The 144,179-nt window shown below is 36.8% G+C and overlaps 3 pseudogenes; 1 reads left to right on the top strand and 2 right to left on the bottom strand.

Moving 5' to 3' along the window:
* Positions 1-9,097: 9,097 nt before the first annotated feature.
* LOC106986069 (U1 small nuclear ribonucleoprotein C-like) lies at positions 9,098-50,248 on the bottom strand (annotated as a pseudogene).
* A 3,760-nt stretch (positions 50,249-54,008) lies between these two features.
* Positions 54,009-59,486, top strand: LOC128312418 (protein LLP homolog; annotated as a pseudogene).
* A 19,500-nt stretch (positions 59,487-78,986) lies between these two features.
* LOC128312466 (60S ribosomal protein L37a-like) lies at positions 78,987-79,550 on the bottom strand (annotated as a pseudogene).
* Positions 79,551-144,179: the final 64,629 nt, after the last annotated feature.

Consider the following 144,179-nt stretch of genomic DNA (forward strand, 5'->3'; position numbering starts at 1 on the left):
TTGTATTTGTGGTGTGGGGTCTGTGTATGCTGTGTCTGTCTCTATATATTCTACATTCTTTATAATATGCTCCATTAGGTAAGTTTAATCAATTTGAACATTGTTTTTAGTTGTACTTTAAGATGCTGAGCCAACTGACCAATCAATTCACCAACCAATAAATAATCAAACAAACTCCTAAGCCTTCTTATATTACTCAGGAGAAGTACTTGAATTGGGTCAGCTTCTCTGCCTAATATTTTTGGTTCTCCAGGTGGGCAGAACAAGTATTCAGCCCCCCGTAGGGATGACCCTGCTGAGACCTATTTCTATCTCATGCGCCATGTGGTTTTGCTTGGATCAGCAATGTGTGTATTTCTATAATAAGTACAATACAAGTGACTAGAATACAAAACTCCTTAAACTGCTGATAGGACCCTATTTTAGGCAACACACCTTCTGTTTAAAGTCTCCTCTGGACAACTAGCACTTGAACTCAGGGTAGGAAAAGAGTGGCAGGCTTATCTGAAGCAATCATCTCCTTGAAAGGAATAAAAAAAGATGAGCCTGGAGTGGTTACTCCACCTCAAAATGTAAATAAATGGTCTCTTACACTGAAGTAAGCTTATTTCCTCTGTGGTCTCCTGTGTTATCCTCCTGGACAGACATCTAATAAGGCATGAAAAAGAGGACTGTTTTTGATAGGTAGGGTGGGTATAAAAGAAGGTAGCTTCATGTTCTCTCTCCTTCCTGGTAATTTACCAGCCACAAAAACCCCAGCAATGGTTGTGGCCATGGTGCTTCCTATTCTAAGCAATGAGATTTTTTTTTTTTTTTGTCACAAACCACCCAGAAGTCTTTCTTCCCTTCCTCTCTCTCTCTTTCTTTCTTTCTTTCTTTCTTTCTTTCTTTCTTTCTTTCTTTCTTTTTCTTTCTTTCTTTCTTCACTTCCTATAAAGTATGGTTTATAGTGGTGAAGTTGCTTCCTGACAGAAGTGAACGCCCTGAGGCATGGAGCATATATAGTGAGAAGTTGGAGAGTTATCTTGATAATATGACAGTTATTGTTACATGTAAATATCACCATTTAAAATTAGATATTGATTAGTTTTGCTTACTTTTCATGTGTAGCTGCCCCAAAGTATCATTACTTTTTATTTTAAAATCAAAAGAAACTTAGAGTCAGTGACTTAGATAAAGCCTATAGGTTTGTTTTTTTATTTTCAAGTTTGTTTATTTTGAAAGAGATAGAGAGAGAGCACAAGTGGAGGAGGGGCAGAGAGAGGGAGAGAGAGAATCCCAAGCAGGCTCTGTGCTGTCAGCACAGAGCCTGATGCAGGGCTCAATCACATGAATTGTGAGATCATGACCTGAGCTGAACTCAAGAGTTGGTTGCTCAGAGCAGAAATAAACAATATAGAATCTAAAAAAACTGTAGAGCAGATCAACGAAACCAAGAGTTGGTTTTTTGAAAAAATTAACAAAATTGACAAACCTCTAGCCAGCCTTCTCAAAAAGAAAAGGGAGATGACCCAAATAGATAAAATCATGAATGAAAATGGAATTATGACAACCAATCCCTCAGAGATACAAAAATTATCAGGGAATACTATGAAAAATTATATGCCAACAAATTGGACAACCTGGAAGAAATGGACAAATTCTTAAACACCCACACTCTTCCAAAACTCAATCAGGAGGAAATAGAAAGCTTGAACAGACCCATAACCAGCAAAGAAATTGAATCAGTTATCAAAAATCTCGCAACAAATAAGAGTCCAGGACCAGATGGCTTCCCAGGGGAGTTCTACCAGATGGTTAAAGCAGAAATAATACCTATCCTTCTCAAGCTATTCCAAGAAATAGAAAGGGAAGGAAAACTTCCAGACTCATTCTATGAAGCCAGTATTACTGTGATTCCTAAACCAGACAGAGACCCAATAAAAAAAGAGAACTACAGGTCAATATCCCTGATGAATATGGATGCAAATATTCTCAATAAGATACTAGCAAATCGAATTCAACAGCATATAAAAAGAATTATTCACCATGACCAAGTGGGATTCATTCCTGGGATGCAGGGCTGGTTCAACATTCGCAAATCAATCAACGTGATACATCACATTAATAAAAGAAAAGATAAGAACCATATGATCCTGTCAATCGATGCAGAAAAGGCCTTTGACAAAATCCAGCACCCTTTCTTAATAAAAACCCTTGAGAAAGTCGGGATAGAAGGAAAATACTTAAATATCATAAAAGCCATTTATGAAAAGCCCACAGCTAACATCATCCTCAATGGGGAAAAACTGAGAGCTTTTTCCTTGAGATCAGGAACACGACAGGGATGCCCACTCTCACTGCTGTTGTTTAACATAGTGCTGGAAGTTCTAGCATCAGCAATCAGACAACAAAAGGAAATCAAAGGCATCAAAATTGGCAAAGATGAAGTCAAGCTTTCACCTTTTTGCAGATGACATGATATTATACATGGCAAATCCGATAGACTCCACCAAAAGTCTGCTAGAACTGATACATGAATTCAGCAAAGTTGCAGGATACAAAATCAATGTGCAGAAATCAGTTGCATTCTTATACACTAACAATGAAGCAACAGAAAGACAAATAAAGAAACTGATCCCATTCACAATTGCACCAAGAAGCATAAAATACCTAGGAATAAATCTAACCAAAGATGTAAAAGATCTGTATGCTGAAAACTATAGAAAGCTTATGAAGGTAATTGAAGAAGATATAAAGAAATGGAAAGACATTCCCTGCTCATGGATTGGAAGAATAAATATTGTCAAAATGTCAATACTACCCAAAGCCATCTACACATTCCATGCAATCCCAATCAAAATTGCACCAGCATTCTTCTCAAAACTAGAACAAGCAATTCTAAAATTCATATGGAACCACAAAAGGCCCCGAATAGCCAAAGTAATTTTGAAGAAGAAGACCAAAGCAGGAGGCATCACAATCCCAGACTTTAGCCTCTACCGCAAAGCTGTAGTCATCAAGACAGCATGGTATTGGCACAAAAACAGACACATAGACCAATGGAATAGAATAGAAACCCCAGAACTAGACCCACAAACGTATGGCCAACTCATCTTTGACAAAGCAGGAAAGAACATCCAATGGAAAAAAGACAGTCTCTTTAACAAATGGTGCTGGGAGAACTGGACAGCAACATGCAGAAGGTTGAAACTAGAGCACTTTCTCACACCATTCACAAAAATAAACTCAAAATGGATAAAGGACCTGAATGTGAGACAGGAAACCATCCAAACCCTAGAGGAGAAAGCAGGAAAAGACCTCTCTGACCTCAGCCGTAGCAATCTCTTACTTGACACATCCCCAAAGGCAAGGGAATTAAAAGCAAAAATGAATTACTGGGACCTTATGAAGATAAAAAGCTTCTGCACAGCAAAGGAAACAACCAACAAAACTAAAAGGCAACCAATGGAATGGGAAAAGATATTTGCAAATGACATATCGGACAAAGGGCTAGTCTCCAAAATCTATAAAGAGCTCACCAAACTCCACACCCGAAAAACAAATAACCCAGTGAAGAAATGGGCAGAAAACATGAATAGACACTTCTCCAAAGAAGACATCCGGATGGCCAACAGGCACATGAACAGATGCTCAACGTCGCTCCTCATCAGGGAAATACAAATCAAAACCACACTGAGATATCACCTCACGCCAGTCAGAGTGGCCAAAATGAACAAATCAGGAGACTATAGATGCTGGCGAGGATGTGGAGAAACAGGAACCCTCTTGCACTGTTAGTGGGAATGCAAATTGGTGCAGCCACTGTGGAAAACAGTGTGGAGGTTCCTCAGAAAATTAAAAATAGATCTACCCTATGACCCAGCAATAGCACTGCTAGGAATTTACTCAAGGGATACAGGAGTACTGATGCATAGGGGCACTTGTACCCCAATGTTTATGGCAGCACTCTCAACAATAGCCAAATTATGGAAAGAGCCTAAATGTCCATCAACTGATGAATGGATAAAGAAATTGTGGTTTATATACACAATGGAGTACTACGTGGCAATGAGAAAGAACGAAATATGGCCCTTTGTAGCAACGTGGATGGAACTGGAGAGTGTGATGCTAAGTGAAATAAGCCATACAGAGAAAGACAGATACTATATGGTTTCACTCTTAGGTGGATCCTGAGAAACTTAACAGAAACCCATGGAGGAGGGGAAGGAAAAAAAAAAAAAGAGGTTAGAGTGGAAGAGAGCCAAAGCATAAGAGACTGTTAAAAACTGAGAACAAACTGAGGGTTGATGGGGGGTGGGAGGGAGGGGAGGGTGGGTGATGGGTATTGAGGATGGCACCTTTTGGGATGAGCACTGGGTGTAGTATGGAAACCAATTTGACAATAAATTTCATATATTGAAAAAAAAAAGAGTTGGTTGCTTAACTGACAGCCACCTCGGTGCCTCAAGCCTATAGGTTTTGATTTCATACCAAATATGAAAGAGATTTGCTAATAGACCAAACAGCCATATTTTAGTTCACATATACTTTCATTGCCTAAGAGATATTAGGTTCCTACCATTTTGTGTTTCATGTGTCTGTAATTGAATTTTTCTTTAATATTTCCTTTGAATATTTTATGTATTAACAATATCAGAGAAATATATGTATGCATTCATATGTATAGGCCTGATGGTACCAGAAAAAAATTAAAGTGAAAAATTGTGTTTTTCAGTTTACCATTTATTATATATTCATGGGGAACTCTAGTGTCTTACCACCTGTGGAGAACCTCTTGAAAAAATAGCAAGCAGAAATGACATAATATTTACTTGATGACTAAAGACAAAGTGAGTAGTAAATGATTTAAACTGTTCCTTACATCAAAAGTAATTCAGTCTTTGGCCTTGTAGCACTGTGTGTTGGTTGACTATTTCTTTTTCCTGAACCTTCTGGCACGTAGACCTAGACGCTTTAGTATCTTCCATGTAAAGGCTGGAGTGGACATTTACTGTTTTGTGTGTCAATTCCACCCCTCCTTTTAGACCAGCATTTTAACAATCACGCAATGGAAGATGTCATCTTTTTGGCCACAGTGGTTGGTCTCAGGATACACATCTGACGTGTGCTGGGCCAACAATAGGATCACCTTTGGCCTCAGTAGGGTGGTGAGACTGTGGGATGTGGGCCTGGAGCTGCCAAACATCATATTCCCTACTCCTTGGTGCGGAGAAGGGTGAGGTTGGCATCCAGAGACAAGCTGAAATGAGAGGTGGAGAGAATGACTATATTTCAGTTCCACGTTACAGCCCCATTTCTACTCATCCTCTTTGTTTCCTCCTAATCTAGTTAAAAAATTTTTTTCCACATTCTACTTTAAGAGTCTGTAAAGGAAGAAAAATTCAGCCACATGCAGCATTTTATGAATTTTGGTAGACTTTGCTGGGTTTTTGGTGGGAGTTACATTCAACATTTCCCTTAAAATATCTCCCAACAGCCTTTTATTGCCCTAAAGTCACTCCATCCATCCCATGAGCCCAGTGTCTTTCCTTAGTCTCCCTTCGCCTGTCAGCATTGGGCAACCCTGATTTTTTCTTTCTCGCTCTCACTCAAGCAAAACACTTCTCTCTTTTTTTAATGCTGACTACTTCGTGTCTTCCTCAAGAAACCAAAGCCCAGCCAATTTGTTTCTCTTGCAAAGGCGCTTACCAGGACATCTCTCAAATAAAGGTGATGTTCTCTCTACAAAGGAATTTTTGTACCAAATGCGAAGAGAACACAATTTTCTTCATGTGTTCATGCATGAATATCTGCAATGTTTTTAGATTGTTCTTCTTATTAACTACGCTTCCTACTGTCACTTTCAAGATCCAGTGTCAGCACTTTTATTCAAAGTAGCTCATTTATATCTATTACTTTTCTTTTTCAACCCAATATTCCATGCAAACCTAGATACACCTCTCATCAGAATCTACCACGTACATTCCAAGCTGATTAATATAATCTTAAATATTCAGTTTTTTTTACTTTGAAGACCTTTTAAAATTCTACCATTTGTACACATTTTAGGATTTAACTGAATGAAATGTTTGAAATGACTTGTTATTTATCAGAATGAATGCATGTAGCATATTTAGCAATCCGTCTCTTACTCCCACCTTTCTCTATTTGCCCCAACTGTTCTTGGCAACTATTTGCTGTTAGGATTGGGGTTGTGTCTGAGAGGACAGGAGATTTGAAAGGAAGAAAGAATAATTCTATGAAATTTTTTCCAGTGTTACTAAGCAGGGGAATTCTGATTGAAGATGGTTTATAGCTCCAGCCTGGGGCATAATTCTGTATGTGAAAGTTTAATAAGAACACTTGGAAGATATTGGGATAATGCTTAAGGAGGCTTCTTTTTGCTTTCAGCAAATGAGGCATTGAGATTTCCTTAAATACCTTGATTGTGTTGGATGTATTTGCAGCCCCTACAATCAAGAGATAGGGTCTCTTTTCTCCTCTCTTTTAACCTGGGCTGGCTTTTAAACTTGCTTTGGGCAATAATAATGCTGTGGAAGTGATGTGTGACTTCTCAGCAAGGTCTTAAGATACCTTGCAGTTTCTGCTCATTTTCTCTTGGAATGTTCCCCCACCATACCAGAAATTAGAACTATCCTGCTAGAAAGGCATTGTAGAAGAGAACTGACACACCCCAGCCAAGAGCCCTAGCTAACCACCAGACAAAGGATTGAGGTCACGCTAGACTTCCAGTTCCAGATGAACTGCCAGGTGACTGCAGCACACAAGTGACCTCATAAGTCCACACATCAGAGGAACTGCCCACCTAAATTGCAGAATCATGAATAAATGCACATGTATCTCCAGTAGAAAGGGAAAGTGGATACATTAAGGCAGGGTGGAACAATTGCAGGAGAAATGTTCTGTAGTAGGAAAGAGGTGGTAGAATCTAGTCAAGAAAGGAAGGAACTAAATGCATGGAGGAGCTCATCCTCTATAGGAGAGGGGACACCTGAAGAAAAGAGGGCAGTTTTGGTGGGGATAACTTTTAAGTTCTCTTCTGATTGCTTCAGTTTTCATGGTGTGAAGATAATGAGGGTGGTGGGGAGTTGTAGAGTTTGAGGCTAAAAGGAGAAGGTGTGATTTGAAGAATGGGAGTGAGATTGACTGTGGAAATTCAGTTGGATCATGGAGAAGAATGAGAAGCCCCTTGAGGTTAGTGTTTTTACATTTAGCTGACATCTGTCAAGTGTGTACTTTTCTCCAGACATATTCAGATGCTTAGATATAGGTGTGGAGTAGGTAGAAAGTTGGATTTAATCATGATTGGGGTTTAGAGTATGACAGAGTGAATGATGGTTAAGAAAATTGAGCATATATGCAAGGCAGTGGTTGCAGTGATGCCCATGGAATACACACTAATATGTGGGGGAATGAGAGCATGAGATAGGTTAGGATTTTGGGAAAGGGGTAAGATAAATGGATTGAATGCAACCTGTCAGACCATGTACCAATTGTGTTCTTGTTTAGCACCTGATTCTAGTGTGCATTATAATTTTGGGAAAATTATTTAAATATACCAATTTGTGCAATCTTAACCTTAGAATAAACTCTAAGATTTCTTTGCACCTCTAACAATTTGTTATTCTGTGATTCCATGTGAAAGCACATAATATATATACTAATGAAGAATAGATTCAGTTTTTTTTTAACGTTTTTTTATTTATTTTTGAGACAGAGAGAGACAGAGCATGAACGGGGGAGGGGCAGAGAGAGAGGGGGAGACAGAATCGGAAGCAGGCTCCAGGCTCTGAGCCATCAGCCCAGAGCCCGACGCGGGGCTCGAACTCACGGACCGTGAGATCGTGACCTGAGCTGAAGTCGGCCACTTAACCGACTGAGCCACCCAGGCGCCCCGAGATTCAGTTTTTAAAAAAAGATTATGGCAAACCTTGGTAAAGTTTCTCATGACACCTCAAGGTTAATTAGGCACTTAATTAATTCCCTTGCTTATTTGTTGCATTCTTTTAGGATGGTTGCTACATAGATAAGGATTTTTAGAATAGGTATTGAGAGGTATAATATCTGGAACATATTAAGAAACATACCTGGAATCACTGGAAGTATGGGCTAGTGGATAGAACTACACATTGGGAGGTAGGAATGCAGGGTTTCTACCTTGGTTTTAACTCTGTTCTCTTCTGTATAAATTATGTTTATTGCTTTTACTATATTTTATTAAAAGTCTTAGAAACTCTGTGATTGGTTCTTCACTTAAGTATTGACCAAATCAGAGCTAGTCACAGAAGTCCTGGAATAGAAGAATTGTGATTGTATTCTTTTCACTTGTCCATTAGAGTCTGGACTAGAAAATAGCAGCCGTGATGGCATTTGGGGAGTGAAAGCAAATAACACTTTTTAACATCCCTGTCAAAGCCTTTTCATTTTAATTGAAAAGCCATGCCATAGCCCTTGCTGGCAGTTACAACTACTGTACCTTACTTCGACGATTGCAGTTTCCTCAGATGTGTCTCCTTTATTCCCTTGTCTCCTGCTACAGTTGATTCTTCATATAGAAGCCAGGAATGATGTTTACAAAAGGTAAATCAGATCATTTTACTTCCCTCTTTGAAATCTTCCATTGACTTCCCATTAGATTTCCAGACTTCATTTTCATCTCTAAGATCTTACAGGAATTGGCCGATACTTTTCTCTGACCTCATCCTAAACTACTTTCCTTTTCATAAACTGTGCTTTAAACACACTGGCCTTTTACTGTTCCAAAAACATGTAGAATTCTTCTGTATCTCAAGACTTGCAACCAAGGGGTCAGTCCATCTTACTTGAAAAGCTCTTTTAGACCTTCAGGGCTGAGTTTATCTTTTGTAAAAAAAATTGTTTAACTTTTTTTTTTTTAAACAGTGGACAGTTTTATTTTCACATTTCACAATACAAATGCTTTTTTTTTTTTTTAAGTCCCACTACTTCCTTGGAAAACTATTCTCTTCTTTGATAGGAAGGAGAAGAAGTCTTCCTTGTCATGCTGTTAGAAAACACCCAGAGTCACAGCACCATGATCTCTTGGTGAAATAGAACAAGTAAAATAAAATGGATATAAAGAGGTTCTTGTCTCTCCTTATTTATCTGGTCGATTCGTTCTTGGCCAAGTGGGCACCATCATGGGATGGGCTGGAGGTCTCATCACTGGGGGCCCAGGCATCTTTGACATGTGGCCTCCTGTACGCAGGTTCATTCTAGGAGTAGGTCCCATTGGCATCATCCCAGGAGGAGGAAGGCCCATCATTTGCATCATGGGAGGGCCCCCAAATGGGGTGCTGGCATCATACCAGGATGAGGAGGACCCAGGAGACTGGGGTGAGGTGGGATCATTGCCCTTGAGGAGGAAGAACAGAGAATGGTGTAGGGGGCATCTTCCCTTGCTGAAAGGCAACGGTTATTTTCTCAATCAGGCTCTGAGCATGCTCTTCCATCCATTTCTGAAAGTAGTCTTTCACATTCTTTTTGTATTTCTGACCACTGCAGTGTATCTTTCTCATTGATGGAGAGTCATGGGTGAGGTATGTTTTGCAGTAGTGACAATAAAACTTAGACACATTGCTCTGTAGGCCATTGGGTACTCCATCCTGCACCCCTGGGAAATGACTTGTTTGTTTACTTTACTTTTTGATTGTGTGTGTGTGTGTGTGTGTGTGTGTATTTTTGAGAGAGAGAGAGAGAGAGAGAGAGAGAGAAAGCAGGGGAGGGGCAGAGAGAGAGAGGAACAGAAGATCTGAAGCAGGCTCTGCACTGAGAGCAGTAAGCCTGATGTGTGGCCCAAACCCACAAACTGTGAGATCATGACTTGAACTGAAGTCGGATGCTCAACTGATTGAGCCACGCAGGTGCCCTACTTTTTTGATTTTCTTTTTTCCTTTTTTTTTAATTTATTTTTTTTAATTTATTTTTTTAACATTTATTTACTTTTTGAGACAGAGAGAGACAGAGCATGAACAGGGGAGGGTCAGAGAGAGAGAGGGAGACACAGAATCTGAAACAGGCTCCAGGCTCTGAGCTGTTGGCACAGAGCCCGACGCGGGGCTTGAACTCACGAGCTGTGAGATCATGACCTGAGCCGAAGTCGGACGCTTAACCGACTGAGTCACACAGGCGCCCCTACTTTTTGATTTTCTATCTCCCTTTGAACTAAACGGAAATAGATGATTGTCAGTCTCATTGGCTGGTATAGCTTCTATGCCTTGGAAAGCACTGGGTAGGTGCTCAACAAATACTTTTTTAATGGAGGCAAAAAAAGACCTCAAAAGTGGGTGGAGTAGAAGATAGCTTATCTGGAGTTAATGAGGCTAGGCTATTCTATGTCAAATTACTTGACTGTATTATCTGTCCCTTGACTTTTAAAGCTTTGAGTCTTGAAAGATTTGTAGCCTTCAGGACTATCCTCTTAAAATACAATTAGCCTTGTGAGTTCATCTTTCAAATCAATGTCTACTAATATTTTGGTTCTTAGTGACCACCCAGGGAGAAATAGGACATAGAATGTGCAAGTGACAGACTGTCAGGAGCGGGGGTGTAAAAAAAACAGAGGGCAAAGGACCAGCAGGCAGGAATAATAGGGACAAAGAGATGAAAAGCTGGTAGCAGGAGAATTCTATCAGAATTTTGTCTACAGTGGGAACATTTTTGTTTCTCATTCTATAAGAAAATGATTATCTGGTACTGTTATCTGGTACTGTATCAGAAAGTTTTTTTTTTAAAGCAGTTTCTTGATAGTTTTTCAGGGTTACAAATAAATTGGAGAAGAAGGGAAAGCTAAGCATTCTCAGTTAAAAAAACAAAAGGTGGAAGCAACTATTGCATAAGATACTGTATGCTGCTCAGCATGAGTATTTCAGGGAAAGATTTGGTGTCTTGTAATGTTGCAGTTACTATGGTAACAATGCATTTTTAATGGTACCATTAAATGGCAGTGTAACTACTTGTAACTAAGGAGTGCTGAATAGTCACAGCTGTGTTGTTTGGAGTTTATGTGTCTTTTCTACAGTATGGTTTTTAATGACTTAAAAATAAAAGTGTTGTATAACAGAATATCACTTTGGTACGTGATATATGTACTTTTAAGAAATAGAATGGAGAATGTTAATTATCCCGTTAACTATACCTTATACACACACACATACACACATGAGTAAACACACATATGTGCATACTTTACAGATGAAGATCTGGAAAGAAGATTAAGTAGCTTTTCTCAGCTCATTTAGCTATTGACAGAATTAGCGTGAGAGCTCAGGTTTTTGGACTGATATAACAGTTTCTTTCTGACCTTACATACTAGTTCTGCTCAACACAGCACTATGTATACAACACACTCTATATTCTTTTCACACATTGCAATTGGTAAGAAAGTGCAATGAATTTCTATCATCCTGTAGGGTTATAAGGTGGTTGGGACCTAGATCAAAGAGTAGTGAATAATATAATTGAAAGAGTCTGTAGATGGAATTCAAGAGATCCATAAACCCTTTAAAATTGTTTGCAAATAGGTATATGCATATGCTCATTTTTCTAATGAGGGACTTTATCAGATTCTCAAGGAATTGGTATCCACTCCCAAAATAGGTGATGAATTACGGCTCTTTCCCAATTTAGGATATCAAAATGGAAAAGTAAATGGCATATTGAGAAAAATATTTGTTACCATTTGATAAAAGATTAATATTCTTAATTTATAAAGACAATATACACATCAGGCTAAACATCAAGACCCAGTTGATCCCCTGAAGCAAGAGAAACAGGAGCAAAAATAAAATATTGGGACGACATCAAAATAAACAGCTTCTGCACAGCAAAGGAAACAATCAACAAAACTAAAAGAACGTTCAGAATGGAAGATATTTGCAAATGATATATCTGATAAAAGATTATTATCCAAAAAATATAAGGAACTTATAAAACTTAACACCCCAAAACCAAATAATCCAATTAGAAAATGGGCAGAAGACATGACTAGACATTTCTCCAAAGAAGACATCCAGATGGCTAATATGGAAATATGCTCATCATCACTTATCATCAGAGAAATGCAAATCAAAACTACAATGCGGTATCACCTCACACCTGTCAGAAAGGCTAAAATCAAAAACACAAGAAACAACAGGCTTTGGTGAGGATGTAGAGATAAAGGAACTTTCTTGCACTGTTGATGGGAATGCAAACTGGTGTGGCCACTGTAAAAAATAATATGGAAATGTTGAAATAGAACTACCCTACTATCCAGTAATGTGCTACTGGGTATTTACTCAAAGAATACAAAAACACTAATTCAAAGGGATACATGCACCCATATATTTATAGCAGCACAATTTACAACAGCCAAGATATAGAAGTAGCCCCAGTGTCAATCAGTTGATGCATAGATAAAGAGGAGGTGATATATACATACAATGAAATGTTATTCAAGCCATAAAAAGGAATGAAATACGCCATTGGCAACAACGGGGATGGAGCTAGAGAGTATAATGCTAAGTGAAAGAAGTCAGAGAACAATGAATACTATATGATTTCACTCAGTGGAATTTAAGAAAGAAAAGAAACAAGGAAAGGGGGAAAAAAAAGAGAGACATACCAAGACACAGACTGAGCTATAGAGAACAAGCTGATGGTTACCAGAGGAGAGGTGGGTGGGGGGATGGGTTAAATAGATGATGGGGATTAAGGAGTGGACTTGTGATGAGCACTGGGTGATGTTTGGAATTGTTAAATCACTATATTGCACACCTGAAATTAATATAACATTGTATGTTAACTAACTCAAATTAGAATAAAAATTTAAAAAAAGACCCAGTTGAAATTATAGTGAAGGAAATGAATGGAAGATATGCAGACGGGGAGTATAAATGGCTATAGAAATGAAAATTATTCATCCGCTTTAGCCATCAATGAAATGCAAATTAAAACAATAAAAATTTTACCATTTTAACACAACGAATTAGCTCAGATTAAACACAACCACAATAATGTTCTTTGTGATGAAGAGATAAAGGGATAAACAGATTGCTCTACTGTTGCTAGGAATATAAATTGGGGCAGAGGTTTTGGAAATCAAATTAATAATTCAAGTTAAGAGTTGTTATGCCCAGAATTCGTGATCCCCAAAGACCACCAGGGAACCGAGTCCGATGCAAAAGCAGAGCCTTTATTAGAGCTAGCTCAAGCTCAATCCCCTAGCTGCACCGACACAGCGGTGAGATGTGGGGAGAGAGAGCTAGTTTCAAAAACACAAAGGTTTTATTGGGGTCTAGGGGCAGTTGGTGAGGTAATGGCTGTGGCCTCAGCCGATTGGCTGGGGAAGGGTCGGAGTCCTGTTGCGCAGGTCGCCGGGCGAGTTTTGATTGGGAAGTTTGAACGGGTGAGCGGGAGGTTACTCAAAGGGAGGAGGTGTGGTCAAGGTGAAGGACACAGAACAAGATGGAGTGGCAGGCATAGGCCCGCCCTTTCAGAGTCTTAAAAATGTTCATAACCAGTAATTCAAATTCTAAGGATATAGTTCCATTCTAAGGCAATAATAAATGCTTACTAAAATTTGTTATAAAAGTATTTCTCCTTGTGGTATCTAAAATAGTAAGAAATATGAAAGAGTACACATATCCAACATAGGGAAAGGATTAAATAAATTACAGTATTCCTCCAAGTCCAATAAATTGTCTTGAAATTTTTGTTAATGGTGTGGAAAACTCTTATGATATAATATTACATTTAAAGACAACACCTAGACTTCTAAAATGCTTATAGAGTATAATTCCAAAATGATATAAATTATAATATAAATTCCATAGAAATAAATTTAACAATAATAGAAAGAAATAAACTAAAACATAAAATGGTTATCTTCTGGGTTATGTGGTTAATAATTATTTTTCTCTTTTTTTATGTTGTGTATTTTCTTAGATTTCTGAAGTGAATATATATTATCAGAAATGAAATAAAAATTATTTAAAAGTTTTGCTGAGTTTTTTCTTGTATTACCTCGATTGTTCTAATTTGGCAAAAATCTATCGTCCTAAATAAAGAATGGCAGAAACTAGAAGGGCATCTTTTGAAAAAATTAGACTTTTTTTCTTTCATTTAAAAATTATATATGTAATCTCTTTTTTGGGTCCGATGTTGGGAAAATACATATGAATAAGACGTTGTTCCTGCCATGTACATTTTATAGTCTACTAGGAAGGATAGACATGTAATAACTATACTAAAATAGCTCCTGAGTACCTTGTAATATGACAACAGGAAGGAAGGAATAATGAAGTTTTCCTGAGGAAGTAGAGGGAAGGGGTGACATTTGGTTCCAGTCTCAAGTGATGGGTCGTGACATGGGCCAAAGTGAAAGGATCTTCCTCGTAAAGTAGGGTATGAGAGCACAAAAAGGCAATGCTATTTAGAGCACAGGTGCCTTTGATTTGATTAGGAAGGTAGAGAAAGGCCATCTCTTGAAAGACCTTAAGATGTCTGTGTCTTATCTTGTAGGTACAAAGGGGTCATGAAAATCACAGAATCATCTAAATAAGTGATCAGATTTGATCAGATAAATATGTGATGGAATAATCTCTTATCACAGCAACAGAAATTATGATATAATAGTCAATTGCTTCAGTAATGATTTAAATATTTTCATGGAAATTATACTCAATAAGATAAAACTTAAAAAAAAATTAAAGTTCTATCAAGGTGCTATTTTCCACTGCATTATCTCATAGAGAGTGTTTAATATTGGGGATGCATTGGTTGGTCATATCATGATGTTAATGAGGCCAAAACCACAGTCACCCCTATTAATTTAGTTGACAGAAAAAAGATTTTGTTTTGTGGCTGCCTGCTCAGTGAGGAAGTTATTTAAAGAGCTGAACTGCATCCATACCAGTCTTAACTTTAAGTTGATTAAGTGTGGATTCTCTACATGTGTTTCATTTCCATATTCCAGTGAAGCCAAGTGGTGGTCCTTATGACAATAAAGTTATCAGATGGTTATCAGTTATCCCAGAATGCTCTGGCCATCTTTGGTTGGCCCAAGTATTATTCCTGAACTACGTAACCTTCTTCCTCCCTCCCTCTTTCTCTCTCTCTTTTCTTTTTTCTTTTCTTCATTTTTATTTATTTTTGAGAGAGAGAGAGAAACAGAGTGCAAGTTGGGGAGAGGCAGAGAGAGAGGGAGACACAGAATCTGAAGCAGGCTTCAGGCTCTGGGCTGCCAGCACAGAGCCTGACATGGGGCTCGAACCCACAAACTATGAGATTATGACTTGAGACCAAGTCAGAAGCTCAACTGAGCCACCCAGGCTCTCCTCCCCTCCCCTTCCTTCCCTTCTCTTCCCTTTTCTTTCCTTTCTTCCTTCCTTCCTTTCTTTCTTTTCTTTCTTTCTTCTTTCTTTCTTTCTTTCTTTCTTTCTTTCTTTCTTTCTTTCTTTCTTTCTCTTTATTTTCTTTCCCCTTCCTTCCTTCCTTCCTTCCTTCCTTCCTTCCTTCCTTCCTTTTGTTGTTGTTTTGCTATTTTTATTTATTTTTCAAACTGAGACATAATTGGCATATAACATTGTACTAGTTTTAGGTATACAATGAAATGATTACAGGGGTGCCTGGGTGGCTCAGTTGGTGGAGTGTCCGACTTTGGCTCAGATCATATCACAGTTCTTGAGTTTCAGCCCAGCATCAGGCTCACTGCTTTCAGTGCAGAGCTTGCTTCAGATCCTCTGCCCCCCTCTCTCTCTGCCCCTCCCCTGCTCACATGCTCACTCTCTTCAAAAGAAATAAAACATTAAAAAAAATGAAATGATTACAATAAATTTAGTTATCCATTACCACACATAGTTACAAAAATAGTTTTGCTTGTAATGAGAACTTCTAAGCTCTATTCTCTTACCACCTTTTAAATGTACAACATAGTTTTAATTATAGTTACTATGCTGTGTATTACGTCCCCAGGACTTATTTATCTTATTAAACTGGAAGTTTGTACCTTTTGACCACCTGCACCCATTTTGCCCACTCTTCACTACCTGCCTCTGGCAGCCACATAATCTGTTTTCTGTATCTATTAGTTTAGTTTTTGTTTTTGTTTTGTTTTTAGATTCCTTTTTTAGAACTTCCATTGTTTTTCTTTAAAAAAATTTTTTTAATGTTTATTTTTCAGAGACAGAGACAGAGAGAGAGAATGAGGGAGGGGTGGGCAGAGAGGGAGGGATACCCAGAATCTGAAGCAGGCTCTAGGCTCTGAGCTGTCAGCACAGAGCCCCATGCAGGGCTCGAACCCATGAACCGTGAGATCATGACCTGAGCCGAAGTCGGATGCTTAACCAACTGAGCCACCAGGTACGCCCCAATTTTTTAATGTTTATTTATTTTGAGAGTGAGAGAGCATGTATGTGTGTGTGTGCGTGTGTGCATTGGGGGAGGGACAGAGAGAGAGGGAGAGAGAGAATCCCAAGCAGGCTCTGTGCCACCAGCACAAAGCCTGATATGGGCCTTGATGCCAGGAACCATGAAATCATGACTCAGGCTGAAATCAGGAGTTGAAAACCCAACCACTGAGCCACCCAGGTGCCCCTTTTAGATTCTGTATGTAAGTGATATCATACAGTCTTTGAAGGTCATCCATGTTGTTGCAAATGGCAGAATTTCCATTTTTTTTAAAGTTTATTTATTTATTTGAGGAGAGAGAACACAAGCAGGGGGTGGGGGCAGAGAGAGGATCCCAAGCAGGCCTATGCTGTCACTGCAGAGCCTGATGTGGGGCTCGATCGTATGAACTGTGGAATCATGACCTGAGCCGAAATCAAGAGTTGGACGCTCAACCAACTGAGCCATCCAGGCATCCCAGAATTTCCTTCTTTTTTTATGGCTCAATAATATTCATATGATATATGTGTGATATATACATATCACATTTTCTTTATCCATTCATCCTTTGATGACACATAGGTTGTTTCTGTGTTTTGGGTATAGTAAATAGTGCTGCAATAAGCACTGGGATACAGTTTTCTTTTTCTAAAAAAAATTTGTTTTTAATGTTTATTCATTTTTGAGAGATGGAGAGAGAAAGAGTGTTAGTGGGGGAGGGGCAGAGAGAGAGAGACAGAATCTGAAGCAGGCTCCATGCTCTAAGCTGTCAGCACAGAGCCTATTGGGGGACTTAACTCATGAACCATGAGATCGTGACCTGAGCTGAAGTCGGACGCCCAATGCACTGAGCCACCCAGGCGCCCCAGTTATCTTTTCAAGATAGTGATTTTGTTTCCTTCAGATAAATACCCAGGGTGGAATTTCTGGATCATATGGTATTTCTATTTTTAATTTTTTAAGGAACCTCCATACTGTTTTCCATAGTGGTTGCACGAATTAAGATTCCTCCTGACAGTGCACAAGAGTTTCCTTTTGTCCACCAAGTCACCAACACCTGTTATTTCTTATCTTTTTGATAATAGACATTCTAACAGGTGTCAGGTGATATCTCATTGTGGTCTAAACTTTATATATTCATGAGTTACAACATGGGTGTACTTGCCTTGAAGTTTCAGATATCAGATATCAGTGTTTTTCTTTTTTTTTTTTAATTTTTTTTTTCAACGTTTATTTATTTATTTTTGGGACAGAGAGAGACAGAGCATGAACGGGGGAGGGGCAGAGAGAGAGGGAGACACAGAATCGGAAACAGGCTCCAGGCTCTGAGCCATCAGCCCAGAGCCTGACGCGGCGCTCGAACTCAACGGACCGCGAGATTGTGACCTGGCTGAAGTCGGACGCTTAACCGACTGCGCCACCCAGGCGCCCCAAGATATCAGTGTTTTTCAAGAGGATCACTTTTTTTTCCAGGACTCTTATTCATTATTTCTGAATTGTGGTGTTCTCTTGCCTCTTAGTTGTAATAGTAGGAGAGTAAGAGTAGTAATAGAGATAAACAACCTCCAAATTAACCTACACCTATACTCACATTCTTGGTTATATTTTAAAACCACCTGTCAGTTTAGTTTATATTTAAGATGTGTAGCTCCAGACAAGTGGGGTTAGTTTTGGTTCCTGGGTACTTGTGGTGATTATGTATAAATATTACTTAAACATTTCTTGATACCCAGTTTTCTTCTATCTGCTGAGTGGTACATGCTATTCCTTCCCTTATTTAAGATGATAATGTTGCCCAGTGGAAGAGGATTAGTTTGGGACACAGAAGACAGTTCAATTTCAACTTCAAAGGTTTCCTGTATGATTTTTAGCCAGGAATCATTTAAACTCACAGTAATTCATTTCCCCTATATATATATATTTATTTTTTAGTCATATGTTAGCCCCAGTTGGTTATCTGAGACTTCGGTGATGAACTATTTAGAGAAATATTGAAATAGAGGAAGAATTCAGGAACTTATTTTAAAAAATAGGAGTAATTTATGGAAGATAAGATAAAACGATAGTAAGGAAGATAATGAAGTGTGAAATTTAGGGAATCTCCATGAGAGGTAGATATTTCAAGAAAATCCAGGGACCAAGAGAACATGAGCTGGTTTTGTTAAAGGAAAGTAGGGGATGATCTGAAATAGTAATAATAATAATGATGATAATGATGATAATAATGTCAGGACTTTCAATGAAAGGACTTTCAAATATCTGATGTAGAAGGCTCTGGAGAATGAGACATAAAGAAGTAATTTAGTGAAGTAAATTATGGGGGATATTTTTCTCTTTTGTGGTAATAGGGCAGGATGAATCACAAACCATAGACTAAACTTGGTTTGTTTACTTGGAGTCTAAGAAAACAGCTTAGGGCTATTTACTAAAAACACCCTTGGAAATATTATATGTAGATACCTCTTTGATAGATTATACTCTACTTTTGCTCTGAGATTTTCAACATTAGAGAAGAAATGTGTTTGTTCAGAGCTTTACAATTTTTTTAATAGACTTTATGGAGCAGTTTTAGGTTTACAGAAAAATTGTGCAAAACTACAGAGAGTTCCATATACCTACCTCTTTTCCTCTACACAGTTTCCCCTATTTTTAACATCTTAGGTTGGTATGGTATATTTGTTACAATTAATGAACCAATATTGATGGATTATTATTATTATTATTATTTTTAATATGAAATTTATTGTCAAACTGGTTTCCATACAACACCCAGTGCTCACCCCAACAGGTGCCCTCCTCAATACCCATCACCCACCCTCCCCTCCCTCCCACCCCCCATCAACACTCAGATTGTTCATAGTTTTTAAGAGTCTTTTATGGTTTGGCTCCCTCCCTCTCTAACTTTTTTTTTCCTTTCCCTCCCCCATGGTCATCTGTTAAGTTTCTCAGGATCCACCTAAGAGTGAAAACATATGGTATCTGTCTTTCTCTGTATGACTTATTTCACTTAGCATAACACTCTCCACTTCCATCCATGTTGCTACAGAAGGCCATATTTCATTCTTTCTCATCGCCACGTAGTATTCCATTGTGTGTATAAACCACAATTTTTTAATCCATTCATCAGTTGATGAACATTTAGGCTCTTTCCATAATTTGGCTATTGTTGAAAGTGCTGCTATAAACATTGGGGTACAAGTGCCCCTATGCATCAGCACTCCTGTATCCCTTGGGTAAATTCCTAGCAGTGCTATTGTTGGGTCATAGGGTAGATCTATTTTCAATTTTTTGAGGAACCTCCACACTGTTTTCCAGAGCAGCTGCACCAGTTTGCGTTCCCACCAACCGTGCAAGAGGGTTCCCGTTTCTCCACAGATGGATTATTATTAACTAAAGTCCATAGTTTACATAAGAGTTCACCCTTATGTTGTACATTCTACTGGTTTTGACAAATGCAGAATGTCATATATCTACTATTACAGTATCGCACAGAATAGTTTCAATGCCTAAAAATTTTCTGTGCTCCCTCTAATCATCCTGCTCTCCTTCCTGTTATTTCTTCCTTTCTCTCCCTCCCTTGCCCTGAACCACTGGCAACCATGCATCATTTTATTGTGTCCCACCCCTAGTTTTGTCTTTTCCTCAATGTGATATAGTTGGAATGATCACTATATAGCCTTTTCAAATTGGCTTCTTTAACTTAGCAATATGCATTCAATTTTCCTCCATGTCTTTTTGTGGTTTGATAATTTCTTTATATTGATGAATAAAATTCCAAAATTGTATGGATGTACCATAGTTTGCTTATCCATTTACCTATTTAAGGACATCTTTGTTGCTTTCAAGTTTTGGTAATTATGAATAAAGCTGCTACAAACATTTGTGTGCAGTCTATTAAAAAAAACTCACTTAAGTAAAATAGTAAGTAGTGCAGTTGCTGGATCATATGGTAAAAGTATGTTTAGTTTTGTAAGAAACTGCCAAACTGTCTTACAAAGTTGGCTGTGCCATTTTGCATTCCCACCAGTGATGAATAAGAGTTTCTTTTGCTTCACATCCTCACCAGTATTTTGGTGGTGTCACTGTTTGGATTTTAGTTATTTTATAGATGTTAGTGGTATGTCAATATTGTTTGAATTTGCAGCTCTCTAATGACATGATATTGAGCATCTTTTCAAAGTTGTTTTCTTATTGTTGAATTTTATGAGTTCTTTGTATATTTTGGATACAAGTCCTTTATCAGATATGTGTTTTGCAAAGATTTTCTCCCAGTATGTGGCTTGTCTCTTCAGTTTCTAGACAGTGGCTTTTGCAGAGCAGAAGTTTTTAATTTCAGTGAAGTTATATTTATCAATTTTCTTCTTTCATTGACTGTACTTTTGTTGTATCAAAAAATTCATCACCAAAGTCAAAATCACCTTACTTTTCCCCTATTTTAGTTTCTAGAAATTTTAGAGTTTTGCATTTTAACTAAGTGTATGATCCATTTGAGTCAATTTTTGTGAAAGTGTAAGTTCTGTGTCTAGATTCTTTTTTATTTTTTCTTTTGCATGTGAATGTCCAGTTGTTCCAGCACCATTTGTTGAAAAGACAGTCTTTTTTTGATGGAATTGTGTTTGCTTCTTTGTCAAAGATCAGTTGACTGTATTTGTGTGGGCCCATGTCTGGACTTTGTGTTCTGTTGCATTGATTTTTTTTTTTTTTTTTTGCCAATATCACACTATTTCATCACTGTAACTTTTTTTTTTTTATGTTTATTTATTTTTGAGACAGAGAGAGACAGAGCATGAACGGGGGAGGGTCAGAGAGAGGGAGACACAGAATCTGAAATAGGCTGCAGGCTCTGAGCAGTCAGCACAGAGCCTGACGTGGGGCTCGAACTCACGGACCGCGAGATCATGACCTGAGCCGAAGTTGGACGCTCAACCGACAGAGCCACCCAGGCGCCCCTGATCACTGTAACTTTATAGTAAGCCTTGAAATTGGGCAGTACCAGTCCTCTAGCTTTTTTCTTTAGTATTGCATTGGCTATTCTGGGTCTTTTGCCTTTTCATATAAACTTTTAAGTCATTTTGTTGATAATCCAGTTTGTGTGATGCATTGTAAGCAGAGAGATGGAAACACAGAGATGTAAGCAGAGAGATGGAAACTAAGAAAGAATAAAAAAGAAATGTTAGAAAAATAAAGAATACCTTTGGGGCACTTGGGTAGCTCAGTGGTTAAGTGTCTGACTCTAGATTTTTGCTCAGGTCATGATCTCATGGTTTGTGAGATCAAGACCCATATCAGGCTCTGAGCTGACAGTGTGGAGCCTGCTTGGGATTCTCTCCCTCTCTCTGCCCCTTCCCTGCTTGTGCTGGCTTTCTCAAAATAATAATAAAAAAAAGATTAAAAAAATGAATAATACCTTTGATAGGCTCATCAGTAGAGGAAAGACTCAGAATGAAATTAAAAAGCAAAAAGAAAAGAATGAAAAAACATGACACAGGATATCTAAGAACTGTGGGGCAGTTGTGAAACATATGATGTGTGTAATGGGAATGACAGAGGAGAAAAGAGAAAGGAACAGAAGAAATGATTGAAATAATAATGATTGGGAATGTTCCAAAATTAATTACAGACACCAAACTACAAATCCTGGAAGCTCAGAGAACAGCAAGCAGGATATATACCAAAAATTCACACTTGAGCATATCATATTCAAACTCAGAAAATCAAGAACAGAGAAAAAAATCTTGAAAGGAGAGGTGGGGCTCCTTATCTATAGAGTACCTTATCTGTAGAGTAGCAAGGATAGGAAATACATCACACTTCCCTTTACCAACCATGCAAACAAGAAGATAGGGAAGTGAAATATATAAAGTGTTGAACGAAAACCCCCATCAAACCAGAATTCTGTATCTAGCAAACTTATCTTTCTAGAGTGAAAGAGATAGAAACTCTTTTAAAACAAACAAAAATTCAGAAAATGTGTTGCCAGTACACCTACTATACAATAAATGTTTAAAAAATTTCCCAGAAAAAGGAGCAATGATATAAGTCAGAAAGTAAGATCTACATGTAGAAAGAAAATGTTAGAGAAGGAATAAATAAAGGTAAAGTAACATTTTTATTTTTCTTATTAATTGATAGAACAAAAAATAGCAACATATATTGTGTGGTAATAGCTTATGGATAAATAAAATGAATAATAGTAATCTTATTAAGTTCAACTGGGAGGAACAGGAATTTTTTATCAGATACCTGAACTACCTATGAAGTGGTATAATGTTACTGGCTTTAGATTAGTTGAAAATGTTTATTGCAAGTCAGCTGAACACCGTACTTTGCACATTGTCATTACAGATGTTGATTAGGATATTCCTCTTTGAATATCTGTTTAGGATATAGTCAGCATTTTCTCCTCTTCTATATAAATGATCAAAGCCGTTCAGTTCCATCCCCAATCAGTAGCATTGACTATAATATTCTGCCTGCTCCCATTTCCCCTCCCTTCTCTCTGCTTTCTCAAGGTCGAAGGTGCTGACAGAAAGAGAGTTGATGAATGTTAGTGAAGAGGGGGCTGCAAAATGAAATTCATCTTTTTCTTACACATATTTATGTCTTTGAAGGAACATGCAATTAAAAAAATACATGAGGTGAATTGTTATTGAGATCTATTTTCTAGGTGGTAATAGCAAACGACAACAGCAATGCAATTTTTGTTGAGTGTATGGTGACATGTTAAGTACCGTGAGGAGCAGATATGAGAGGTCTTGTCCTTATTTTAATAATTTTTATTTCTGTCAAAGCCCTTATTTCCAGACTACAGGATCTAACAGATTTTAGTGGAAAAATGATTTGCTGGCTCACAAAATTGCCAGGAGGACTAGAGAAGCTGACTTGAGGTCTATGCCACAGAACTGGCCAGCAGAGATGCCTCTGCCTCTCTGTCCTCCCCCATTCCCCACCTCCTGCCCATATGCATTTGCACTTTCAGCATCCATGACTTGGGATGATGGATGCCACCCTATCGCCATTGCCCTTGTGGACCTGCTGCAAACCCCCTTTTTCACCAGAAAATTCTTTTCAATCTCTACTTTGCATCACTAGGACTCAGTTCAAAGCCAGATGTGGGTTCATCAGATAAGTGACAGCTATCAGTTTCCTTGAAACTGTAGTTCAGATACTAACAGCATCCTCATTAGTTGAGAGCTTGCTAGAGTTGCAAATTATGTGGCTCCAGTGTCTTACTGAGTCAGAATCTCAGGGAGTATTTTAACAAGTTCTCTTGGTTTGGGGAATCCTCAGGCATAGCACACCATGCCCACTAAAGTCTGAGGAGGGATTATGTAGGTAACGTATCCATACCTGCCATGGAAGCCAGGAAACAAAAAGTGGCAGGAATTTTCAGCTTTTATAGTAGCGGGTGGCCCAGCCTGTCCTGAAGATTGACAAGGTAGGGGGAGTCCTAGGACATAAGAAAAGGGTTCAGTTGTTAAGTAGCCAAAAAGAATGATACCTGTTCAGTATGGCTATTGTTCTTAAGAATGTTGTTGCTGAACTTCCTGCAGTCTATAATGATTAACCAGTGGAATTTAATCTGCTTTGTTAAGGGTACCTCAGAGTTAGCTATATCCCTATTAACCACACTCCACCACGTGATTGTGGTGTCTTCTTTAGTGACTCGTATCATGCTCACTGTCCTTTCCTCAACTTCCATTTTTCTTTTCCCTCCTCCCTTCTCCTCTCTGCCTCTCTAATGTTCCTTCTTGTTTCCTCTAGGATCATTTCAAAGTTGATTGGAGGTGTCTTCCCTTAAGGTTTCAGTGAGAAGGGAAGTCGTTTTTCTGTATTAAAGGCTGCAGTAATCACTTGTTTATGGAGTTAATAAAGCTTTTAGGGGCAATCTTTTTTTTTATTTTTTAGGCAGGCTAAGAAATTATACACCCAGGGCTTGCTCTAGGCAAAGCATTGAAGCTGAGAATTTGATTTTCGTGCCTCCGAGCTGTCTTTCCTTCTTTCCCCTCTCACAGCTTCCCTTCTTATTTCACTTTCACCTTCAGTTATAAGCTGCCCTCCATCTCTCACCCCAATCAAAACTTGCTCTTAGGTAAGAATGCTATCCTTAATGACTCTATCAGTCAATAATACACAGAATCACCTCTCTGAGAGTATTTAAAGTACCCCACTGCCTCCAGTAGAGGAATCAAAGGTTTTGTTTTCGCTGAAAACAAATTTCAAAAACAGTAGTCAATTGGAGAAGTTATGACTTGTACCCACTCATTTGATGAATTAAGGGATCCTACTCATAAACTTCCTCCACTATTTTCCCCACTGATTTTAATTTTCTCGTGCTCATTGTTATAGTTAGAGAAGGTATCAGAACTTTCTCCACTCTACCTATGACTCATGACAGGTGAAAAACCCTGGAAGAGATGTATTGCAGGAATGCTCTGGCCTTCAGGAGCCAACACAGGAATGTTCTATCCTCCTCCCCTCCTATTCACCCCCCACTTCCCCAATTCAGAGACTCCTTTTTCATGATTCAGAAATAGCCCTTGTCAGAGTTGCTAGCTGTTATATGCCCTCCTTGCCGGAGCCAATCTTTCCCGTGGTCTTGACTTCTTGACTCTGTATCATTCAAGGATCAAGGTCCCAAATAAACCATTTCTTTATAGCACATCTTAAAATTCTTTTCAGAAGAAAGAAATGTGACCCTTCTACTTTTCATAGCCAATAACTTAAGGGACTGGCATCTGGGTTGATTGGACTACCCCGTCCTTGTGGAAAAAGGCACTTTTTAGGAGATAAATGAGGACAGGGAGTTCTGTTTTATAGAGGTGATCTTGAATTTGACCCTAAGCACATGTAGTATAGGGTACACATCAGGTTAATGTAAACAATCACAGCAGAAACTGGATGAGGAGACTGGAAAATGGAACCAGATCTCACAGTACCCAAAGTGTTATAATGCCAATAATTGGGTTTCTCTGTGGTTGGAATTAACTTTAAAATTTGTTTTTTTATTTTTGAGAGATTGAGGGAAAGCAAGGGGAGGGACTGAGAGAGAGGGAGACACAGAATCTGAATCAGGCTCCAGGCTCTGAGCTGTCAGCACAGAGACCTACGTGGGGCTCGAACTCATGGACCGTGGGATCATGACCTGAGCCGAAGTCAGATGCTTAACCGACTGAACCACCTAGGCACCCCTGGAATTAACTTTTAATACCAACTTAATTGTTAACAGAAACAATGACATTTATGTGATGTAGTTACTAGGAGTTAATGATGATAAAAAAAATTTAAAAATTTTGTATGAAGAAAAGATAAACTGGAAAAAATATATCACAGACAAGTTGTTAATATATCTAATATATAAAAAGTACTATAAATAGAGAATATATCAAAATTCTACAGAAAAATTGGCACAGGATTTGAACATGCAGTTAGTATGAAAAGAAGTAAATATGTCCTACAACATATAAATAGACATACAACCTTGTTCACATTGAGAGAGACAAATCAAAATTAGGCTGATACTTTTTCTTACCTATCAATTGTAACTGCCTCTGTAAATATCATTGTTTGATACTCATCATATTCTGTTGGGGAGCCTGGATAGAAATAGGCATTTTAATTTATTGCTTATAGAAGGCAAAGTTGTAGAACTCCTATGGGATGGATATCATTCTATCTAGCAAAATTACATATACATGTGTGTTTTGACCCACAATCCTACTTTTAGGTATCTATTAAGATTCACTGGCAAAAACCACAAAATGACTGATATGCAAGGTAATTTATTGCAGTACCATCCCTAATGGAAAAGACTGGGAACAATACAATTGATCATCAATAAGGGAACTGGTAAATAAATACTGGTACAGCTACATAATGCACTACTATGTAGATGTAGTCAGAAATGGGAATGAGCTCTATACATTGCTATAGAAGGATCTCTAGGATATAGCAAGATACAGAAGAGCATGTACAGTATGCTATCTTTTATTTAAGAAATTAGGGAGGGATAGGAATATAATATATATAATATTCACATATTATATACAAAATATAGTATGAAACATTTAATATATAATGTACAATGCATAATAATAATTACTAAGGTGTTAGGGTTTTCCAGAAATTTAGAACTGATAGGATATGTGTGTGTATACAAAGATATATATATATCTTCATTTTATTTTAAGGAATTGGCTTATACACTTATGAAGATTGGCTATTCCAAAATATGAAAGGTGGGCTAGCAGGCTGGAGACCTATGAAGAATTAATGTTGTAGTGTGAGTCTCACTTTGCTGGCAGATTCCTTCTTGCTTGAGGGAGGTCAATCTTTTGCTCTATTCAGGCCTTCATCTGATTGGGTGATGCCCACTGACATTATGGAAGGCAATCTGTTTTGATCAAAGTCTACCAATTAAAATGTAAATTTCATCCAAAACACTGTCATAGAGACATCCAGAATAATGTTTGATTAAATATCTGGACACTGTGGCCCAATCAAGTTGACACATTAAATCACCTATCACAGCTATAAATAATATGGGATATATTTGCTTATATTTAAAAAAATGAGGGGCGCCTTAGTGGCTCAGTTAAGCATCTGACTTCAGCTCGTATCTCATGGTTCGTGAGTTCGAGCCCTGCATCGGGCACTGTGCTGAGAGCTCAGAGGGTGGAGCCTGCTTCGGATTCTGTCTCCCTCTCTCTCACTGCCCCTCTCCCACTCGCGTTCTGTCTCTCTCAAAAATAAATAAACATTTAAGAAAAAAAAAATGAAAGGGAAAAGCTCAAAACTGATTTTCTTTTTTTTTTATTTTTAAATTTTATTGTTTATTATTTTTTCCTTTCGTTTTGTTTTAATGTTTTTTTCCCCCTTATTTTGAGAGAAAGAGAGTGTGAACAGGGGAGGGGTAGAGAGAGAGGGAGACAGAGAATCCCAAGCAGGTTTTGTGCTGTCAGTGCCGAGCCTGATGTGGGGCTTGAACCCACAAAACGTGAGATCATGACCTGAGCCAAAATCAAGAGTTGGACTCAGCGAACTGAGCCACCTAGGTGCCCCTATTTTTTGTTTTTTGAAGGTTTATTTATTTAAGTCATTTCTACATCCAACATGGGGCTGAAACTCACAACCCTGAGATCAAGAGTTGTACGCTGTTCTAGTAAGCTAGCCATGTACTCCCTAAAAACTGATTTTTTAAACAGTGATTCCCATGCAGGGGCTCCTGAGTGGCTCAGCCCTTTAAGCGTCTGACTTTGGCTCAGGTCATGATCTCATGGTTCCTGAGTTTGAGCCCCACTCTGTGCTGATAGCCTGGAGCCTGCTTTGGATTCTGTGTCTCCCTCTCTCTCTGCCCCTCCATGCCCCCTCTCCCCCTGAGCCGGTGCTTTGCCTCTGTCTCTCTCAAAAATAAATAAACATTAAAAAAAAAAAATAAAAGTGGTTCCCATGGATAGAAAAGATGTGGACACTTGAATTTTCTGAATGTACCTTAGTTTTGATTTTAGGATTATGTAATTTTTTTTGTAATTATAAAACAAGATTAAATCAACATTAAAAAGCAATTCTATGCTATCTGTCTTTCTCTGTATGACTTATTTCACTTAGCATAACACTCTGTTTTCACTCTTATGTGGATCCTGAGAAACTAAACAGAAGACCATGGGGGAGGGGAAGGGAAAAAAAAAGTTAGAGAGGGATGGAGCCAAACCATAAGAGACTCTTAAAAACTGAGAATAAACTAAGGGTTGATGGGGGGTGGGATGGAGGGGAAAGTGGGTGATGGGTATTGAGGAGGGCACCTGTTGGGATGAGCACTGGGTGTAGTATGGAAACTAATTTGACAATAAATTTCATATTAAAAAAAAGAAAAATTAAAAAAAGCAATTCTAAAAAGTTGAGAGGAAAATAAAACAAATGAACTTGTGTACAAAGTTGGTGGCTTACCCACATTGCAACAAATATTCTGGGTGAATTTATGGCACATCAGTTTGACAGTGTATATCCTTGATGGGACATATCTTAAAGTCAAATAAGAAATTTTAAACTTTTTAAAACTTTTTAAAAGATTCATGTCTTTGGTTAGAATAGTGGTATTCTTATTTTGAAAATATATTATACAAACAGTTGGCTTAAATGATTAATTTTAATAATGTCATAAACAACCTTCTTTTTCAGCATAAAGGACAAGAGATACAAATACAGAAACAAAATTAAATAATTATATAAACTTCCTAAATTTCTAAATTTGAGTTGGAAATTTTATTTATTTTATTTATTTAAAAAAAATTTTTAATGTTGATTTATTTTTGAGAGAGAGAGTGGGAATGGGGAAGGGGCAGAGAGAGGGAGACAGAGAATCTGAAGCAGGCTCCAGGCTCTGAGCTGTCAGCTCAGAGCCCCATGTGGGGCTCAAACTCACAAACCATGAGATCATGACCTGAGCCAAAGTCAGATGCTCAACCGATTGAGTCACCCAGGCACCGCTTGAGTTGGAAATTTTAATGTGGGCTCATGATGTTTTATATCTGTCCATCAAAAAGGCTAGCAACAGTGATCAACCCAGTAGCTAAGAGTACTCTTGATGCCTAGATTATGGTCTATAATTGTCATGTCTCCTAAAAGGAATTGATATTCCTTGGGTGAATAGCTAATTTCAGGTCTTTTGGAGAATATGTGAAAAATGACTTTGAAATATCTTTGCTGTGTCAAAAAGCAAGGAGGCTAGCAAAGACAACTGGGGTCATGTCAAAAGGACTCACAAGCTCATGGGAGGGGCTCGCACTAACCAACAGTGATGGTGTGATTTGAATATCAAAAAGAATAATTACTACAATGGATTGAAACATATAAAATATGTTTAAAACCCATTAGTACATAAGGATAATGATTCATTGGTTTTCACATTATTATTAAGGATAATGATTTATTGGTCATCATATTATTATTCTGAAAACAGGTGAAGAAAGGGAAGAATCAAACTCTTGAACAAACTCCATAATCTGAACAGACACTATTTCAAGATAACCAAATAGTTCTTGTGGGAAAACACTTTCTTAAGGAATATCAGCTAACAAATGAAAAAGGAACAATGGAATTATTTGCATTTTATACCTCTAATTTAATTATACAAAGGACATAGGCAATGGTCATTATTGGCTGCTAAAATCATCAGCATAAGAGATAAGGAGCTCATGCAGCATCCTCTTGGACCACCTCTGATTTTGGCCTCATCTATGGCAGACAGATCTGTTGCATTCACATTCCTCCTCTCCCACTGCCAGTACCCCTCAATGCATGTGGAGTCTTTTTGTTCTATGCTCCTCTGCCTTCCTTCTTACCTCTTTGAGTTGTCCTGGCTCCAGCATTCATAGTCAGACCTGAGTGTGGAAGAGGTAATGTCCCCAGGAGCAACCCTCAACAAAGAGGAACTGAAGGATAAATGCTCCTGGCTCCTATTTTCTAGGTGGCCATTCTTGAAGGTCTTCTGCATGCTTCTCAGGAGGACTTAGTGGAGTTGCTAATACACACTTTCATTTCTTTTTCTTCCTTTCCTGTGTCTCTGGCCCTGTACCTTCACTGCTGCTTCCTCAGATCAGCTCCCAAATAAGCCTCTTGCATTCAAGTTCTTGCTCCAGACTCTTACTTGGAAAAAACAAAACTAGAACAGAAATTCTATAATGGATAGATCAGGCTGACAACACATGAGCTCACTGGTTCATGATGTCACAGAAAGAGAGATAGCTAGATACTGTGTTTCTAGCACCATATATATTCTCTCCAAATGTTGAGCTTGAATCTGACCAAGCCTCCAGATTTAATTACTAGTTCATAGTAGTTATCAGTACCAGTAATCCAGAATGTGGGAAATTCTGCAGAACAAATGGCACAGTTTCTGCCACAACTAAATTGTACAAGAAAAAAGAGGGAAGAGAAAACTAGATAAAAATACACTTAAGAGATATCAGTCAAATCTAATGGTTTATTTAATTTCGTTTTTTATTAAAAAATTTTAAATGTTTATTTTTGAGAGAGAGAGAGAGAGAGAGATACAGAGTGTGAGCAGGGGAGAGGCAGACAGGGAGACACAGAATGCGAAGCAGGCTCCAGGCTCTGAGCTGTTAGCACAGAGCCCAGCCTGAGATGGGGCTCAAACCCACAGACTGGGAGATCATGACCTGAGCCAAAGTTGCTTAACTGACTGAGCCACACAGGTGCCCCCAAATCTAATTATTTAGAACAAGCTATAAAAATGATAAACTGTAAAAATGATAAACTAATTCTGGAAGTTTAGAGAGATTAAGGAGCTGTTATTAATTTTGTGTGGTATTTAACTGTCCTATTTTGTAGAGATGTTCACTAAAGTATTTGGGAATCAAATGATAGGTTTGGGATTTGCTTATAATAATCTAGTGGGTAGGGAAGTGGGTGGGTTATGGACGAAATGAGATAATCTCATGTAAGCGGCATGGGGGTGGGTGATGGATATACAAGGGTGGGGGGGCTGCTGATGGAAGTGTTACTATACCCTTCTCTTCACTATTGAATAGGTATGAAAATAAGTGTAATGCATTTGTTTCCCCCAAGAAGACATGTTTCTTAGGATGCAGAAATGAGAAACTACTATACTAGAAGTTCCAAAACAGACATATGCTGTGACCTTATGCTGAGCCATTTGGCTCCTTTATCCCTCTGGGATTGTTATTTGTGAAACATGAGTGCATGCAGATTAACACCTTGCTTTCTTGCAGGAAGTGCTAGACTCCTATTAAGCAGGGAATGCTCTTTGAGTAATCTTTGGTGACTATAAGGAGCTGAGAGAGATGTTTTGGTGAAGTGTGCTCATGTGCTCAATGTCTGTGAGGAGTCAACAGATTCCTTCCTTTAGATGGTATCTATTTTGATGATATCTCTGAACCTATATTCTTTGAAGCAAGGGGTAAATATTGTTAACTCTGTTTATCTTACAGCACCCATCCCAGTGTCTTCATTACATAATGTTTCATTATAGTTGATAGTGTGAATGTGTTGGGTGGTTTTCACCTGATAAGAGAGGCTTAATGGATGGCCTGTGCTAGCCTGTGAAGTCAGTCCTGGATTCTTTGTCTGGGTAGATGAGTCTGCGACTGACTTCACAGAGCAATACCAATGGAATTTGTGTCCTTTAAGAACTGGAACTGTGGGAGAGCGCATATATTTTGACTGTATGTCAGGCACTATGTGCTCTCGCTTCTTTATCTTCTACTGGGGATGGAATGTTGCCCCTGGAACGCTACGTTCTTATCCTCTATTCCAGATGTAATTTCAGATGTGTCTAACTAAGTTGGTTTGTTAAGGCTGCAATAACAATGTACCATAGGCTATGTGGCTTACACAACAGAAATGTATGGTTTCACAGTCTAGAGGTTGGATGTCCAAAATCGAGGTGTCTGCAGGTTCCTTCTCAGGGCTGAGAGAGCAAAGCTATTCCAGGTTTCTCTCCTTGGCTTGCAGGTGGTTGTCTTCTCCTTATGTTACTTCACATTGTTTTCCCTCTTTGTATATCTCTGTGTCCACATTTCCCATTTTAAAAAGAACACCAGTTTTATTGGGTTAGGGCCACCCTCATGACCACATTTTAACTTCATTATGCCTATAAAGTACCCATTTTCAAATGCAGTCACATTTTAAGGTACGGGGGTTAGGACTTCAACGTATGAATTTTGGGAGGACATAATTCAACTCGTAAGTCTCCAAAAAGGAAAATTCCTTATGCTTCTGGAATAACATGACTTTTCCAAAGACCTCCTTGCTCCAGAATGGGCTCTAGTAGGGAGACTTTAGGGATGGAAAAGGGTGAGAATGTTGGGGTTACTATTCTGGGAATTCTTAGACACATACAAGCATGCAGCTGCTGGCAAATTACGAAGTACTTGATGTTCCACGTGAATTACCATGCTTAAGATTCAACTATTGACTTGAAAGTTCACAGGTAATTTGAGCTCTTGAGTAGCTTTTCATTATATTAATCTGGCTATGATTTTTCAAGTAACAGAAAAAGGGTTGAAAGAGGCTGAGGCTCTACTGATGTCACAACTTTGGTACTTGCTGTGGGGGAGGGACATGATAAATGGTAAAAAGGCAAAACCCTGCTGGCGCCTTTATTCTGGCCATAAGAGTGTACCCTCTTCCACTTACCAAAATTTAGGTGTGGAGAAAGAAGGAGAAATAATTTCTTTAGCAATAAATAGAACCAGGAAGGAGATAACAGAAAGGGTGTAAGTACAGATGTTTCTGTTTACAAATCTCAGTGAATTATTAAGAAAACAGTGAGGGGTTTTTATTAAGAAAATAGTGAGTCTGGGTGGCTCAGTCAGTTAAGCATCCCACTTTGGCTTTGATCATGATCTCTGTGGGTTCGAGCCCTGCATTGGGCTCTGTGCTGACAGCTCTGAGCCTGGAGCCAGCTTCCGATTCTGTGTCTCCCTCTCTCTCTGCTACTCCCCTGCTCTCTCTCTCTCTCTCTCTCAATAGTAAAGAAATGTTGAAAAAAAAAAAAAAGAAAACAGTGAGGAAGAAGGTGAAGGAGTAGTTATTGTATAGCCATGGGAAGGAAACAGTGAAAGGAGCATTTTTTTGGAGGTGAGTGCCCTGTGAGGGTATAGGATAGCCAGCTAGATCCTGCTATCTCCAGTTCCTGTCAGACCTGGCTCAGTCTGGCCCTTGGTGCTTGTCCCATTCAGTTATGGGATAAGGTTCTATGCTTCCTTGCTCTCTGATTCCCTGGCCCTAAACATGGGCATTTCGTGTGTTCTTTCTTCTCTAGTTTACCACCAGACAGTCTTCATTCTCAAATTGCCATGTGCATCTTTGCCCTGCACGATCCCTTCCTTTTAGAGCTCCTGTCAGCAAAGGATGAGAGAAAATCCCTCTGCCAGCTCAGTAGTACCATGGAATCCCAACTACAGCATTCGGCTTTTCCTTTTTGTCTGGCTGGAGAAATGAATTTGCAGCTAGACTGCTCAGCCTCTATTCTACACTCTAGTTCCTTGAAGAGAATGAAATCAGAGAGCCTCTTATGGAAACCTCCTACAGATATAAAAATATGTATATTCTATAGTTTTAGGGACTACACGGCTTAAGTATATTTGCTCTAGGGATGCAAAGCTAATCCAGTGTGAGGTGGGGTGACTGTCAGTTGTTGCTTTTATACCTGGATGCTTCAGCCTGCCATGCCTCCTGGCTGGAATTTCTATTTGACATATGAATTTCATTAGAAAATATTTCTTTGGGTTGTCAGAGGTTGGAAGAGGAATGTTGAACCTAGACAAATTGCAAAGACAAGATCTGAAGTGGGAAGTGTGCTCAGAGGATGCTTAGGGAAAAGAGGAGAATTGAAAAGGGTCTTTGATATTATTTGCTTCAGGTGGAAAGTGTAATGGTTGTGGTTTCTAAAACAAGCCCTCTGGTTTGCAGAGACTGGATTGCAGAGGGCAGGGGCTGGAGGGCATTTTTTTCTTCTTAATCTCTAAACTTTTTGTCCTTCTCTTTTCCTTGCTAGAAACCTTCTCGGTCTCTCTGCTTCTCCCTGCTCTCCACCCCTCCTTCCTGCCCCATATCACTTTTGCATTCATCCCAATACTTTCACAGCTGTCTTTCCTTTTGTTTTAAGAAGGCCTCAGGGCACAGTGTAAAGCTTCTTGGAATTTTGGGAGGGATGGGTAAAGGCAGGTTCTTAATGAAAAATGAGGACAATAGTCCTTGAAATTGTAGTGAAATTCACTGCAATTCCTAGATATGTTAGAAATGGAACAGTGTCTCTTTTTTGATTCTCCAGCTAGTCTTCCCTGTCAGGGCAGGACCTAAACTTCCACTGTAATTCTTAACACCTTCTTATCTCAAAATAAGGAAATAACATTGACTTCTCATGGTGATTGACAACAGTAACTCCTCTGGAGAAGGCCTTTCGTGACACTTTGGTTAGAAAAGGCTTTTATAGGGGCACTTGGGTGGCTCAGTTGGTTGAGCCTCTGACTTTGGCTCAGGTCATGATGAGGTTCACAGGTTTGAGGCCCACACTGGGCTCTGTGCTAGAAGCTCAGAGCGTGGAGCCTGCCTGCTTCAGATTCTGTGTATGCCTCTCTCTCTCTCTGCCCCTCTCCCACTCACGCTCTGTCTCTCTGTCTCCCTGTTTCTCAAAAATAAATAAAAGCATTAAAGAAAAGGCTTTTATATGATTATATCATATACATATAGCTGTGATAGAAGCTAACAATTGGAGCTTATTATCTTTATATCTATCTAGTGAAAAAATCAGTAATGTGGTCTTATCTACCATGTGAGTTGATTTGGTTGTAGGCAGATGACCCAATTCTAGCCACTAGAACCCAAGGTCAATCTTCTGGGGACCTCCTAGGAAAGGTTCCTTTAACTGAAAAAGAAAACAACAAACAAACACATAAATAAAACTGATACTCATTATGGGCTGCCCCTCTTCTTCCCTAGATGTTGTCTGTCGTCTGTGATGTTTAGAAGTGCAGCCTCTTGGGACAGTGAGAAGAGGCAATACTGATACATCAGAGTAGAAGGGTGAAAGAAAGTCACTTAGGCCCTGGTGACTGTCCTGCCACTGTGTTTTTTGGTTATGTTTGTTGTTTGTTTTGTCATTGATCTGAGAAGCTAGTGTATGTTTTACTAATATAATTTCTTTAAATATATCCTGGACATAAATTAGGTAAGGCTATACAGACATAGACTAAAATATGAGCAAATATGAAGAAGAAATATGGTGAAGTAGTTAAGAACAGAGGCTTCTGGCTGAAGCTGGCTGTCAGTTGCCTCATATGTAAAATGTACAAATAACAGTACTTGCTGAGTGCTAAGAAATAGAGACAAAGCACTGAGCGCAATGGCTGGAGCACATTACATACCCAATAAATATTAGCTACTATAGTTGTTATGAGTAATATCAACATGAGCTCCAGAGAAGATACAAAAATTGTCAGGTTTTGGTAAAAAGAAAAAAAAGTTTCTCAAAGAACAAAGATGTTATGAGTGTTCATGATTTTCGCTCTAATTTAGATAAGTAAAAATATGATTTGGTATTAAAGATACATAGAATATGGAATATTTTCAAGTATGAACATTTAGAATATTTTGTGTTAATAAAGAATTTTTAAGTTAATTAATGTAAAGAGTCAAAGAGACATAATAGCACTATGTTGCATTCAATTGAATAAAAATATCATACAGAAAATAATGGATTATGATTTAACAGCTAATCTGGGAGTGGTAGAAAGTAGAAGAAGGATTTAGGGACAAATTACTCAATATTTGTATTTACCCCAAACGTAATGCTTCCTTTCAAGTAGCAGTAAACGGTTGGGAATTAACTATTGCCTAATATAAATTTGGGTTTTATCTGTGAATCCTAATTACTCATATCCAGTCATCAGGGATAATTGGGAGTTAGCAGCATTGCAGGATAGAATGATGTAACTGGTTTAGGCTGTTCTCAACTGAAACGAAATGTCACATCCATCCCCAAGCTGATTACTTAACTACTTTCTCTTCAAACACACAATGGCATATTTACTCCTGATACATGTTTGTGTTGACTTTGTGATCTGATTGTGCTCAGTTGTAAATTGTTTTGGGGGAAATAAATATTGTGAAAGAGATTAGTTGATTTAAGAATGTGAGGTTACTTGTGGTGGATCATAGTGTATAGAGATGTGGAATCACTAAGTTGTATATCTGAAACCAATGTAGCATTATATGTCAACTATACTCAAATAAAGAATCAAAATTAAAAAAAGAAAGACTATGCAATCCCTATCAAAATAACACCAGCATTCTTCACAGATCTAGAACAAACAATTGTAAAATTTGTATGGAACCACAGAAGACCCCAGATAGCCAAAGCAGTCTTGACAAAGAAAACCAAAGATGGAGGCATCACAATTCCGGACTTCAAGCTGTATTACAAAGCTGTAATCATTAAGGCAGTATGGTACTGGCACAAAAACAGACACTCAGATCAATGGAACGAATAGAGAACCCAGAAATGGACCTACAAACGTATGGTTAACTAATCTTTGACAAAGCGGGAAAGAATATCCAATGGAAAAAAATTCTCTTCAGCAAATGGTTTTAGGAAAACTGGACAGCAACATTCAGAAGAACAAAACTGGACTGCTTGCTTACACCATACACAAAAATAAACTCAAAATGGATGAAAGACCTAAATGTAAAACAGGAAGCCATCAAAATCCTAGAGAAGAAAAAAATCAGCAAAAGTAAAAGGCAACTGATGGAATGGGAGAATATATTTGAAAATGACATATCAGATAAAAGGTTAGTATCCAAAATCTGTAAAGAACTTATCAAACTCAACACCCAAAAAACAAATAATCCAGTGAAGAAATAGTCAAAAGACATGAATAGACACTTTTCAAAACAAGACATCCAGATGGCTAACAGACATATGAAAAGATGCTCAACATCACTCATCATCAGGGAAATATAAATCAAAACCACAATGAGGTACCACCTCATGCTGGTCAGAATGGCTAAAATTAACAACTCAGGCAACAATTGATGTTGCTGAGGAGGCAGAGAAAGAGGAACGCTTTTGCACTGCTGGTGGGAATGCAAACTGGTGCAACCACTCTGGAAAACAGCATGGAGGTTCCTCAAAAAATTAAAAATAGAACTCCCTATGACCCAGCCATTGCACTATTAGGTATTTATCCAAAGGACACAGGAATGCTGATTCGAAGGGGCACATGCACCCCAATGTTTATAGCAGCACTATAGACGATAGCCACAGTATGGAAAGAGCCCAAATGTCCATCGACTGATGAATGGATAAAGAAGATGTGGTATTAATATATACAATGGAGTATTACTCAGCAATTCAAAAGAATGAAATCTTGCCATTTGCAACAACGTGGATGGAACTAGAGTCTATTATGCTAAGCAAAATAAGTCAAAGACAAATATCATATGATTTCACTCATATTTGGAATTTAAGAAACAAAACAGATGAGCAAAGGGAGAGGGAAGCAAAAATAAGATAAAAACAGAGGGAGACACCGTAAGAGACTCTTAAATACAGAGAACAAACTGAGGGTTGCTGGGGGGGTGTTGGTTAGGGGAATGGGCTAAATGGATGATAGGCATTAAAGAGGGCACTTGTCGGGATGAGCACTGGGTGTTATATGTAAGTAATGTATCACCAAATTCTATTCCTGAAATTAGTACACTATATGTTAACTAACTTGGATTTAAATAAAACAAAAATAAAAGCAAAAATAAAACAAAAATGAACAAACAAAAGAATACATTCCACTGAGTATGTATAGTAAAAATACAGTGTTAATAACTTGAGGTAATTGTGTTCTCTGTGTAGTTCTATCATCAACTTGATACAGAGTTAAAAATAATGAAGCATTTATTTCCATTTTTAAAAACTTTAGTTTTTTAGTTATCTTTTGGATATGTAAAATATTAACAAAATACCAAATCTGAAAAAAAAAAGAAATATAGAATGTAAGGCCAATTTTTAGCTATAGTTGCTTATCAGAAAACTTGTAGTATCTTCGTATTCCCTGTAGAATTCCCTGTAGAATTCTATAATGGCTTAAGTGTCATGCAAAACATTTTGCCATTTATCTTTACAATGTAATAGAGAGGTACTTTATGGGGATGAAGTTAGAAAAGGCTTTTATATGATTATATCATATAGTGACAGATGCTAACAATTTGTACTTATCATGAGAATAGTTTTCTTTTTTTAAAAAATTTTTTTCAACGTTTATTTATTTTTGGGACAGAGAGAGACAGAGCATGAACAGGGGAGGGGCAGAGAGAGAGGGAGACACAGAATCGGAAACAGGCTCCAGGCTCCAAGCCATCAGCCCAGAGCCTGACGCGGGGCTCGAACTCACGGACCGCGAGATCGTGACCTGGCTGAAGTCGGACGCTTAACCGACTGCGCCACCCAGGCGCCCCGAGAATAGTTTTCTTAAGAGAATTCTTGATAATTTTGCAACTGCTCTTCTCTAGAATAATATAGCTATAGCTTATATCATAAATATAAATAACAAAGTTAGAAATAGGCAAGAGGGATTTAAAATTTGTCTAGATAGAACAAATTAGAATTTGTGTGTATTGGCTCAGATCTTGTTTTGATTAAAGGATGACTGGGAAGATTGGAAAAATAAATGAACAATTGTAAGAAAATATTTACTAGAATTATAATCCATGCCTTTGTAATCCATGACCTCTGGAGTAAATTATTGAAGAGCACATAAGCAGAGGTCAGAAAGAATATTCCTTAAATATCTGAGTTGGAATAACACATAGACTGAGGATTATTAGATATCTAGAGCTCACTATAGCTTTATTCTTAAAGCTCAGATCACAGGATAAGTAACAGGCATCCTACTATCCCTAGTTCATTCTGGAGCTGCTGAACTGAGAATATCTGTATATCAGAGATGAAGGTGTCAATTTCTTTTTTGACTCCACTAACTTTAGGGCTAAACCGCAAGAAGAGCTCAAAGTCTCTGCTAGCACCTACTTGTTACTATACACCTGGAAGGAGTTAAATAAAGTGTAGGTGCACACCTGTGTATTTTACTTGACTGGCTAATAAGTCAATGTCAGACAGGAAAATTTTAGTGAATGTATATTGTATACTTAGCATTGTGAAAGATACCATGAGATGTCAGGAAGGTGTAATATAGGCTTCTACTCACTAAATGCTATAATCGGGATTTTTAGCCAGGTCTATCTGACTCCAAATCGTATATGTTTTACTATACTGTACCATCAGCTAGGCATTTTTCTTACATTATTTTATTTAATGTTTACAGTAAGCTTGCAAAGAAATTATTATTTATAATTTGTTCAGAAAACTCCACCATTTCAGTAGAAGGAACCCCGTTAGCAATATAAGAAATGGAAAAGTATTTTTCAAAATCAAAAGAACCAAGCCAATTGCACTCTATATACAGGTCTTGCTTATATAGTTGTGAAAGTATTATCATTCTCCTTTTATGTGAGGAAACAGAGGTCCACAGGAGTTCACTAACCTTCTTAAGTTTTGACTGCTAGAGCAGTATACGCAGAGCTTCTATATAAACTCAAGCCTGTTGATTTTTCCCTAGTTCATGCTGTCTTCTAGACTGGGAATTTTAGCCTGACTTTGGCAGGCAAGATTTTTATGGGCAGACAGGAAGAGTATGAAATGATAATTGCTCATTTCTTGAGGTGATTAGAAGGATACAGCGTCAGTCACCCAGTTCTTAAAGTGATTAGAGAGATGTGCACGCGAGTCTACACCCTCCTTAGAGGTTCACAATAGGTACTTAATACTCTTTAGTTGAATGAGTGAATGGCTGAGTAGTGTGAGTCAGATTCTTAGATGAGCCCTTAAAAAACTTTTTTATGGATCAAAAACATGGAGGGGGGGGGGACATACTATATTAGCCCAGTGTTCTTTTGACAAATGCCTAACTTAAAAATGAATGGAGGTGAAGAAGACAATCTCAGTTGAAACCCACATTAGAGCACCCAGTGCATGTGGGAATGGGTGCCCTTATGCCATCTGGTTCTGGAGGAGGGAGAAATAAGCATCTTTGCATTACTGCTACTTCATTGCTTATCAGGGCTCACTGGTGCTTACCAGATAGCCTTTTATGAGCCAGTAGAGTTGTTTCTCTTTTTAGAGAGCTTACCTACATCCTTTATTGTAATTTAACTCTGAAGTACCAGGAAAATGAACTGCTTGCCATAATCATTAGTTTAAAAAGTTTAAATATCACCCATTTTGTGCATGTTGTATTTCAAGATTTAAAAAAGTTCATTTAAAAGGTGAAAAAAAGTAGCGACAGCAGTCTTTTCCAAGAAACATCAGGTTTTCCATTGTTAATTGGTTAATATAGTACTTGTAAAGTGCTTGGAAGATGAAAAAGCATGGTGTAATTAAGTGTCACCTTTTTTTATGAGCACAGTAGACTTTAATCACATTATAAGGTCGTAGTCTATCTATTTTGCTACACTGGAGAGGTGTTTTTTCTTTCTTTATATTGTAGATATTTCTCTAGAAGAGAATATGGAAAGAAATTATTTTCCCTGGGTTTCTTTGAGTGTTTCCCACCTTTAAACCAATTGATATTTTTGCATTTTCTGTGAGTTTGAAAATCTAGTCCTAGGTTCATAGTACCTGGGGGTAGACTGGGGGGCTGTAGGGAGTCTGGCCTGATTTCAATCAAGTTTTCTACTGAGACTATGGCTCTTAATTTAATTTTATTTAGGCACTGGCATTCTTTTTACTCTCAGAACTGTAAATTTGCAGTTATAGTTAATCATTCCTCTCTTCAGTCCCAGTGTCTGGGACTGGCTTAACAACGGGCTAGTTATTAAGTCCCAGATTTATTGGATGGGTTCCTCTTTACCAAGACCTGCGCCACAGTTTTGGGTTAGGTCTTCTGGATTCGCGTCACTTTTCTGCTTCCCTTTGTTTATATAAACACATTCTTACATTTTGAAAGGGTCCGTGAACATCACAGATGAAAGTTGTTTTTCTTCTTACAAGAAGGACTTCCATTTAAACGATGAACAACAGCCCCATGCACTGTGAATAGCATTTGTTATTATTTTGTGATGTTAATGCCTTAAAATTCTACAAGTGGAAGTCCTGCCCAAAAATTCCCAATGTTTTTTTGGGGGAGATAACTAAGTAGATTTTTTTTTCCATGACTGAGTTATTTATTTTGCAGTTAATCAAGGTTGACATATTTTTTTAAGCTTTCATATTGAAGACTCATAATTAAAAACAATCATAAAATACTGAGCAATTATTTATTTATATTAATACCCAACAAACTAAGGGGAAGAGCAATGGATTCATATTCGCATGGAATTACTTATTATATAGGGGAGGAAAAATTCTCCTCTACTGTCTTTGCATCTCTGGTTGGGCCTAAGAATTAAACTGACATAAGATAACAGGAGAAAAGCATGCACATTTTATTGAATTTTTACATGTACATAGAAACCTTCACAAGAGTATGAAGGCTAGAAGAAGTGACCAGAGAAGGAAGCTTTTATACCTTTTAGAGAAAGAAACAATATATTTGCAAATAATTGACAAGACAAAGACATTTGGGCCATGGGTAGTAAATTATGAAGAAGTAACTAAGAAGATAAGGGTTAGTTTAACAAGGGTTATTTATACAACCTCTTGGCCCTAATTCCCTGTCTCTGGTGGTAAGGAAGTCGTCTATCTTGGTACAGGGAGGGTAACATGTAGCCACAATACCATGTTTATTTTAGTCTTTGGTCTGTATTTACCTAAATAATTTCAAAGCTTCCCACCAATCATTTTACCATAGCTTCACCTTTGGGGAGTTCTTTGTTTTAATTAACCTTGTCTTTGATTAGAATTATCATTCAGTTGTTTTTTAAGAAGGATTGTATTCATATACTTTCATTTAGGTAATGTGTTGTTTGTTCTTCCTTTTTTTTTCTGGGTTCCTTAAACATACTTTTAAATTTCTTGTTGTCTTATCATCTCTCTTATATCTGTCTTTTGAATGAAAAAAAAAAAAAACAACCCAGATGTTTCACAAATTTGTCCTTTCTCAAGGTCCATGCAACCTTAGTTTTTAATATTATAGACTATGTACTGTAGCCTCTTGGCCATATAATACTATCATTTAATTCATAAACAATAGTCATGTTTTGGGTAAAGCTGTTGCAGCAAAATCTTGACATATTCTCTTTTATAATTTTCACATTTTAAAAGTTTTCATTTTGCTTTATCATAATTATAGACCATAGATTCTTAAATGTTGGAAATTTCTTAGAGATCCTCTAGTCAATCTTGAACCCCATGAATTTTATTTCTTCTTACAATGTCATTGAAAGATTACCCAACCCTTACTTGAACTCTTCCACTGACACGGAACTTGCTATTTTGGCTGAAGTTCTTTTCATTGTTGAAAATTCTGACATTGAATAGAAAGCTCTGTCATTTTCATTCCTGCTCATTAGTTGATATAATCAAAGTAATGCCGTATTTCCTCTTTCTTAAGAATCTTCTAAGAAGTTCAGGAGTTTTGTGTATCCTGATTCTTCTCCATTCACATTTTCCTCTTTTGCAATCTCTATTTTGAAGAAATGTTTTGAGGGAAATTTTAACTTGTAACCTCCTATTCTTTTTAATTAGCCCAATACCTTTTAAAATTATTTTACTTCCTCTTTGAGAATGCTGTGCTAATATAGTTTATGAGTATGAATTTTTGTGTGAGTAAAATTATAAAGTAGAAAGTCATTTGTATTAAGAACATACATAATATCTGTATAGTACAAATTCATATCTACAAGGAGGATGACATCAATACTTATCAAATAAAAATATTACACACATAATGAGGACTGACACTGTGTGTCCAAAACAAAAAAACCCTGTGATGCCAAATAAAAACTGTCCATTTAGGCAGGAGGCCCAGACTACCCAGACAAATGAAGAATGTAGATTCCTTCTACACTGAGTGAGGGGAAAACAGGACAGGTTGTTCACTCCATCCAATGTAGGAGGTGAAATCCTCTAAAAAGCCATTCCAGGATGGAACTGTTTCAAAGATGGTTTTCATCTCCAATTTCTGTGGACATCTCTAACCTATAAAATTGTTAAGTAAGTTAAGAACAAGAAAAAGCACCAATGCCCTTTCTCTCCCTATTTCTTTCTTTCTGTTTTTCAGAATAAATAGGAGTTGGAGGAGAAAGACTGCTGCTGTTGGTTTCTAAGCAGCACTGGGGAAAAACTGGCAAAATAAATGATAAAGAACCTTAGCCAAATTTTTGAAATGTAAATCCAAATACTCTTGGTGGTCAGTATTCTTCTTAATGACCAAGTGATAGTTATCTAAAATGGAACCCAAACTATAACTTCATGAGCACACAATATTCTAAAATTCTTGATCTGGACCACTTCTTTCAATAATGAAACTCAAATTTTCACTGTCCTCTCTGGTTTATACTTTTGGCTCATACTGATTTTATCCTTAAACAGATTAACAGGTAATTTTCTTAAGACCATGTAGTTAAATGGATCTCCTTATGCTGTATTTGTGCAATTAAAAAAAATCCCCAAATTTACACGCAGGATTTTATGTTTATTCTTATCTTTTTTTCCTTTGATATTGTTGTTTCAAACCCTCAAGATAATTTTGAATATTGGGCCCATCAATCATCATGCCAACACTTTATTTGGCATGATGTGAAAATCTGATGAAGATATCTTAAGGTGCATTCATTTAGATAAAAAATTACAAAATGTTGAATGAGATAGGAGCAGGGTCAGAGTCCTGTAGCATGACACAAAAGTCCTTCTTGTAGGTGGATATTAGTCAACCCTCTGGGTACTTCATGCATATCATCTAGCTAGGAATTCTACTCTACTCTCATGCAGCCAAAATTTCAGAGTTATAGCTACATGAATCAATAAGTTCACCTTTAATGATGATGTCTAAAATGAAGATATATGACATAGACAGCATTCTCTAGCATAATATTCCATTCTTAAATGTCAGGTTTTTTTCTGATTTCTTTCCTATTATTTTATTTATGTTAAAGTTATTTTGTCATTTTCTCCCCCCCCCAACTACTTCCTCATCCATTCTCATTACTCTCTGCTCTGTTATCACTTTGAGGCATTTGGAATGGAACACATAACTGCAGATGTGCTGATACACAGATATATACCCATCCATATGTATGAGAATTAAGATCTGTGCCCTTTTAGCATTAAGCTTAAATGGTTCTTAACATTTGAATGTTAGATTTCTAAAGAAACCAAAGCATTATTTTTTATCTTTAAAATATTGATCTATAGAAATAGAGAAATTTTTTGATTTAATTTTCTCCCATCTAGATGTAACTTGTGGGATTCTACCCTATGGGTGAAATAATAAGAAAAGATCAGAGGCAAAGAGATGGCAGGATGTTAGGTATTCTAAATGGTTTTAATAAAATCTTATGATCTGTCATATCAAGTGCTGTGAGCTAGTTTCCTACAGGAAGAAAAAAGATGAGTGAAAGACAAACACAGAGTGGTATTGCTTAATAACGGAGGATGAGTTTGGCAGATGGTAGACTCCATTCTTTGCTTGAAAGCTGGGGGAGGATAAAGTGGACTTTCCTTTGCAGAAGATAGAAAATAGCTCTTTCCACCTTGCTAGATGCCTGCAGGTCTGTGTATGTTCTCAAAGTTTGTCAAATATTTGAGCTCTATGGTTCTGAAATAGAGCCTCTCTGGGATGTATTGGCAGAGATTCCTTCTTCATACTTTGAATAACAGTTCAGAAAAAACCAGTTTTGAATCACTACATTAGAATGCTTGAAGATCACTTGCAATGAGGTGTCAGTATCAGAGCAATTAAGGGAATGTATAAGGATGTCATACCAGTTAAGCTACATAGTTAGAGTTAAAAAATTTTTTTTAAGTTTATTTATTTATTTTGAGAGAGAGAGAGAGAGAGATAGCGAGAGAGAGAGTGCACAAGTTGTGGAGGGGCAGAGAGAAGGAGACACAGAATCCCAAGCAGGCTCCGTGCAATCAGCGCAGAGCCCAATGCGGGGCTTGAACGTACATACTGTGAGATCATGACCTGAGCTGAGATCAAGAGTCAGATGCTCAACCGACTGTGCCATCCAGGTGCCCCTAGAGTTATTTTAGATGGCAAGAGGCCAGTTATATAATTATCATATTTCTGAGTTGGAATGCAATGAAAGTGAACATTTATTGAGTGCCAGGTACTGAACACTGCATTTATTAGCACATTTAATCCTTACAATCAACATAGGAGATGGGTGTAATTTTTATATCCCATTTTTTTGATGGAGAAGCAGGTAAAGTAATTGTCTAAAAACTGAGATGTAGTGAAACCCTGAATTTGAACCCAAGAAATCTAGTTCTAGAGCTTACAGTACTTAACCAAGATGCTGTCCTGCCTGTCAGGACTGTAGAGAGATAAACCAACTTCAAATTTGAAGTGTAAACTATTTGTTGGAAGTCAACTAATCAGTGGAATAATCAAGGATACTCTGTTGGTAGAAGTTCTAGATTGATAACATAAAAACTCTGGATCTGTCAAATTTAAGTACTGTCTCCAATAGGTTTGGAGTTTGCTGTATAATAATTTGTCTGGTCTTTGTCCCAGGTTCCTGGCATGGAGTTCTAAAACCCTTGGAACTTCCCAAATGATAGAAGTATTTTTGTTATTCATGAGCCCCTTAGATCACATCTGAGTTTATGCTAATGAGAGGACTCAAGCTTAGGGCCCTAGATAGCTTCAGGAAGGGCTCTGTCCCAGGGTTGGGACTTAGAGCCAGACTGACCTCCACAAAGGGACAGAGGGCTGGAGATTGAGTTAAACCATATGGCCAATGATTTAATCAATCATGCTTATGTACTGAAACCCTAATAAAAACTTTGGACATCAAAGTTTAGTTATGCTTCCTTGCTGGTGTACACATTGATTTGCTACGAGGGTGAGGTGTCCTGATTCCATGAAGAGTTGTATCTTTTATAACAAAACTGTAATCATAAGTGTAATGCTCTCCTGAGTTCTGTGAGTCATTCTAATGAATTATCAAACATTAGGGGGCTTATGGGAATGTCATAGGTTTATAGACAGTTGCTCTGAAGTGAGGGTATTTTTGTTGTAGCCTGGGTCCTTTAACTTCTGGGCTCTGTGTTAACTCTATGTATTTCATACCAGAATTTAATTGAAGTACCAGTTGTGGTTGAAATAGAATAGGGGTGATTAAGATAAACATTAATCATTACTTCCTCACATTTGGTTGACTTTATTAAATATTGCAGTCAAGGATGTAGACAAGTGTAAAAGATGACTGGTTTTGAGCTCCTCCTGAAGGATGTACATGTTTGTATAAGTTCTTGGCTTGAGTGTGTATAAAAATTGGAATATTTTGAACTATGTATGTGATCGTATGCTTTGATTATAGAGAAAAAAAACTTACCAAAAGAATAGAAGCTGGAATAGTTCACTGATGTTGCATCTTCCTTTTCATTATAAATTTATAAACATAGGCAGGAAGGAGTTTATTGGTATCACTGAATTCAATCTGCTTAGTGCACTGATGACAAGATTGAAGTGAATCAATTCAGATTTGACAACTTGTCTAAGGTCACACATTCAGCCAGGGTCAAGCTGGGACTGGATTCTAAGCAGCTCTAAGACTGGAGTGGAATCTAGCCTTGATGTTTTCTAGTCTACAGAGGTATCCATTAAAGAAGAGGTTGTGCATATGTCTTAAACTCTTACATATTTGTACTCATTATGTAAATTGGTAAGTAATATATAAATGCGTTCTTACTGCAAATTTCAACAACACCGAAATAACTATGAATAAATAGAATAAACATCAAAATTCCTTTTTCCCACACCTATCACAGTTCTCTCTTGCAGGAAGCCATTTTCACTGTTCTAAACATTTCCCCATGCATTTACATACACATAGTGATATATCGGCTTGGTTAAAAGTGCTTTTCCATAAAAGAGCTCATGAGTACATATATCTCTTCAGCTTTATTTTCATACTTAATCATAAGTATTAGGCATATATCTGTGTCATCATTATAACTCTAATTCATTTTTCTAACTTTTTCATGGAATGTATATATTCAATTGTGTATAAAAAATAAAAAAGAAGACAATATTCTCATTATCTGAGAGAAACTAAGAGAGTTTCACTTTTACTTTATGGATTTCCATGACTTTCCTTTTATTATTGTTTGCTTCTTGTGTTATACTTGTTCCCTGAAATTAAACTGTTTTTTTCTAAATGTCTTTCATCTCTTTCTCTTTCCTAAAAGAAATGTATTTGTAATAGATGCCTATTGCAGCATTTCTAACTTTAGTTTATTTAAATACTTCATCATGTGATTAACTGTAAATCTAAGTCTAGTTCTTTATATACTCTGATGAGAAGGGGATTTGTGATCATTAGGACCAGAAATTATTCATGGGTTGCAAAGAAAAGAAACAGAGAAGAACATGGTGTATGCTTCAGTTATGTGTAATCACTTAAAGTGTTTTTCTATGTACTTGAGCTGGCATAGCATTAGACCTTCAATGCATTATTTACTGAATGTTCTTAGTACAGATTTACAATACTGGGTGGTTGTTCTCCCTACAAAAGATTAGAAATTAAGGATGGGCTCAGTGACTGAAATATTCACACTTAAATTTTAATCCTACCTAATTTTTTTTGATCGAAATCACCCCTAATTCTCATTTCTCATGCTTATTCAGTCTGATGAAGACTGCTTAGAGCTCAATTACATTAAAAATGGAAACTTGTTGGGGTGCCTGGGTGGCTCAGTCGGTTAAGCGGCCAACTTCGGCGCAGGTCATGATCTCGTGGTCCGTGGGTTCGAGCCCCGCGTCGGGCTCTGTGCTGACAGCTCAGAGCCTGCAGCCTGTTTCAGATTCTGTGTCTCCCTCTCTCTGACCCTTCCCTGTTCATGCTCTGTCTCTCCCTGTCTCAAAAATAAATAAAACGTTAAAAAAATTTAAAAATGGAAACTTGTTTCTTATCGATTGTGGTAGGTACCTTATTGCATAAATTATGGTTTCTGAAGTTCATGGAGTAGATTGTATTAATTCTTTTGTTTACAGTTGAAAGACAAGCAAGTTTCAGATGGTTCTCCAATAGGCCCAAAATAGAAGCAGCATTTGAGTGTATCAGGATAAGAAATATGAATAAGCAAAGCATAATAGTAAACATATACACATATATATGCTTTTTAATTGGGATAATTTTAATATAAATGTTTCTGTTATATAGGCCCTTGCTATTAGTCAGTTGACTAAATAAATGATATTCATGTTGCCAATGAAAAGTTTTTGATGTATATAAATCATCACTGTGTTTCTTCCATTCTTCATCATAGTCTATTTGAATATAAAACATAATGCTAAGTTCACGACAGCCCAAGTTTTAAATGGCCTGTCATGCCCGACAAGAACATAAAACAAAGGATAACAGCAAAATAAGGTAATATAAATTTCTCCCTCTAAAAATCTCAAGTTAATATTTATGGAATCAATAATCTATGGCAACAAGTAATGAAAAAGGATCTATTTTATTTGGGGTATCACTAAATTTGGGACACAGATGAGCAACATATGAAAAAAAGGTTTTTTTTGAGGAATGCTAACATTGAAGAGTCTTGTAGTTTTTTTGTTCGTTGATTACCTTATACATGCCTAATACAGTGTGACATATATAGTCATGGAGTGTGACATATAGTTAATCTACATCCAAATCAGAAATTGATTTTGATGTATTAAAACATATTGAATGATTTTTTTTAAAGGAGGCAGCCTATTATTGTTAAGAACTTGGACTTTGTAGTCTTACGTATCTGAGTTTGAAATCCAGCTCTATCTGTACTAGCTCTGGGACTTCAGGCTATTTAGTTAAGCTCTCCAAGCTTTAGTTTTCTCATTTATAAAATTGGATAGTGATACCTACCCACAGAATTGTTGTGAGAATTAAGTTGGCCTGGAAGAAGTGCTTACCACCAGAATATTATCTCTATACACTCATACATGGTAGACATTAAGTGGGGCATTTATTACTTAGGAAATATCATGGCTCTGTGCATTTATCTTCAGGTCTCATTTCAAGCTTGGAAAGTCATTTTTCTATGCGTGCATTCAACGAACATTCTTTGAATATGTACTTTGAACCAGGAACTGTTTCAATTAGGATACTGAACAAAGCATTCAAAAATTGGGAAATCTTCACTAGGAAAGTAGCATTCGAGCAAAGATCTAAAAGAGAAGATGGGGGAAAAAATAAAAGATGATGGCGAGAGCCATAAGGATATTTGGGGAATAATTCCTGCAAGGCTCTGTGATGGGAGTAAAGTTAATGTGTTCAGGGAATAGCAGGTAGGCCACTGTGTCTGGAATAAGGTCAGAGAGATAGATGGGGCCAGGTTGTACACAACCTTGCAGGCCATCGTAAGGACACTGGCTTTTATTTGAAATGAGATAGGAAGCTGGGAAAGGAATTTTGAGTGGGAGAGTGACATGATCGGACTTAAATTTTAAAAACTGTTGAGTATAGTACAGGGCAGGAAGAAGGAAGAACAATTAGGAAACTTTTGTAATAACTAGGAAAGGGAGGATGGTGGCTTAAACCAAAATGATAGAGGCTGAGAGGAGAAGAAAAGATTGGTTGGATTCTGGGTAGAGTTCACAGATAAAGTACACTGGATTTGCTGATGCGTCAGATGTAAGGGGTGTGAGATAAAGACAAGAGCCAAAAACAACTCAGGAATTTAACCTACCTAACTAGGATGGAGTTGATGTTTAGTGAAATGGGGAAGCCTATTGGGACAGTAAGTTTGGAGGGAAAAGTCAGAAACTCATTATCGAACATGTCAAACTTGAAATATATATTGGATATCCAAATGGAGACAGCACAGAGCCCGACATGGGGCTCGAACTCAGAAACCGCAAGATCATGACCCGAGCCGACAGTTCGAGGAAGAGGTCCAGGCTGGAATGTACATTTGGAATCATTAGGGCAAGATGCAGAGGTCGCTGTCCCTGCTGAACACTGAGAACCAGGGTGGGTGTCCCTACATGGAGCACCCTGGCCACAATCTGACCCCAGGTCCCAGCATCCTCCTCCAGGTAACCACCGAGAGAACATCCAAGAGATGGCAGTGAGCCAAGAGTTCCCATGCTGGGTCCACAGTGCCAAGCCCATCTACTTCCTGTTCCACAGCCACTCCCCAGGCAGTGAGGGCACCATGGAAGTACATGCCCTGCTCACCTGGACACTCAACCTGCAGATGGACAATTAGGCCCTCTTCAGCTGTGAGATCAAGAGCCCAGTGCTGTCAATGACCATATAGGTAGAGATTACACTGGGTGACTTGAATGTCTTCCCCAGCTCAGATACCACTCCCCACAAGAAGACAGGTGTCTGGTTGGCCCAGAACCTATCCCAGTGGATAGCAACTACATTCTTCCCATTGATGGAGCCAGAACCCTTGCAATTACCCTTTTTCTGCTTGCTTCTCATACTCACATCCAATCCAGCATCAAGCCCTGGCAGCTCAACCTCAGGACTTATTCCACACCTGCCACTTCTTGTGGTTTCCTCTCCATCCACCCAATTGCAGGCATTCTTGTTTCCTGCCTAGATTCTTACAGTCACCTCCAGACTGGTCTTTCTGTTCCCACTCTTGTCCTTTTCTGTTCTTTGTCCTGATCAATATATTTAAAAAAATTTTTTTTTTACATTTTTTATTTATTTTTGATAGAGGGAGAGACAGAGCACAAGTGGGGGAGGAGCAGAGAGAGAGGGAGACACAGAATCTGAAGCAGGCTCCAGGCTCCGAGCTGTCAGCACAGAGCCCGACATGGGGCTTGAACTCAGAAACCGCAAGATCAAGTCCACAAAGATTTGGACGTGAATGTTCATAGCAGCTTTATTCATCACAACAATAAAAACCATAAGTAACATAAGTGTCCATAATTAGGAAAATAGGTGAGAAAATTTGTGGTATATTTATACAAATGAACTACTCATCAATACAAATGAATTCCTGCTATACATAACGTGGATAGAGCTCAAAAACATGGCAAGTGAAACAGCAAAGAGTACATACTGCATGATTCCATTTATATAATAAACTTCTAGAAAATATAAATAAACAATAAAAAAGATCAGACATCAAATAAAGTGCATTGGTAGGGGTCATTGTTTAGTAATGAGCAATTGGTCAACCCTCAAGTGCAGACCAGGTGAACAAGGTACACCTAGCGTGGTACACCTCATCTGGTCCTGAACTATTCATGCAGCCATCCTGATCAAGGGAATCTTGGTCTGCAAGGGCATGGGAACTTAAAGACCTGTGCTGGCATCCTAGCTTCCCTGCATTTTCAGCTGTGTGGCCTTGGGAAAGCAGATTGCTTTCCATGACCTCCAATGTACTTGTCTGTAAAATACTAGTGTTGTCATGAAATTAAATAAGAAAATGTCTGTCAAAGTAAGTGCTCAATTATTATCATTTTTACCAAATATTATCATTTAGGGGTATTTAAAATATAAAGGAGGGGTGCCTGGGTGGCTCAGTTGGTTAATTGTCCAACTCTTGATTTCAGCTCATGATCTCATGGTTCATGGGATCGAGCCCTGTGTCAGGCTCTGTGCTGATAGTGTGGATCCTGCTTGGGATTCTCTCTCTCTGTCTCTCTCTCTCTCAAAATAAATAAATAAACATTAAGCTTTAAAGGAAAGTTCATTACTTATTGCTACAATTTATTGTTTTGAACTATCTGACATCTGGCTAATTTGATTACTGAGCAAAATGTTTCACTTTTCTCTTTATACATAAAACCAATGTATCATGGTTTTATCCAGCTCATGGATACAGTAGCTAGCCAGACAATGAGAAGACACTTAACTAAATGCAATAAATTATGCTCTATGGCTAATGGAGGAGCAACAACAATAGAAGACATAATCCTTTCTTTGAAGTGCTCATGGTTAGAGTGAAACAATGTTCTGAAAATACTTATTAAAGTGTAAAACGATAGGACCAGACTAGTTCTATATCTCTCAAAATACATAGGATTATAATTAGATATCATTTCAAAAAGGATTTGATAGCCAGGCAAATTGAAATTTTCATTCGTCATTATCCATGTATACATAGTATAATTACTGATATGGTTGGTTTTGTATCTGCTATCTTGCTATTTTTTTGTTGTTGTTGTTCTTTGTTACTGCCTTCTTTTAATCAACTATTTAAAAATGTTAATTGCTTTATTGATTTTTTTTACATTTATTTATTTATTTTTGAGAGAGAGAGAGAGAGAGAGAGAGAGCGCGCGCGCGCGCGCGCACAAGTTGGGGAGGGGCAGAGAGAGAGAGAAAGACACAGAATCTGCAGAGGCTCCAGGCTTTGAGCTGTTAGCACAGAGCCGGACGCGGGGTTCAAACACACAAACCGTGAGATCATTACCTGAGCAGAAGTCGGACGCTCAACTGACGGAACCACCCAGGCGCCCCTTGCTTTATTGATTTTTTATATACGTCTTAGTTTTTTTTTTTGGTTACTCCAAGAATTATAAAATGAATCTTTTTTAAAAATTTATTTAAAAATTTTTAAGTTTATTTTTGAGACACAGAGAGATCACAAGTGGGGGAAGAATGGGGGGGAGAGAGAGAGAGAGAGAGAGAGAAAGAGAGAGAGAGAGAGAGAAAATCCCAAGATTCCCAAGCAGGCTCTGCACCACCAGCCCAGAGCCTGACCTGAATTGTTGAGATCATGACCTGAGCCAAAGTTGGACACTTAACTGACTGAGCCACCCAGGTGCCCCTAAAAATGAATCTTTAATCTACCTTAAATTAATACTAAATCATTTTACAAACAATGGAAGAAATGTACAAAGGTATATTCCATTTAGCTCACTCTCATTTTTTGTGTTATTACTATCAAACAGTTTTCTTCTATGTATGTTATAAATCACATAATACATTGTTGACATTTTTTGCTTTGAACAATCAGTTTTCTATAAAGATGTTAAATATAGTCTTTGGTAATTATGTATACTTCTGCAGGTCTGATTTTTCATATGGGGTCATTTTTTTCAGCTCAAATGACTTCCCTTAGTAATTTTTGAGGCATAGGTCTGTTGGCAATGAATTCTCTCAGTTTTGGTTTGTCTTAAAAATGCCTTCATTTCATCTTAATTTCTGTAGGATTCTGGATTGATTCTCCCCCCCACCCCCGCCTTCAGCATTCAAAAAATGCCATCTGGATTCCACTATTTATGAGTTCTTGCTATTCTCAAATTTCTGCTGATTCTATCAATATATGTATGTGTATATATGTATGTATATATCTTTTTAAATTATTTACATTTTATTGTCAGCAGTTTATGATTTCCCTGGTATAGTATTGTTTATGTTTATTCTGACACTTGCTAAGTATCATGAATCTTTGAATTGATGATTTTTATGAGTTTTGAAAATTTTATAGTCATTATTTTTTCATAGTTCTTCTTTTACCATCTATTTTATTTTTCTTCGATTAATTTCCATGTATGTTATTGTCTCACAAGTCTCTGGTGCTTTGTTATTATTTGGTTAATTTTTTTTTAATGTTTGTTTGTTTTTGAGAAAGAGAGAGACAGAGGGTGAGCAGGGGCAGGGGAGGGGCAGAGAAAGAGGGAGAACAGAACTTGAAGTGGGCTCCAGGCTCTGTGCTATCAGCACAGAGCCTGATGTGGGGCTTGAACTCACAAACCATGAGATCATGACCTGAGCTGAATTTGGATGCTTAACCAACTGAGCCACCCAAGCTGTTATTATTTGGTTTTAATATTTTATCTCCCATTCTTCAGACTGAGTAATTCTTTTCATGTATCTACAAGTTCACTGATCCTTTATTTTACTATGCTCAGTATATATATATTTTTAATGTTTATTTATTTTTGAGACAGAGAGAGACAGAGCATGAATGGGGGGAGGGTCAGAGAGAGAGGGAGACACAGAATCTGAAGCAGGCTCCAGGCTCTGAGCACAGAGCCCTACGCAGGGCTCAAACTCATGGACCGTGAGATCATGACCTGAGCCGAAGTGGGACGCTTAACCGACTGAGCCACCCAGGCGCCCCTATGCTCAGTATATTTTAAAGCCCATCCAATATATTCTTTATTTCAACTTAAAAAATTTTAATTTCTAGGATATTCAAATTTTTTTTGCAGACTACTTCTTTGCTGAAATTCCTGTCTGATCACCTATTTTGTCCAGCCTTTTCTCTAAATATTTACAATAATTATTTAAAAATCCAAGTCTTTTAATAGCAACGTATTAATCAATTGTGGAGCTGCTTCTATTGATTATAGGTCACATTTTCAAGCGTTAGCCCATGTCTCATAATTAAAATTTTTTTTAATGTTTATTTATTATTGAGAGACAGAGAGAGACAGAACATGAGCATGGGAGGGGGAGACACAGAATCTGAAGCAGGCTCCAGGCTCTGAGCTGTCAGCACAGAGCCTGACACAGGGCTTGAACTCACAAACCATGAGATCATGACCTGAGCTGAAGTTGGATTCCTAACCAACTGAGCCACCCAGGCATCTCCCTCTTAATTTTTATTGTATGCTAGATGTTATATGAAAAAATAAGACACAGTAAAGCTTGAACTAGATTTTTTTTTCCTTTGGAGGGCATGCTGTTTCCTTTGTAAGGAAGCTAGGGTGAAAGTTTGATATTTTTTATTTTAATAGAGTTGAGTTACATCAGTGCTAGGTTGAAGCTTTAACTAATTTCAGATCTTCTCTGTTTTAAAATAGGTTTTGGATGAGTTCAGTTCTACTCCTCAGGCGAGACTTTATGACTCAAGAACTAGAAGTCAGTGAAAACTTTCTCTTCTTTTGAGCTCTGCCCTCAGCTGGTACTTAGTAAGATTGGAGAAGAATTGTTGGATCAGGAAGATTAGCATTACATTTGAGACTCTTCTAGATTTTATACCATCTTTCCATTTTTTACAGTCATACAATTTTATTTGTCCATTTCTTTGTCCAAACAAAGAAATGCTTATAGGAGAGGAGCTCCTCTACTTGTTTATATCCCCAGATAAGACATATTCCCAGCTATGAAAGCAGTCTCAGTCTTTACTCACCTGGAAAAGGCTCACACTTTCCTCTGGAAATTTTAATTTCATTGTGTGAATTATTATTTGATGGCTTTAAATTAAAGCATACTTGGGGGAGTCTGTGGAAGATGCTGCCCAGAGGGTGGAAGTGTGGAGGCTTCCGGTCAGTGTGGACTGTGTGCAGTCTCTAAGTTTCTGAGTTTCCTGCGTTCCAGGTAAAATATGGCAAAAAGCTTGTGGAGTAAGTGGAAAAGGAAGATGGGTGCTGAAAAGAGAAAAAAGAATGCCCCAAAGGAGCATAGCAGACTTAAAAGTATTCTTAAAGTATATAGTGATGTTTTAATGAAAGATGTTCAAGAGATAGCAACTGTGGTGGTACCGAAACACTGTCAAGAGGAAACTCAGTGCATAGTGCAAGATGAAAAAGATGACATGAATTTGGAGACTTGTATTAAGAGAAACAAAGAGTCTTCTACCCCGTATGGATGAACCAGAGACAAAGGAAAAGGCTGAAGGCAAAGTGAGAAAAGGTAAGGGGAAAAGCAAAGCAAAAGCAGCAAAGGCAATGAAGGGTTTGGTCTGGTAGACTCTTAAAAACTTGAAAAATCCTACATGGGACAAGTCTTTGATTAGAATGTATATACATCAATTTCAACTTGCACCAAATTAAAACTTTGTTTCCAGACTTAACTTGGCCTTTTTCTTCAATTCAGACCCAACTTAACTCCTCAAATTTGTTTTGGGAACTTGCATAAAATATTTTCTTTGATGAGTAAAAAAAAAAAAAAAAAAAAGAAAAAAAGAAAAAAGAAAAGGAGAGCATACTTTTTAGTTTAGCTGGTGTATTCTTGTTATGGCAAGAGCAATATTCTTTTATGATTTTCTGTGCTCTAACTAGAAGTGGGACTTGTATAATTTAGTTTGATACCTTTAATAATAACAGAAGTTGATAGAAGTCCTTCTTTAAAGGTCCTTGGACAGCACTTACATTCAGGGTGATAATGTAATCAGTGTAGTAGAGTACTGGTTAAGGCAGAGTGGCTAGTATAGCCTCTGGTCAGAGAATTGTCATATTTTAAAATAGCACTGTTAACGATGAAAACCATGAGTATAAAGATAGGTTGACTATGAAATTCTTATGAAATAGCGACTTGAGATAAACATTTTAAACTTGCATTTCAAGTGAGAGTTTAACCAATATGCCTGTCTTTCTAAGTGGCATTAGCAATATCAAGTTCAAAGTAACAGACATTTTTTGAGAGAAGTCATGCCTGAACTTTTTTTTTTAATATATAATTTATTATCAAGTTGGCTAACATACAGTGTATACAGTGTGCTCTTGGTTGGTTTTGGGGGTAGATTCCTGTGATTCATCGCTTACATACAACACGCAGTGCTCATCCCAGCAAGCGCCCTCCTAGATGCCCATTCCCCATCCCCCTCCTCCCCCCACCAATCAACCTTCAGTTTGTTCTCTGTATTTAAGAGTCTCTTATGGTTTGCCTCCCTCCCTCTCTGTTTGTAACTATTTTTTCCTTTGCTTCTTATATTTACTATCTTTTGACTAGTTATCTCTAAGCCAGTTAGAGAGACTCTCATGTTTTACTCGCTGAAGGTTTGCTCCTGAAAATTCTGTCACTTGGCACTGTGTAAAATGAGTGCTCTGGTAGAAAAATAGAGGCTCAGCTTCCTTTATAGATCTTGTTCACAATGGGAGGCAGGGGCTGTGATCCCTATCCTGCTGGCAGCCCAGTGATATAAATCAGGCTCTTGCACTTCAGTCAACTTTACCTAAGGTGAATAAAATCCAGGTCTTTAAATAACATATGGCTGTGCTGTGGTTTCAGTGCTCTGACAGAGCGTGATCTAAACTGTCAGTTTCTAATCTAAGGAAAGATTGGGAAAATAAGGAGGAAATGACAGTGAAGCATTTTATTTCTTTTGGGAAGAAACAGGATGTAATGCTCCAATAATAAATGAATAAATAACTATATTGGGGGTTGGTTTTATTTATTTTCTTACTTTTTCTTTTTTCCCCACATTTTAATTTAAATTCTAGTTAGTTAACATATAGTGTAATATTGGTTTCAGGAGTAGAATTTAGTGATTCGTCACTCACATAAAACACCGAATGCTCAACACAACTGCCCTCCTTAATGCCCATCACCCATTTAGCCTATCCCCCTGCCCACCTGCCTTCCAGCAACCCTCAGTTTGTTCTCTATAGTCTCTTAGGGTTTGCTTCCCTCTTCTCTCTTTTTTGTTTCCTCCTTGGGGGGTTGATTTTAGAGTCTTTGCCAGTATGGCTTTACCTAGAATCTCTTTGGTTCATTGAATTTTAATGTCTTTATCCTAAACTTTAAGATATTCACCAGGGGAATGTAGAAACTTTTTTTGGTTGTTATTGTTGTTAACATTTACATTCATGGCAGTACCTATTGTAAGACAGAAATTTGATTCTAACCTCACGCTAAAGAGTACATTTCTGAAACCATTCTTTGAAAAAATATACTATATCTTCAAAAGAGAAACAAATAAGAGCAACAGCTACCTGTTACTATTATACTAATTTTATGCACTTACTAAGTGCTGTGCTCTCTCGTACACATATCAAATAGTCAAGAAAGTGCTGAATGGGAGTCTAACACCTTTGGACATATTGTCGTAAACGAACATAAAAGACAAAAAATTGTACTATTGTTAAGCAGTAGAAATCAATAATGATGTTTTTCAGGTTGAAATAGTACTATTTGAGGACATATCTAAGCATTTAGATAAAAGGGACTGTTGAAGTACAGTTCCACAGATAGGCAGATTTTAGATCTCCAAAAAGAGAGAAAAGGAGGATGCTTTTAGTGTCATAGGTCCTGATGTTTGTGTTTGTATGCATGAGATGCAAATCATGAAGCCATCCCTAAATTCTAAAAAATTTCAAAAAGATTCTATAGAACTTTTTGCATGTAATTCCTGGAATGTTTATTTACAGTTTTACTGGGTGTTTTACTTTGTACTTTCTCTGTACTTGTTTCCCCAATGTTCTAGAACTGCATTCATCTTTTAGATTTTCTGTTGCTATGCTAGAGGAACACAGGGTTTGTTGACAGCTGTATACTTAGAGATTTAAATGTAAACTTAGGAAAAGTTCTCCTCTGCAAGAGAGAGGTCATGGAAAACAGCTTGGGCCCTGGAAAATGGAAAAAGGTAGTCTTTTCTAGGTAGAAAAGTTCAAAAGGGTAACTCTGATCTGATAACTTCTATTTGTCCCTCAAATCAACTTTCTACTTTTCTGCACTCTGTTCTAGGCCTCAGGAGGCTAACTTGTATGGCTCCCACGCCCTTTGTCTTCAGATGCGGTTGACCAGTAGAGAGATCTGGTAAAAGAGAAAAAGGAGGGGAGAGCTGATCGGGTATTTTCCCCCTGGATTTCCTACTGTGAGGCTGACTTAGTCTCTCTCAACAGAAGTCTCTGGTCCTCTCGAGGGATTATTCCCTACTTGGCTTTCTCCCTTCAGATTCCAGTAACCACTGCTTCCCACATTCATTCTGGTGTAGGGATAATCATAGTCAGGCTATAATAGCCCTGGGTGATTTTCCTGTATATTGTAGTTCCCTGATAGCATTGCCTTTATAATTAATCCCTTTGTAAGTAAACTTGTCAAATTAGCCTATTTCAAGTGTGCCACCCGTTTCCTGTTGGAATTCTGGTTAAAATTCTATTAATCCACAAGAAAGCAAATATTAAGGATCTGTATATTAGGCACGTAATGTTATTAGATTTACACTGGCCCAGTGATTAATGCTTAACTTCACAAAAAAGCAAAGAACAATATTATTTTCTATTACCTAGGAGAATATTAAGGCCAGACTGTTATGATTTCAAAGACCATGTGACTATCATGGTTTTATATATTTATTTATCTTAAAATTTTTTTAATGTCTATTTATTTCTTAGAGAGAGAGAGAGAGAGAGTGAGAGAGAGAGAGAGAGAGAGAGAGAGAGAGAGCGCAAGCAGGGGAGGGGCAGAAAGAGAGGGAGATACAGAATCCAAAGCAGGCTCCAGTCTCTGAGGTGTCAGCACGGAGCCCCATGTGGGGCTTGAACTTACCAGCTGTGAGACCATGACCTGAGCGTAAGTCGGATGCTTAACTGACTGAGCCATTCAGACGTCCCTATAAATTTATTTTTAAGGAAAATAAAGTTTTGTGTATTCAGCCAACAGCTTGATACCAGCTTTCACTTTTTCTTCATGGAGGTATGTCTTCTTTCAAACCTTTTTTGACTCATGTGAAGGAACAGCTTAAAAAAAACTAACATATTTGTTTCATGAAATACAATTATGACTTAAATGGAAACCATGATTTTGCACCATATTTAGGAAGACTTTTTTTTACAGCAAGGTCTGCTGAACCATGGAAATGTTAAATTAGACTATGGAATTTTGTTTCTGATAAATAGTGATACAGAATACAGTTTTTACTAGTAAAGTTGACTTGGTAGGCTCAGAGGTAGAAAAGTATGAAGTGGCTTTTTTTTTTCAAATGATCTTCCTAGATATATACGACTCATCTCAAATTAGTATGCCAATTTTAATTCAAAGAGTATATCTTAAGCATCTAACATGTACTGGTGTCTGTACCAGGTAACAGACAATGGTAAATACCACAGCATGGCCCACAACCTCTTGCAGATTATAGGCACACAGGAAAGACACATATAGCATTTTTAGGGTGATGAATATTATGAAAGAAGCATGAGAAAAATCTAGGGTTCTTGTCTGAAGGGAAGCCAATCATATATTTCTAAACCATTACCACCTACTTATCCAAGTTAGAAACCTGACTGTCATTCTTCAATTTTGATCCTCAACAGTCAGTCACCAAATTGTATCTATTTTGTGTCTTACATCTGTTCCCATTTCTACATCATTAAGACTATCGCCCTAGTTGAAGTCCTCATTATTTCTCTCCTGGTGTCCTGCATCTATCTCTGCTTCCAGTCTTGCCCTTCAAATACACATTTCACATTGTCAGTAAAGAGTTCTATCTATAAAGCAAAACCGACCATTTTAACCATGCAAAAATTCCCCAGTGACTTTCCAACCTATTAAAGACAAGATCCTCCTGTTCTTTAGTTTGATGTATGACAGTCTCCATGACCTGGACTCTGTCTCTACCTTCTATTGCATTCCTCCCCTTGAAGAGCAGGCACTAAATATTGAATGAATGAGTTCAAGACATTTAAAATAATTTGATTTAATAGAGACTAATATATAAAGATGTTTTATTGAACTGCAGAAATGTAGGGAATGAGTCTGTGCTAGTTAAGCTCCTCCTTCCTCCCAAATAACTTCATTCATTCATTCATTCATTCATTCATTCATTCATTATTGGTTTAGTACATGCATATGTTGGTTTTCAAAGGGATATATAAGAAACATCCCTGACATGAGAGGCATTTACAATTTCTCTGACAAGATATTGCCCTTTAGGCATTAATGCAAGGCCACATTTGCAATTTGAAAGCACTTGCTGAAGAAATTCATAGAAGGAGAAGAATCCACTATAGGGCAGAGTCTGAGCTAGACTGGAGGTGTGAGTTCTTCCCTGAGAGTAGTTCTGTTTTGGGGGGAATTGGCCACAGTTTTCTTGGAAACCAGAGAGTTTTCAAGCAGAACTTTACCAGACCTGTGTAGAGCTCAGACCTCTCACTGCTGAGTTCTGAAACATAGAAAAGTGGCTGATGAACTGATCATGCCTCTGCTGGCATCCTTTAGAGATGTCCTACCTCTCCTTGGGTTCTTCAGAGTGGCTGTTATCTCTGAGAAGTGTCCAGGACCTCAGTGGAAGCTGGGAAAGTGATGAGGCATCACTGGTTAGTAGACTCCCAGACACCAGAGAGAAGTTAGGACAAATGATTGAACATTAGGGAACAGAAGTAAGTCTGCTTTGTTTTTTGTGGTTGGTAGTTGAAGATGTGAATTCAAATGTTCCCTCTGCTTTGACTCGGGAATTATGCTACAAAATGTACTTCTTGCACAAGGTTATATGATGGCTTTTCATTGTCTGCCACTTCAGTAAAAGGAATTTGGGACATATCTGATAATGCCTTTTCCCTTTATCTTTTCTTTCTGATTGTGATGTGTTCTTAAAGAGCCAAGGAAAGCATCAATCCACATAAAGTTTTGTTTTGTTATATACAAACACAAATACTAATGCATTTATTATATAGAGAGCCTATCTCTGGAATCTTCTTTGTAGTTAACATTCTAGGGTTTTGGTCAAAATGGTTTTTTTTTCCCTTTTTATAACTGCATGTTCTATTGATATCCATTTACTGAAATATGTTTTAATGGTGGGATAAAAAAGGTATTCTTTTAATTCTGGAGAGAGTAACCTACTTGGAAAATAGTGAGAAATCAATTTCTCTCAGTCTTAATTTCTGACCAGAAAGGGAAGGAACCTTAGCACTGCAATTTCTTGGTGATATCAACGAAAATTAAAGTTCCTAGGGTGGCCATCAATAAAATAAAATTAGGATTTCATAAGAAGCATACCATTGAGAACTCAGCTTTTCTAAAAGATTTCAGTAGGCCTATTTCATAGCCATTGAAAAGTGTCACAACTATCACATGAGAAGTAATAAATGGAACCTGATTATTTTTACACCTTCCCTTTATTTTTAGAGTCTGTGACTTATTTCTAATTAGTAAGTTTTTTTTTTGGTAGTGTTAAATGTTATATATAACTGCTAAGCCTCATATCTTTATTGAGAAAAGGCTATTAATTTCATAAAATAATGGTATCTGTCTATGGATATATTTATAAGCATTTTAGGGGTAAACTTTGCTGTATTAATAATAGCTAATACTTGAGAAATGTTTACTATGTGTCCAGTATCACTTCAAATGTTTTATATGCAACAAGTCATTCACTCATCGGAATAATCTTGTGAAGTTGATACTATTGCTATTCATTAAACAGTTGAGGAAATTAAGGCACAGAGAGTTTAACTTGCCTAAATTCTTACAGGTAGTAAATGATGTTTCTGAGACTTGAACACAAATAATGTGACTTTGGAATCAGTGCTTCAGAGTTGCACTGCATTATTGCTTCATGGAATATTTAAACTGATGTTCCACCGTAGAATGATCAGGTGATTTGCAAAGTCATGAAAAATCTTAAATCCACAAAAAGTAACTAAGGTTTTCATTTTATACTCCTGTATGTCATCTTTTTGGAGTCTTATTTTAACATTTGAAGTGAATTTATCATTTACTGAGAACCTGTGTGTGTGTGTGTGTGTGTGTGTGTATCATTTAAGAGGAGAGAAACAAGTTGTTTTTGTTTTCTCAGAATGCTGGGGATGGTGGTTAAGTCTCTCAATTTCTTTGTAAGGAATTGCAAAATATGAGTAGGCAATGGAGAAGAGGAATGGGAAAGATGTTGTATTAGAATGATAACTTACATGGTTAGGATACCTTGACAATGAGTTTGGTCCACCATGTGTTCCATGGCCATCCCAGGCCAGGTGAAGGCTCCAGTCAGTCTTTCAATTCCAGAATAAGACAGTGTTTCAAAGCGTGGATGATGTGTAGATGTTGGCATTTGAGAGAGATTGTTCCAGAAGCTGCTTATAGAGTGAATTCCAACTGGAGATACAAGGTATAGGCTAACTAAGAGGCTGTCATTTTTTCCAGATGGAAAAACAACAGTGGGATTGGATATAAAAAAAAAAACACAAAAATTCGAGAGGTGCTGCAGAAGAGATATGTACAATTGATATGCTGACAAAATTGGATATGCTAGTGTGTTGTGAGAGAATGAGGGGGATTCTAAAATTTAATTTGACGATTAAAATATTTCACATATTACCAGCTTATTAATATAGAGACATCTAGACACAGGGAATGGACTGACTGGAGATTTGGTTGTCAGTAGCATGAATGTAACATCTTTTGCTCAGGTCATTGTATTGCCTCTGTGCTGGTCGTGCTGTTTCCTCTCTTGTCCCTTCCTGGTTCATTCTCCACACAACAGCCAGAGTGATCTTTTAAGGAAGTAATTGGAACACATTGCTTTCTATTTAAATGTCTTTAATATACTGTTTTTAAATGGGGAGGAAATGGATGCATAGAAGGCATTCTCAAAAGGAGAGGACATGTTTTGAGCTGTCACAGTGAAGGTGGGCTACTATTCTTTAGTTGGTAGGAGTCAGGATTCTCTATACCCTGAAATACTGCAATCCTTTGGCATTTATATGTTGACATTCATATGAATTCATTATAAAGTATTATCTCTCGTTTATACTACCATTTAGATATTAGGTTGGTTTTATTTTCAAAGATTATGTATATACAGGTAAGATTATCTATGGAATTCATTTCAGGGTAAGAAGGGAGTTTTATAAAATATTTCTTATACAATATTACTTTCTAATTTTTAATTTTTTGTTTATCACTGAAAGAAAATAAGGAAAAATAATAACTATTAGTTCAAAAGAATGTAATGAGATTTGGAGAGACATTCTAAATGTAGATAAATCTAAATATAAAGACAATTATTTTTTTAATTTTATTTTTTAATTTACATACAAATTAGCATATAGTGCAACAGTGATTTCAGGAGTAGATTCCTTAATGCCCCTTACCCATTTAGCCCATTCCCCCCTCCCACAACCCCTCCAGTAACCCTCTGTTTGTTCTCCATATTTAAGAGTCTCTTCTGTTTTGTCCTCCTCCCTGTTTTCATATTATTTTTGATTCCCTTCCCTTATGTTCATGTGTTCTGTGTCTTAAAGTCCTCATATGAGTGAAGTCATATGATATTTGTCTTTCTCTGACTGACTAATTTCGTTTAGCATAATACCCTCTAGTTCCATCCACGTAGTTGCAAATGGCAAGATTTCATTCTTTTGAGTTGCCGAGTAATACTCCATTGTATGTATATACCATCTCTTCTTTATCTATTCATCCATCAATGCACATTTGGGCTCTTTCCATACATTGGCTATAAACACTGGGGTGCATGTGTCACTTCGAAACAGCATACCTGTATCCCTTGGATAAATACCTAGTTGTGCAATTGCTGGGTCAAAGGGTAGTTCTATTTTTAATTTTTTTGAGGAAACTCCATACTGTTTTCCAGAGTGGCTGCACCAACTTGCATTCCCACCAGCAGTGCAAAAGAGATCCTTTTTCTCCGCATTCTCGCCAACATCTGTTGTTGCCTGAGTTGTTAATGTTACCCATTTTGACAGGTGAAAAGTGGTATCTCATTGTGGTTTTGATTTGTATTTCCCTGGTGATGAGTGATGTTGAGCATTTTTTCATGTGTCGGTTGGCCATCTGGATGTCTTCTTTGGAGAAGTGTCTATTCATGTCTTTTGCCCATTTCTTCACTGGATTATTTGTTTTTTGGGTGTTGAGTTTGATAAGTGCTTTATAGATTTTTGGATACTAACCCTTCGTCTGATATGTCATTTGCAAATATCTTCTCCCATTGTGTCGGTTGATTTTTAGTTTTGCTGATTGTTTCCTTCGTTGTAAAGAAGCTTTTTATTTTGATGAGGTCCAAGTAGTTCATTTTCGCTTTTGTTTCCCTTGCCTGCGGAGATGTGTTGAGTAAGAAGTTGCTGCAGCCAAGAGCGAAGAGGTTTTTGCCTGCTTTCTCTTCTAGGATTTTCATGGCTTCCTGTCTTACATTGAGGTCTTTCATACATTTTGAGTTTATTTTTGTGTGTGGTATAAGAAAGTGGTCCAGGTTCATTTTTCTGTGTGTCACTTCCATTTTCCCAGCACCACTTGCTGAAGAGACTGTCTTTTTTTCCATTGGATATTCTTTCCTGCTTTGTCAAAGATTAGTTGGCATTATGTTTGTGGGTCCACTTCTGGGTTCTCTGTTCCATTGACCTGAGTGTCAGTTCTTGTGCCAGTACCATACTGTCTTAATGATTACAGATTTGTAGTATAGTTTGAAGTGTGGAATTGTGATACCTCCTGCTTTGGTTTTCTTTTTCAAGATTGCTTTGGCTATTCAGGGTCTTTTGTGGTTCCATACAAATGTTAGGATTGTTTGTTCTAGCTCTGTGAAGAATACTGGTGTTATTTTGGTAGGGATTGCATTGAATATGTAGATTGCTTTGGGTAGTATTGACATTTTAACAATATTTGTTCTTCCTATTGAGGAGCATAGAATCTTTTCCCATTTTTTTTGTGTCTTCTTCAGTTTCTTTCATAAGCTTCCTATACTTTTCAGTGTATAGATTTTCCTTTTTTTAATATCAAATTTATTGTCAAATTGTTTTCCATACAACACCCAGTGCTCATCCCAAAAGGTGCCATCCTCAATACCCATCACCCACCCTCCCCTCCCTCCCACCCTCCATCTACCCTCCCACCCCCCATCTACCCTCAGTTTGTTCTCAGTTTTTAAGTCTATTATGCTTTGGCTCTCTCCCTCTCTAACCTCTTTTTTTTCTTTCTTCCCCTCCCCCATGGACTTCTGTTAAGTTTTTCAGGATCCACGTAAGAGTGAAAACATATGGTATCTGTCTTTCTCTGTATGACTTATTTCACTTAGCATCACACTCTCCAGTTCCATCCATGTTGCTACAAAAGGCCATATTTCATTCTTTCTCATTGCCACGTAGTATTCCATTGTGTATATAAACCACAATTTCTTTATTCATTCGTCAGTTCATGGACATTTCGGCTCTTTCCATAATTTGGCTATTGTTGAGAGTGCTGCTATAAACATTGGGGTAGAAGTGACCCTATGCATCAGCACTCCTGTATACCTTGGGTAAATTCCTAGCAGTGCTATTGATGGGTCATAAGAATGTGGTAATTGCAGGGGACTTTAATACTCCACTTACAACGGATAGATCATCTAGACACAGGATCAATAAAGAAACAAGGGCCCTGAATAATACATTGGATCAGATGGACTTAACAGATATATTTAGAACTCTGCATCCCAAAGCAACAGAATATACTTTCTTCTCGCATGCACATGGAACGTTCTCCAAGATAGATCACATACTGGGTCACAAAACAGCCCTTCATAAGTATATAAGAATTAATATCATATCATGCATACTTTCAGACCACAATGCTATGAAGATTGAAATCAGCCACAGGAAAAAGTCTGGAAAACCTCCAAAAGCATGGAAGTTAAAGAACACCCTACTAAGGAGAGAATGGGTCAACAGGCAATTAGAGAAGAAATTAAGAAATATATGGAAACAAATGAAAATGAAAATACAACAATCCAAAAGCTTTGGGATGCAGCAAAGGCAGTCCTGAGAGGAAAATACATTGCAATCCAGGCCTATCTCAAGAAACAAGAAAAATCCCAAATACAAAATCTAACAGCACACCTAAAGGAAATAGAAGCCGAAAAGCAAAGACACCCCAAACCCAGCAGAAGAAGAGAAATAATAAAGATCAGAGCAGAAATAAACAATATAGAATCTAAAAAACCTGTAGAGCAGATCAACGAAACCAAGAGTTGGTTTTTTGAAAAAATTAACAAAATTGACAAACCTCTAGCCAGTTTCTCAAAAAGAAAAGGGAGATGACCCAAATAGATAAAATCATGAATGAAAATGGAATTATTAGAAACAATCCCTCAGAAATACAAGCAATTATCAGGGAATACTATGAAAAATTATATGCCAACAAATTGGACAACCTGGAAGAAATGGACAAATTCCTTAACACCCACACACTTCCAAAACTCAAACAGGAATAAATAGAAAGTTTGAATAGACCCATAACCAGCAAAGAAATTGAATCAGTTATCAAAAATCTCCCAACAAATAAGAGTCCAGGACCAGATGGCTTCCCAGGGGAATTCTACCAGACATTTAAAGCAGAGATAATACCTCTCCTTCTCAAGCTATTCCAAAAAATAGAAAGGGAAGGAAAACTTCCAGACTCATTCTGTGAAGCTAGCATTACTTTGATTCCTAAACCAGACAGAGGCCCAGTAAAAAAAGAGAACTACAGGCCAATATCCCTGATGAATATGGATGCAAAAATTCTCAGTAAGATACTAGCATATCGAATTCAGTGTATAGATTTTTCACCTCTTTGGTTAGATTTATTCCTAGATATTTTATGGTTTTTTTGCAATTGTAAATGGTATTGATTCCTTGATTTCTCTTTCTGTTGTTTCATTGTTGGTGTATAGGAATGCAACCGATTTCTGTGCAATGATTTTATATCCTGCAACTTTGCTGAATTCATGGATCAGTTCTAGTAGTATTTTGGTGGAATCTACTGGGTTTTCCATGTGGAGTATCATGTCATCTGCAAAGAGTGAACGTTTGACCTCCTCCTGGCCAATTTGGATGCCTTTTACTTCTTTGTGTTGTCTGATTGCTGAGGCTAAGACTTCCAATACTATGTTGAATAACTGTGGCAAGAGTGGACATCCCTGTCTTGTTCCTGACCTCAGCGACAAAGCTCTCAGTTTTTCCCCATTGAGGATGATATTAGCGTTGGGTTGCTCATATATGGCTTTTATGATCTTGAGGTATGCACCTTCTATCCCTACTTTCTTGAGGGTTTTTATCAAGAAAGGATGCTTTATTTTGTCAAATGCTTTCTCTGCATCTATTGAGAGGACCATATGGTTCTGGTCCTTTCTTTTATTGATGTGATGAATCACATTGATTGTTTTGTGGATATTGAACCAGCCCTGCATTCCACGTATAAATCCCACTTGGTCGTGGTGAATAACTTTTTTAATGTGTTTTTGGATCCAGTTGGCTACTATCTTGTTGAGGATTTTTGCATCCATGTTCAAGAAGGAAATTAGTCTATAGTTCTCGTTTTTAGTGGGTCTCTGTCTGGTTTTGGAATCAAGGTAATGCTGGCTTCACAGAAAGAGTTTGGAAGTTTTCCTTCCATTTCTATTTTTTGGGACAGCTTCAAGAGAATAGGTGTTAACTCTTCCATAAATGTTTGGTAGAATTCCCCTGGAAAACCATCTGGCCTTGGACTCTTGTTTTTTGGGGAGGTTTTTGATTACTAACTTGATTTCTTTACTGGTTATGGGTCTGTTCAAATTTTCTATTTCTTCCTGTTTCAGTTTTGGTAGCATATATGTTTCTAGGAATTTGCCTTTCTTCCAGATTGCCCGTTTTATTGGCGTATAAGTGCTCATAATATTCTCTTATTATTGTTTTTATTTCTGCTGTGTTGGTTGTGATCTCTCCTCTTTCATTTTTGATTTTATTTATTTGGGTCCTTTCTTTTTTCTTTGTGATCAAACTGGCTAGGGGTTTATCAATTTCATTAATTCTTTCAAAGAACCAGCTTCTGGTTTCGTTGATATGTTCTATTGTTTTTTGGTGTTGATAGCATTGCTTTCTGCTCTAATCTTTATTCTTCCCTGTCTTCTGCTGTTTTTGGGTTTTATTTGCTGTTCTTTTTTCAGCTCTTTAAGGTGTAAGGTTAGGTTGTGTATCTGAGATCTTTCTTCCCTCTTTCGGAAGGCCTGGATTGCTATATACTTCCTCTTATGACCACCTTTCCTGTGTCCCAGAGGTTTTTGGTTGTGGTGTTATCGTTTTCATTGGCTTCCATGTACTTTTTTAATTTCCTCTTTAACTTCTTGGTCAGCCCATTCATTCTTTAGTAGGATGTTCTTGAGTCTCCAAGTATTGTTATCTTTCCAAGTTTTTTCTTGTGGTTGATTTCAAGGTTCAGAGCATTGTGGTCTGAAAATATGCACGGTATGATCTCGATCTTTTTGTACTTGTTGAGGGCTGATTTATGTCCCAGTAGGTGGTCTATTGTGGAGAACGTTCCATGTGCACTGGCGAAGAATGTATATTCCGCTGGTTCATGATGAAATGTCCCTAATATATCTGTTAAGTCTACCTGGTCCAGGGTGTCATTCAAAGCATTGTTTCCTTGCTGATTTTCTTGATTAGATGATCTGTCCATTGCTGTGAGTGGGTGTTGAAGTCTCCTACTGTTATGGTATTACTATCAATGAGTTTCTTTATGTTTATGATTCATTGATGTATACATTTGGGTGCTTTCACATTTGGCACATAAATGTTTACAATTGTTAGGTCTTCTTGGTGGATAGACCCCTTAGTTATGATATAATGCCCTTCTTCATCTCTTATTATAGCCTTTATTTTAAAGTCTAGATTGTCTGATATAAGTATGGCTACTCTGGCTTTCTTCTGTTGACCATTAGCATGACAGATGTTTCTCCATCCCCTTACTTTCAATCTGAAGGTGTCTCTAGGTCTAAAGTGGGTCTCTTGTATACAGCATATAGATGGATCTTGTTTTCTTATCCATTCTGTTACCCTCTGTCTTTTGATTGGAGCATTTGGTCCATTGATGTTTAGAGTGAGTACTGAAAGTGATGAGTTTATTGCCATTATGTTTCTTGTAGAGTTGGAGTTTCTGGTGGTGTTCTCTGGTCCTTTCTAGTCTTGTTGCTTTTGGTGTTTTTTGTTTGTTTGTTTGTTTGTTTGTTTTTTGTTTTGTCTTTTCTCCCTTCAGAATGACCCCCTTAAAATTTCTTGCAGGGCTGGTTTAGTTGTCATGAATTCCTCTAATTTTTGTTTGTCTGGGAAAATTTAATTTCTCCTATTTTGAATGACATCCTTGCTGGATAAAGAATTCTTGGCTGCATATTGTTCTTATTCAGCACATTGAATATATCCTGCCACTCCTTTCTGGTCTGACAAGTTTCTGTGGATAGGTCTGCTGGAAACCTGATCTGTCTTTCCTTGTAGGTTAAGGACTTTTTTTCCCTTGCTGCTTTCATGATTTCCTCCTTGCCTGAGTATTTTGTCAATTTGACTATGGTATGCCTTGTTGATGGTTGGTTTCTGTTGAATCTAATGGGAGTCCTCTGTGTTTCCTGGATTTTGATATTTGTGCCTTTCCCAAGTTAGGAAAATTTTCCACTATGATTTGCTCACATAACCCTTCTACTCCTTTTTCTCCCTCTTCCTCTTATGGGACCCCTATGATTCTGATGTGGTTCCTTTTTAATGAGGCACTGGTTTCTCTAATTCTTAAATTGTGCTCTTTTGCCTTAATCTCTCTCTTTTTTCCTGTTTCATTATTCTCCATAAGTTTGTCCTCTATATCGGTGACTCTCTTTTCTGCCTCAACCATCCTTGCTCCCGTGACCTTCATTTTTTATTTATACATTTTTAATTTCATCCTGAGTAGCTTTTTCTTCTTTTATCTCCACAGAAAAGGATTCTAATATATTTTTGAATCCAGTTAGTGTTCTTATTATCGTGAATCTAAATTCCGGTTCAGACATCTTGCTTGTATCTGTGTTGTTAAGTCCTTGGCTGTCGTTTCTTCCTTTTCTTTCTTTTGGGGTGAATTCCTTCATTTCGTCATTGTAAAGGGAGAAAAGGAATTAATGAGGTAAAAGAATTAAAATTAAAAAAACATTAAAATTAAAAAATGAAAAACAAACACAGAAAAAAATCAAATAAATGATGTTAGATCCTAGGTGTGTTTTGGTCTGGGTGTTGAAAGGGGCTTGATAGAGTAGAGAAAAAAGGGGAAAAAAAAGAAAAGGAAATAGTTTGAAAATTTGAATGAATACACTGAAGTAGACTAAATTGAAATGATGCAAGTAGAATTTGAAAAAATTTACACAAAAGTAAAAAATATAGTTGAAAAAAATTAAAGAAAAATATTTTTAATAAAAATTGATAATAAAAATGAACTTTTCCTCTTTCTGTATTCAAGAAAAAGAAAAATGAAAAAGAGAAAAAAGAAAAAAGAAAGAAAATTGAATGGATGGATCGACAGACTGAAATATGACTAAATTTACTTCGTTTCCCCTAGAAGTCAAACTATGAAGCACTTCATAGTACATAAACTAAGTTGGCAGAGATTTGTGTTCCTGAAGAGTGAGGTTGGCCCAGTTGTGCGGGCTCAGTGTAACGACTTCGTTCTCCACTAGATGGCGCTGCTTAGCTTACTGGAGTGGATTTGTGGTGCTTGTTGGTGCATATGCGCATGCGTGGGAGCGGTGAAAATGGCGTCACCCAGCTACCCAGTCTCTAGTATCAGAACTCTGTTGTCCCTGATCAGCAATCACACACCCATCCTTTGTCTTCAGCTTCCAACCACTCCCCGCTTTTACACAGTCCATGACCAAGCCCCAGGCAGCACCTCCCTCCTGATACCTGTCTCAGATGTGGCTGTTTTCCCTGATACCTTACTTCTGAGGGACTGCGGCTTTGACCTGTTCTGCCCCAGGAGGGTCTCACAGAGCAATGGCTGGGTGCTGGCTGCACCCAGGATCATCTGTGGGACTGTGCTGCTGCCAATGCCCAGAGACTGCAGCCAGATGCCAGTCCACCCCAGAAAAAGTTCATGAGATAGTGTAGCAGCGTTTCAGGGATTATGGAAAATCACAACACACATCTGCCACCAGACTTCACCCTTAACAACCTTGTTTCAGCATCAGCAAATGTGGGTCTCCCGGGTCCACTGGGGCCTTGCCTTAGGGGATCCACACAGCCTCTACCAGGTGTCCTCCGAGCAGGGTAACTGCCTCTCCCCATGTGGCCTGAAGAACACTGGACTCCACTCTTCTCCTGGGGATTCGTCCTTCTCACCAGAGCACCACAAGGTACAGAGCTGCGGAGTTTCAGACTCTGTGCTCCCCATGTTTATAGTCTTAATGGAATTTAAACCTTCTACTTTATCCCTTTTTAGCTCAGTCCCTGCAGCTGTTTCCACTTTTCTACTTTCTCTCCAGCTGCTTTTTGCTTTTCTCGTATTCTCCCCTCCCCCCTCTCTGCATGCAAAAGAGGCTCTCTGCCCTCTTCACCTTCTCTTTCCCCAAGTTCACTTCTCTGCCCCATGTACCTGCTGAATTCTGTGGTTCAGGCTGTGCGGATTGTTGTGTTAATCCTCAGATCAATTTTCTAGGTGTGCAGAATGGTTTAGTGTTGGTCTGGCTGTATTTCATGGATGCAAGACACACAAAAACTTCCATGCTGTCCTGTCATCTTGGCTCCTCCTCTAAACACAATTATTTTTGAGCCTTGAGTTCATCTCTTTACGCTAACAAGAATGAACACAGTGCTGGGTGCCACCCCGAAGTAAATTTGAGTTAAGAACACAAGGGCTGTCATCCTGGGTCAGGCTTGGACCATACAACCTGGGACACTCTCTCAGAGAGTGGCACATAGGGGCAGGGTGGAAACAGAGTAAGTGATAACTCTGATATCTGGACAGATGTTAAGTTGTACCATTCTGTTGGTAAGTTTCCCTTAGTAAATTATGGTAAATATGCCATTAATAAATTTGTTCTGAGCTGTTTTTGAATCTGTTTATATTTTTGTTCTATACCAAATTTTGGGAGAGTGATCTCTAAATTTATTACCAACTGTCCTAAACAATGTATTCTCAAGCTAAGAGAGATGCTTCCTAGGATAAATTCTCCAGAATTTAGTGAGTTGCAGAGATTTACAAGAACAATGGATCTAAGATCATCCATTGTTCACTGATCTATCCAGTTAGTCTATAAAATGAGTTCTGTGATGGAATATACTTGGAAAACACTTTGTATTATACCCTTTTCTGGGAGAATCATGGGACACACTAGCATACTGAAAATTCTAGAAGGAAAGGAAATGTGTTCACAAAACCTCTCTATGTGTAACACCCTGCAGAGCTAGTGTTCCATGGGAAAACTGTCCTAGCAGTTTAGGAATTGTTGGAGCTTTTCATATCCATAGACTGACTAAGGAAAGGTTGTCAGATGACAAGTACAGCATTTTCCATTCTCCTAACCCATTTCTAGTGCAGATTGTTGACTGTGAGTGTTGATACAGTGGGCAGCTGTTTAGTGATTTTCATCACCAATATCAGGGCAAACCACAAACAAGGAGAGCCATGGAAAGAATATGGGATTTGGAATGATAAGGTGTAAGTTGGAATCTCTTTTCCATTATCACTTGCAGCTGTGTGATCTTGGGAAGGTGACTTAGTTCTCTGAATTTCCTCATGTGTGAAGTGGGAATAATAGTAATAGCTCTATATTACTAGAATTACTCTGAATTATATTTGTTACCATGTGTAGAAAGTTGGCAGAGTGTATTGATTTTTTTTAATTTGTTTAAAGTGTTTAATAAATTTTAAATGAGAATGAGTCCTGGTGTTCTAATTAGTGAATTGAATCATTAAACATGTAATAGGTGACTCTTTGGTTTAAGGCTAAAATCATCTTTTGTGTATAAATGTATAAAGGGAAGAGAAATTCAACCCTTCTGTCAGAAAGAAAAAAAACCCATAGGGGTTAATAGCTGTGCACGCTTTCACTGCCCCAGGTGCAAACATCAGCCCATTAGATGGGTAACGCAGCTGGCCCAATTTAGTGCTCAGCACCCGTCTTTATTTCTGCTCTGTTGGAACTGGCAATACAGAGTAGCTTCTGAAAAAGTGGTTTTAATACCTTGCTACGATAATATTCCCAAGATATTTGATCCACAAATAACTGACATTTTTCATTATTTCTTTTTACAGCAAACAGGATTTCAATATGGCCTTTGTTCAAGTGTCTTTTTACTTTCTTTAAGGAAACAACAACAAAAGATACATACAGAACTCAGATTTTCCCCTCCAAATCCAAAAAAGGAGACAAAACCATAATTCCCTTTCTAGTACTCAGGAGCCAGAAATAATCAAAGAAATATGTTAGCTCCTGATACAAGTAATTTAGGAAACTATTCTTATGTGCTGAATGTATAATGGATGTGCAATTAAGAATGAGTTCATAAGGCAACACATATCAGCAGAGTCTTTTCCATTTAAAAACAAAAATGATTTTAATCCACTAGCACTTAGAACATAAAAATGTGTCCTAGGCTACTGCTCAGAGATAAGAGGTATGACAATATCAAACAAATTATGAGATGATGCATCTCTTGGAGGATGGATTCCCACTGTTATGGAACACGCGCAGGGCATAGTCCTATGCTTTTATGCAAGAAGCAAGTTGCCCCTACATTGCAGAAGTTGGATTTGAATTAACTTTGCAGAGATAAATCTTAGGCACTATGAATGACCACCAAAGGGGAAAATATTAGTGATGGAAAGTAAAACTTATATGTACTTTTCCTGATAGTGTTGTTGTTGGTGGTGGTGATGGTGGTGGTGGTGGTGGTGGTGGTAGTGTGTGCGTGATGTGAAAGAATGAAAATATGTGTTCTGGACCCTATAGTCATGTCACACCTGTTAAGGATGAAAGGAAGTAGTATAGTAGAGCAAGTATCAATAGCTCAAATGTATTTGGTGCATCAGGTAAAGTACATGATGAAGGGGGAGGACGAAGGCTATAAGCGCTGGTGTGGGCTGTGAGGTAGTGAACATGCGTACCTCCAAAAGGCATCAAAGCACATTTCTTTTTTAAAATTTCTTAAAAAATGTTTTCATTTATTTGAGAGAGAGAGAGAGAGCGGTAGAGGAGTGGGGCAGAGAGGGGGACAGAGGATCTGAAGCAGGGTCTGTGTTGACAGCAGTGAGCCTGATGCGGGGCTCAAACTATGAATGGTGAAATCATGACCTGAGCTGAAGTTGGATGCTTAACTGACTGAGCCGCCCAGGCACCCCTTAAAGTACATTTCTTTTTTCAAACCACCATGTAGCCCCAAAAAAAGAGCTGTATGGGCTCAAGTCCATCTCCTGGATTGGCAGTCAGTTTGGAAACTCTGGGCAAAAGTTGAAAGAGCAGAAGTTCTATAGTGAAACTAGGTTCAGTTCCTGTTAACCAGGCTAGCAGATAAGTTTGGCAAGTTAATTTAACATTTGAAAGCCTCATTTTCCTTATGTCTGAAATGGGGATAATAATAGTACTTAGTTTATGAGATTATTGTGAAAGTATTATGATAATGTATAAATGTAATGTGTTTAATAGGATGACGGGCACCTAGGAAACACTTAATAAATATCAGCTGTGTACACACACACACACACACACACAAGAAACTATATATAGGAATGATCATTTCCTCCTTTTAAATAGCCACTGGAGAAAGATATGAACTTTTATAATAATGTCTTGTGGCATATCCATTTGAGAGTAATTGATGGCAGCAAATGTTTTCTTTCAGAGAGTGGGAGGCAGTTTGGGTTTTGGAAAATATTGTAAGAAAGACTGATGAATAAGATAAATGGTAAAATTGTGCAATATGATTTTTGGGCACAAATAAGTTAATAAGAGGGAATATAAGTTTGGGCATAAAAGGATGTGTAGACAGGAATTCAGAGAGAATGGTCATAATTATTTTGTTGGGTTTCTAGCTCCCTGATATTTTCTAGTAAATCATCTCAATGTTAAAATGTTGGGGAACCCTGGGGCTCAGTAATTGACCATCTTCTTTGTTCATACTCACTCTCCCTTGGTGATGTGATCCAGATTCATGGCTTTAAATATCTATTTGCTTAACTCCTACTAATTTATTTCTTCAGCTAGGCTCTGCCTCTATACTCTCAACTTATATACTCAGTCATCCAGTTAATACCTTCACACAGATGTTGAATAAGCTCTTGAAAGAACAGATTCCTGAGATTCACTACCTCCTTTTCAAACCAGTATCTCCAGTATTCTTGTCTCAACTGACGGCAATCCCGTTCTTCCAATTGTTCAGTCAAAAACTTTGGTGTCATACTTGACTTCTCTCTTTTTCTCATACTTTTTATCTGGTTCATTAGCAAATTCTGCCCACTCTACCACCTCCAGTTCTATCATCCTGGCCCAAACCACCATCATCTGTCCTCTGCATAATTACAATAATTTTGCCTGCTCTTACAGGAATAACTTTTCCCATGAAAATCTGGTCATGTTACTTCTCTATGGCTTATTCTCTGACTCAGTTCCTGTCTTTGCCATAAACAAAGCTCTCCATAAACCTGTTTCTTGTTGAACTTCTTGGACTTTATTAACCCCTTTATCATTTTATCACACCTGCCACACTGACCCCCTTGCTGTTTCTTGCACACACTAAGAGCTACTACCTCTGGAACTTTACTTTTGCTCTTCCTTTGTCTGGAACATTTTTCTGCTATATATTTGCATGACTGGTTTTCTCACTTCCTTCAGGTCTTAAGTTAAAAGTCACCTTCCCTGGCTATCTCATTTAGAAATTTTTTCCCCTCCCCCCATACTTTCCTTCTCTGTTTTGCTTATTTTTTTTTAATGTTTACTTAATTATTTTTGAAAGGGAGAGAGCGAGTGAGAAGGGGAGGGGCAGAGAGAGAGAGAGAGAGAGAGAGAGAGACAGAGACAGAGAGACAGAGAATCCCAAGCAGGGCTCAAACTCATGAACCACAAGATCATGACCTGAGCCAAAATCAAAAGCTGGATGCTTAACTGACTGAGCCACCCAGGAGCTTTACTTACTTATTTATTTTTTCATAAAAATCATTTTTGTGTCTCTCACTATAGAAGGTAAGCTCCCCGAAGGCAGTGAATTTTGGCTGTTTTATTTACTGTTGTGTTGTCAGTGCATGGACAATGCCTGGCCCCAAATAAGCATGTATTAGATATTTGTTGAATGAATGAATAAATGAATTTGCTGTCCTTTTTGTTACTTACTTTTATTTTATTTTATTTTATTTTATTTTATTTATTTTATTTTATTTTATTTTCCATCCCCTGCCTCTTCTTTGTTACTTATTTTTAAATGATGCAGGAACCATGAAAGAAATGGGCAGTGAGTTACAGTGGACCCAGGCACTTGGATTCTATTTGTAGCAGTGCCATTAGGTAGCTATGTTGTTTGGGACATGCTTTACTTTTTTAAGCCTTGATGTCCTCTGAAAAATGAGGCAGGTAGACAAGATAGATGGATGATTTCTAGAATCACTTCCATCTCTGGGTTATGTGACTCTGATATAACAAAGAAGATGCTTATAGGAATAAGGACCTGTGCTCTATTTAAGACCAACTTACAGCTTTCTGTGATAGCCAGAACGTGTGCATTTCTTGGTCTCTCTGTTTGAAGTTTACCACCAATAATCTTTGTCTTTGAGGGAGGACCAAAGCCCGACAGTTGAGTAGAAGAAGAAGTAATTCCCCAGTTTTAGTTCTCACCCCTCATCTGTCATACTGGCTTAGCATATTTCCTCACCAAGCTGGAACTTATTTTGTACTACTTGCAGTAATGCTGATGCTGTTAATATCAAGTTGTATTTTTCCTAAGTATTTCTACATGTATTGATTGCCATCATCACATCACCATTCAGAAGATGGGTCAAGTTTTGTCAACATTTCCACTTACAGAAGCTGGAAGCAGAGAACCAGAGGGTGATGAATTGGCCCTGTCACAGAGAAAGTCAAGGACAGAATTCTATAATAAGCAGTGTTCATTTTTTACTAATAAAGTGCTGCTGTTAGAAGCTGAAGTCAGAACTGGTAGCATTCTTGCCATCTCCAAGTCTGGAATGGTAGGTCATTTAGAAACACTTACATAAATGTTTCTGCAACTCATGGAGTTCCAGGAATGCCACGAAATTTTGTTGGTGGCTTACAGATTTCCAGTACTATGTGGAGTGCAGAAGACAGAATCTCTTGACTCTGGGCTTTATAGGATAAGTACCCTTTCCCTTCTCTCTACTCAAATTACTTGAAGATAATGATCCTTTTTAGGCATTTTGCCAGAGCAAGAATAGAATTCTGTCTGCTAAATTTCTGGTCAAAAAAAGTGAATAGGTGGAAGAAAATGTGCCTAGTATGTTTCTCAGTTGAGAGAAGTGAGCAATGATAGATATAACTATATAAATAATTATTAACCAGTGCAGAATTTTTAAAGACAAGAATTCAAAGGCAACTTTGGAAACTAGGAAGTTTATCACAACATAGAAAGCATAAATAAAATACAAAGACTTAGGTATCCAGGCTCAGTATTTAGAACATAAATGAGTTCAAAATCAGATATGTCTCTGAGACCAATTGGAATTTATCCCATCCTGGGTAGATTTGTCTTTTGGTAAGAAGGGGCTCAGAGACTGAGGTATACTGTACAGGGTTCCAAGATTGAGTATATGCAAGCTACAAGGTTGAACTGTGTCTCTTTTCCTGGAGAACCTGGATTCCTTACTTATTACTTTAAAATACAACAATTTTTGATAACAAAGTCAAATATGTCCCATTGAAGAGAAAGTTGAGAAAACTGAGTGTAGTGAGTATAATGTAAGTAATATTATCTCTGAGTTTTTACTGTTGGAGATGAATGCTTAAGGTAGGAAGTGCCAAGTGTGTATGCATTGTAGGTCTGTATAGCTCGAGCCCTAATGCCATGGACACTCTTTCTGTCAAGGGGACAGATTAAACCTTCCTCTTGGCCCCTCCACCCCAGGGAGAATGCAGCTGTCAGAGTGGACATTTAAACACATGAAGTTTATAGTAGTGCTGCCTAGACTAGCAGGCAGATAAAAACTATTCCAAGAGTTAGATAAGGCAGGCTACAAGCATCTTGTAAAGCATATTAGTATGAAACAAGGCTTCAGTATAAATCAATAGGTAAAGAAGAACTTTGAATAACTTCGTATGCCAAGACTGATACTACTGAATGGAAGTAGCATCAGTCCTAGGGCAGCATACCTTAGAGATATTCAGTATATGTGGGGCTACTCAGGAAGATGGCTCCAGATGGAGCAGTTAAGGCTCTGCTCTTAGTTATACCAGCTATGTGTGCCTGCTAGAGTATTCAAAGGACCTGAAAGTCAATTTCACAATATTAGTGCTTATTGTTTATACTTGTGTTTTTTGTTTTTTGTCTTTGAGTTTGTATTGAGTCCTTCCCAATGAGTACTTTTAGCCTACTCATGGTCCTTAGCCAAAAGAACCCTTCTAGGAATCATTACATTTATTTTTTGTTATATAAATGAACCCATTTATTATAGGCTAGCTTCAAATGGTGGAGCTTCAACTGGTCTTTCAACTCCTTCAGTCTTCTGATGGCCAACTTTACTATGACGGCAGAAGTGGTGTTGTAGGACCAGGCACCACTGGCTATGGTTTTCATGCAGGAACCACAATGGCAGATTCCCACAGCTCATCTTTTCATCTTGGTTTTGCCACAGAAGGAGCAAGTGTACTTGCAACGTGCCCTTGCAAAGTGTACTTGGCATGCTGGCTTATTTCAATCTTCTGCACGATTTTCCTGAGGGAGACACCATAATGGGTCCTGTATTTACCAATGATTCTGACCTTCTTGGCATGTTTAGCCATGTTGCCACAAACTAGGTCTGAGCCCAGAGAGCATGGGATTATTACATTTAGATACCTGGATTGGGTGAACTCTGAATGTTACTGGTAATCGTGGAGATCCTGACCTTCAATGACTGCTGTATTAGCAGGGCTGATTGCTGTTTCAGTAGCAATTTACAGCGCATATCCTCTGAGAGATACTGGTTAGAGTCCCTTCCTTACATACATTACTTCTGAAATTATGTGCTCTTATAGCCTTAGGTTTTATTGTAACCTCTGCTACATAATGCACAAAAATACTTATGAATGTTCTAATATTCTCATAAAGGTGGTTTTCCAGAAGCTATAAAGATACAGGTAAATCTGTCTTTCTAGCACACACACATATATACACAGGAAAGAAAACGAACTGCTTTGGACACACAAGCTCATGTGCTAGAGAGCATAAAAAATCTTCTTTTCTCTTTATCAAGACCTAACTTAAACTGCCACTGAGTTAGTTCTTCTACCCAGGGGACTCACTGTCCAGTGGGCAACACAAATTTGACTATATTACTCTTCTGTATAAAACCTTTAGTGACTCTTCATCACCCATGGAATACAGCTCAAAGTCCGTCATGGAAATATGCCATGGACTTCATCTTTTGTCATTTCTGCCTCACATTATTTGCTTTAGATGCAGCATACTACTTCTGGTTCCTTGCACATATCACACAGTTTCATTGCCTCCTTTTTCAGGCTTATCCTCTTCCCTTTAGAATATCTTCATCTCATTTTCTCCTGACTATTCAAATTAGTCCTTAGTTCAAGTGTTACCTCTGCCCTTTAAGATAATGTCTCTATCTATATTAAAAAAAATAAATAACTAATTAAGAAAAGATAATCTCTATCTTATTCTTTCTCACCTCCAATACGACCTTATGTTCTTAACTGGGTGGGTGAGGTAGCCCTCTGAATTCTCACTGCACTCAATGCAGATCACCATGGGACACATTTTATTTGTTTATTTGTCTGTCTCCTTCAATGGACTCCAAGTTCTTTGAAGGCAGAGGGTTTTGGTTTTTTTAATTTCTTATTAACCTTTGGGTTTCCCATTGTCTAGCTAAATGCATGATATATAGGAGCTGAAATAAGTTTTAACTATTTATTTAATTGAAATAGTATCATTCAAAAAATAGCAGTCTTAAGAAGTCCAGCAGAGCTAGTTCTGACAGAACACATTTTAGTCTAATGTTGAAGTCTAGTGAGAACGATAACTTCAATATGGTTTAATTTCCACTCATGTGGGTTTACTACCAGTTGGCAAACAAGCCACATAAAGAAAGCAAGAAAGAAAGAGGTAGAATGGATGGTTCTTACATACCTCCTCAGGTTCTCAATACATATTTTTTAATACTTCAGTATCTCCTCAGTTCTTCAAGGAACTGTGCTTAAGGGCAATGAGGTGGCTCAGTGGGTTTTAATGTCCAACTCTTGATCTTGGCTCAGGTAATGGATGTCACATTTTGTGAGTTTGAGCCACATGTCAGGCTTTGCACACAGCGTGGAGCCTGCTTGCGATTCTCTCTCTCTCTCTCTCTCTCTCTCTCTCTCTCTCTCTCTCTTTCTCTCTCTCTCTGCCCCTCCCCCACTCATCACTATAAACTTCCCTCTTAGAACTGCATTTACTGCATCCCAAAGACTTTGGAATGTTGTGTTTCCATTTTCACTTGTCTCCACGTAATTTTTGTTTTTCTCTTTGATTTCTTTGATGATCCCTTGGGTGTTTTAGTAGTATGTTTTTTAGCCTCCATGTGTTCATGTGTTTGTAGGTTTTTTTTTTTTTTTTTTGTGATTCATCTCTAGTTTCATACCTTTGTGGCTGGAAAAGATGTTTGATATGATTACAATCTTTTAAAAATTTTTGAGACTTGTTTGTGGCTTATCATGTGATCTATCTTGGAGAATGTTTCATGTCCATTTGAGGGGAATTTGTATACTGCTGTTTTTGGTTGCAATGTCTGATATATATCTATTAAGTCTGTCTGGCTTAATGTGTCATTCAAGGCTGATGCTTCCTTATTAGTTTTCTGTTTGGATGATCTATCCAATGTAAATGAGCTGTTCAAGTCCCCTATGATTATTGTATTATTGTATTGTATTTCTCTCTTTGTGTCGGTCAATATTTGCTTATAATTAGGTGCTCTGTGTTGGGTGCATATATATTTATAATTACTATACTCTCTTGTTGGATTGGGTCATTTATCTTTATGTAATTCCCTTCTTTGTATCTTGTCACAGGCTGTTTTAAAGTCTATTTTATCTGATATAATAATTGCTACTCTAGTTTTCTTTCCATTTCCATTTGCATGAATATCTTTTTCCATCCTTTTACTTTCAGTCTGTGTGTCTTTAGGTCTGAAGTGAATTTCCTGAGGGCAGCATATAGATTAATCTTTCTCATCTTTCTTTCTTTCTTTCTTTCTTTCTTTCTTTCTTTCTTTCTTTCTTTCTTTCTTCCATTTAGCCACCCTATGTCTTTTGATTGGAGAATTTAGCATATTTACATTTGAAGTAATTATTGATAGGTATGTACTTTTTGCCATTTTGTTAACTGTTTAATGGTTGTTTTTGTAGTTCTTCTCTGTTTCATTTTCTCTTGTTTTCTTCCCTTGTGATTTTATGACTTTCTTTAGTGTTCTGCTTGGATTTTCTCTCTCTCCCTCTCTCTCTTTTTCTTTTCTTTCTTTTTTTTTTTTTTAGTAATGTATCTATTATAGGTTTTTGGTTTGTGGTTATCATGAGGTTCACAGATAACAATCTATGTATATAGTAGTCATTTTAAGTTCATGGTCACCTAACTTTGAATGAATTCTAAATGTACTACGTTTTTACTTCCCTTTCACAATTTCTTATGCTTTGGTGTTATATTTTATATATATTTTTAATATATATATATAATATATGAATAATTTTTTTAATGTGTTGTTGGATCCAGTTGGCTACTATCTTGTTGAGGATTTTTGCATCCATGTTCATGAAGGAAATTAGTCTATAGTTCTCGTTTTTAGTGGGGTCTCTGTCTGGTTTTGGAATCAAGGTAATGCTGGCTTCACAGAAAGAGTTTGGAAGTTTTCCTTCCATTTCTATTTTTTGGGACAGCTTCAAGAGAATAGGTGTTAACTCTTCCATAAATGTTTGGTAGAATTCCCCTGGAAAACCATCTGGCCTTGGACTCTTGTTTTTTGGGGAGGTTTTTGATTACTAACTTGATTTCTTTACTGGTTATGGGTCTGTTCAAATTTTCTATTTCTTCCTGTTTCAGTTTTGGTAGCATATATGTTTCTAGGAATTTGCCTTTCTTCCAGATTGCCCGTTTTATTGGCGTATAAGTGCTCATAATATTCTCTTATTATTGTTTTTATTTCTGCTGTGTTGGTTGTGATCTCTCCTCTTTCATTTTTGATTTTATTTATTTGGGTCCTTTCTTTTTTCTTTGTGATCAAACTGGCTAGGGGTTTATCAATTTCATTAATTCTTTCAAAGAACCAGCTTCTGGTTTCGTTGATATGTTCTATTGTTTTTTGGTGTTGATAGCATTGCTTTCTGCTCTAATCTTTATTCTTCCCTGTCTTCTGCTGTTTTTGGGTTTTATTTGCTGTTCTTTTTTCAGCTCTTTAAGGTGTAAGGTTAGGTTGTGTATCTGAGATCTTTCTTCCCTCTTTCGGAAGGCCTGGATTGCTATATACTTCCTCTTATGACCACCTTTCCTGTGTCCCAGAGGTTTTTGGTTGTGGTGTTATCGTTTTCATTGGCTTCCATGTACTTTTTTAATTTCCTCTTTAACTTCTTGGTCAGCCCATTCATTCTTTAGTAGGATGTTCTTGAGTCTCCAAGTATTGTTATCTTTCCAAGTTTTTTCTTGTGGTTGATTTCAAGGTTCAGAGCATTGTGGTCTGAAAATATGCACGGTATGATCTCGATCTTTTTGTACTTGTTGAGGGCTGATTTATGTCCCAGTAGGTGGTCTATTGTGGAGAACGTTCCATGTGCACTGGCGAAGAATGTATATTCCGCTGGTTCATGATGAAATGTCCCTAATATATCTGTTAAGTCTACCTGGTCCAGGGTGTCGTTCAAGGCATTGTTTCCTTGCTGATTTTCTTGATTAGATGATCTGTCCATTGCTGTGAGTGGGGTGTTGAAGTCTCCTACTGTTATGGTATTACTATCAATGAGTTTCTTTATGTTTATGATTCATTGATGTATACATTTGGGTGCTTTCACATTTGGCACATAAATGTTTACAATTGTTAGGTCTTCTTGGTGGATAGACCCCTTAGTTATGATATAATGCCCTTCTTCATCTCTTATTATAGCCTTTATTTTAAAGTCTAGATTGTCTGATATAAGTATGGCTACTCTGGCTTTCTTCTGTTGACCATTAGCATGACAGATGTTTCTCCATCCCCTTACTTTCAATCTGAAGGTGTCTCTAGGTCTAAAGTGGGTCTCTTGTATACAGCATATAGATGGATCTTGTTTTCTTATCCATTCTGTTACCCTCTGTCTTTTGATTGGAGCATTTGGTCCATTGATGTTTAGAGTGAGTACTGAAAGTGATGAGTTTATTGCCATTATGTTTCTTGTAGAGTTGGAGTTTCTGGTGGTGTTCTCTGGTCCTTTCTAGTCTTGTTGCTTTTGGTGTTTTTTGTTTGTTTGTTTGTTTGTTTGTTTTTTGTTTTGTCTTTTCTCCCTTCAGAATGACCCCCTTAAAATTTCTTGCAGGGCTGGTTTAGTTGTCATGAATTCCTCTAATTTTTGTTTGTCTGGGAAAATTTAATTTCTCCTATTTTGAATGACATCCTTGCTGGATAAAGAATTCTTGGCTGCATATTGTTCTTATTCAGCACATTGAATATATCCTGCCACTCCTTTCTGGCCTGCCAGGTTTCTGTGGATAGGTGTGCCGCAAACCTGATGTTTGTGCCGCAAACCCTTGCTGCTTCATGAATCTTTTCTTGCCTAATATTTTGTGAATTTGACTATGATATGCCTTGTTGATGGTTGGTTTTTGTTGAATTGTATGGGTGTTGTCTGTGGTTCCTGGATTTTGCTATCTGTGTCTTTCCCCGGTTAGGAAAGTTTTCCTCTATGATTTCCTCACGTAATCCTTCTACTCCTTTCTTCTCTCTCTTCATCTTCTGGGACCCCTATGATTCTGATGTGGTTCCTTTTTAATGAGTCACTGATTTCTCTAATTCTTAAATCATGCTCTTTTGTCTTTGTCTCCCTTTTTCTCCTGCTTCATTATTCTCCATAAGTTTGTCCTCTATCCCTGATTCTGTTCAGCCTCATCCATCCTTGCTGCTGCGGCCTCCATTCGAGTTTGCAGCTCAGTTATCGCATTTTTTATTTCAACCTGACTAGGCTTTACTTATTTTATATCTGCAGAGAAGGATTCTAATTCATTTTCGACCCCTGCTAGTATTATTAGTATTGTGATTCTAAATTCTCATTCAGACATGTTGCTTGTAGCTTGTGTTGATTAAGTCCCTGGATGTCATTTCTTCCTGCTCTTTCTTTTGGGGTAAATTCCTTTGTTTTGTCATTTTGAAGGAAGAAAATGAATTAATAAGGTAAAAAGAAATTAAAATTAAAAAATTATAAACAGCACGCACACACACACACACACACACAAATCAAATAAATGATGTTTGATCCTAGGTATGTTTTGGTCTGGTTGTTGAAAGGAGTTTGATAGATTAGAGAAAAATGGAGGAAAAGAAGGAAAATTTTAAAAAAGGGAAATGTTTGAATATTTGAAACAATGAGGACAATGAAATAGAATATGATAAAGTGATGGAAGTAAAATGGAATTTGAAAAATTTACACAAAATAAAAAGTATAGTAGAGAAAAATTAAAAATATATTTTTAATAAAAATTGAAAATAAAAATAAAAATTTTCTTTTTCTGTATTCAAGACAAAGAAAAGATTTGAAAACGAAAAAAAGAAAAAAGAAAGAAAATTGTCTAGATGCACCGGTGAGCAGACTGAAATATGATTGAAATTAGGTTGTTTTCCCCTAGAGGTCAAACTATGAAGCACTTTATAGTCCAGAAACTAAGCAGGTGGAGAGATTTGTGGTGTTCCTGAAGAGCAAGATTGGCCTAATTGGGTGGGGCTTAGTGTAATGGCTCCGTTCTCCACTAGATGGCACTGCTTAACTTACTGGGGTGGAATGCTGTGCTTGTAGGTGTGTATGCACATGTGTGGAAGGGGTGAAAATGGCGTCACCCAGTTACCCAGTCTCTAGTATCCGAACTCTGTTCTCCCCAATCTCATTCTTTTTCTCTTGGTTCTGTCCACTTTCTGCTTTTACACTGCCTGTGACCAAGGCAGCAAGTTGTCAGGGTGCACCTCCCTCCTGAGTTTTATCTCGGATGCTGCTGTGTTTCCTGACCCCTCACTTCTGAGGGACTGCAGCTTTGACCCACTCAGACCCTCTGAGGGAGGGTCTCACTGAGCAATGGCCAGGTGCCAGCTGCACCCAGGAACATTCAGGGAGTGTGCTGATGCTGATGCCCAGAGACTGTGGCTGGGTGCCAGCCCACCCCAGAAAAAGTTCACACAATTGTGTAGCAGCAGCATTTCAGGGATTATGGGAAATAACAACACATATCTGGCACCAAGCTTCACCCCTAATGACTTTGTTCCAGCACCAGTGAATGTGGTTGTTCTCTGGGGTCTGCTGGGACCAGGTGGCCATACAGCCTCTACCAAATATCCTTCCAGCAGGGGGACCGCCTTTCCCCCTGTGGCCCAAGGATGCCCAGACCTCATTCTGTTCCTGGGGATTCTTCCTTGCCACCAGAGCACTGCCAGGTATCAAGCTGCAGAGTTTCAAACTCTGCACTCCTCCTGTTTATAGAGTCTTAATGGAATTTAAACCCTCTCCTTTCTCCTTTCTCTCTTTTAAATTCAGTCCCTATGGCTATTTCCACTTTTCCTCTTTCCAGCTGGTTTTGGAGGGGGGTGCTTTTCCCATACTCTCCCCCCATCTCCGTCCTCTCCCTGCACGCAAAAGTGACTCCCTGCCCTCCGCAGCTTCTCTCTCCCCCAATTCACCTCTCTGTGCTACCTACCTGCTGAGTCCTGTGGTTCAGGTTGTGTGGATTGTTGTGTTAATCCTCAAATCAGTTTTCTAGGTGTGCAGGATGGTGTAGTGTTGATTTGACTGTATTTCATGGATGCAAGATGCAAAAAAAACTTCCATGCTGTTCCATCATCTTGGCTCCTCCTGATTTCCTCTGAAAATGTCTCTAAATGTTACTATTCTTGATGCTTCGATTGGAGAATGTGGACCATTTTGAGAACTAGCAGGCCAGAGTGTTATCTTTTATTGTGTCCTCTCTTTACTCCCCATGGATTTCTTTTTCTAAGCAGAGTGTCTCTATGCAGACATCTGAGTAGCTGAGCAATTGAACTACCAGTGACTGGCTGTGTCTTTTTAGGGTTTATTGTGAAGTAGTTGCCAGCCCAGTAGTGTATCACTTTGCATTGCTCCCCATCTTTCCATCTTATAGTTTTCCTTACTTTTGCTCTATGGAGGTTTTATGCCCCAGATGAATTTTAAGTGCTTCCTCCTAGGTCTGGGAACTTTTTTTTCAGGGAGCTTTGGCTAACATAATATAATAATGACTTGTTTACATGCTTGTCTCTTCTGGGAGACTGAAAACTCCTTGAAAGTAGTAACCATGTCATCTCATTTGTTATGAGATGGGACCTGACAAAATAGTCCAGAGGTCCATGTTCATATAACAGACCTATACATGAAAACATAGAGAATTATAGAATAAAAATGTTCTTTGTGAAATTCATATACTCAAATATTATTGTTAAATAAGCCTTTAATCTTATTGGCTAATATTTAAAAATCATCTCTTGAATATGAAATATAATGTGCTATTTGAGTAATAGATACATTAAGGAAAAGAAAGTTTTACTAAACATATAATTTAAAGCCCCAATGGTATTTTTGCCAGTTGGTTATTGCCACTGTTAAGATAATTCTTATTAAAAATTAACCCTAAAAAATTCAAAATCTTTGTAATATATTTAAACATCTTAGGATTTGGCTGTCTCTGAAAGGTAAAGGACAAATAAATATCAAGTAATAAGCATCTAAGAGCTTTGACAGGAAATAAAGGTGGAAAGCCTAATACAGTCATAAAAAGAGAAGCCTAAATAAAGCCATATTTGGAATAAAACAAATCTCAGTACCTTCTGTATAATTTGCAATAAACCACAGATGCCAAACATTCATCTTATTTAAGTCAGTCCGGCACTAATCTCAAACTAAGTTAATTTCTCAAATTGGATTAATTATGGTGAAAGAAATTTTGCAATTACCCATAGGAAGATGCTGGGAAGATTGTAAACTCAGGGTAATTTATGATTGAGTATATATGTTGATCATGAATGCTGCATATTTGGGGCTGTGAGACCAGGTGTGAGCCCTGACTGCATTCAAGTTTGGGCATGGATTAAACACACAATCTGAACATTAAATTTACCCTTTTTACTTTTATTTCTAGATTTGTGTCAGATAATTTTTTTTATGTGTTTTGAAGGAAGGTTCCAGACCATGGGAGCCAGTAGTAATAGTGCACTTAAAAAAATAGCTCTTAAAGGATGTATATGGAAAATATTCTAAATTTTAGAATCTCAAGTTTAAGCATTTCAGGAAATCTTATTTTTTAAAATGAAAAGTGGAAGTTTTCCATGTGAGAAATAGGAAGGAAGAAAGATACCCATTTTTATTGAAATAGAGAAGCTTTGTATGTATCATCTTATTGAATTTTGGTAACAATCAGTCTTCTGGAATAAGTGTGAGTATTCCTATTGCATTGCTTAGTAACCAGGGATTGGGGATTTTACTTTCAGAACAACCCAGTCAGTAAGTGGTAGAGCTAGAATATAAATCCAGGCCAACTGACTTCAGAAACTCTGTCCTATTGGCTGTGTCATGCTGCCTAGTTATCACTAACTGTTGGAAGAATTTAAGGTTTATTGTTTCTTGTTAGATGCCTCTTTCTTATCCATGGGACAGCTGTAAATTTATCTTTTACTCTATAATTGGGATAGTTTTAGTGTAAACTGGACTTGCTTGAAGAATTGGCATGAAAAAGTAGGAAGTAGGGCTTGGATAGCATATTAGGGTTTTCCAGAGAAACAGAACAATATGAACCATCAGAGATAATGTAGTCTCTGTCATCACTAGATGTTGGTTAGTGCACCATTGACATCTTCAGTGTGATCCTGAGTTTAGTAATAAATCTAATTCCATCCTAAGATAGTAGTGGTGCTTGAAGTTATGCCTTTAAATCTGTATTTTGGTTTTGCCTTTGGTTCTAGGTTTGGTATCAATATTTACGTGATTCTTATTTTGATACAATATAACGTAAAGAACCATACACAGAGGTATTTTGCCTGTAAAATATACTCAGTCTGCTTTCTGAATGCTTGTCTTACAAATCTATTGTTATCAAAATATTCTCTACTGATGGAATATCTAGTCATCATTGAAAAGCAAAGTGCTTTGTTTTCCAGGAGAGATATCTCATATTGGAAATGGTCTGTATTTTGTAAAATTTTGCAAGCAAGCACACACTATTGTTGTTATTAAGTATGTGTGTGTGTGTGTGTGTGTGTGTGTGTGTGTGTAAAATCTAACATTGGGTCAAAAATCAAGGTATTCTATTTTAACATACATTTTTACTGTTTTCATTTCATTCTGTAGAAATTGCAAATTTCATCATGCAGAAATTTCACTTCTTCAGTTTCCTGAGCTCACAGGTCACATTGCTTTTTTACTGGAATCTCTACCTGGCTCAGTAACCAAGGCAACAAATCCCTGGTTAATGATTCACTAGAAATTCACTGTGGAGGTGGCTTATTAGTTTTTTTCCCCAAGAGCTGGGATAAAAAGCTTGCTTGTGATATTTTCATCTATTTCTCTTTTCTCTCTTACTTGAGATCCAGACAACCTAAAGTAAACTTAATTAAAATCAATAGACAAAAATATCCAGTGCTTTAAATTACTATTTTGGGACTTACAGTGTTTGTATATATAAATATGGAATATTAATAAGTTTAAGAATATTTTGTTTTATGTTTCTACTTCTTTCAGTTTGCATTTTTGACGTGTGCATAAAAAACAAAAATAATTTTAAAATGGTAGTTTTAGGCTTAAGCAGTATCCTAGTTCTGGAAGAGTTGTTTGTAGAAAGCATCTTTAAGAAGTTACTAACATGCCTCAGTGGAAGAAGAGAAGACAAGTAAAAATCCAACAGAAGTTTGAATAGGAAAAAAAAGTCAACTTTATGAAAAGGAGTAAGTATGGGAAGAAATTGACAAGAGGGCAAAAAACCAAAAACGACTAAACTAAAAAAACCCCTTGGTGTTGTTTAAAAATATTCCATAGTATATGAAGATACAGTTCTAATGGATGAATGAATCCAAATATATTTCTGGAAAATTTTGTTTTCTGCCATAATATTTAAAGGGAAGCAAGGGGAAGAGGAAATGATAGAATGACATTTGACTTGTTTCCCAAGTGTTTATAAAAGAGAAAAAGGCAGTGACACTGGAGAACACAATTACCTGGCTTGAAAGTGCTAAAAGGAATGGACCTCTTGAGAAGAATGGGGGATACATTAACAACGGACTTTTTACACGTCCCCCCCACACCTTGCCAAGGCAGCTTTTAGTGCCATGTTTAAAAGGTTCAAAATAGCTAAAATCATGAGTTGAGAACTGTTAACTCTAGGAAGTATTTTAGAACTTCTATTAAGAATTGGAGACAACTAATATAAGAAAATTCTCCTAGACCTTATAAGTTAATAGAAGGTATTTATCTATGGTGTGACAGTTATTTATATTGTCAAAAAAACATACAATGAAAAAAACTCATGATTTCATTATATTGAAAGCTTGAGAAGAGCCCTTTAAAGAACAGTAGACACACTACTAATAAATAGTGTTTAGGCACACTATTAATAAATCTGTCATTTTTACATTACACAAATTGGAAATTGTTTCTGGAAGAACAAAAAAGAATTTTGTTTAGTAGTTCTGTAGAATGTACTTGCCATTAAGGAACATCTTGGCAGCATGATACAGGTCCCATAGAGGATCAATGTTCCGACCAAACTCACCACTAGGAAAAACAATAACAAATTACCCAAAAGTCAAAAGTGGATACAGTACTACCAGTGGCTAAGAATTGGTTTTGTCCCTCCTTGTCCATATTCCTCCCTCCACTACAGTTTTGTCTGGAGGCAACTCTGACTTCCTTTTGGCCCAGAAACATTGGGTCAGATCTGGCTCTACTTCTGGGCACTATAGCTGGAGTTCTTACCCACGCCAAGCCAGTTAGAACTACCAACCTTGCCAATTTCAGCCAAGAAGACTCAATCCAAACTTTTGTTTGCGCTTTTATTGAACTCTCCCTCTGGTGGTGGCCTTCATGTGATGATTATGGAAATCTGAAGTTTCAGGAACCACTGCAGGGAGCTTGAGAATGGAGTCAACTCAGAGGAAGCAAAGAAAATTAGTGATATCATTTGAGTCCTGAATAAAGCCACACTTGAAGTTACTACTTGGTCTGGACTTTTCATTTAAATGAACAGTAAGTATATTTTGTTTAAGCCAACTTGAGATTTTTTGTTCCCTCACTTCCAACTGACAAGCAGAGCGCTTTAACTTATCCACAGGTGCAGAACTTCCAGAAAAGAGCAAGTAGGAGCTGAGTAATTCTGTAAGGAAGGGAAGTGTAGCTTGTGCAGGAGATCTCTTCTTGGTCAACAACTGGAATGTTAGAAAAGACTTTAAAGGCAAATACCAGTCCTTCAGGAAGCCTGTATCAGAGTTAAGGGGAAAAAACCAATGACAACAAAGCCAAAGAACTGTTCGGTGCTGTTTTACTGTTCTGATGTAGTAAAAATACAAAGAATACATAGAAGCAACAAGAAAATTACTAGTCACGAGAAACCTTTGAGGAGGAGAGGGCAACATAGTAAATAAGGAGAGTAACTGGTTAAATACCTATATTATGCATGGGCCCAAAAGTGAGTGCTTATTCGGGCAGATAGTTTTGAAAATTTCTTATAGTTTATTTCACTGAGGTTGTCTATACTGGTCAACATTGTAGTAGAGAGTAAATCACCAGGTCATTTTATGGCATGTAAACAGATATTGAGAATTGTTTTAGGTTTTGGAACATAATTTGGAAAATAAGGTACCAATTATATTAACTGACTTTGTAGCAGACATGAACAACGTTTTTTACTAAGAGTGTGATTTTCCTTAAAATAATGAGTGTTCTAGTTTTAGCAGCTTGTAAATGGTTCTATGCTTTATAGATATTTTTCTTTGCCTTGTGAAAACATAGAGCAGGTCTAGTGTTCAGTTATGAGAAATATTTATTTTCCAATGTTTAGTTCCTATTGCTGAAAGGTAATATTGGAATAAAAGTGAAGGTCAGTTGAAATGATAAGTTCTGATATTTTCCACTCTGAGGTAGTGTACTTTTTTTTTTAATTGGATAGGTAAGGCATAGGACAAAGGCAACATGTTAATTAGGAAGGAATAGGGAGTCTTCTTCCTGAGACCCTGGGAGTATAAAAGATCCTAACATCATCACTGACCTCCAGGAAAGGAAGAGTAGATGGATATTTTAGGTATAATAATGAAAATAAGTGAAACATACATCGACAGACTATCAGAGACTAAGCAGAAGTATAACTGCAGAGCTTAAGTTTGAAGCTGAGTCTGGTGTGAGAAAGGATGCCATGAATTTGTACATTAAAACAATGGAGAGGAAGTAATGGAAAATTTAGTGAGAAGAATAGCATTTTTGTCAGAAATGTTAATCTATTGTGTGTTTTATTCATTTCTCTTATAAAAAAGAATTCAGAACATTTTGGACACTTAGGGTGCTTCAGAGTAGAGCAGATAACTATAAATCACATCTCTTTTTGAACTTGCAGCTGAAGTTAAATGGAAATGTGACATTGTAGGGAAATTCACCAGGCAGAATATTGAAATCTGTTTTTAACAGCTGTCCAAAAAAGTGCCAAAATGGTGAATTATCTTCTCTTTTCCCATAAACTAATTGATTCTCAGAAAATAAACAAAAAATATACTGATATTATCCTGCTGTTTTTTGTTACAAACAAAAGGAGTGGCTCTTATGATGTATCACAGCTGAACAAAATTAACACACTGTCAAAGTAGCTCAATCACGTGGCATCATACCTCTCTAAGAAATTTACCAGAAAGTTCTTCCTTGAGCCAGAGATGCAAACAAACAAGCAAAAGCAGCACACAACTCCCAATATAAGAAAAGAGAAGGCTGGAATAGACCACATGTCAGTCTGGCCTTAGTCAGATCAGCTTAGATGTTTCTTTTGATCATAATAATTGTTATTACTCATTTCTGATGATTGAACCCATATGGTTTAACACCCATTGGAAATAAATATTGGTATAAAAATAACAAGAGAATTTCTTTCTTTCTTTTTTTTAATATGAAATTTATTGTCAAATTGGTTTCCATACAGTACCCAGTGCTCATCCCAACAAGTGCCCTCCTCAATTCCCATCACCCTCTTTCCCCTCTCTCCCACCTCCCATCAACTCTCAGTTTATTCTCAGTTTTTAAGAGTTAACAGATAATTTCTTAATGGGTTTATGAGTTAAATGCCTTTCAAAGATATTATATTTTAAGGTAACTTGAAAATACTGACTGTGAAAGGGTTATTAATCAGGGGTAAGAAAAAATACCCTGCAGGATATTAATTACTTACTTAAAGTACTCATTTCTTTGCATACACTCAATATGTTTTTATCTTTGAATAACCTATCTATTACATGGTGCCCTTGCATCTATTGTTGTCCCCCATCAATTCATTTTCCATGTTGTAGCCTGGTGGTCTTTACAAAATGAAGATTTGCTTTGTCCCTTTCTTTATCCCCGTACCTCCTCCAAGACTGTGGCAGTCATACTACTGCATCTCACAGATCTCCAGCTACAGGGCTTATAATTGACCTAGGGCCTCACCTGCTAAGTTTGAACCCTATTACTACTTTTTCATTGAGGCCTTTGTTCAGAGTTGCTCCCCACTGACAACTGAGAGCTGCAGGATGATACTAAGGCAGGGACTTCCCCAGGAGATGTGGGACTCCTCTGAAGGGTCATTTAATACCCACTCATTCTTGAGATTTTTGCTCATATGTTATTTCTGGGGAAAACTTTCCCATTCTTTTTGCTAAATCAGGTTTACCTGCTCTACACATTCTTAGCACCAAGAACTTTAGTTCATAACAGGTATTACTGTTAATACTTTATATTCATTGAATGAATATTTGCTTCCATGGTGTCACCTGGACTGGACATTAAGCTCTTTGTAAGGGCAAAAACATGTTTTTTAAAAATTTTGTTGCACTTGGGACCTCATGAAGATAAAAAGCTTCTGCATAGTGAAGGAAATGGTCAACAAAACAAAAGGCAACCAACGGAATGGGAGAAGATATTTGCAAATGACATATTGGATAAAGGGTTAGTATCCAAAATCTATAAAGAACTTATCAAAATCAACACCCAAAAAACAAATAATCCAGTGAAGAAATGGGAAGAAGACATGAATAGATAGTTTTCCAAAGAAGACAACCACAATACAAATCAAAACTATAATGAGATACCAACTTCACACCTGTCAGAATGGCTTAAGTTAACTATTCAGGAAACAACAGATATTGGCAAGGATGTGGAGAAAGGGGAACATTTTTACACTGCTGGTTGGAATGAAAACTGGTGCAGCCACTCTGGAGAACAACATGGAGGTTCCTCAAAAAATTAAAAACATAGAGCTACCCTATGACCCAGCAATTGTACTATTTGGTATTTATACAAAGGATACAAAAATGCTGACTCAAAGGGCACATGCACCCCAATGTTTATAGCCATACTATCAACAATAACCAAACTATGGAAAGAGTTCAGATTTCCATCAACTGATGAATAGATAAAGAAGATGTGGTATTTATATGCAATGGAATATTACTCAGCAATGAAAAAGAATGAAAATGTGCCATTTGCAACAACATGGATAGAACTAGAATGTAATACACTAAGTGAAATAAGTCAGGGAAAGATAAATATATGATTTCATTCATATGTGAAATTTAAGAAACGAAACAGATGAACATAGGGGAAGGGAAGCAAAAATAAGATAAAAACAGAAGGAGGCAAAACATAAAAGACTCTTAAATATAGAGAACAAAGTGAGGGTTTCTGGAGGGATGTTGGGTGAGGGGATAGGCTAAATGGGTGATGGGCATTAAGGAGGACACTTGTTGGGATGAACATTGGGTGTTATATGTAAGTGATGAATCACGAAATTCTACTCCTGAAACTGTTATACACTATATGTTAACTAACTTAGTTAGTTAAATAAAATTTAAAAAAAAACCCACACACAATTGTGTAGACATCACTACATGAAAATAAAGAAGAGTGCCATCACTTAAAAACAAACAAACAAACAAACAAAAATTTTATTTTACTTCTGTATCCCCAGCTTCTAGCACAATGCCTGTCACGTAGATGATCAATAAATACCTATTGAATGAATTAATTTAAATATGTAGTGCCCTCAGAAACCTAAAAGAATGTTAATCTGAAACTTTCCTATTACCAGTCTTCTTTTCACATATTAAATGTTAATAATCTCCCCTAATCTTCTGCCTCTTACATTTGTCATTCTGAAAAGACCAGGTTAATGAAGAGTTTTGCAGAACTCATGTTAAGTTGAAAAATACACTTGAAAAATTTCTCTTTGCGGTATATTCTTTTTTTTAGTATCAAAGTTAATATGTGCACAGTTGTCACATAGTTCCACAATGCTTTTAATGAAGAATAATACTCTCTACAACTCTATTCTCCCTCATTTTCTGTTTCCTAGAGCTTAGTGCTTTTTAGCGGTTTCTCTTTTCATTTTCCTTCATATCTCAAAATAACATAATTGTATGGCAACTTTAAAGTTTTTCACTTTTAGGCATCATTTATTGACTTCCTACCATAAAAGATTAGGCTTTATCTTTCTTTAATCATTTCCCACTTGTTACCAAGCATTGTACTGCATGTTTCCCATCCCCCTCATCCTCCTGAAAATTTCACATGTTAAGATTTTTATATTATTTTTGTGTTAGCATGATTATATAAATGCTATTTTCAGGTGAGCCCAGTACTATTCCTAGACATTTGCATAGGAGCCCATGTCTTGTAAGCCAGACTTGAGAAATTTTTGCTCTGGCCCTTCTCCCTGGGGGAGGAATTCAGAAGGCCAAGTAAGCTGCCTTTTCAGATCTCATTCTGGGTCCCTGAATTACCTGCACAAACAACCCTGAGGCTGCTTCTAAACCCCATGCAGGCCCCATTATCATCTGTCCTGCTGAAGGGTGGATGGTGCTGTCTGTGTACACATCTAATGGGAAAGTGTTTGTGAGTGTATGATCTGAGCTAGGATAATACATCGGTTAGTGTCTACACATGCCCCAAAATTTCCTCAGTGTGTGGGTTGGAACTTGAGGCTGGAATAGAAGGGGATGGGCTCTTGGTCTGAGGCCAGTACCTAGCTCTCCATCCACTGTTAAGTTCTGGCGTGAAACTCTGAGAAGTATATGGATTTTAAATTTAATCCTGGCTTTCTAGGTCATTTACTTAAGGTAGGAGAATAGGATGTATTTTATTTAATACTTTTTTTAGTTTGATTTACATTTTAAAAATGTATAGTCATATGATACATGGTCCTTCATTTATCTTCCCCTGCCCCCTCCCCAAATGTTAGAGGGGGGGCCTAACTTAGCCATGTGGTATACTGTGATTATTTTCTTTACCTGCATAGATTTTAAAATTTCTTTTGTTTGGAATTAATAATATCTTGCTTTGCATTTGCTTTATTTTCTCTGTAGTTAGGTCTTATCCTTAATTTACTCCTCAGAAGTTTAAATCTCTTAATTTATAAAAAAATTCAGGTAATATATTTTTTTCATCTTTTGGAGACATTCCTACTGGAGCTTGTTTTCTTCACTTGTTAAAATTGTGGTAAAATAGACATAGCACAAAATTATCATCTTAACCATTTTTAAGTGTATAGGTCAGAAGTATTAAGTATATTCATATTGTGAAATGATCAATATCATCCAACTCCAGAACTCTTTTATCTTGCAAAAGCCCAAACTCTATACCCATTCCTCCCTCCCTCTCATCCCTGGAAACCACCATTCTACTTTCTCTATCATTTTGGCTAATGTCAGTGCTTTACATAAGTGGATCATGTAGTATTTGTTTTTTTGTGATTGGCTTATTTCACTTAGCATAATGTCATCAAGATTCGTTCATGTTGTACCATATGTCAGAATTTCCTTTTAAAAGTATGAATGATATCCAATTATATGTATGTATCAAATTTTGCTTATCCATTCATCCAATGATGGACACAGGGGTTGCTACCACATTTTAAGTATTGTGAATAATGGTGCTATGAATATGAGTGTACAAATATCTCATTGAAAATCTACTTTAAGTTCTTTTGGGTATATACCCATAAATGCAATTGCTGGATCATATGGTAATTCTATTTAAAAAATGTTGAGGAACTCCTATACTGTTTTCCACAGTGGCTGTATCATTTTGTATTCCCACTAATAGTGTACAGGTGTTCCAATTTCTCCACATCCTCTTCAGTACTTGTTATTTTCTGATTGATTGATTGATTGATGATGGTGGCCGTCTTAATGGGTCTGAGGTGGAATTTCATTGTGGTTTTGATTTGTATTTCTCTAATGATTAGTGATGTTGAGCATCTTTTCATGTACTTGTTTCCATAACATTTATGTATCTTCTTTGAAGAAATGTCCATTCAAGTTTTTTTTGCCAATTTTGGAGTTGGGTTTTTTGTTTTATTGTTGTTGAGTTTTAAGTTTTTCTATATATTCTAGATATTATTCCTTATCAAATATATCATTTGTGAATATTTTCTCCCATTCTTTGAGTTTCCTTTTTACTCTGTTGATAGATTTACTCTGTTGTCTTTTGATGCCTTTTTATTGTGCATAGTCTATGGAGTGGTTCTCAAACTTTGTTAGATAGAATCACCTGGGGAAACTACTTAAAAATGGAAAGGCCCAAGTCCTGTACTTGCTTGAGTGAACTTGGGCTTCTGTGTTGTATAATATCTCCTCACTTGATTCTGATGCATATCTAATTGGAGAACAATAGGTCTGTGGGCACAGATTCTCAAACTTGGCTGCACATTAGAATCACTGGAGTCTCACACAGAGAGATTCTTTTTCTTTTAATTCAAGTATAATTAACATACAGTGTTATATTAGTTTCAGGTATACAATATAATGATTCAACAATTCTATATATTTCTCAGTGCTCACGGAGAGGAATGTACTCTTAATCTATTCGATTTGATTTTATTTGATTTGATTTTAGAGACAGAGTGTGAGCAGGGAAGAGGGACAAAGGGAGAGAGAGAGAGAATGCTATGCAGGTTTCATGCTAAGCATGGAGCCTGATGCAGGGCTCGATCCCATGACCTTAGGATCATAACCTGAGCTGAAATCAAGAGTTGGATGCTCAATGGACTAAGCACCCAGAAGTCTCTCTTAATGCTTTTTAATCTATTGATACTTAAAATTTAAAAATTTTCATGAAGCCTAATTTGCCTATTTTTTTTTTCCTCTTGTTGCCCATGTCTTTGGTGTCATATCTAAGGATTTATTTCTAAATCCAGTATTGTGAAGCTTTTGCCCTGTGTTTTCTTCTAAGAGTTTTATAGTTGTAGGTGTAAATTTAGGTCTTTGATCCCTTTTGAGGTAATTTTTGTATTTGGTGTTTGGTAGGGTCCAACTTCATTCTTTTGCATGTGGATATCCACTTTTCCTAGCACTTTTTGTTGAAAAGACTGTCCTTTCCCCATTGGATGGCCTTGAAACCCTGTCAAAAATCATTTGACTAAATATGGCAGGGTTTATTTCCAAATTCTAGTATATTACATGGGTCTAAACATCTGTCTTTATGCTGGCACCATACTGTATTAATTACTGTAGCTTTGTGGTAAGTTTTAAAATCAGGAAGTATGAGTCCTCCATATTTGTTCTTTTTCAATGTTAGCTATTTGGGGTACCCTGAGATTCCATATGATTTTTATGATGGAGTTTTCTATTTTTGCAAAAAAATCGTTGGGATTTTGATAGGGATCATATTAAATCTGTAAGTTGCTTTGGGTAGTATTGACATCATAACAATAGTAAGTCTTCTAATCCATGAACATAGGATATGTTTCCATTTATTTATGTCTTCCTTAATATCTTTCAGTAATGTTTTATAGTTTTTGTTGTGAAAGTCCTTTACCTCCTTGGTTAATTCCTGAGTATTTAATCCTTTTTTTTGTTTGTTTTACAAGTTTGACTTTAAAATAGATTTGAATTCACAATGATTTCAATACATCAATCACTCCAGAACACAATGTGGAGGTATAACAATTATGTGATGACTTCTTAATAGTCCAAGGGGATAAAGACCTTTTTTCAAATATGGAAATAAATTAATCTTTCTACAGTATTAACTCTTAAAAGCTATTCTTCTTTATAGACTACAGTATTATTGTCAGTCTCATATACTTTTACTTAATAAAGACCCCCCCCCCCCACCAGGGGAAGAGATTTCTGGAGGTTTTCCCAGATATCTACAGCTATATTTTCTGTCATGTTTACAACATCTGCAAAGTATGGCACATCCAAATCCAGATTATTATGATCAAGGGGCTTCATAACTGTCTCCTCCATATATGCTTTGAGGTTGGTCAAATTCATAACCACTCCTGTAACAGGATCAGTCTCTCTATGTACAGTCACCACAACTTTATACTTGTGTCCATGGCATTGGGATTGTGGCATTTACCAGTTTAAAGTTTTCTTGGTTACTCAGAGTTTTGCTGTCATGCTAGTGTTTGCATGTCATGCTGTCATGCTAGAGACCAGGCAGGACACTTGTGCCTGGCAGATACCAAATGTGGCTGCTGCACTCATCGCCTCTCCTCTAGTATTTTATCCTTTTTTTTAACCTCAAGAAGTTTCTTTTTTTCAAGATTTTTAAATTATTTTAATCTCTACACCCAACATGAGGCCAGAACTCACAACTCTGAGATCAAGAGTAGCATGCTCTACTGACTGAGTCAGACAGACACCCCCTAAAAGGGCAATCTTCCAGTGTATGTATGTATGTATGTATGTATGTATGTATGTATTAAGTGATTTCTATGCCCAATGTGGGCTCAAACTCATGACCCTGAGATCAAGAGTTGTATGCTCTACCAGTTGAGCCAGCCAGGAACCACAGTATTTTATTCTTTTTGATGCTATTGTGAATAGATTGCTTCCTTTAAAAAAAAGAATTGTTTTTAATGTTTATTTATTTTTGAGAGAGAGAGAGAGAGAGAGAGAGAGACAGAGTGAAAGCGGCAGAGGGCCAAAGAGAGAGGGAGACACAGAATCTGAAGCAGCTGTGCTGACAGCTCAGAGCCTGACATGGGGCTCAAACACACAAACTGTGAGATTATGACCTGAGCTGAAGTCGGATGCTTAACCAACTAAGCCACCCAGGTGCCCCTAGATTTCTTTCTTATATTCTTTTCCATTTTGTTCATTGCTTATTGTATACAACTGCAACTAATTTTTGCATGTTGACTTTGTATCCTGCTACTTCGCTGAATTTGATTATTCTAGCAATTTTTTGGTGTGTGGAATCTTTAGGGTTTTCTATATGTAAGATCATACCATCTGTAAATAAAGATAATTTTACTTCTTCATTTCCAATTTGGATGCCTTTTATTTCTTTCTTGCCCAATTTCTATGGCTAGAAGTGGTAAAAGTGGGCATTCTTGCATTGTTCCTGATTTTAGAGGAAAAGCTTTGTCTTTTATCATTGAGTATGATGTTTGCTATGGGTTTCTCATATATGACCTTTATTATGTTTTGTTATCTTGAGGTCTTTTACTTCTATTTTTAGATGTTGAGTGTTTTTTATCTTGAAAGTGTGCTGAATTTTGTCAAATGATTTTTCTGCATCAGTTGAGATGATCATTGAGTTTTTCCTTCATTCTGTTAATATGGTGTATTATAATGATCAATTTTTACATTGAACTCTCCTTGCATTCCAGGAATAAATCCCACTTGGTCATGGTGTATAATCTTTCTAATGTGCTAGTGAATTAATTCAGTTTGCTAGTATTTTGCTGAGGAATTTTGCATCAGTGTCCATAAAAGATATTGGTCTGTAGTTTTCTTTTCTCATAGTGTCTTTGACTTTGTTATTAGAATAGCAGTGGCCTCATAAAATGAGTGAGGTAGTTTTCTTACCTCTTCAGTCTTTCTCAGCTATTTGATTGGTGTTAATTCGTGAATGGTGTTAGCTTACTCAATGTGTGGTAGAATTCACCAGTGAATCCATCCTATCCAAGGTTGTTCTTTGTCAGGAAATTTTTGATTATTGAGTCAATCTTTTACTGGCTATAGAACTATTTTGTTTTTCTATCTTTGTGATTTGGTCTTGGGCGATTTTCTGTTTCTAGGAATTTCTTTATTTCATCCAGGTTATCCAACTTGTTGATGTACAACTGCTCATAATACTGTTATAATTCTTTTATTTCTGTAGAATCAATAATAATGAATATAGATTCCTGATATTTGGAGGACAGAGTCTTTATTGCCCATCCTGTCTCCCACAAGCTATGTGCAAGCTGCTTCAGGAGCCTGTGCATGGCTGCCTACCATGGAACTGAAACATGAGGACTGGGTGGCTGCTGCAGTGCTAAGAGCTGAAATTGGCTGAAATTAACTTGCATTTTACAGTACAAGCCTTTCCCTGGAAGTGGCAAGCCTTCAATAGACTCCAGAGTTCCAAAATAGTTATATCACACAGATTCTGACAGTATATTTTTTATCAGGGTGGGGAGATGGATTCCTGGTGCTTCCAATGCTATCGTCTATCCTAAATCATTCCCAACTGGAGCTTTCACCTTACTGTTGTCTAGACTGGTTGTTCTTTAGGCTTTGCTGGTGTCTTTTTTTTTTTTTTAATTTTTTTTTAACGTTTTATTTATTTTTGAGACAGAGAGAGACAGAGCATGAGTGGGGGAGGGGCAGAGAGAGAGGAAGACACAGAATCGGAAGCAGGCTACAGGCTCTGAGCCATCGGCCCAGAGCCTGACGCAGGGCTCGAACTCACGGAGTGCGAGATCGTGACCTGAGCTGAAGTCCGATGCTTAAACGACTGAGCCACCCAGGCGCCCCTACAAAGCTGGTATCTTAACTCACTCATCTCTCTCATGGGAATTCTTTCCACATCTTTGTTAATTGGCTCACTTTTCCCAAAGTCCCATGCCTTCATCTTTCTTGGTTTACTCATCCAGCAGCCTTTTGAATAGAAGTAAGTGGGAGACAAATTTTTACTATATGTTTGAAAATCCTTTATTCTCAATTCATCTTTAATTGGTATTTGGGTTGTATATATAATTCTAGATTATAAATATATAAATATATAAATAATTTATATCATAATTTTGAAGGCATTTCTTCCAGCTTCCAGTGTTTCTATTGAGAAAGTGTGACCCAATTTGATTCTTGATCCTTTGTGTATAAATTGATTTTATTTCTGGAAGTTTTAAGATTAGTTTCCGACTTACTTCTGATATTTCCTGATGATGTGCCTTAGAGTAGGTCTATTTATATACACTATTCTGTGCTCTCATGGATTCTTTCAATGTGAAAAATGTATCCTTCAGTTTTGGAAAATTTTGTTTCCTCTTTTTTTTTTTTGTTGTTTTGTTTTTGGAACTCTTTTATTGTGATGCTGAACTTCTTGGACTTAGCCTCTAACTTTCCTATCTTTTCTTTCTTATTTTCATACCTTTGTCTTTTTGATTCTACTTTGTTGGAAATATTTTCATTGTTTCATCTAGTGATTTGATTGAGTTTTTCATTTCTATGACTGTTTAAAAAGTAAAAGCACTTTTTTGTTTTCTGTAAGTTTCTTCTCTGCAGTATTATATTCATGCTTTATTGGTGCAAAATCTTATTTCTTTGTGAGAATGTTAACGTTATAGTTTAAAAAAATGCTCTTTTTCGTGGCACCTGAATGGCTCAGTCAGTTAAGCCTCCAACTTTGGCTCAGGTCATGATCTCACAGTTTGTGGGTTCGAGTCCCACATCAGGCTCTGTGCTACAGCTCAGAGCCTGGAGCCTGCTTTGGATTCTTGTCTCCCTCTCTCTCTGCCCCTCTCCTGCTCACTTGCTGTCTCTCTCTCTCAAAAATTAATAAGCATTAAAAAATTTTTAAAAATAAAAAAATGTTCTTTCTCTTGAATGATCTCTATTTTCCTTCAAGTTCCTTTATCTGTCTTTGTTTTATTTTTCTCCAAAAATGTAGAGACGTTTTGCCTATGTCTATTGGTCCTTGTCTGTGGATTAATATTAAATGTGGTCCACTAAGAAGCTGACTGCATGTACAGAGCTTGTTGCCTGTGAACTTTATAATAACCTGAGCTGATTTAGTTATTTCATGGAGGATATGCTCAAATATCAATATCTTTAGTTTGTCTGTTGTCTTTTGGTCAGATTTTGCAAATAAAGATCTCTCCTGCCAGTGTTCTGTGATCCAAGTCAGGGAAGAGGTTTGGGATTTCAACATTCAGCCTCCTTCAGTATGATATTCCTTTAGTCCTCCTTCAATATTGTATTCCTGACTTTGACTCTGCTTGGTGTCCCACTGCAGAGGATCTCTATTGTCCCTTTCCCTGGGGTGAGGTGATCTCATTGTGGTTTTGCTTTTCATTTCCCTGATGGCTAGTGATGTTGAGCATCTTTTCATATACCTGTTGGCCAACTGTATGTCTTCTTTGAAGACATGTGTGTCAACTACTTTGCCCGTTTTATCAGTAAAAAAAGAAAAAATCCAAATATAGATTTACCTATTTCAAAGTTTATTTATTTATTTTTGGGAAAGACAAAGATAACACAAGTGGGGGAGGGACAGAAAGAGGGAGAGAGAGAGAGAGAGAGAGAGAAAGAGAGAGAGAGAGAGAATATCCCAAGCAGGCTTCGCACTGTCAGCACAGTGCTGGATGCGGGGCTTGAACTCACCAACTGTAAGATCATGACCTGAGCCGAAACCAAGAGTCGGCGCTTAACTGACTGAGCCACTCAGGTGTCCCCAAATATAGATTTAAAAGCTGATGCATAAATGCTTTTGGAACTCTAGTTTATAGTGCTGAAAAACTGAAAACTACACGAAAACCCCATATAGAAAAATGATAATAAAATTGTGGTATATCTACATAATAAATATTATATAACAAAAATATTTGTGTAGCATTTCTAGTAATGTGTTAAGGGATAAAAGTGGAATACAAATTTAAATGTGATAGTTTCACAACTATATAAAATGCATTTAAAACATAGAAGGAAATGCACTAGAGTATTCATAACATTTGGCTTTGGATTGTGAGATTATGAATATCAATTATTCTGTTTGCTTTGATGCATTTTCTAGATTTTTCCCAAGGGATGTTTGATATTGTAATTAGGAAAAATTAACTATTTAATTAAAAATTAACTATAATCACAACTCTCTTTCCATGTAAAATTTAACTTATTTTATTTCTCTGACTTTTTTGGTACCATTCTACCTTTCTTTTTCTCCTTTTTAATAAAAGTTATTTAAAAATGTTTTTACTCTCTCATTTCTTCACCAACTTCAGTTTTCTTTCCCATTTTTTTCTTAGTGATTTACCCAACTTTATGCTGTGCTTTGTAATTCTGCATCTTTCCATTTTCTCTGTTATGTTCTGTCCGGTCCTTTATTTCCTTTATTCTATCAAGAATATCTCTTTTGGAAGATTCTCATTTTGTTGCCTCAAAAGTGACTTTGTCTCAATCGAAGCCTTTTCCTATATACCTCATATCTTTTAAAGCTCTGCATTATAGTTTTTTTTTTTAAAAGTCCAATACAGTGATCTATATTCTAACAGCTTAACAATTTCATGGTAAGATTTTCTATTTTCGGTAATACTTTGTTAACAATATAATCTGTATATTAGGAACACTGTCAGGTGTAATTCCTTCCCCAAATTTCACATTATAGCATCAAGCTTATGGAGCATGTAAATATTAAATATTAAAAAAAAAATAAGGGGTCATGGTGTATATTTCTTTTCTGTGTTTAGAATCTTTAATAGATGTATTTGAAGAGATGATTATATATATATATATATATATATATATATATATATATATATATATATTTTTAGACTTAAGTTCTTTCTCTCTTCCCCTGTCCTCCCACATATTCAATAAAATTTTCTTTGTTATTATTTTCCCAACTCAAATTTATTCTTGGTGGTCATACTTAGAAGGTTGAGGAAACAAAATGAGTTTTCAAATTATATAACTTTCCGCCTTTGTGTTCCCTCTTTATATTTTGTTTCCATAGAAAATATCAAGTAGACCTAAGTAATCTTTGGTAAGGCAGTCAGAGCTTTTGGGAAAGAAGATTAAGGACCATAGGTTCAGTTTTGAGGAGTGGCGCCCCGCAGCCCCATTGTCATATGAATGCTGTACAAGCAGTCTATGGAGTGCAGGAGTGTGCTCCTTAAGGATAGAACATTCCAAACACCCTTGACCTACTTCACTTTACTTCAGCCCAAAGATGGAAACACTGTCACATTCCTCTTTGAAGGTCCTCCAGGGCAGGTCCCTGGGACAGTGTAGGGGTAAGTGTTCATGAAATTAGGTGTTTTTTTTGCTCTATTTGGATTTATTCATTGGAGATTGATGAAACAATAGGACATTTTCCGGCTTAGATTTATTGACACACAGGATATTTTCCTTAGAGGGATATGGAGGTAAGGGGAAAAAAATATGAATTGAATTTATTTCGCTCCGCATCTGCCAGTTTATAGCTATTGCTGTAAGAAAAAGCTTTGATAGATAATAGCCAGGGACAATTCCTGTACCTTCTGGCTTTGCTTCCAGCTGGTCTCTTGGGGAGAGCCATTAATAAATCCTCAGATGGGGGTGGGGAGGAGAGGACACTTCCCTGTCACATAAAATATTATTTTAAAAGTTGATCAAGGCAGTTTAGTAGCAAACCTCCTTCTCGTCTCCTGAAATTTATGCCCTTGCTGCTGATTTTTTTTTTAGTCACAGAGAGCTACAACATACAGACAGAATTCCTTTTTGTTTATACTCAGCAGGGTTTCTGCCTTTTAAAGACTCCAATCCTTCTGTCATCTATACCTTCTCATAACACATCGCTACAAAATTAAATTAAAAAAATCAAAACACTAAAAATAACCTATGACTATGCAGTCTTAAGTGGGGATATGGGAGCTGCCCCAGATTGCGGTTCTGGAGCTTTATTCATTATCAGAACCCTTTCATGAGTTATATGGACTGATTGTGAAATGTCTATTTTCCTATGTCTTGATCCCATGGGACAGATCAGCTCTGAAAGAAAGAAAATGGTTTTTGGCTTACTACCATCCATCTTCTTTTCATTTCCCTCTCATTTCTGTTTCTTTGTTCCCCTAGATGTGTCTCCTAGTATACACCCACACCCACACAGACCCACCCACCCACCACACACACACACACACACACACACACACACACACACACACCATACAGACATCACACATACATAAAGACACACAGACACCATACAAACACATATCATGTACCCATACACACTTTTAGACATCACATATGCATATACACACAGACACCATGTGCATATATACACACACACCACCCAGACATCATGTACAGACCCACACAGATACACATGAGTAAACCTTAGTTTAGATTTTTGATATATATTGATGGCTTTTACTGATAGTTTGTATGTTGTTGTGGCATTAATTCAGTAATATTACTTGGCAATATTTGATATCATCAAAGAACCCTTATAGATGTGGAATACACTCTATTTTCTCTAGAGCTCCCTGGTTCTATATGACTCAATGCAGATTCCATTCTTTATTAGGCTGTTGTGATTAATCATGAGTCAGGACTAAAAATGAAAAAATGGAAAACTTGAATAAGGAAGCCTAACTATATGGAGACTATTTTGTTACAGCTAATGTCCAATAATCAGGGTTTTAGTGAATTTTCTAATTCTTTCTGGTTTACTCAGTATAGAAAAAATATATGCTGAGCTTTAGTCTACTGTAAAACGTAAGATATGTGGAATATAAAATCACTTATGACATTCAAACTGAGTGTTAACTGATTATCACAAATAACATTAATAAAGGAGGATCACTTCATTTCAAATGTTATTATTGTTTTTGGTTAGGAGTGCTAAAAAGAACTTGAAAAATAACTGTGTTGATTGCAGGGTATAATAGGAAGTGGTTTAAAAAACCCAGCCTCTTCTAATAATGATAATTACAGATTTCTAAACTGTACTATAGGATATAATGTACTATAAAAATGAGATAAGTGTAAATAGAAATATCAGAGAAGAAAAACAATATATGAAATGAAATACAAACTTTAAAAGAGCAAGAAGTTACTTAGAAGCATTGTTTATTTATATAAACAAAAGCAAATACCATTTTAAGTCATCATTTCTTTTTAAGTGAATGACAGTAGAATGAAGAATAGTTTCCAATTGGAATTAAGGTTTTCCTAGATTTTATGAAAAGACTGAAAGTAATGCTTTAATATAAAATCCTCAAAGAAATGTGGTGAATTCTCTTTAAGAAAGAAATGGATATTTCAAATTCATTGAGTTTTTACAGTTTCTATATGTACATTTTTCTAAACTTAAAAACATATTACATGAAGTTTTAAAAATTATCTTTCTCTCTAAAATGCTGAAATGTTGGGGTTTAATTTTTATTCTCTAATTGTGCAAAGAAGCTGTTGACCTTGGTTGCCAATCCACAGAAATTTACATAATTTGCCAGGTAGAATAATGATTGTCATTCAAATGACAATGTTCAGATTCTTCTACTGATCAAAGTATTTTTAGAGTGAAAGAAACATTCAACAATTGCAGGTTCAAAGTTCTAAATGTGACCTTCAAGGCAATGGTTTCATTCAGCTTCAGTGCACAAAGTTTTCCATTTGCTGGGTTTAGTAGGTTTGAAAAAAAATTAAATAGAGAATTTTAATTATGAAGTAAATTGAAAACAGGATTTTTTGTATTATTAATCCACAAAGCTCTTAAAATCATACAATGGCAAAAACCATGAAGAAATACTATTCCATGTTGAACAGATTTATCTATATGAGCACAAATGAAGACATAATTCTTTGTTGTATTCCTTTATTTTTTTCAGTCTCTGATTCCATGTTTAAGAGTTTGGATTATAATTGATTGTGTACTAGATTGGGAAGCGTGTGTAATAATGCTGAACACTTTTTGTTATACGATGTCCAAAGCAGCTCTCACAAAACCCAGAAAATATATTTCTACATTTTTGGGAGTTTTCTTTCAAATAAAATTGAAATAATAAAAGATAAAAACTTTTGCAAGGGCTTTCACTGATTGAAGAGAAGCTTGAGGATGGAGGAGGAGGAGAGTAGAAGAGTGTGGATCATATTTTGAGGCATACAAAACAGCAGGCAGAGGTGTAGTCTACTCTTTGGGAAATTAGGAGAGCTGTATTCAAATCTTAAGTCCTTTGTTGAACTTTTGGGAATATTTAAGAAGTAATGCAAGCCTTCACTGTCTGAGTTGGGGATAATAATGCTAGTGCTGGAATGAGGGTGATTTAACTGTGACATTTACTGCTCCATTGATTGGCAGAGTTTATTTGGAAGACGTGACAGACTTGGCAGCTGTTCACAGTTCACTGGTGTAGGTCCTTCAGAATAGTTTCACATGCAAAAGGAATACATTACATGGTCTTTTCTCTGAGAGAGTGTATCAGTTTGGAATGGCTAGGTTATACTCTGGTAGCAAACAACCTTAGGATCATAACATCCTAAAATGGCTCTAACAGTGCTAGTTGGGTTGAGAAGGATAAAGTTAAGTTCATACAGAAGGGGTAATAGCATAAATTAATGGCAACAGAATTTAAAGCAGCAAAGTGGTAGTGGGTAGTGAGTGCACTTTTGGTGCCCATGGGATGACATTTTGCTTCTCTGTGGTACTCACTAGTAGGGTAAAAGAGACAATCCCAAGTTTCTTTGTCATTAGTGCAAAGTATTTTTTTTAATTTTTTAAAATATTTATTCTTAAGAGAGACAGAGCACAAACAGGGGAGGGGAAGAGAGAGAGAGGAAGACACAGAATCTGAAGCAGGCTCCAGGTTCTGAGCTGTTAGCGTGGAGCCCAATGTGGGGCTGGAACTCGTGAACCTTGAGATCATGACCTGAGCCAAAGTCAGACGCTTAACCAACTGAGCCACCCAGGCGCCCCAGGCCAAAGTATTTTAGGAAGACAAGGAAAATATAATGGTGATGACCAGGGAAACTTGTTTATGACCATCATATAATTTCATTTTTGATCTTTAAATTGAATTCCCAAACAAGATGTATTACATCAGCTATCTTCTAGGAGCTGGGTATTCTCTACCAAGAAGTCAAAGAGCTTTCTCAATCATTTTGAATTTCAAGTCAGTGATAAACGATTTCCTCAAAAGAACACAGTGGAAGTGAGATTTTAGTCCTACATTCCTTTTCCATTTATATTTCTGTTCTACAAAGTAACTCCCTTTGCGGTAATGTGAACTAAGCACAGACTACAGCTATCTCAGACTTTTGAGGGTGTGAAATGGCAAAAACTAAACTGCACAGTGAATAAAACAAAACAGATGAGTTTATTGCAGGGCTTTTGATCTGCAAGTCAAGAAATTCAAGCCTACAGGAGCAATGAGTTTTGAGTTGCTTACAATACTAAGGGATTTTTATGGAGTAAATGCAGAAGTTCTTTGGCTTTTTCAGATAAGCCTAGCCATCTTCTTCTCTATTTGGTTCAGGGTAGCTGGGTCAGAGAAACAGGAAATCTAGAAATTGTGTGAACAGACTTGGTGTTTGGGTATTGGTTGATGCCCTCTGCTGATTTCCGAGAAGAGCTGAAAAATCCTGTAAGTTTGGTTAAGTTTTTTTTTTTTTTTTTTAATGTGCCTGGGTTGACCATGTCCATTTTGTCCCTGACATAAGTCACTTCATTTTGGTTTGGTTCTACAAAAGTAACTAAGATCTTAGCCAGAACATATTATTCGTATAGCCCCAAATTAGTTTATAACACACATAATAAGAATATATTGACCTATCTCAATTTTCTTGCATTTAAAAACACATTGCTAATGTCCTAGGAAATATCTCTTTCCCTCTGCATTTAAAATGGATGGTATTCACCTAGGGGGTCCTGGATGGCTCAGTCCATTAAGTGTCTGACTCTTGATTTTGGACTCTATTTCAATTCAGGTCATTATCTCATGGCTCGTGGGATAGAGCCCCACATTGGGCTCTGCACTTGGCATGGAGTATACTTGGGATTCTCTCTCTTTCTCTCTCTCTCCTTCTCTGTCCCTCCCCCCAATTATGTGCTTGCTGTCTCGCTCTTTAAAAAAAAACGGATGGTATTCACCTGGCTCTAAGGTTTGTGATGGAGAATTTGAACATGTTGGAAAACTGTTTACATCCCATGTTTTCTACTTCAGTGACATCTCTGTGCAGGTGTGTATTGAACTGTAGCAATTTCTCCTTTGTGGTCTAGAAGAGAAATAAATTTGAAGCATAAAAAACGTACCTGGATGTCTAGCACATACGAGGCAATTTAGTTGGAGTCAGGAATGTGCATTCTGTAGTTGCTAGGATATGGCATTTCCTATACTTTTGCAAGGAGAAACAGGTACAAAGATATATTTGAGTCAGATTAATTTTAATTCTGACTGCCTTTAATTATTTTTTATTAAAAATTTTTTTAAACATTTATTTATTATTAAGAGACAGAGAGACACAGAGCATGAGCAGGGAAGGGGTAGAGAGAGGGGGAGACACAGAATCTGAAGCAGACTCCAGGCTCTGAGCTGTCAGCACAGAGCCTGATGCAGGGCTTGAACTCACAAACTGTGAGATCATGACCTGAGCTGAAGTCAGATGCTTAACTGACTGAGCCACCCAGGCGCCCCTAATTATTATTTTTAGAGAGAGAGAAAGTATGCAAGAGGAGGTGGGGGTGAAATATGTGTCATACACAGGCAACTTTACATCGATAATTTTAATAGCTATTCCTCAGTTTTCAGTTGTTCAAAATCATTTATTAAACTCCCCAACTTGTTAGTATTTTACTGCAGTTCATTTAATTGTATAAAAAAATTCAAAAATGAGCAGTCTATTATAGTAAAGAAAATGCATCATTTTAATAATTGAATATACCAATCAATCAACTTAGTTCTTACAAAGGGAAAAAAATGAGTAAAACTATGTATATGTAATAGTCAACATCTTGCCTAGAATAACTACTTAAGTAGGTAGCTGGTTAATGGTATTCAATAAATATTTTTAAAAAATTTATACAGTGTTATTTTAGTTTCAAGTGTACAATATAATGAGTCAACAATTCTATACATTACTCAGTGCTAGTCGTAAGTGTACTCTTAATCCCCTTCACCTATTATGTCTCCTCTGGTAAGCATCAATTTGTTTTCAATAGTTAAGAGTTGGTTTTTTGGTTTGCCCCCTTTTTTCTTTGTTTAGTTTCTTAAATTCCAAGTATGAGTGAAATCATATAGTATTTGTCTTTCTCTGCCTGACTTATTTCACTTAGCATTATACTCTCTAAATGCATCCAGGTTGTTGCAAATGGCAAGATTTCATTCTCTTTTATGGCTGAATAATACTCCATTGTGTGTGTGTACTTCTTTCATCAGTGTTTTATAGTTTTCAGAGTATGGGAGTCTTTCACCTCCTTAGTTAAGTTTATTCCTCTGTATTTTATTATTTTTGGTACAATGTTAAATAAGATCATTTTCTTAATTTCTCTTCTCCTACTTCATTATTAGTGTATAGAAATTCAATGGATTTCTATATATGCCTTTAATAAATATTGAATGTTATTTTGTGATAATACTAATCAAATTTTGATAGAAGCAGTTTTTCTTTTTTCCACTAATGATAGATTTTTTTTGAGTAGGCAAAGATTTGTTTTATACAGCTATTGAGATACACTTTCTAAATATATAATTCAAATTCAAATCATTTTAGAACAATTGTTATGCCAAAAGTTCCCTTGTGCCCATTTTCAATCAATTTCCAAAGCAGAAAACCACTGCTCCCATTCCCCAACTCAGGAAACAACTGATATGCTTTTGGTCTCTCTGAGTTTTTTTTTTTTGTATTAAATCATTAAATTTATGATATAAATAGGGGGATGGGCTAAATGAGTGAAGGGTATTAAGGAGGGCACTTGTGATGAGCACGGGGTGTTATATGTAAGTGATGAATCACTAAATTCTACTCCTGAAATCAATATTACACACTGTATGTTAACTAACTTGAGTTTATTTAGTTTAATTTATTTATTTATTTTGAGAGAGAGAGAGAGAAAGAGAGTGCAAGTGGGGGAGGAACAGAGAGAGAGGGAAAGAGAATCCCAAACAGGCTCTGCACTGTCAGTGCAGAGCTCGATGTGGGGCTCGATCCCACAAACTGAGATCATGACCTGAGCTGAAACCAAGCATCAAACACTCAACCAACTGAGCCATCCAGGAGCCTCTAGAATTTAAATAAAAACTTGAAACCAAAAAAAATTTATGATATAAATGGAATAAAATGACATGTCATCTTTAGGGTCTGGTTTCTTTCACAAAGCATGATTTCAAGGTTCATCTGTATTGCAGCATATATCAGTAGTTTGTTACTTTTTATTGCTGGATACTATTCCATTTTATTTATTTATGCAGTGGTTGACAGACATTTGGTTTGTTTCCAGTTTTTGGCTATTATGAATAATGATGTTATGAATATTAATATAAAAGTCTTTGGAAAAATGTTTTTATGTCTCTTGGGTGGATATCTAGGAGTGGAATTTCTGGGTTATTTGGTAAATTTATGCTTAACACATTTTTAAGAAACTGCCAACCTGTTTTGTAAAAGAAACCGTGCCATTTTGCATTCTTACCAAGAATATATGAGAGTTCTAGTTTCTCCACATCATTGCGAACACTTGATGTTGCTAATCTTTCAGCTTTTGTAGTGTGTATGGAGTGGTATTGCTTCGTCATTTTATTTTGCATTTTTCTATGCAATGACCGATGGTGTTGATGGACACGTGGGCTGCTTCCATGTTTTTGTTCTTATATATAATGCTGCAGTGAACATAAAGGTGCATGTGTCTTTTCAAGTGAGTGTTTTCATTTTCTTCAGATAAATACCCAGAGGTGGAATTGCTGGATCATGTGGCAATTCTATTTTTAATTTTGTGAGGAACTGCCACACTCTTTTCCACAGTGGCTGCACCAGTTTACATTCCCAGTAATAGTGCACAAGTGTTCTCTTTTCTTCACATCCTTGCCAACACTTGTTATTTTTTTTCTTTTTTGTTAACAGTCATTCTAGCAGGTGTGAGGTGATATCTCATTGCACTTCTGGTCTGCATTTCTCTGATGATTAGTGAGTGATTAGGGATGTTGAGCATCTTTTTTGTGTACCAGTGGCCATTTGTATGTCCTTTTAGGAAAAATGTGCATTCAGATCCTCTATACATTTTTTTTTAATTGGAATTTTTTTCTATTGAGTTGTATGAGGTCTTTATATATTTTGCTTATTAACCCCTGATTAGATATATAATTTGCAAATATCTTTTCCCATTCAGTAAGCTGCCTTTTCATTTCGTTAATGGTTTCATTTGCTATAAAGAAGCTCTTTACTTTGATGTAGTTCTAGTTTTTTATTTTTGCTTTTGTAGCCTTTGCTTTTATTTCAAATACAAAAAAAAATCATTGGCAAGATCAGTGTCAAGGAGCTTACTTCCTATGTTTTTTTTTCCCTAGGAGTTTTATGATTTCCAGTCTTATATCAAATCGTTGATCATTTTAAGGTGATTTTTGTGTGTGTGGTATAAGATACTAATTCAGTTTCATTCTTCTGTGTGCGGATATCCAGTTTTTCCAACACTATTTTTTTAGAGAGACTTTTTTCCACACTTATATTCTTGCCTCCTTTTTTGTAAATTAATTAATAATTAATTAACCCACACATTTATGCGTGGGTTATTCTGGGCTGTCTATACTTTTCCATTGATCTATATGTCTGTTTTTATGCCAGTACCATACTGTTTTGATTACTATAGCTTTGTAATATTGTTTTCAATAAGGAAGCATTATGCTTCTAATGTTCTTCTTCTTTCTTAAGATTGCTTTGGCTTTGCAGTGTCTTTTGTGCTTCCATACAAATTTAAGATTGTTCTATTTCTGTGAAAATACCGTTGGAATTTTGATAAAGATTGGATTGAATTTCTAGACTGTTTGGATAATATAGGCATTTTATCAATATTAATTCTTCTAATCCATGATCATGGACTGCCATTCCATTTGTTTATTTCATTTTCAATTTTATTCATTAGTGTCTTATAGTTTTCAGCTCAGGTCTTTCACGTTTTTGGTTAAATATATTCCTAAATAGTTTTTTTCTTTTTGATATTATTATAAATGGGACTTCACTCAATTTGTTTATTAGTTCTGACAGTTTTTTGGTGGAGTCTTTAGGGTTTTCCATATATATAATCATGTCATCTGCAATAGGGACAGTTTTACTTCATTCTGATTTGGATGTCTTATTTCTTTTTCTTAATTGCTCTTGCCTTTATTATGTTGAAGTATGTTCCTATATCTACTTTGTTGAGCGTTTTATCATGTTGAAATTTGTGAAATGTTTTTTCTGCATCTACTGAAATGATCTTATGATTTTTATCTTTCATTTTATATCATATCGATTGGTTTGTGGATATTGAACCATCCTTGCATCCCTGGAATAAATCCCACTTTATCAATGTGTATTTTTAAAAATGTATTACTAATTGTTTTGCTAATATTTTGTTGTAGATTTTTGTATCTATATTCATCAGAAATATTAGCCCATATTTTTCTTTTGTTGTAATGTTTTGTCTAGGTTTGGTAATACTAGGTTTGGCTTCATAAAATGGGTTTGGAAGTGTTCCATCCTCTTCTATTTGTGTTAAACGCCTTCCTTGTGTTAAATGGTTTTTAGGACTTCATCATACTTTATCAGTTGATTTTTAGCTATATATATATTCATAATTTTAAAATATTGGTTCCAGAGTTTGTAATATGCATTTTTATTTATTACAGTTTCCTTTGGTGGCACTGACTTATTTTATTAAAATATTGCATCCAAACATTTCTAACTAATAAAGCTTCCCACTCTGTCACCAGTCTGATTGTGGCTTGGAAGAATATGTCAAGGTTAGCTAAGTTCTCCAGTCTCCTTTGGCTTCTATACCTGGCTCCCCAGGTGCCTTTTTATGGTTTTCTCATTTGAGGTTCCATCAGTTAAATCTCTGATTCACTGCTTGTCCAAACCAGGGCTGCAACTTCAGGCTAGCAAAGTTGCAATTTCCCTTGTTTGTTTTCCTCCAACTTTGCCATGATAGTTGATACAATCACAGATTTTCTTTCTATCTCCCAAGTTGATGCTACATGCCCTCGGGCAGTAAAGCTGCCCTTTCTGAGACCAGTCAGACACTGGTAACTCTATTGCTTTTGTCAAATGACCTGGGTGGGGGCTGAGAGGATGAATGAAAGCAACCCCAGGAAGAAAGACAGTGACTTTGGCTGGTTTTTTTTTTTTAATCTTTATTTATTCTTGAGAGAGACAGAGTGTGAGCAAGGGAGGAGCAGAGAGAGAGGGAGACAAAGAATCCAAAGCAGTCTTCAGGCCCCGAGCTGTCAACACAGAGCCTGATGTGGGGCTCGAATCCATGAACCGTGAGATCATGAACTGAACCAAAGTCGAAGGCTCAACTGACTGAGCCACCCAGGTGCCCCTGACTTTGGCTGTTCTTAACTAAAGTTTGAATCATTTTTCTAGACCAAGATCTCAATTTATTGTCTGGTTTTGATTCATTTTCAGAGCCCAGACATAATTGTATTTGTTCAGTTTTATATTGTAATTTTTTGTGTGGAAAGGATTCACTGATGTTTTCACACTACTAAAGCTGTAAGTTCGTTACATATTTTCTTTTTAAAGGATAGTAATATGCTTTAAAAATTAATTTTAGGACCTTAAAAAAGATGTTAATGGTTTTATTTTTCTGCTAGTAACATTGTTTTGGGGAATAATTCTATAACTGTCACTTGGCTAGAATAAACTTAACATGAAATTTATTTCATGCCAAGGCCATACTGGTTCTCTTAGGTTGAAAATTAAGAATGATAAAATTAATAAGTTCTTAAAATATGTTTGAAGAAACAGACATTAGAACCCTCTAGCATATATGATACAGAGAGAGGTGTCAAATGTTTTCTTTTGATTATTCTCATTCGTCATTTAGGAGAAGTTTATCTAAATCCAGTTTAGACATCATACAGTTGAGTGAACAGATAATATAAAGTAGTGTGAGACACTGCAAAGGAAGATTTGGCAATAATATCCAAGTACCCTAACTAAATAGTAAAATATTAATGATATACATATACATTAAATTTAAGCCTAATTCCTAGTGGGTCAAAATCAAAATTTTCCCAAACTGGGCTATATGATTTATGGGTCAGTGTTAAAAAGGAAAATGGGTGAAGGGGAGAGGGAGATACAAGCCCTCAGTCATGGAATAGCTAGAATAAAAGGAAGAGTGTAAGGAATACAGTCAGGGATATAATAGGGATGCAATGGGACAGATGGTAGCTACATTTGTGATGAGCATAGCATAATATATAAACTTGTCAAATCACTAAGTTGTACATATGAAACTAATGTAATATTGTGTGTCAACCCTCTCATTTTTTTAAAAAAGGTAAAACACTTGTGAAAATGAACTACTCAATAAAAAAGATTTATTCATTTAGAAATGGGTAAATAAAATATATATCTCATTTTCTCTGCTATGGAAACACGATATAGTGAATGTAATTTGTAAAAGTACTCACACTGTCCTGAAGTGTTTGTGTGTGTGTGTGTGTGTGTGTGTGCGCGCGCGCTCGCACATGTATGTGTGTTTGTAGGACCAGATAGCACAGAATTGGATAATGAGGCAATCATTCACATTCCTTGTAGAAAAAGAAAGAGTTTTAAAAATAAAAAGCATAATTTTATTTCTCATCCTCATTAGATTAATAAAAAAGTAGTGTTTTGAGTGACCCCTAGTGAGGTTTGAGAACCTGATGTTATCCAAAGGATAGCCTAAAAATTGCTATTTTTTCAATCTAAACATTACTTACTACCTCATATTATTATATGCTTTATTTTTATGTAAGAATGTATCAACTCTTATAATCGGGGAAGTGATTTTTTTTTAATGTTTATTCTTGAGAGAGAGAGAGAAAGAGTGAGTGAGCATGGGTAGGGGAGGGGCAGAGAGAGAGGGAGACACAGAATCCGAAGCACAGAGCTGTCAGCACAGAGCCTGACCTGGGCCTCGGACCCACAAACTGTGAGATCATGACCTGAGCTCAAGTGAAAAGTTGGATGCTCAAGGGACTGAGCAGCCAGGTGCCCCATAATATTAACATTTTAAAAGGAATTTCCTAGTGTTGTTGTAATGCATCTTCTGAATTTCTTTTATCATTTTTTAAAAATCAGTGTTGTCTTAGATTTCTTGAGAGGAATTCCTCTTCATTAATTCATTTGTAAATGTGACTACTGTAATTAGCCAAGATCCTTAAGTGCCTACCGAATATCCAGGAGTCTCTCAGGAGAGTGTGTACAGAGTTGGGTGAGGCAGCTTAGTGGGAATAGAGAAGGGGAGGCCTGGTCCTGTTTCAGTTCTTGGAGTTTAATACTTGTATGATCTGGTTGAGATAAAAGCATGCAACATGTAATGATATGATAAGACACCCATAACAAGTCTTTTGGGATGAAAAACATTTTCGGAAATTTCTTAAGGGCTGAATGTATTAAGAATATGAGTTTTTAGTGAGGAACAGAAGAGGTAGTGTTTCTTTTATGAAAAACTCAGATTTCACAGAGAAGGAAGCTCCTGTTGTCTGGTAAATTCGCTGGCCACCATCTGGCTCTGTTCATTAAAAGAGTAATCCAAGCAGAGGAACCTGCTGCTTGCAGCAAAAGTTGGAGCCTGGTGGGTTTTAGGTGCTTAGCAGGAGGTAAGCAGTCACATAACGTGTTCCCAGACACTCGAGGTCAAAGAGGGACATGTTTTGTCGATATTCTCTGGAAGATGCTCGCAGCCCTAGGGTCAGACTAATGCCCTTAGATGTTTTTGGTTTTCTTATAGAGGATCAAAATTTAAAAGAAGTTTGTGAAAGCACAGCTTTGATTGCAAGAGACAGAAGATCAATACGAAGCTTGATCTGATTTGAGGAATTTACAGTGTTCCCATTGTAATTATTTTAAAATTTGTATGAGGGAACTTCATTTGGTTTCTTGGTAGAAGAAATTATATATATCTATATATCTCATATATATATATATAATAGGCTATATATACAAAATATATAATAGTGTATATAGATATATAAATGTTTATGTGGTATACTGGAAACATGAAATTTTGAGTTAAATGATAATTCTGGTTTAATTTTTTAGTAACTCTGCACTTTAGATGTCGATAAATATCTCTGAACTTTAGCTTTCTACACCTCTGAAAGGTCTTATTTGATTCATAGAGTTGAGTGAAATCAAATGAGATATTTATGTAAAACATCCTATAAACAATGAAAGATATAAATGTTAGTTATCCCTAATACAACATAGAGAATTTTACTAGAGGCTTATAGAAAGTGGAATAAATGATCTATTACTATTATTTTGACTCCAATATCACACTGTCTTGATGAGTATAGCTTTACAGTAAGTCTTCAAATTGGGAATTGTAAGTCCTCCAACTTTGTTATTCTTTTTCAAAGCTATTTCACAATTCTGGTTTCTTTGCATTTCTGTATAAACTTTATACCATTTGCCTATTTTTAAAAATGTTTAAATGAAGAAAATTGTTAGGACATAAAATCTAAATAGCAGGAGACAAAACCAAATTTTTAAGGCGATTAATAAAATAATTTCAAAGTAAATACTTGAAAAAATCAAATTTGGAGCTGTCTTTTGTTGGTAAGGGTATTCCATTAACTAAATAAATTTCTTAAACATTTATCATTAAGGAAAACTATTAAAGACTTCTAAAATTTCAACAGTAAAATTCTGATACAGGAATTGCTTTTATTTCTGACTCTATTATTTTTTTTTTACCAACTTTGATTTTTTTTTTTTTTTGAGAGAGAGAGAGAGAGAGAGAGAGACAGAGAGTGAGTGAGCATGTGGGAGGGGCAGAGGGAGAGAGAGAGAGAGAATCCCAAGCAGGCTCCATGCTCAGCCAGGGCCAGAAGCAGGGCTCATTGCAAGCAGGGCTTTCTCTTAGGACCCTGAGATCATGACCTGAGCCAAAATCAAGAATCAAGTGCTTAACTGACTGAGGCACCCAGGCGCCCTTTTACCTACTTTGATTATGTAAAGTGTTTAGATTACAAATTATATTGCCTTGTTAACAGTTTATATACTGTAAAACCTTGGATTGCAAATAACTTGTTTTGCAAGTGTTCCACAAGACCAGCAAACATTTCTAATAAATTTTAACTTGGTAAACAAATGATGTCTTGCAATATGAGTAGTACATGATGCCAAACAACTGAGCCAGTGGTTCTTCTCTCTTTCTTTCGCTGAGGGATTGTGGGTGATTGTCAATGCAGTGTCACTTTTCCACAAAATCCTCAAAAGGAAGCAAAAGCAAGTGTTATTGAATAGTTTCCCTGTTAAAGTTGCATGAAAAGAAAGATTCCATTGAGCCAATAGATAGCAGTGATTCTGTTAGTGATAGTGAAAGTCGTCCAACACAATAACCCTCCTCTCTCTTGTCTCCCTCATACCAGCCACCAAAGTTTTTAAAGGTAAATTCAGGTTGATTTGTTTATTTTTCTTTATATGCTGTATTTTCTTTATTATTTTGTATTATATTACAGTATTCTAATCATTTTTATATGGATATTTTTGGGTTGTGGAATGAATCATCTGAGTTTCCATTAGTTTTTATGGGGAAATTTGCTTTGATATACAAGTGCTTTGAATTACAAGCATGTTTCCGGAACAAATTATGCTCACAAAGCAAGGTTTTACTGTATTTCACAATGAGCATGTTCATTTGATAACCTGATCTATTTAAAAACCCCATAAATTCTTGGTACCAATGATTAGATTTTATATTTTTCATCATTGTATTTTAATCTATAAATACATTAATTTATATTTCTAAACAAAATTGGTATAGATACTCTTGTGATAAAAAAGGCAATTAAAAATTGCAAAAGACTGTCCCATAGTCAGGTTTTTCCTGTTAGTAGTGAGTTTGATTCTTTTACATTTTAGTGAAAACCTCAACAAAAGCAAAAAGCAAAACAAACAAAAGAATATATCTTTTCCTACTTTTGCTTAATAAGTTTCCAATTGTTCATCTTTTAACAAAATTACATTATTTTTTAATTCAGGGTTCTTTTGGAGGTGAGGCTCATATTTATTATAAGTTAAAGAAAATATAATATCAAGTCCATGTATTTCTTGTAAAATTAGAATAATGTGATATCAGGCCCTGCCTTTCTGAGAATAAGTGACTATGATGATGGCCCATGGTCTAAAATTAAAGGTATCTTTTTGACTATATTTGTAGAATTTCACATTAACTGATATAGCACAAATGAGGCATATGTTAGAAGGCTCTTGGGTTATGTCATGAAACTGAAGGAAGAATTGACTTAGGAAAAGGAGAAATTTGGGAAATTCTAGAGAGTTGGCAACAATAGTTCATGCGTGTTGCAAAGAAAACTTAGCTCCAGTGATTCCCAGGCTGTCCATCTCTGGGTTGCTAAGTTTAAACTCTCAGGAATATGAGTGATTCTTGATTGGGTCTCGACTTCTGGAAAAATCAGCTATGGCTTAGGTGATAGAATCACACAGAACAGACATGTGTACTGGTGACCTGCTTCTGTGAATCAGGTTCATTCTCAGAGAAGGGAACTCCATGTATGTTGGGCAGCTGTCCCCAAAGTTGTCTGCTGTTGCAAGAGACTTGAAGAAGGTAAATAACAGACCCAAGGTAATACTGCTCCCTTCTGCCCTGGATACATGAGCATGGCCGTGACACTTAGCCCCCAGGATGATCACCTCCTGTGATAGGGCCTTAACCCTCAGACTGAATCCTCTGTAATTCTCAGGGTATTTTATTAGAGATACAGAATAGTTAATGTTGTGTAACTTTTAATTGACAATGTTCTATTTCACTTGCCTTATTAATCAATCTTCATAAAATCGTATGAGGTACATATTTTGCTAATTATTATTATTTTTCAATTATGAGGAAACAGACTTTGGGACATCACTGAGCTAGAGAACAGCAGACTGACATCAAACCATTGCCTAGGATATAGTAGGGCACTTCTTTTTTTGTACATTCTTCCAGAACGTGTGTGTGTGTGTGGGGGGGGGGGGTGTTTCTAAAAAACTACCTAAAAATTGTCTGAAAGAAATTCTTCCACATGAGGAAAGTACTTTGGACCTGGCTGGGTCAGTATCATCATCTCATAATTGTCTAGTAGCTTATTTGTTCCTATATGTGGCTTCTCCTTTCTTTGAAGTCCCAGTTCAGACTCCAATTATGCCATGTCCTCACTTATTATTATAACATGTCTCTGAGGAAGTGTTGGAATAGATTTTATTATGCTCACTCATTTTGTTTACTGATGTACTGATGGTTAAAAGCATGACATTAAGTGATAGTAAACATTTTTTAAACATTTACTATGTTCCAGGCATATGCAGGAAGAATATCTCACTTAATTCTCATAATAATCACTTGAGGTACATAGTATTATTCTGTTATTACTCTCATCTTACAAATGAAGAAACTAAGGCTTAGAGAAAGTACTTATAACGAGTATGTGATGAAGCTAGGATTCAAACCTGGGTTTCTATATTAAGCCATTATACTATATTGTTGTTCTTTGTACCAACAATATTTTTTTTTTCTTTTAGAGAGAGAGAGCGAGCAAGGGTGAGGGGAAAGGGAGAGAGGGAGAGAGAGGGAGAGAGAGAGAAAGTCTTAAGCAGACTTCATGCTCAGTGTGGAGCCTGATGTGGGGCTGGATCCCACAACCCTGGGATCATGACCTGAGACAAAACTGGACACAGCCGACTGAGCCACTCAGACACCCCCTATACCAACAGTAATTTTATTGCTTCTCCACCAATAGAATGCAAATTTTAAACATAATTTCTTAGTTGTGTGGAAACTAATGAACATGGTTTCTTAGTTGTGAAAGATTTATATTTTTTATTCATCTTTTTCTTTCCCAGTCTCTTTGTGACCAATTAGACACATTTTCTGTGATCATATAATAGAGGGGTGTTAATAAGTATATTAGTTTCCCAGGGCTGCTGTAACTGATTACCATAATCTGTGTGGTTGAAAACAACAAAATGTATTTTCTCACAGTTCAGTAGGCCAAAAGTCCAAAATCAGTTGTTAGCATACTTGGCTCCTTTAGGAAGCTCCGAGGAAGAACCCGTTTGATGCCTTTCTCCCAGCTTTTGGTGATTGCTGGCAATTTTTGGCATTCTTTGGCTTATAGATATGTAATTCCAATATTTGCTTCCATCTTCATACCCCCTTCTTTGTGTTTCTCTGTGTGTCTGTGTCTCAAATCTCCCTCACCTTTCTCTTATAAGGACATCGATCATTAGATTTAGAACCCACCCTAAATCCAGGGTAATCTCATCTTGAGACCCTTAATTTAATTATATGCAGAGACCCTTATTCCACATAAATTCACATTCTGAGGCTGTGGATCGATCTTGAATTTCTGGGGGGCACTATTCAGTTCGCCACAATAGATTCATATGGGACAGAAAACCTTAAGTCAGTTTTCACTAGTTGTTTTTCTCCCCCTTATGTCATCCATTTATTCCCCAAAAGAAAACAAGGCCAATTTGATTGGTTTGAGTTTAGTAGGATTCATCTGGCTATGTTTGTAGGTGGTGGGGTAACTGGACATTAACAAAGCATGTATCATACATGCTTTTTTTGTGTTTTACTCTAGAAGGCAGAATTGCTGGGCTGAGTCAGGGTCCCACTTGAGGGCTCTTTTGCCTTTTTTCCCTTTCAATTTCCATACATAGCAGAGTTTTGGTCATTGCTTTGATTTCCTGCAGGTTAGAAGGTAAAAGATCCACAAATTCTTTTTTTTTTTAAGTTTATTTATCTATTTTGAAAGAGAGAGAGAGAGAGAGAGAGCGAGCACATGAGCATCACCAGGGGAGGGGCAGAGAGAGAGGGAGACAGAGAGAATCCCAAACAGGCTCTGCACTGTTAGTGTAGAGCCCCATGAGGGGCTCGAACTCATGAACCTCGAGATCATGACCTGAGCTGAAACCAAGAGTTGGATGCTTAATTGACTGAGCCACCAGGCATCCCTAAGATCCACAAATATTGATTTGAACTGAGGGGAAATAGATGGTCCTACTTAGATAGCAAGGTATATACTGAAACCAAATTCCAGAGGTTCTTGCCCTGTCTCCATTAATAATCAAGGGATACTTTTTTTTTTTAATTAACTGTTGTTCCTCATGTATGTCTCTCTGAAAAAATCCACAGGGAGGAGTGGTGAATGACAGAACAGGTCTGGGCATTCTTAGCAGGCCCCTAGGCATAGTACCAACAAATAGCCCATCCAATTTCCACCTGTTATACTTCATACCCATTCCCCCTTCAATGGCAACATGGAGTAAATGCTGCCCTTCATGGGATCATTTTTTTTTTTTTTTTCTGAGGAGGTATAGATAGGATAGGCATGTGTGGTTACAGAGCAGGTGAAGCTGTGGACACACATCCTAAGGAGTCTATTTTGTTGGCATTATCAGAGAGAGCCAACCTACAAACTTGCCTAAAATATATCATCCAGAATACATTTGGCTTAAAGCAACAAATGGGTGTAGTTAGATATCTGTTGTCAAATCCCAGTTATCCTCTGAGAAATAGTAGCTATGGCCATTAGGAAAGGGATTATGACACTCTTTAGAAAGTAAAAAGAACTAATAAATCTTATGTTACTATTATTATAACAGGATTTAAAAATTAATAGAAGAGCAAGACCTGAAAATATGATGTTTTGAAGACAAGGCATACAAGAAACAAAAGGAATATAGATTAGGGGGGAAAGAATTAAAGTGTGAGATTGTAAGTGAAAGAATAGGCCACAGGGGGATATTTTAGAGAATTTCAGTAAATATTTTGTTAGAAAAGTGAAAATGTAATAAGGAGGACTAAACATATTTAAATAAATATCTCTCCCTGTTAATAATAAAAGCTATAGTTTCTTAGGGAATCTTGTTTAGAAGTGGATATTGAACCAATGGGTTTTTGATGGAAGATACTAACTTTTCTGAATATATAGATCCACAAAATATATTGAGTTGTTTTCTGGCTCTGATTTCTATGTTTTGAGGGTAGCAAAGAGTATTGAAAGTTTGTACAAAAAAAAAGGGGGGGGGAAGCAGAGGTGGGTGCTTAAGAGCAGGTTGTAGGAAAGAAAAAAAATGGGAAACTCCAGCTTCATAGAACTGTCTACACGTTCAAGTTTGTATTTCAGGATTTATTTTGTAATATCACAGAGTTCTCCAGTGGAACTTGATGTAAATTCAGCCCAAGATGAAAAAAGTATTAATGATGACAATTAACAAGGTCTAAAAAATGAGTCAGTGATATTTAGGAGAGGAATGAATGAAATAAAATAGAAATGAGGGAAAATATTCTCCAAATATGAAGCACCTTATTTTGTTGTATCCAAAACACTCAATGTTCAAAATAGGAGAGATGATCTGTGAGCCCGAATTATTCTCTGATTTTTATCCTTCATGCAGGTCTGATCTGGGAAGATAATATTAGAGAATACCCTCCAGTGAAACAAATAGCAAATCTTTCTGTTATAATATTTCCCACAAAAGCTATTACTCTCTTTTATTCTGTTGTTCTATGTGTTGTTCTTCCTTTATCATTAGGATGGAAAACCAGAAGCTCTCTTTGCAATTTACAATAACGATAATAATTTATAATTAATATCAGCTGCATACTAATTGGGATGCAGTGTCAGGGCATGTTTCTGACTCTTGATTGTTTATGAAACAGAGAAAGCACTGATCTCAGCCTAAAATTCAAGTGAATCTCAAGAAATCTGTTTCTATGAAGAGGTAGGTGGAGCGAGTAATAGTACTACCTAGGTACTACCTAGTACTACCTAGTAACCTAGGTACTACCACCCAAGGTTAGCACCTAGAACCTTCAACAGCCTTATTGGACCTTGAGGGGGGCTTTACGAGGCCAATAGCCACCTTACTCCAGCCATCTTCCTTCATCTTTATCATGTCAATGAAAAGGAAGATAATGTTACTTTAGCTATTACTTACTCTTTCATTGATTATTTTAAAATTCTTTTAAAAAAATCTACATTATTCTCTTTGTAATGTTTCTTTATAGGAAGCAAATGTTTAGGTCCACATATTTCATAAGTGTCTTTATAATGTTATGTTATTATTATACTAAGTATGTTATTTTGACTTCTGAACTATAAACTGTATGTTTATAATTGCTCACTTTAAGTTTAGGTTGTTCACTTATGTTGTTACCCTTGATGTAAATTGCATCTGTTCTTTAAGAGGCTTCTAGCATGTTGACGTTATATAGTTTCTAACTAAGGTAGAGACTACATCTCTTTTAAATGAGATCTGTCTTTCAGTTATAAAGAAGGCTATACCAGAAATGCCCATCTTTGGACATATGCTATGTATAGAAGGAAGTAGATAGTAACAGTAAGGAAATGAACTGAAAGGCTCAGTGATTGAAGAAGATACATAATTGGTGAGGCTGGGAGGTTCCTTCTGAAGAGAGTCATTCTGTGACGTAGCAGCAACTGTGCTAGCTTTTCCTCTGGTCACAGTTTTGTGCTAAAAGTCATGGATCTATACGGAAAATGTAGATCACAGCCACTCAATGTCCATGAACAGTTTGTTACTGGCCTGTGGCAAGATAAATAGAGATATAGAGAATAAATACTTAGAAAATTTTGTAGCAACATGACATTGTCATGACATTCAAAGTTGGCATTCAAGCTTGGATCAGTGGCTGTGTCTCACTGAATGGGTATAGACCAGTTTGCATGTTAGCAAACTCACATGTGTGAACTGTGTACCAGTCGTGTGTAGTGACAGATTAGAAATAGTAATAAAAAAATATTAGCCCTTCCTCACAAATAGTTAGAAAACACTGATGTTGATGACACTGTCCCTGCCTTGCATGTCTTCTCTATTTCTATCAACCAAAACCTCACAAACATACCTGAATCCATCCACATGCAATTAAGTGGCTTGAAGAGCCTCCCAAGGAACAAAGCCACAAGTTTTGTTGACAAATCAGTATGCAAATAGAGTACTTAAGTGTTCGTTGAATTACCAGAGGAGAAATGAGGACATCTGACTCACTGCTAAAAAAGAGAATGACAGTAATCTGGAAGAGAAGGATGAAGTTTATGCCTAAATATGAAATTTTATAAATGGCATTTAGATAATATTTAATAGCACAAAATACTTTGAAATTAGCACAGAAAGTGCCATACATGATTAATTCCAAAGTCTTGAAGCTAAAAGAGGCTGTGACATAGGATTAACCTGGCTCTGCAGGGCTACTTAGTAAACAGGGCAATGTGGGGTAATTGATGCCAATTCTCAGGGCAGAGGTAATTTTTTTCCTTGTTTTCCAAGCTGCTTGACATTTTCCTTTCTAGCAAAAGGCACACTGTTGGAGGTCCCATGAATTCACTGCAGACATTATTTATAGTAGCCACTTGGTTTGGTGACCTGAAATCAAGAATTTTTCTCTGACAAAAATGACACAAGAGAAACATATCACACTGAAAAATGGTTGAAACAAAGTTTTGATCCTCTTAGTAACTAAATTGGAAAAAATTGCTTCTCAAGTAAACCAAGAAAAACTTTGTGCTTCTCCAGGGCCTGCTTCATGGGTAAAGGTTGTGAATTTTACTTCTTGTACTTTATATTCATCTTTAAAAAAAATTATACTGCTAATGATTTATTAGGCATTTAATAAGTGCATCTTGAATAGATGGTATGATCAATGTGTCATTAATATAGCAGAAAGAGCCCTGGGCCATAGTTTAAGGCCCAGGCTCAACATTGCCAGTTGCTGGTATTGTGACTTCAGGTAGTACTTAAAATCGTCTTCTTTGGTTTTGTCATTTATAAGAAGATGTAACAGTCTTTTTTTTAAATGTTTATTTATTTTTGAGAAAAAGAAAGACAGAGTGTGAGTGGGGGAGGGTCAGAGAGAGGGAGACACAGAATCAGAAGCAGGCTCCAGGCTCCTAGCTGTCAGCACAGAGCTGGATGCAGGGCTGGAACTCACACACTGGGAGGTTGTGACCTGAGCCAAAGTCAGATGTTCAACCCACTGAGCCACCCAGCACCCCCACACCCCCCTCCCCATATAACAGTCTTTTGCTTAACAGTGGATTGCTTGAAGTGTTAAGTTGCTTGATATGGTTTTTAAATTATAAAATATTATAAATATGGTTTTTAAATTATAAAATATTATAAAATATCAAGGAATAAAAACATGGACATATGTTTTCACAATTTCCTAATGCCCCCTGAAACAATTAAGTTAAATATTCCATTCCAAATGAACTAGAACTAAAATTGAATATAACTGATAAAAATAGATACAAACCAAAGTAACAATGATTTTACATAACATTCGCTAAACTTACTTATTTCAGGACTCAATTACTTTAGGAGTTTTTATTTTTATTTTTTGAGATAGAGATCTTATAGCAGGATGCATCATCTTCTGATTTAATGAAATATGTCACAAAACATTCAGCATGAAAGAAATGAGAAAAACTCATCTTTCATCATAGTAGGATTAAATACAATGGACCCTCTTCAGTAGAGAAGCACCAACAAACAAACAAACAAATAAACAAAGAAATAAATTTCGATAGCCCAGAATAAAATTCTTCTTAGTGTAAATATAGCCTCTACCACAAAAAGGAGTTGGGGATTAAAAGATAAACTTTAATGTTTACGAACTAGTGAGCTTCTCTAGGAAGAGACACTATTTAGCAAGTTTATAATGACAGTGCAAAACTTTTTATAGAGTAATTTTCATTAACAATTTGAACTTTGATATAGCTTACATAAGAAACCAGGAGAACTCGTGAAGTTGACAGTTTTAAAATGGCCATTTCCATTTCTAATCTTGTAGAACTCTAGCACTCCAAGGTAAGAGAGACATTTACATATGCTTAAGGTTAGCATGATGCTATTAGTCAAATTTAAAAGTAGAACTTTACATGTCACTAAGGAAGAACATCCAGAAATGCTATCTTCTAAATGTAATCATATTTTCATGTTCAAAGTCGAGATTTGCCTTCTGTGATTTCTGTGGAAATAAGATGGTTTGGGTAAAAAAAGAAACCCCCTACCTAGAAGTATAAAAGCTGTATGGTAGACAATGAAATGATTATAGGAAGTGGGAATGCTTTTATTTCTCTCACTATCTGTAACACTAAAATGAGCTCATTTTGAGCATATTCTTAAATTAGCATCTGCAATAACAGAAAAGGATAGTCTTTCCTAAAACAAAAGCTCTTGCTATGAAGAAACTTATGTAATAGGACAGCTCCTGCTTTAATGTTGAAAACAAGAGCTGTATTATTCCTTGGATTTGGGAATGGGGTATTCTTATTAGGTGAAGTTTTTGGTTAGCTAAATTTGAAACTTTGGGCAAGGAAGATTGCTTGTACATTTTTAATAGAAGAAAAGGAAGAGGGAAGGAAGAGAGAGAGATTGAAAAAGACCCGTTTAGTTGAATATGATGAGGTTAAATTTCCAGAGGCTTCTGTTTGATATTTGGCCTTATTCTCCAACAGACCCAGGTTCCTTGTCATATTACAAAGTCACTGCTTTTTGGTTTGTTCTTATTTTGTTGCTTCAGTAGTTCTCAAATACCTTTATTCTCAGAGTTTTTAAAAAAAAAATAAAAGATGTATGGGAAAAAATGTGGATTAGGTCAGAAATGTGGAATAAGTCTATGAAAAAAATCTTGGTGCCATACAGAACCTAGAGGAATATTTATAAATGAATTTATTTGATTGTGTCATAAAGTTTTAATTTTCAGTTCTATTTTGAAGGATAGCAGGACCCAGCCACTAAACAAAATAGAATCAAAGACATACTAAATTTCTCCTACAAAGATGTAGCAAGTCAATAAAAGTCTGAACTCAAATGAGATTGATCAGCCATTGTTCAGTGAAAAATGAAAACATCTCAAAGATCTAAAATAAATCCCGGAGACAAATGAACAAACAAAAATAAAATAAACTTTTGTTTTATGCCATAGTACAAAGCATTCAGAATCCATAGACAACTAAGATAATTGTTAAGAAAAACTTTGAAGCTTAATGAGGGTGAAAGAACTATGTATGAAGCCGAGATGACACAGTGGGGGGAGGATTAGAGGTATTTTGGAATAATCTCTTGAGGTCTCATTAGTGTTTAAAGAGACTAAAATTCCTTAGTCTCCAAAATCATGTAACAGAGTTCGAAACAGCTTAACTGAATCTAAAATATGTTTTATCAAAGCTCTGATAGGGTTGTTTTCACTTTTATAGAAATATATTAAAAATGTTATGCGTATTTACCCAGACCCAAAGGAGCACATGCTATCTAATTGATTTTATCTGCTGAAAGGATGACATAGAGAAAGGACCTTACATTTCATGATTTTCTGACATGTCACAAATATTTTCCATATGGAATATATCATTACTGGTTTGTGCCCAATGTGATCATCATAGCATATGCAGGTGCTTTAAGAAAGATTGCTAGGAATTCATCTTCAGGATAGGGTGGGGATCACTCAGTGCATGGAGTTAGAAGCCTCAAGTTGCAAGGAAAGGGCACCTTCATCTGGTACCTGTACATAGACAGAAGCCATTCCTGAATTGGGAGAGGTTGATATTTTGAAGTTCCAACAGATACTGTCTGTAAACAGCACATGAGCACACACTTTGTTTTGGCTAATCCTTCCCCAGTATTTCTCCTTCTTTTAAATTGTAGTACTTTCTTTGTTGCTTTCTGAAGGGAGAGAGAATTCTTCTCTCAAATATATTATTTTTGGTGTAAGCCAGGGATATTTTCAGGAGTAGTCAGGAGGCAAAGATTAAAACTGGGCTCTCTGACAATTCTGGAATGGCTAGTCAAGCTATTAAATAGCAGCTCTTGGATCTTTGAAAATAATGTCTGTCTAATGGGTTGTGTAAGAGAAATGCATGTTTTTTTCCCTTCCTCAGTGTTTCATATCATGTAAAGTTGCTATTAGAATCATACAACATTAATTTATGATGCTGTGTTGAAATAGTGTGCTGGTTTTGTAAAAAAAAAACAAAACCCACAGAGGACTGTTTGATTAACTGTATAAAATGAGAGTCAGAAGGAACAACAGTGAAATTTTATTTTTTGAGCACGTCTATTTTTTATTTTTAGGTTTTGATATATACATCCACTAACACTTTTTAAGTTTTGTTAGTCTCTGCCTCAAGACTTCTGCATCTATTTTATTTTGGCTTAGATCTGTATTTAGAAAACAAGGAAAGTCTATTTCACTTTTTCTTTTTGGAGACAGAAAAATATTCAATATGTAATGTAAATATAATGAAAGATGAAAATCAGTTACTCATTTGTTTAGTATGGTCATAAACTTGGTAAAAAATGTTTGATGATTCAAATATCTTAATACTCTATGTGATCAAAAAAAGAATTATACAGGAGTTGGGGCACCTGGAGGGCTCAGTCAGTTAAGTGTCTGACTTCAGCTCAGGTCATGATCTTGCAGTTCATGGGTTCCAGCCCTGCATCAGGCTCTGTGCTGACAGCTCAGATCCTGGAGCCTGCTTGGGATCCTGTATCTCCCTCTCTGTCTGCCCCTCCCATGTTCATGCTCTGTCTCTCTGTCTCTCTCTCAAAAATAAACATTAAAAAAAAAAAAAAGAATTGTACAGGAGCAACTCCCCCCGCCCTTTTTCTTTGCTTTTCAATTTTTTAAAATGTTTATTCTTGAGAGAGACAGAGAGCGAGCGAGCGAGAGAGAGAGAGACAGAGAGAGAGCAGGGGAGGGGCAGAGAGAGACAGAGACATAGAATCAGAAGCAGGCTCCACATTCTGAGCTGTCAGCACAGAGCCTGATTGATGCTGGGAATTGTTTTGACCAATAAAATGCAGCAGAAATGATAATGTGTAACTTTCAGAGCTAGGCTTTAGGAGATCTTAGCTTCCACTTTTGCTGCTTGGAGCATTTCTTCTTGGATTCCAGTGTCCGTTCTCTGAGGAAGTCTAAGAAACCTTATGGAGTGGTTCACATGGAGGAGAATGAAGGGTTGGGATATGAGGAAAGTCACTTTGGCTTTTCTAGCTGCCCCAGGATGTTAGCCATGTTTAACCTACAGAACTGTGAAAAATATATACTGTTGTTTTAAGGCATTAAATTTTGGGGTGGTTTGTTATGTAGCAACCTGAAACAATTATAAATATTTTTATGTCATTAAAAATTTTGTAAACATAACTGTTGATGGCTTCAGAATATTGCATTAATATATATGCTACAGTTTACCATTTCCCTACTGCTAGACATTTAAGGGGTACTCATTCTTCTCTCTTATAGATAAAACTATGAAATAATATTTTTATACATAAATATTGAGATTATTTTCTTGAGTTGGATGGCTGGAAAGCAAATTATTTCTTCAAATAATGTCAACTTGTAAGACCATCATTGAAGATTTCCAAGTTGTTCTCCCATAAACATTGAACACGTTGACATTGCCTTAAACTTAATGTTTAGAGTATCTCTTTCACTGTACCTTATCAATGCTGAAAACAGGCATTTAAGAAACAAAGTCATAAAAAAATAGAAATATTTTGCTAATTTTATAGGCAAAAATGATATTTTGTTTTAAATTGCAGTTGTTTCTTAATGAGGTTAAAACTATTTACATATTTAATAGCTCCTTTCAATTTAATCAGTAAATTAATATCATTTACTATTAAAATTGTAATAATAGTATTTCTCTCACTGATTTGTAAGGGTCTTTGTTTTTAAGGATGTTATTTTTTTTTATGTTTCTGGAAAATATTTTTATTTTTATTTATTTATTTATTTATTTAAAATTTCTTTTAACGTTTATTTATTTTTGAGACAGAGAGAGATAGAGCATGAACGGGGGAGGGTCAGAGAGAGAGGGAGACACAGAACCTGAAACAGGCTCCAGGCTCTGAGCCATCAGCACAGAGCCCGACGCGGGGCTCGAACTCACAGACCACGAGATCATGACCTGAGCCGAAGTCGGACACTTAACCGACTGAGCCACCCAGGCGCCCCACTGGCAAATATTTTTAAAGAGCTTATTGTTTGCCTTATAATTTTGTTTGTTGTAGTTTTATATTTATATAAGTTTAAAATTTTACCCTTATTTATCCACTTGCTTTTATGTGGATAAATTTTATTTTCCATTGTCTTTAAATTTAAGTGTTCTTTCTAGCACTGCATTTTAATCATTCAGGAAACTATGATTTATATTCCAAGTGGTTGGATATTTTAAAATTTCTGCTCTTCCTCTTTTCCTTTTATTCCTTTTTTGTTTTTGTATTTCCTTCAGGAGCTTGTTCTATATCATTTGTGCTTTGTGGAATAAATTGAAGTTTTCCTTTTGGCCTAGTCATGATTTATTTTTGTAAGCATTTGATTTATAGAAACATTTTCTATTTCTGAGGTTACAGAGTTCAGCATACTTAATGTAACCTTGTTATATGGTTCAATTCTTCTATGCCTTTATTTATTTTTTTATTGAATTGATTTGTCATAGATTGATAGTGGTGTGTTAAAATACCTCATGATTGCATAACTTTCATTTCTACTTTCATTTATAAGTTTTACTTTATATACTTTGATGTCATGTTATTAGTGCAAAACATTTGTGACTTTGTATCATTAATTCAACATTTGTCAAGAGCTGGATATAAAAAGATAAGATATGGGGCACCTGGGTGGCTCAGTTGGTTAAGCATCGGACTCTGGATTTTGGCTTGGGTCATAATCTCATGGTTCGTGACTTCGAGCCCCACATCAGGCTCTGTGCTGACAGCACGGAGGCTGCTTGGGATTTTCTCTCTCTCTTTCTCTCTCTGCCTTTCCCTGTTCACTCTCTCTCTCAAAATCAATAAATAAAACATAAAAAAAATAAAAGATAAGATGTGGTCACACCTTTTGAATAACTCACAAAGTAGTGGGTAAACACACCAGGAAACATGATGGCACTACAGTTAGGATTGCAAGAGAGGTGAGGGGATGGGAAGAAACCTGTAGGGGGAGGATAGCAGGGTAACATTTAGTCACACAAGGTGACCCTCTGCCTTGTTGAATGATTTCATCTTGAATTCTACTTCATTTCATAACTGGGCCACTCTTTTATTTCCATTCTTTTGTAAGCTGCATGTAACTGGGTTTTCTTTTAAAATTCAATCTGAAAGCCCAACTTTCAGTAAAAGAAATACTGAGTTCATTTAACAAACATGTACTGAGTTCCCACAATGTGCCAAGTACTGGGCTAAACCTGGGGATAAAACGGCAAAGACATCAATGCTCAAGGAGCTTGCACTTCAGTGTAGGAGTGGCATGTAAGTAAATTGGCAAAGCAGTAATGAAACCACACTAGGGGTTCCTACCCTAGATATAATCTTGAGTGCTGAAAGATAAGTAGGAGTTATCTATTAGGAGATGGAGACAGAGCTGGGTGTTTCAGACAGAAAATAACATGTCCAATTGCCAAGAGTTGAGAGAGAGCACGACCCATTCTAGGACATGTAAGTAGTTGAGTATGGATGAAACACAAAGGCTGATGGGAGTATGGGAATTGAGAGAGAAGGATCTAGAGACAGAAATGGTCACAGCAGTGTATATCCTATAAGGCGGCTTGCTTTGTTCAGAAGATTCTCAAGAGCCATTTGAAGTTGTTAAGTGGTATGACTGGATCTGCTTTTGAGTGATTCCTTTGGTGAATTTAGAGTTTGGCACATTTCAGTAGGAGAGAATGATGGAGTGACAATCATGATGAACAAATTGGAATGATTCTAAAGATACCAAAAAGTAGAATCCTCAGGACTTAATGACTGATTGGATATGGGAGGTTAGAGAAGACTGTGTCAAGGCTAACACCAAACTTTTCGCCACCTCTTCTCTCCCCCCAGTTTGAGAAACTGTAAGGGTGGTGGTGCCATTCATTGCCATGAGAAATACTAGAGGAGAAACTTATTTTGGGATTTTTGGGGAGGTTGAGTTTGAGGCACTTGGAGGATATCTAAGTGGAATTGTCAAACAGGAAATTAGCTATAGGATCTGGAATATATGGTAGAGCTCTGGGATGGCACCACTGGGCTGACCAGTCAGCAACACAGAGGGTAGGGCTGAATCCTTGGAGGGGGAGGTAATAACCCAGGTACAGAAAGAAGAAAAAGACCCAGGAATTCTAACCCACTAGTGATTTTGTCTTCCATCTTCTTACTTTATTTTATATTTCCTTCCTGATTTATTTGTTTTTTCATTTTGTATATGGATATTTAACTTAATATACTTAGGGTGTATGGAATAGAAAATCATTCAAGTTATCTCAAGTATAAGAAGGGTTTTATTGGAATGGGGAAAAAAAAGGGGGATTCTTACCATAGAGGCAGTCCTCTGGAAAAGAAGATACCAAGGTACAGCTGGACCAGATAGAGACTTGACCTGGATTCTGGAGGTTTTTATAGACTCAAACAGTAGGAAATCTAGGATGGTCACTTGGATATTGCCATTAATGTGCCCAGTTACAATCAAGGTCTCTGCAATTCTTTGGATGTCTTATTGCTTCTCTTCCTTCTGTTAATTGACTTCCTCACTTTATTTTGTATCTTCTCTTCTCCTTAGTGGCTCTGATTACTCCTAGTTTCTGCTACTCTGTAACTCAACTTAGTTTTAATTTGTTTTAGTGCAAAGTCCCTTTCAATGCATCTTCTCTGTTTTACTCACTGCTTCTAAATGCCTGAGTATTTTGGTAATTTCAAATTGCAATTCCAGAATTCAAGAGTCAGATCAATTAAGATTGTCCTCATTAGGGGCACCTGGGTGGCTCAGTCAGTTGGGTGTCCAACTGTGGCTTAGGTCATGATCTTGAAGTCCATGGGTTCAAGCCCCACGTTGGGCTCTGTGTTGACAACTCAGAGCCTGGAGCCTGCTTCAGTTTCTGTGTCTCCCTCTCTCTGCCCCTTCCCTGCTTGTGCTCTCTCTCTCTCTCAAAATGATAAATAAACATTAAAAAAAAGATAGTCCTCATTAAAACAGAGCTTTTGTCACTAGGATATCCACAGGGAACCAGATATTCTCATGCATTCATGGCCTATGCTATACTGGCTCAGTTTCCAATAACTTTTAAAATCTGTCACCGAATGCTCACTCCTGTGTTCATGACTTATTAGGGGATAGAGGAGAGAGAACATTAGGGCATGTGGAGTGTCAGGGCATTTTACTGAAAACCTTTGGAAGGGTAGTGATATTGTGGATATAGGCTATATCCAAATTTGAACCTAAGGAAATTCTCAGAATATTTTATGTTACTATATTTATGGCTGTTCTATCTTATCTCATGTCTTCCCACTTATCCCCTCTGTCATCTCCATAACAACTCATATTCCATAATGAGCAGTTAGAGTCATTGGCCAAAGGGGTAGGTTAGGAGGACTTGATGTTTGCTCTTTTAGGGGTCTTAGATTTATTTTTTCTTCCATCTTCACATAAGCATTATTTTACCAATTTAGGCAGTTAAATTCATGATGTCTTCAGCTACTCCAGACTACCTAGGATCTATCATAATATATTACTCTTTACATTATATGCTAAAGACCTCAAATTGCTGAAATTTTGTATATCAAACAGTATCAAACTAAGTAATAGTCAAGAGGGCCTGAAAAGAACACCAAGGGAAAATGCAAGATCTAGTAAGGGCATTATAAGGAAACATAAGAGGAAGTCATTAGAGAAATTAAAGAAGACATAAAAAAATAGACATCCTGTGTTCATGGATAGAAAGACTTAATATTTAAGATGTCAATACTACCCACAATGATCTACAGATTCAGTGTAGTCCCTATTAAAATCCTAGCAATGTTTTTTGCCGAAATAGAAAAATCTTATCATAAAGTCCATATGGAATCTCAAGGGACACTGACTAACCAAAACAATTTTGAAAAAGAAAAAAGTTGGAGATCTCACATTTCTAGATTTCAAAACTTACAAATCTACAGTAATCAAAACACTAAGGTCCTAGCATACTGATAGGCATATGGACCAATGGAATAAAATAGCGAGCCCAGAAACAAACCCTTGTATATATGGTCAAATGATTTTTGACAGGGCTGACAAAACTCTTCAATGGGGAAAGGACAGTCTTTTCAACAAATGATGTATGATCTAGAAATTCCACTTATTGGTACACACTCAAAGGAATTAAAAGCAGGGACTCAAACTGATTATTTGTACATCCATGTTCATAGCAGCATTATTTGTAATAAGCAAAATGTGGAAGCAAATTAAGTGCACCTCTTTGGCTGAATGAATAACCAAATTGTGATAATATATACATTGGAATAGTATTTACCTTAAAAAGGAAGGAAATTCTGACACATGTTACAACCTGCATAAACCTTGAAGGCCTTATATTAAGTGAATTAAGCCAGTCACAAAAGGACACATACAGTAATAATTTCACTTATATGAAGTACTTAGATGTCGTAGACTCTAACTCTAAAGTTCTCTTTTGGCCAGCAAAAGAGCAGACACAGGATTAAAGCAAGAGAGGCTAATGTCTGGGAAAAGACAAGAAATCCAGATAAGGGTCTTTGCCCCATATTTATTCAGATCAGAAAGCTTACAAACATGATGGGTGTGCACAAAAAGACATTAATTTGGGACATGATTGTGAACATTAATTTGGGACATGAAGGAAGGGGGGGGTTTGAAGATATACAGTGTTTGGGGTTTGGGTCAATATAAAACAAAATCCTGGTGCTTGGCCGATAGTTAGACAGTTGTTAACTGCAGACAGGAGGTGCTGTGTCTGTTTATCTTTGCTAACCTAGGAGATGAGACATATAGGGGGAATAACCTTAGGGTTAATAAGTCACCTTTTCTTTTGTTAACCATCTCTGCTCTGGGCTGCTTTGCCTGCAGTGCAGTGGTCCATAGCCCAGTTCATCAATTTATCTAACCTGGCCCTATTCTCCGTGAAAGCAGCTTTTCTGCTATAGTACTAAATTGGGGGTGCTTCCACCCTGAACATCGAATCTTGTTTATTTCATATACCTATGTATTGGGCACCTTTGCACCATTTCTATTTTAGGACTTTGCCTCTTCCTCTTTATTCTGGGGGCTCTGCATCCCCTCTCTATTTTGGGATGCATTTGCACCTTCTTATTCCTGGCACCTTTGCACCTCCCTATTCTCGGGGTGCCTTTGCACCCCTTATTATAGGGGTGCCAATCTGGTTTACCCAAACACAGGTGTGAGCATTTTATGGCTTTGTATTTCTTTATGCCTTGTTAACCCATTGGTGTAAGCCCAGGGATTCCTAAGCTTATCCCTCACACTTAGAGTAGTCAAATTCATACAGATAGAAAGTAGAATGGTGATTGCTAGGAGCCAGAAGGAAGAGGGGATTTAGGGGTTATTGTTTAAAGTGGATAGAGTTTCAGTTTTCCAAGATGAAAATTGTTCTGGAGATGGATGGTAGTGATGGTTGCACAACAGTGTGAAAATACTTAATGCTACTGACTTGTATGGTTAAGAATGGCTAAGATGATAAATTTTATATGTATTTTATCACAATTTTTAAAAAGTTATAAGACAAAGCACAATGTCTTTTAGGTGCGGAGGAGGAACATTAGACCCATGGTTATGACACAGAGGACAAGGAAGAGCAGGAAATTAATTTTTTTTTGTGGCCATTCTGCATAGTTCACACCAAAAACCCATGGAGTATTAAACTTTTCCATTATTAAAATTAGCCCTTTTCAACAAATAACAGACAGTAACATCATTAGCTAAAAGGCAGGTCATGTCTTCTGCCAAGGGCTGCTCCTCACAGGACTTTTGGCAAGATATGGTACCTTAGGAAGGGGGGATGTGTGTATGTGTGTGTCAGGAACCATGACGGCTGTACTGTGGAGAGCAAGGCTTTTTGGAGGTGGAAGGGGTATAAGATTAAGACATGTATTTTATTTTATACTTTTTATTTATATTAATTTATTTTTTAAATCTTTGTTTAATTTAAATTTTAGTTAATTAACATACAGTGCAATATTGGCTTCGGGAATAGAATTCAGTGATTCATCACTTACATACAACACCCAGTGCTCAACACACCAAGTGTCCTCCTTTGTATCAATCACCCATTCTAGCCCGTCTGCCACCCACTTCCTTCCGTCAACCCATATTTTGTTCTCTATCATTAAGAGTCTCTTGTGATTTGTTTGCCTCTCTTCTCTTCCCTCCACACTTAGAACAAAATGCGTTCAATATGGATACATTAAAAATATACATAGGTGAACATAGTAATAAGAAAAGGTTAATAATACACTCTTCACTGTCCAGAGAGCCTTCATTTTACATCCTTCCCCCCACTGACCTCAAAAGATCTTAGCATTAACTTCTAACTTTAAAAAATGTAATACTATATTTTGACTATCTATATGAGAAAAAAAATCAGTAACATCAGTGTAATTGGTTTGTAGAATTCTACATGATTACATGATTACATTTTATGTAATAAGTCTCCATCTTTGGACCTCTTACTTACCTAATCATTCACTGGTAGCATGGTCTGCTTTGCATCTTAAGATCATGCCAGTGGCTTTTGGTCAAATTTAACTCTGCCACTTCCTAACTCAGTTACTTTGGGTAAACCACTTAACTTCACTCAGCCTCGTTTTCCTTGTTTAAAATCATCATCATGATCATCATCAAGCTATAATACTTACTAAAAGCTTACACGCTAAAATATAGGGCCAGGCACTTCAACATGCATTGTGTCATTTGAACTTCAAAGCACATGAAGTAGGTTCTACTATGATTACCATATGTCAGGTGAGGAAGCTGAGCTTAAGTTCTTACCCAAGCTCATATATCTAGTAAGAGGTAGAGTGGGAATAATACCTGCTACAGAGTTTCTGTGTGGACTGAATGGGAGAGTGTATGCAAATGTACTTTCAAAACTGATTCTCTGTGTAAACACTAAAATAACTCCTGGAGTTCTCACTAGGGAAACAAAATAGTGGCTTGAAGGTCTGGAATGTTTGTTTTTGTCTTCGGAATAAAAACTAAATTTCTGAAACACATTTTATCTCACCGCCTAGCTTAGATATAGGCAATAGCTTCCTGTGTTTTATGAGATTAAACATAGACAACTCACTGGGAATTCATAGTTCACCACTAAATAAGTCTGACAATAACCTTTCTAACCCAACTCACCCTTACTTATTCTTTATGCCCCAGCCAAAATGGATTCCCTGTACTTTTCTGAACACACCAATCTTTTCTTCATTGTCTTTGTGTGTGCTTTTCTCTGTGTTTGGAATACTCTCTTCCAGTATCTGTTGATATCATTTAAAATTTTCTCAAGTGCCATACCTACTATGAAAATATTTCTAATACTACAAATGAATACAAACTTTCACTTTTGTTATCATAAATTGACATTTACTTCACTGTGCCTTTAATTGGGAATATTTGTGTCTTGATGTATAGGCTTCTAAGGTGTGGTGTTTGTGCAACCCTTTTTGTACCTCTTTTAGAGCCTGAGATTTAACAGTTGGAGGAATGTCACTGTGAAGGTGTGTTTGTATTGTGTGTGAGTTGGGAAGTGCTGGGGAAGTGGATGGTCCATTTAGTTAATTTTTTTCAACCAGTACTTTAATTATTAAATGATCCATCTTATGAATTTTGACTTAAGAATATTATTTCTCTCTCCTAGAAAAATCAAAAGCAGAAAATAATGGCACTTTGATGTTATTAAAATTTAGTCCAGTTCAGCCCATCCAGTCCAACCCAGTCCAGCCAGGCCATCTGACTTGACTTTTCACTAATTATCTTACAATTTGTAACAATAAGGGCTCTGTGAGAGAGAAAACTTTTCAAAGTTTGCCTGTACCCTACAGTAATGAGTGGACAGAGGATGGGGTCATTACATTAGTACCACTTACAGCAGCAGGCTTCCTAATTAGTCACAGAGAATGCATATGCTCCATTCCTCTTTGGCCTATAATTTTGCTCAGGGACACACACACACACACACACACACACACACACACACACACAGACCTTTTTATCTTTTATCTGCATGTCTCAAAAAACCCTTCTTTAGGAGAATATGTTTCTGAATTTAATAATGAGGCGTTTTTTTTAAGGCCAGAGGAGATCATTGTAAAACAGTTTTATAGCTCTTAGTGGGAAAAGATAAAGGAAGAAAAAAATTTCCCAAAGTGCGTGAAATCAATGTAGGAAATAACATCATTAAGTAAAATTGTTAGTCTTGACTCTCTTTACACCATGTAGATTTTTAAAAATATATTTGGTATACACATACTCTAAAAATTATTTGTTGTTTATCTGAAATTAAAAATTAACTGGAAATTCTGTATTTTGTCTGACCACCCTAAGCCTGAGTGTTCTTGCAACATGGCAGTGTGATCTGAGAGAGGGAGAGAGCACACCCAAGACAGAAGCCACAGTTTTTTTTATAACCTGAAATGCCATCACTTCTGCTATGTTCTGTTGATTAGAAGTGAGTTAATAAGGGGGCTCCTGGGTGGCTCAGTCGGTTAAGCGTCCGACTTCGGCTCAGGTCATGATCTCATGGTCTGTGGGTTTGAGCCCCACGTCAGGCTCTGTGCTGTCAGTTCAGACCCTGGAGCCTTTTTTGGATTCTGTCTCCCCCTCTCTCTGCTCCTCCCCCACTCACACTCTATCTCTCAAAATATGAATAAACGTTAAAAAATTTTTAAAAATGAGTTAATAAGTCCAACTCACATACAAGAGGAGGGGAATAAATTCTTTCTCATGAGGGGAAGTATAAGCAAAATGGTGGATGTGCATTTAAGAACACAGCCATGGGAGAGCACACAAGGGAATGTAAGCACTGTGCTCTATTGCACTGGACATAGTGACTGGCCCAGTGGTGAGCACATGTCCTAAAATCTGCCACATCAGACTGTTTTCCTGGGACAGACATTGAAAAAGAGAAGTTGTGTTTCCACGGGGTTGGTTAACTTGGATTGTAGAAATCTGAACTGCTGTTGGCCATTTTCTTTTCCAACTGTAAGGAGGAAGTCCATCTATAGTTGAAAACGGACATGGCTAATACACAAAGGCAAACATAGTGTCAAAGTGGAACAAAAAAAGAGCAAGACCTCAGTCAGTATCATTTGATTTCCTGGAGGTAGTTGTCCCTGAGCTTTGGAGTTTTGTATGTTAATACCAAGTCTTTTTTGGCCAAAGTCCATTTGAGTTAGGTTTCCATCAAGAAGGTTGACTAGTATAGATACAATCTCTGCCAAAGAAGTTTATGGATCCACTGAGGACAGACATACTATTGTGGTTTTATAGGCTCTCTATAGTAAGTACTATAAGATATATATAAATAAAGTATTACAGCAGTGCAGAAGGTAGACACACCAATATGAACTATAGGAGACAAGGAAGACTTCATAGAGTAGTAGTGTTTGATTTGGCCCTTATAAGATCAGTAGTAGATTTGCAAGAGAAAAACATGACTTAGGGAGCTTCAAGTAGAAGAAATAGAAAAACCATGAAGAAGTGAAAATTATTCCTTCATGTTTGAGTAATGCAAATTGTCTCATGGTGACTATAGCATAGGGTGAGTAGAGTCACAAGAGGAAAGAAGTAGCAAGAGCTGAAAAGTATGGGGCAGATTAATACTTCATATGCTAAGCTTTCAGATATTATTACATCATAAGTGGTGGAGATCTTTCAAAGGTTTTAAGGAGGAGTGTAAAATGATTAGAAATGTATTTGAGAAGGCTAACTCTGGTGGCTATGAGGATGGTTTGAGGGGTAAGGAATGGAATCTGTGAGATCTGACAGGTAGCTGCTGGATTAGTGTGAATAGGGGATGAGCATGTCATAGGCAAATGCAGTAATGGTGGGTATAGAGAAAAGTGGGCAGTGGGAGGTAGGAGAAGCAAGACTTGGTGACTGAGAATATGTGGGCAAGAAGAAGAAGACATATTTTGGGTGGGGCTAATATATTTATTTTGGTTGTGGTGAATTTGAGGTGTGGTGAATATCCTGACACCAAAGAATTATCACGTATGGAGAGAGTCTGTGGAACACATTTGGGGAGTACCTAATGGTAAATGGAGCTACTTCTAGTTCATTGAGTGGTCCATATTTTTGTTCTGTGCTCTCTAGAATTCTATAACCCAAATTAGAATTGGTGTTTCAGGGGCTTTACATTGAAGAACAAATGGTGATATTTGAAATATCTATTTTTAAAAATATTACGTTACCACTTTATACCTTTATAGTATTTTATGGATTTACAGAGTATTTTCACATGTGCTTTTTATTAAGTCATACCACAATCTGGTAAAATTGTTATAATTTTTATTTTTATAACTGAAGAAATTAGGTCTCCACGACTAAAAATACCTTTATCTCAGGTACCTGTGTCTCATTTGGCAAGAGTTTTGACTGAAAACCAAAGTTTTTTAAACTATATGTAATAACAACATTCACAAATATGTGAAAGAATCCAATTTTTTATTGAAAATCACTATTTTCTATGCACTATTCTAGGCTCTGGGTTCACAGAGATATATCAAGCAGATTATTCTTCTTTGCTTTCAGACAACTACATATCTGTCTCTAGCTGGGTGGTCTCTTCTGAATCTTATCTTAAACTGCCTACTTAATATCTCACTTTGGATATCTCAAATTCAATGTATAAAAAAATTGAATATCATCTGCTAAACCCGATTTTATTTTCCCCATATATTCCCTACCCTGATAACTGGAACAATTATCATCTACTCAACCATCAAGTCCAGAAAATGGTAATTACTCTATAGTAATTATGCTTCCTCTCACTTCCCTTCACTTCTTATGGTATTTTAGATTCTGCCTCCTTGATACCTCTTGAATATGACCATATTTGTTCCAATGTCAGTTTAGAACTTATTTAATTCTCATATAGATCATTACAGTAGTTCTCTAATGTCTCTTTTTCTTTTCTCTATGTCTCCCCTTTTCTGTTACTTAAACCAACCTGAACACTGTTAAAATACAAGCTTGAACATGACACTCCCCTTTTGAAATGATCCAAAAACATTGCATAATTTCCTTTTTAAGTTTATTTATTTATTTTGAGAGAGAAAGAGAAAGAGAGAGAGAGTAGGGGAGGGGCAGAGAAAGAATCCCAAACAGCACAGATCCCAAGTCAGGGCTCCATTTCATGAACTGTGAGATCATGACCTGAGCTGAGATCACAAGTTGGAACCTCAGTCGACTGAGCCACCCAGGTGCCCCTCACTACCTGTTTTTTTTAAATTAGTGTATACTGTACCGTCAAATCCTAGCTCAATATCATTTCCCTTGGAAGGAGTACTGGGGCTTCTAGTCTGATTTACATACCCTTTGCCATCCTAGCAAGGACCAGAATAATTACCTTACCCATTGCCTACCTGAATAGACTGTGAGATTCTTGAAGTCAGGGACTCGATCTTGTTCCAGCTTTGTACTGAATTAATTGTTAAGGTGTAGTCACCAATAGCTTTGTACTTGATACTTATCAACTAAAATATCAAATAGAATTTTAAAATTTCATGGTTTAAAAATAATTTTAATAAATGCATTAATGTATACATGTCTTTTTGTTTTTTAAATGTAGTGCTTTGTCATAAATAATTTATGGTTACTTCTAAAGTGTTAATCTGTGCCTGGTTTTGTGATTCCCTGCTTGCTCAATCCATTTTGTAGACATTTCCCCTTTGTAACTGATATCTTCTAGCTGTCTGTTGGCACAAATGCTGAATATCATGGCAAAAGAAACCAAGCTATAAAAATACAGGATAAAGGACCACATTAATAAATCACCTTATTTACCTCCTATGCTGTTGCAAGATTAGTACCAACTGGGGAACTAAAGGGTTACAAAATGAATCTTAAGCTCTTTGAGCAAAATGTAATATAGTAAAGGACATTTTACTATATAGTTTGACAGCAAAAATTTTTGTTGTCATTGAGGATTATAGTCATAATAAATAGTTTTAATATTATTTATTATAATTTTTAAATAGTTTTTATTCTGTACCAAATTAGA

The sequence above is a fragment of the Acinonyx jubatus genome, chromosome D3, assembly GCF_027475565.1.
Source record: "Acinonyx jubatus isolate Ajub_Pintada_27869175 chromosome D3, VMU_Ajub_asm_v1.0, whole genome shotgun sequence".
Lineage (NCBI taxonomy): Eukaryota > Metazoa > Chordata > Mammalia > Carnivora > Felidae > Acinonyx > Acinonyx jubatus.